General features: G+C 43.9%; 1 protein-coding gene across 2 annotated transcripts; it reads right to left on the bottom strand.

The window, feature by feature from the left end:
- Window positions 1-58,880: 58,880 nt before the first annotated feature.
- SH2D4B (SH2 domain containing 4B) lies at window positions 58,881-143,781 on the bottom strand. 2 transcript variants are annotated; one of them, XM_070470939.1, is made up of 9 exons: window positions 143,609-143,781; window positions 142,842-142,930; window positions 120,909-121,068; window positions 118,587-118,734; window positions 102,828-102,975; window positions 87,299-87,515; window positions 83,571-83,695; window positions 66,494-66,714; window positions 58,881-63,002 (listed from the first exon to the last, which is right to left on the bottom strand). In XM_070470939.1, the coding sequence occupies exons 3-9, from the start codon at window positions 121,007-121,009 to the stop codon at window positions 62,910-62,912; spliced, it is 1,053 nt and encodes a 350-aa protein (XP_070327040.1). In that variant the 5' UTR covers window positions 121,010-121,068; window positions 142,842-142,930; window positions 143,609-143,781; the 3' UTR covers window positions 58,881-62,909. The 2 variants fall into 2 exon arrangements, with proteins under 2 accessions (XP_070327040.1, XP_070327039.1); XM_070470938.1 differs by lacking the exons at window positions 142,842-142,930; window positions 143,609-143,781 and adding an exon at window positions 141,695-142,833.
- Between the last annotated feature and the right edge of the window lie 398 nt (window positions 143,782-144,179).

Raw genomic sequence — 144,179 nt, 5'->3', positions numbered from 1 at the left:
CCTTCACTGTCTCCCAGAGTTTGCTGAAACTCATGTCCATCAAGTTGGTGATCCCATCCAACCATCTCATCCTCTGTCACCCCCTTCTCCTCCTGCCTTCAATCTTTCCCAGCATCAGGGTCTTTTCCAATGAGTCAGCTCTTCACATCAGGTGGCCAAAGTATTGGAGCTTCAGTATCAGTCCTTCAATGAATATTCAGGACTTATTTCCTTCAGGATTGACAGGGATGATCTCCTTGCAATCCAAGGTACTATCCAGAGTCTTCTCCAGCACCACAGTTAGAAAGTATCAATTCTTCGGCACTCGGATTTCTTTATGATCCAACTCTCACATCTTTACGTGACTATTGGAAAAGCCATGACTTTGACTAGATGGATCTTTGTCAGCAAAGTGATGTCTCTGCTTTTTAATATGCTGTCTGGGTTTGGCATAGCTTTTTTCTCAAGGAACAAGCATCTTTTAATTTCAAGGCTACAGTCATCATCCACAATGATTTTGGAATCCAGGAAAATAAAGTCTGTCACTGATTCCATTGTTTCCCCATCTATTTGCCATGAAGTGATGGGACCAGATGCCATGATCTTCATTTTTTGAATGCTGAGTTTTAGGCCAGCTTTTTCACTCTCTTCTTTCACCTTCATCTAGAAGCTCTTAAGTTTCTCTTTGCTGCAAGTCTGAGGTTGTTGATATTTCTCCGGGCAATCTTGATTCCAGCTTGTGCTTCATCCAGTTCAGCATTTTGCATGATGTACTCTGCATAGAAGTTAAATAAGCAGGGTGACAATATACAGCCTTGATGTCCTCTTTTCCCAATTTGGAACCAGTCCATCACTCCATGTCTGGTTCTAACTGTTGCTTCTTGACCTGTATACAGGTTCCTTGGGAGGTAGGTGAGGTGGTCTGGTATTCCCATCTCTTTAAGAATTTTCCACAATTTGTTGTGATCCACACAGTCAAAGGCTTTAGCATAATCAATGAAGCAGAAGTAGATGTTCTCCTGGAATTCCTTTGGTTTTTTTATGATGCAACAGATGTTGGCAATTTAATCTCCTGTTCCTCTGCCTTTTCTAAATCCAGGAATTTCTCGGTTCACTTACTGTTGAATCCTAGTTTGAAGGATTTTGAGCATTACCTTGATAGCATGCGAAATGAGTGCAATTGTGCAGTAGTTTGAACATTCTTTGGGACTGGAATGAAAACTGACCTTTTCCAGCAATTCCATCCATAAGTATTCATTAGAGAGAAATAAAAATATATATCCCCATGAAAAATGCATGCAAATAATTATGATAGAATTATTCATAAAGGCGAAAAACTGAAAACAGTGTAAATAATATAGACACACCATGGAATACTACAGAACATTGAAAAGAAACAAAAAATGAGTGAATCTCAAAACATTATACTAAATAAAAGAAATCAAGCAGGAAAGTCTATGTACTGAATGATTCTGTTCATGAAATTCAAGAAGAGGCAACACTATAGTGACAGAAAGCAGATCAATGGCTGCCTGGGGCCAGGGTAGAGAGAGAGGGGATCAAGAGCAAAGGGGCACAGGGCATATTTTGGGGGGAAAGGGACTTGGGCTTTATGAAAATGTTTTATTTATTTATTATTTTACCACATTTATAAATATCTTTATTAAATGTATTTTTATTAATTTTATTTAATTTTTAATTAAATTTTAAATTAATTTTTAATTTTTTAAATTAAATGTATTTTTATTTTTAATTATATGTATTTGACATATAACATTGTATGGCAGAAACACTATTATAAAAAAAATTTAAATAAAAATAGGAACTAATAAATTATAAAATTATGTTTAAAATCTACTTATTTAGCACACTTTTAGAATAGAAATACCCTATATAGTAGCTTTCAATGTAACATTACTAAGAAAACAGAAACAAGTAGAGTTGAAATTTAATGCTCTGTTATGAGCAGACAGTATTAGGGACAGGGAGATCCTGCCTTCCTCTCTGAGCTCTCTAGTTCGTATCCTTCACTCAACTCCAGCCACAATAGCTTTCTCCCCATTCCTCAGGGCCCTTACTTCAGTTATAAAGGGATTGTTGTTAATATTGGTTAGGAGGGAAGTAACATAATTGTTTATACTTAATAAAATTCATTAAAGTGTACTTTGAAATAAGTGAATGTTATTATATAAAACTGTATATTTCCATAATAAACAGAAAGAGGACCAAAACCAGAGAGAAAATTTGGCCACGTAGAGACTCCAGAAGGCAACTCAGGGACTCGTCCTCTGAGCTTGCCCATGTTCCTGTCTATCCACACGTACTGTACTCTTTTCCTGTTAATCACACCTTGCCTCACTGAAAAAAAAAAGAGAGAGAGAGAAAGAGAGAGACACCAGGAGTGAATGTACAGAGAAAAGACAGTGTAAGGACACAGCAAGAAGGCAGTGGTCTGCAAGCCAAGGACCTCAGGAGAAACCAAACTTGCCAAAACTTGATCTTGGATTTCTTAGCCTACAGAACTCCGAGACAATACAGTTCTGTTGATTAAGGCCTCCAGGTTGGTTTCGCTACAGCAGCGCTAGCAGAGTAATGTATCATCTTAGGACTAGACAGTTGCTGACCTTCCATCGATGCAGATGTCAGCCAGGAGGAAGCACTCGGGCTGGGCTGGACTTGCACTTACAGCCAGGCAGGGCCTGGTGGGGACCAGCCCCCCTGTTTCCCTCCACGATTCCAGGCCCAGAGAGGGTTCTGAACGGAGTAGGCAGCTGACTGCAGGAAGGACCTTCCCTTAGGCCCTGGAGAGTGGCTGCCAGATTTCTGCTTCTCTCCATCCTGACTCAAGAGTCACCAATTCCCACTGCAGAGGAGAGGGCTCATAAACCACAGTGCCCAACTGCGGGGGTCACGGCAGGGCAGGGTCACCCTCTGCAGGGCTGTAAACAGGGGCTGAAGTTTATGGCTGTGTGAGATGTTTACAACAGAAACATTTGTTTCTCAAACTGCTCTCCGGTTGCTGAAGTAAAATTTCCTCTAAAGCTGAAAAGTACCCATCCATCTGCTTGATGGTGACTTCCCCGCAGGCAAAAAGAGCAGAGGCTTGGGCAACTGGAATGGGTTGGGCTGGGGAGGTGATGACAAATCAAACCGAGACCCAGGTGGTGCTGGGGATGTTGTATACTTGACCAGAAGATAGTAAAAACAAAACAAAAAAAAACCTGACTCTGATTTGTGAATTTATTTGTATGAAAACTTTTAACAAAGAGTTATAAAACAACCACAATTAATTACACATTCAAAACATTTTATATTGAAAATAGGGGGAGAACAAGATGGCGGAGGAGTAGGTGGACTGGAGTACGTCTCTCTCCACGGATACATCAGGAATGCACCTTCAGACACAAGTGCATGCAGAACACCCGTTGAGAGCAGACAGGAGTACCTGACCAGTGGAAAACAATATATAGAGCCACACAAAACTCGGTAGGAGAAAGGAGTGAGGAGGAAAAACAGGAGTGTAAGTAGGACTGGACCTGCCCTCGGTGGGTGGGGGAACTGAAACAGGGGTCCAATCCCAACATCAGGGCAATTGTCTGAGTCAGAGGAGAAACATTCAAGGCTGAGAGTGAAACAGCTGATCTGTGGCAGCCTAAATGGAATGAGAGTCAGACAGTCCTTGCTGCAGCCATACATACCCCTAACAGGAATGCTGGTCCCCTAGAAGGCACCACGGCTAGGAGCTGGAGTTTAGGGATTGTGGATCCCAGGGCAAGGGCTGCTGTTGACTGGGGAGAGACAGATTGAGGGGATGTGAGGGAGGAGATTGTGGTGGGAAATACCTGTGGAGGAAAGTCAGGCAGCCAAGGAAGCAAGGTGATACTGCTGAGTCACGGGTAGGGGGTGGAGCCATCACCATAGCCTCTCTCTCCCCACATGCCAGTATCAGCAGCTGAACAGTAGAGAGGCTGGCCCATCAAACGCCTGATGCACTGAGCTACAGAGTAGGACCCACCCAGGGTGCCCCTTTAAGTGTCTGATGCGCCGAAGTACAGAGTAGGACCCCAGCCAGGGAGGCCCCTCTATGTGCCTGACGCACCAAACAACAGAGGAGGACCCCAGGCAAGGGAGCCCTCTAAGTGCCTGAATGGGTGGAGCTACAGAGAAAGACTGGCCAAAGAGGCCTTCTGATCGCCAGCCACAAGATGCTCGAATAAAGACTCTGATAAGAGCCTAACTCCTGCAGTGGAGGCAGTTCATGTCCTTGCACACTTGGCGCTGCCAGAGTGCCCATAAGCCAAGCAGCTGTGCCACCTTCATGCTCAACTCTCACTGGGGCAGAGCTGCCACAGGCAAAAAATTCTTGCATCTATGCACGCAGGGACACTTCGGTCGTGTCCAACTCTTTGCAACCCTGTAGACTGTGGCCTGCCAGGATTCTCTGCCAAAAAGTGGGGTTCTCCAAGCAAGAAGATTGGAGCGTATTGGCCAATACTGATTGCCATACCCTTCTAGAGCACTATATTTCCCGCTGCCCTAGCCGCCAACTCCCCTGAGTACCTGGTGCTGCCAGAACCCCTGCGACCCAAGCAGCTGCACCACCTCCGCCCCTGGCCTCACAGGAGCAAACGCAAGTCCTCCAGGGCAGCCTCAGGAGCAAACCCCAGTGGACGACCCATATCCAGAGGTGGAAATAAGACCATAATTGAAAGCCAGGGAAACTGTGGCTAAGGAAGACTCAAAATCTTCCCACCAGCTGTACTGCTGCATATTAAACCCACATGATCAACTAGGCAGACTGTGTGCCTATGAAATATATAAAAGGTCACTGAGAACTCCCACAAAAGAAAAAGCATGAGTTCTGATAGCTGTGGACATTAGAGGCAAGAACACACCGGAGCAGGACCAAATTAGAATCTGAGCTGCCCCCACAGCAGGTCCAGAGATCAGCACAGTGTTGGAGGACATCCTAGGGAAGTGAGGTGGACTGTGACTCCCAGCGAGGGAAAGGACTCTGACAGCAGTGCCTCAAGAAAGACATTTGTTATTTTTATGTTTTAACTTGTTCTATAGATTCGTTTGGATTTTTTTTTTTTTTCCTTTTTCCCCTCTCTGTTATAGTTGTCGATTTTACTGGCACTCACTATGAAATCCAATTAAGCTTTTGAACTTTTTTTTCCCCAGTCACATTTTTATTGTTGTTATAAACTCTGCCTCTACGTTGGGCTTTGCAGTTCTACTGAGTTTTCCTTATTTTCTTCTTTTCTCTTTTTTTAATTTTAAATTTTCTAAACCTATTATTATTTTTTCTACATTTATTCCTTTGTTTGCTTTTCCTACTGTTATTTTCCCCTTGCAGTAAATCTTTAATGCATATTAATCTTCTTTATCTAACTCTATTCAACTTTATATATCTATTCTTTATTTCTTTTCTTTCTCTCCTTTCCTCTCAACATATGTGTTAGTTTTATTTTCATTGCTTTATTCTCCAATTAACACGTTGCTTTAGCTTTGTTTTCCAGTTTGTACTTTCGTTAGTTTTCTTCTGGGAGATACAATTTTTGTTTCTTTTGTTTGTTAGATCAATCTGTTGTACTTTATTTTTGCTGGATTGCTTATGTGTGTATATGTATATGTGTATATCCAGTCACACTTTTTATTTTTGCTATAAACCTCTGCCTCTGAGTTGGGCTTTTGCATTTCTGTGGGGTTTTCTTTTCTCTTTTTTTTTCCTTTTTTCTTTCTTCTTCCATTTTTTTTCTTTACTCTTTTTTATAATTTTGATTCTTAATTTTTAAAACCTATTATATTTTTTCTACATTTATTTTTTGTTTGCCATTCCTACTGTTCTTTTCCCCTTGCAGTTAGCCTTTAATGTATATAAATCCTCATCTACCTCTGTTTAACTTTGCATATATATTCTTTCTTTCCTTTCCTCTCAACATATTTGTTAGTTTTGCTTTCATTGCTTTATTCCCCAATTGGCACCTTGTTTTAGTTTTGTTTTCCAGTTTGTGCTTTAGTTAGTTTTGTTCTTAACTGGTTAATATAATTTTTTATTTCCTTTGTTTGCTGGGTCAATCTACTTTATTTTTGTTGGACTGTTTTGACTTTGCTCGAGGATGTATGTGTATATGTATATATTCCATTATTTTGATTATTATTTGCCTGATTTTGTAACCACCATTTGTCTGGGGTTCATCTTTGGTTTCTCATTTTGGGATATTTGTTTTAATCTCACTTAATGTCATAACAAACCACTTGTGGAATCTTTGTTCCTGATCAGAGATCAAGCCCTGAGCCTTTGGAGTGGGAGCACTGACTCCAAGACCCTAGACTACCAGAGAACTAACCCTGCTGCTGCTGCTAAGTCACGTCAGTCGTGTCCGATTCTGTGCGACCCCATAGACGGCAGCCCAACAGGCTCCTCTGTCCCTGGGATTCTCCAGGCAAGAGTACTGGAGTGGGGAGAACCAACCCTCAGCTCAGCTCAGTTCAGTTCAGTCGCTCAGTCGTGTAGACTCTTTGTGACCCCATGAATTGCAGCACGCCAGGCCTCCCTGTCCATCACCAACTCCCAGAGTTTACTCAAATTCATGTCCATCGAGTCAGGGATGCCATCCAGCTATCCCATCCTCTGTTGTCCCCTTCTCGTCCTGCCCCCATTCCGTCCCAGCATCAGGGTCTTTTCCAAAGAGTCAACTCTTCGCATGAGGTGGCCAAAGTATTGGAGTTTCAGCTTCAACGTCAGCCCTTCCAATGAACACCCAGGACTGATCTCCTTTATGATGGACTGGTTGGATCTCCTTGCAGTCCAAGGGACTCTCAAGAGTCTTCTCCAACACTACAGTTCAAAAGCATCAATTTTTCAGCACTCAGCTTTCTTCACAGTCCAACTCTCACATCCATACATGACCACTGGAAAAACCACAGCCTGGACTAGACGGACCTTTGTTGGCAAAGTAATGTCTCTGCTTTTTAATATGCTATCTAGGTTGATCATAACTTTCCTTCCAAGGAGTAAGCATCTTTTAATTTCATGGCTGCAATCACCATCTGCAGTGATTTTGGAGCCCCAAAAAATAAAGTCTGACACTGCTTCCATTGTTTCCCCATCTACTTCCCATGAAGCGATGGGACCAGATGCCACGATCTTAGTTTTCTGAATGTTGAGCTTTAAGCCAACTTTTCCACTCTCCTCTTTCACTTTCATCAAGAGGCTTTTTAGTTCCTCTTCACTTTCTGCCATAAGGATGGTGTCATCTGCATATCTGAGGTTATTGATATTTCTCCTGGTAATCTTGATTCCAGCTTGTGCTTCTTCCAGCCCAGCGTTTCTCATGATGTACTCTGCATATGGGAGTATCAAATAGTGAGAACTCACACAAAGGAAACCACTTGAATACAAGACCCAGCATCATCCAACCACCAGTAGCACCCTGTGCAGGATGCCTCATCTAAACAACAAACAACAAAAATAACAAACCCAATCATCAGCAGACAGAACTACCACCTCACTCAGCCTTGCCCATCAGAGGAAAAACAAACAAACAAATCAACAACAACAACAAAAAAAAAAACACTCAGCACAAATCTCACCCTATACATAGCTTACACTAACCACTGGACCAACCTTAGGAGGGTAGAAGCCAGAAGGAAGAAAGAACTCAACCTTTCTCAAGGAAAGAATTCAACTATGCTTGAAGCCTGGGAAAAGGAGACCTCAAACACAATAAGTTAAAAAAAAAAAAATGAAAAGTCAGAGAAATACTATAAAAATGAAGGAACAAACTAGAAACACAGAAGTCCAACTAAATGAAGGGGAAATAGGCAGACTACTTGAAAAAGAATTCAGAATAATGATAGTAAAGATAATCAGAAATCTTGAAAACAAAATGGAGAAAATGCAAGAATCAATTAACAAAGACCTAGAAGAATTAAAAAATAAACATACAGAGACAAACAACACAATTACTGAAATTAAAAATACTCCAGAAGGAATCAATAGCAGAATATCTGAAGCAGAAGAATGAATCAGTGAGCTGCAAGATAAAATGGTGGAAATAACTTCTGAAGACCAGAATAAAGTAAAAAAAATGAAAAGAACTGAGGATAGTCTCAGAGACCTCTGGGACAATATCAAACATGCCAACATTCAAATTATAGGGGTCCCAGAAGAAGAAAAGAAAAAGAAAGGGTATGAGAAAATTTTTGAAGTGACTGTAGTTGAAAATTTCCCCAACATGAAAAAGGAAATTATCAAATCCAAGAGGCACAGAGTCCCATACAGGATAAACCCAAGGAGAAATGCCAAAACACACACTAATCAAACTAACAAAGACTAAGCACAAAGAAAGAATATTAAAAACAGCAAGGGAGAAGCAACAAGTAAAATACAAGGGAGACCCATATGCTTAACAGCTGATATTTCAGCAGAAACTCTGCAGGCCAGAAGGGAATGGCAGGATATATTTAAAGTACTGAAAAGGAAAAATCTACAACCAAGATTACAGTGTCCAGCAAGGATCTTTCAAAACTGATGGAAAAATAAAAAGCTTTTCAGACTAGCAAAAGTTAAGAGAATTCGGTACCACCAAACCAGCTTTACAACAAATGTTAAAGGGAGGTATATAGTCAAGAAATACAAGAGAAGAAAAAAGATCTACAAAATCAACCCCAAACAATTAAGAAAAAGGTAATAGGTATATTCATATCAATAATTACTTTAAATGTAAATAGATTAAATGCTCCAAACAAAAGACACAGACTGGCTGAATGGATACAAAAACAAGGCCCATATATATGGTGTCTATAAGAAACCCACCTCAGTCAGATCTAAAAACACATATAGACTGAAATTGAGAGGATGAAAAAATATATTCCATGCAAATGGGAAGCAAAAGAAAGCTGGAGTAGCAATCCTCATATCAGACAAAATAAACCTTAAAATAAAGAAGATTATGAGAGATAAGGAAGGACACTACATAATGATCAAGGGGTCAATCCAAGAAGAAGACATAACAATTGTAAATATCTATGCACCCAACATAGGAGCACTTCAATACATAAGACAAATACTAACAGACATAAAAGGAGAAATTGACAGTAACACAATAATAGTAGGAGACTTTAATACCCTACTCACACCAATGGATAGATCATCAAAACAGAAAATTAATAAGGAAACACAAGTCTTAAATGATACATTAGATGAGATGGATCTCATTGATATCTTCAGGACATTCCATCCAAATGTAGAAGAATATGCCTTCTTCTCAAGTGGACATGGAACATTCTCAAGGAGAGACACATCTTGGATCACAAGTCAAACCTCAGTAAATTTAAGGAAACTGAAATCATATCAAGCATCTTCTCCTACCACAACACTATGAGACTAGATATCAATTACAAGAAAAAAAACTATAAGAAACACAAACACATGGAAATTAAACAACACATTTCTAAATGACCAACAGGTCACTGAAGAAATCAAAAAGGAAATCAAAAAATTTCTAGAAACAAATGACAATGAAGACACGACAACTCAAAACCTATAGGATGCATCAAAAGCAGTTCTAAGAGGTAAGCTTATAGCAATAAAATCCTACCTCAAGAAACAAGAAAAACATTGAATAGACAACATAACTTTACACCTAAAACAACTGGAAAAAGAAGGACAAAAAAGAAATTAGCAGAAGGAAAGAAATCATAAAGATCCAAGCAGAAATAAATGAAAAAGAAATGAAAGAAACAATAGTAAAGATTAATAAAACTAAAAGCTGGTTCTTTGAGAAGATAAACAAAATTGACAAGACCTTAGTCAAACTCATCAAGAAAAAATGAGAGAAGAATCAAATCAACAAAATTCAAAATGAAAAAGCAGAGGTTACAACAGACAATGCAGAAATACAAAGAATTATAAAAGACTCTTATGAACAACTATACAGCAATAAAATGGATAATCTGGAAGAAATGGACAGATCCTTAGAAAAATTCAATCCTCCAAGACTGAACCAGGAAGAAACAGAAATTATGAACAACCCAATTAAAAGCACTGAAATTGAAGCTGTGATCAAAAAGCTTCCAAAAAACAAAAGCCCAGGACCAGGTGACTTCACAGGAGAACTCTATTAAACATTTAGAGAAGAGCTAATGTCTATCCTAAAACTCTCAAAAAATTGCAGAGGAAGGAAAAGTTCCAAACTCACTCTATAAGGCCACCATCACCCTGCTACCAAAACCAGACAAAGACAACACAAAAAAAGAAAACTACAGATCAATATCACTGATGAACACAGATGCAAAAATCCTCAACAAAATTTTAGCCGACAGAATTCAGCAATACATCAAAAATCTCATACACCATGATAAAGTTGGGTTTATTCTAGGGATGCACGTATTCTTCAATATACACAAATCAATCAATGCGATACACCATATTAACAAATTGAAAGATACAAACCACATGATAATCTCAATAGATGCAGAAAAGGCCTTTGACAAAATTCAGCACCCATTTATGATTAAAACTCTTTAAAAAATGGGCATAGAAGGAACCTACCTCAATATAGTAAAGGCCATATATGATAAGCCTACAGGAACCATTATTCTCAATGGTGAAAAACTGAAAGCATTTCCCCTAAGATTAGGAACAAGACAAGGGTGTCCACTTTCACCACTATTATTCAACATAGTTCTGAAAGTCCTAGCTACAGCAATCAGAGAAGAAAAAGAAATAAAAGGAATCCAGATCAGAAAAGAAGAAGTAAAGCTCTCACTGTTTGCAGATGACATGATACTGTACATAGGAAATCCTAAAGATAGTATCAGAAAACTACTAATCAGTGAATTTAGCAAAGTTGCATGACACAAAATCAATAAACAGAAATCACTTGCATTTCTATATACTAACAATGAAAAACCAGAAAAATAAATTAAGGAATCAATCCCATTCACCATTGCAACAAAAAGAATTTAATATCTAGAAATAAGCCTACCTAAGGAGACAAAAGAACTGTACACAGAAAATTATAAGACACTAATGAAAGAAATTAAAGATGGCATAAACAGATGGAGAGATATTCCATGTTCCTGGGTAGGAAGAATCAATATTGTGAAAATGACTATACTACCAGATGCAATCTACAGATTCAATGCAATCCTTGTCAAATTACCAGTGGCATTTTTCACAGAACTAGAAAAAAAAATTTCACAATTCATATGGAAACACAAAAGACCCCAAATAGCCAAAGCAGTCTTGAGAAAGAACTCCATTCTTCTTTCTGGAGGAATAAACCTTCCTGACTTCAGATTATACTACAAAGCCAGACAGTCTGGTACTGGCACAAAAACAGAAATATAGACCAATGGAACAAGATAGAAAGCCCAGAAATAAACACATACCCCTATGGGTACCTTATTTTTGACAAAGGAGGCAAGAATATACAATGGGGCAAAGACAGCCTCTTCAATAAATGGTGCTGGGAAAACTGGACAGCTACATGTAAAAGAATGAAATTAGAAGACTTCCTAACACCATACACAATACAGAAAATAAACTCAAAATGGATTAAAGACCTAAATGTAAGAAATGTAGACCAGAAACTATAAAACCTCTTAGAGGAAAACATAGGCAGAACACTTGCTGACATAAATCAAAGCAAGATCCTCTATGACCCATCCTCCCAGAGCAATGGAAATAGAAACAAAAGTAAACAAGTGGGACCTGATTAAACTTAAAAACTTTTGCACAGCAAAGGAAACTATAAGCCAGGTGAAAAGACAACCCTCAGAATGGAAGAAAATGATAGCAAATGAAACAACTGACAAAGGATTAATTTTCAAAATATACAAGCAGCTCGTATAACTCAATGCCAGAAAAACAAACAACCCAATCAAAAACTGAGAAAAAGACCTAAACAGACATTTCTCCAAAGAAGACATACAGATGGCTAACAAACACATGAAAAGATGTTCAACATTGCTCATTATTAGAGAAATGCAAATCAAAACTACAATGAGATATCACCTCACACCAGTCAGAATGACCATCATCAAAAGGCTACAAAGAATAAATGCTGGGGAGGCTGTGGAAAAAAGGGAACGCTCTCGCTCTGTTGGTGGGAATGTAAATTGATACAGCCACTATGGTAGACGGTATGGAGATTCCTTTAAAAAAAACTAAGAATAAAACCACTATATGACCCAGCAATCCCACTCCTAGGCATATATCCTGAGGAAACGAAAATTGAAAAAGACACATGTATCCCATTGTTCACTGCAGCACTATTTACAATAGCTAGAACACGGAAGCAACCTAGATGTCCATTGACAGATGAATGGATAAAGAAGTAGTGGTACATATACACAATGGAATATTACTCAGCCATAAAAAGGAACACATTTGAGTCAGTTCTAATGAGGTGGATGAACCTAGAGCCTATTATACAGAATGAAGTAAGTCAGAAAGAGAAAGATAAACATCATATTCTAATGCATATATACAGAATCTAGAAAAATGGTACTGAAGAATTTATTTACAGGGCAACAGTGGAGAAACAGACATACAGAACAGACTTATGGACATGGGGAGAGGGGAGGAGAGGGTGAGATGTATGGAAAGAATAACATGGAAACTTACATTACCATGTGTAAAATGGATAGCCAACAGGAATTTGCTGTATGGCTCAGGAAACTCAAACAGGGGCTCTGTATCAACCTAGAGGAGTGGGATGGGGAGGGAGATGGGAGGGAGTTTCAAAAAGGTGGGGATATACATATACCTATGGCTGATTCATGTTGAGGTTTGACAGAAAACAACAAAATTCTGTAAAGCAATGATCCTTCAATAAAAAATAAATTTAAAAAAATTTATATTGAAAATAGTATCATGCAAAAGTATCATACATCATTTAAATCAAGAGTGTCAGGTCTCAGCTTGAGCCTAAGCTGGATCTATGTGTGTGCTCAAGCGCTCAGTCATGTTCAACTCTTTGCAATCCTATGGACTGTAGCATGCCAGGTTCCTCTGTCCAGGGGAGTTCCTGGCAAGAATACTAGCGTGGGTCGCCATTACCTCCTCCAGGGGATCTTCCAGACCTAGAGATTGAATCTGTGTCGTCCACATCTCCTGTATTGCAGGCAGATTCTTTACCGCTGAGCCACCAGGGAAGCCCCAAGCTGGATCTGGATCCATTCAAGAGGCTGGTGAAGAGGACTGGGGGCTTCCTGCTCAGCGAAGGGGAAATGGGCCAGGACAGGCTTGACCTGGAAGCAAAGAGTGGCCCAGGGACACGGAAGGAATGACGCACATATGTTGCAGAATCTGCTCACAGGCCAGTCCCAGGAACTTGCTGGCTCCTCAAGGGAACAAAAATCAAATCAAAAAGCAGCTTTTCCCCTAAACATGCTGAAGATCCAGGCGTGGGCAGCATCTACATTGCTCCCCAGGCAGATCAGATTCAAAGCATTAACGGATTTGTTTTCTGTGTGCTTCCCTCCCCTCCCCTAGTTCCCCCAGGGGCACCCCAAGCTGAAACAAAGTCTCCAAGACACAGACACTGATGTTGGTAAAAATAGCCAATGGGGATTTGCTGTGTGACTCAGGGAACTCAGACAGGGGCTCTGTGACAGACTGAAGGGTGAGATGGGGAGGGGAGGTGGGAGGGAGGGCTGCGAGGGAGGGGACGTGGGTGTACCCACGCTGATTCTTACTGATGTGTGACAGACAACCACAAAATTCTGTAAACCAGTCATCCTTCAATTAAAAACATTAAAAAACAAAACAACGCTCCAGCTCCAACATGATTTTCCCAAAGCAAGAGCTTGGATTTTGCTCCCTGAATTTATTTAAGGCTGGAGAGAAGGAAGGGAGTGGCTGATGGTGACAAGGATAGTAGAGAAACGTGGGGAGGGAGAATCCATCGGAAGGAAAAAAAATACCAACAAGCAAAAGATCGGGGAGCCAACTGAAAGGGCCCTGGCAGTCCCTCATTGACCCAACCTGTGGACAAGAGCCCTGGACTCCTGTGAACAGGTAATGTGGGCCTTGGGCAAGGCTAGTGCAGAGCACAGAGAAAACCTTCACATGAACATCAGGGAATGTTTGAATGGCCCAGGGCAATGGTGGGCACAGCTCTGGTCTGACAATACCATGACAATATCATCTATCGCCTGGTAACCTAGAGGACAGAGAAGCACCAGTCCCATCTTGTCACAGGTTCTGCAGCACTGGCTGGTACCACGGGAACTTCAGAGTACTAAGTTTAGAATCTAGCAGAAGTCAACAGCTCCCAGTGGGAGATGCTATGATGAGAGCTGGAGGGAGCAGAGAAGCAGAAAGGTCTGACAGAAAATGGCCAGAGTCAGAGCCATTCGTGAATACCCAGAACTCCAAGAGCCCTTAGATCAAGGAAGGATTGCAGGGAGAAGTCAATTCTGACCCCATATTCAAATTGTTTTTTCTTTTCTTCACTTGCTTTCTGTTGCTTTTGTTATAATAATCATACATAATGGTCCACCTCAGAGAATCCTGCCTGACTGCTAAACTAAAGTGCCTTTATTCAGAATCCTGTCCACCTGTAGACGGCAGGAAGGAAGAAAGAAACTAACACATCCCCCTGCCTGAGGCTTGCCATTTCTAGGAGATTTTTGCAAGATTAATGGCCTTTTTACTTTGTTTCCTCACCTCTCCCTTGCTCCCCCACCTCTGATCCATAAAAAGAACCTGGCATCCAGACCCAGGTAAGACAGTTATTTTGAGATGCTAGTCTGCCATTTTCTCTGTCAGCTGGCTCTCCAAATAAAGTCATATTCCTTGCCTCAACACCTCACCTCTGATTCACTGGATTCATCAGCTTATTATGCAGTGAGCAGAGCATGCTCGGACTCAGTAACAGAGGAAGAGCCCAGGCCCTGGGTGAGCAGATGGAGCAGGTCCCCTGAAATCAGATGCCTCCTGTTAGTAGGCATTTGTTCTTCCAGCTAGACTAGTAAGGAACTGGGCTGATCCAAGACGTGGCTGAAAATGCAGCCTCCATCTGGCAAAACCTGTTTGTCAAGTTTATGGCATATCTGATGGGGAAAAAATAATGACAGGTACACCACAAATATGCAAACAGAAAACTAATGTACGATTTTTAATTCCAGGAAAATGAAAAGTTGTACAAGAGAGAAAATGTAATCATAGGACCAACTTGACCTTTAGTGAACAGTGTTTTTCATTAAATTGAGAGGACTTGGGTGGATGAGGAGACTAAAAAGGGGTGGGTGGTGCAGAAGACAGGAGAGCCGACTCTACATCTACGATGAGAAGTCAATGGGTAATTGCCTAAAACTGAAAGGTCGAAAACAGCAGTTCAAACTCATAATTCAGAAAAATAAAGATAAATACTGGAAAAAATAGCTAAAGAATTGAGGGATGTTGTGTCTAGGGAGCAGCAGTGAGTGAAATAGGAGAAGGGGCATGCTGGGTCCTGCCTCCAGGTCTATGGGTCTTCTTGGACCCATGAACTCTGGGTCTGTTTCCCTGTTTGAATCATGATGGAGCTGTGTAAGTGATCTCTATTGGTTGCCCCACTCTGGGGTATGGGGTTCTAGAAGTGTGGGGTTCAAAGCACATGGCTTTATGTGAATGGGTGTACTGTGGGTACTGGGTATGAGAATAAATGCATTTTTATGATCATAATAACCTGAGTGTTGCACATTTCTGGGCCAGACCAGCCGCAGGGTGCATCTCAGACTGGTGCTCAAACTCTCACAGGTGTACGGTCTACCCAGGACAGCCTCAGCCCTTCCCCAATTCAGCCATAGGAAATTCTGCCCACTGGCTCCCAGGCTGAGGGGCCAGCAGCAGGAAGGCTCCTCTGGAGTCACTGAACCACAACTCTTTTGCACATACTGACAATCATCCCAGCAGGATCCATCTTATCTCTGCAACCTCCTCTCCACCCCACCCAGCACTCCCTTTGACCTCCTCTACCCCATATGCTGGGCTTCCCTTATAGCTCAGTCAGTAAAGAATCTGCCTGCAATGCAGGAGACCCAGGTTCAATTCGTAGGTCAGGAAGATCCCCTGGAGAAGGAAATGGCAGCCCACTCCAGTATTCTTGCCTGGAGAATCCCATGGAGAGAGGAGCCTGGCGGGCTACAGTTCATGGAGCCACAAGAGTCGGACACAACTTAGCGACTTAACTACCCCATATGCCATATTCCACCCCCACAAACAGACTTTTATATACTCCAGACTGCAAAGTGATCAAACCAGTCAATCCTAAAGAAAATCAATCCTAAATATTCATTGGAAGGGTTGATGCTGAAGCTGAAGCTCCAAGACCTTTGGCCACCTGATGTGAAAAATCAACTCATTGAAAAAGACCCTGATACTGGGAAAGATTGAAGGCAAAAAGAGAAGGGGGTAGGAGAGGATGAGATGATTAGATAGCATCACTGACTCAATGGACATGAATCTGAGCAAACTGGGAGATAGGGCGAGGACAGAGGAGCCTGGCGTGTTGCAGTCCATGGGGTCACAAAGAGCCAGATATGATTTAGTGACTGAACAGCAACAAAAATACTCCAGAACTGAAGGACTTACTTCAATGAGAAGATAAAAAGCAGATGGAAACTGACCTGGACACTCCACTTAGAGAGAAGAGGGAAATGATGGTGAAAAAGACATTCAGTTCCTCGTACAGGCTTCCTCTAGAGGAAAAACTATTTTGAAAATGAGGAAAGCAGTCCCTATAGATAGAAAGTAACTTTCTACAAATCTTCCAGAAAATCTTCCCAAGCCCGGTACCCAGCAAGGCTACATGTGGCCACCACACAGCCAAATGGCTCTTCCTTTTACTCCTAAGGCAAGTCAGGATGGAAAACGCTGATTATTCTTGAGACTGAAACTCTGAGGAAGGAGAGAAATAGCATGTATTTTGGACCTACAATCGGTCACATGCTTTTTATGTGTTTTGTCAGGTAATCCAAAAATAAACTTCTGAAGCAGGAATCATTACCCTGATTTACAAATGGAGAAACTGGATCTCCCAGAGCTAATGTATCTTGTTTGAGGCCACATAGCTAGTGAGTATCAAAGCTGGTGTGTACATGCAAAGTCTCTGCAGTCCAATTCAATCCAAAGACCAGGTCATGACAAAATACACTCTTCTCCCTTATAACTTCCAACTTGCACAGACTTACTCCATATGATCCTTGATCTGGCTGAGGAGGAGCCTGAGGCGTCACACCCAAAAGGGAATATGTGTAAGGTGTTTTCTCTGTCCCTGGCTGCCACGTGCAGAGACTAAGCCACATTTTCCAGGCTGGGTGTGGATGGAAGTTCACAATATTTTGTTGGCCAAAAGGAGACTGTGTTGAAAGGAGCACAGGAGAGGAGAATTGGTGCAAATGTATTCCTTTAACAAATGGGGGGCTCAATCACATCATAGTAACTGTTTGCTACCAAATGGGTCTCTCGATTTTTTTTCAGTTTCCATGTGTTTTAAATACATTTAAATGAAGTTGATTATTTAATGATTTTTGCGGGTTTTCTGGTATTTGTTTTGGGTTTTTTTCTGGTTTCATTTTTATTTGACAGTGTTGAATCATCAAAATACTGTAAAGCATTTTTCTGGCTCACTAATTGATACACTCCTGCCTAATTGCCTGCTGTTTCATTTTTTCTATGTTAAAATGACACAAGGTTTTCTGTTTTGTTGCTTCCCAAAAACAAACGGTACTGCTTTACTACCCCTCCATCTGTGCCTGCACCAGGAAGACAGCCCACACCTGAAATTCCAAGGATCATTGGTCCTGGGCAGGGAGTGGGGAGCAGGCACTAGGAAGGATGGGGTGGGGGAGCACAGTGGCCTGCCTCCTCTCCATGTTCCTGAAGTTCCTTCCCCAGCACCCATGCCTGATGTTATCTAAGGGATCCACTGACATCCTCAGCAGATCTTAGTTGTCTATACCCTGAATTGCCTTATGCTATGAACCTGGTGGAAGCTCCTGCCTTTGGCTATAGAGATTCCACATGTAGCCTTATTTATCCATCCAGAAACTATGACCTTAAAGCAACCAGCCTCACCCATGCCACAGAACTGTGCTCCACTGACACCTAGAGCAGGTATGGGTCCCAACTGATGCTCAGCACATGGACCTTTCCTAGCATCCTACGTTTCCAACCTCTCCCTGAGCCTCCCTCTCTCCAACAGGAATGGGGTTTGGAGGTATGGGTACACTTTTCTGAGCTCATCTCTGCCTTTCCATAGAACCTTGCCAAAACCAGAGGTTGGCTGGAAACCCATATTATCCTGGCCTCCTGGATTATAGAAGAGAAAAACTGAGACCCAATGAGAAGAAAGTGGAGTCCAAGGTCACGGTGAGTCAATGGCAGAGCTGGAACCAGATCCAGGAGTCAAACTTCGAACCCAGTGCTATGCTAATTCTAGACTTCACTCTTGCAAAAGAAACTCAATATCCTGACATTCCTCTAAAGACCTGGGGATACCTGGAAAAATGGAGAATGTAAGCTGGGAGACCTGGCTTGACAGAAGTATTTGTGAGAAAGGTCAGGGGTTTTGATTGCCTGGAAGAGTCTCTGAGTCAGTGTTGTGATAAGTCAGCTATAAAGTAACCAATAAATGTATTACCAATGTATTCATACCCTAGCTAATGTGACATATATGTTACACATATGTTACTTATATACTATACACACACACACACTACATTTAGTTTAACCAACTTTTACTGCCAGAGTAAGGGACATGATCATCTTTCCTAACCAAACCCCACATAGAGGGCTGTGTTCACTTTAAGAGAAAAACTGATAAACTGGAGCATTCCCAAAGAAAAGCTACCAAGAAACCAGGCTAACTCAAAATAATAATAATAATGTGAGGAATTATGTATAAAAGCCAAGGAGACATTTAGTTACAGAAGAGAAGATTAAACATGTGTCAGATCTCAAAGAGCTGAAAAATAATGTGAAAAAGAGAACAGAATTGCTCTGGTTCATTTTAGAAAGTCAAGCTTGATTCAATGGAGAAAGATAAAAATGAATTTTAACCATTTAAAGTCTTAAAATATGAAGATTATTAGGTAAGATAGTGAGCTCCCCATCATTTCAGGTATCCAAGCAGAGATATCTCCTCAGGGAGACACCAGAGGACTTACTGAGTGTGCTCTAGAATGAATTTGGGTAACAAAGATAAGTTTGAACTAGATCAGGGATATTCTGTCATCTGATAAACTCTACATTCCTTTCCCTGAGATTCAGAGGGGAAAAGCAAAAAGAAGAAGAAACAGAAAGGGTAACAGAGTTGAGCTACCTTTTGCAGGTAGAGTCAGAGGAGGTGAAAGTGTTTTCACCAGTCTGTGTACCTCTTAATATCTTTCATATATTAGCAGGATCCCTTGGTTGCTCATGCATTTTTATGCATAATAAAGGTCTTTATTGTCAGAACATGGGGTGACATAAAAAGTGAAAAGCTCCATCTCTTTCATTCTCACCTCTTCCAGAATATCATCCATTCTCTCTTTCTGCAGACTACTTTATTGTATTCTCCAGAATCTTAGGTTTACGAGTTTAGAATTTATTCTGCAGGTTTCTCAAGTTTACTTGAGGTTAAGAATCATCTGAAGTGCTTATTTTGGAAATGGATTGCTGGGGAACAACCTAAACATCCTGATTTAGAATTTCCATGGGAAAGTCCTGATATTGCAGTGAGAGATTCTTATCATCAGGGGAGTTTGAAAAATCTTTGCAAAGGCAATTGGGAGGCATTGAAGGTTTGAGAGCAGAGTCGTGACATAAATGGTCATGCTTCAGGGAAATTAATTAGGTGGCTCCGTGGAAGCCAGTGGAGAAGGAAATGGCAACCCACTCCAGTACTCTTGCCTGGAGAATCCCACAGATGGAGGAGCCTGGTAGGCTACAGTCCATGGGGTCACAAAGAGTCAGACTGAGAAACTTCATTTCACTCACTTCACTCACTTCATACTCTATCACTGGAGAGGGAAATGGCAACCCACTCCAGTGTTCTTGTCTGGAGGATCCCATGGACAGAGGAGCCTGGTGGGCCGTGGTCCAAGAGGTCGCAGAGAGGCGACTGAACACGCACATGGAAGCCAGACTATCCGCATCAAGCTGCAGAGAGTTCTGATGAGGGAAACATGGACTCTCTAAGATCTGACTGGAGGGACAAGAAGCAAAGATCCCATAGCCGTGTCTTCCTCTTGTGAGCCTACTTCCCTGGCCACAGTTGAGAGGAACAGCACACACACGTGACGTTGGTAGAGGCAACTGCCCAGATCAAAGCCCACCCTACACTGATTTTCTGGCCAGATGACACTTCACCCTCCATTGAGTACTCATGTCACCTGTCCTTGACCTCTCCTGACCCTAATTACTTCCATCCATCCTACATCAGGGATGTACATGTCCACTTCTGCACTAGACTATAAATTCTATTAGGAATGAGGACTCTACTTCATGCACCTTTGTTTCTATCCAACATTCCCTACACACATACAGTAGCCTGGTTATCAAATATACTTCTCTAACTACAACTACAATGTGTTCCATGGAAACATTGATCCCTCTCAAGTTCCTTCCAGATCCCAAAGTGGCCAAGAGGTTTCACACATGAGTGTTGAGATTGAGACCTCAAAGCTAAGACTGCTGCTGCTGCTGCTGCTAAGTCGCTTCAGTCGTGTCCGATTCTGTGCGACCCCATAGACGGCAGCCCACCAGGCTCCTCTGTCCCTGGGATTCTCCAGGCAAGAACACTGGAGTGGGTTGCCGTTTCCTTCTCCACTGCATTAAAGTAAAGTGAAAGTTAAGTCGCTCAGTTGTGTCCGACTCTTCGAGACCCCGTGGACTGTAGCCTACCAGACTCCTCTGTCCATGGGATTTTCCAGGCAAAAGTACTGGAGCGGGTTGCCATTTCCTTCTCCACAGAGCTACCACTAGGTATCTGCAACTTGCCTCCTCTCCTCCAGCACCTTTTATGGGAATTCCTCCTTCCTTCACCCACTCAAAAAGTGAGGCCCACGACCCAGTGCCCAACCAGGCTCAGATGCTTATTAGATGCCAAAGCTCAATGCCAAGAGCACTAAAGGTCAATGCCGCTGCCATCCTCAATTCCAAATCTATCAGTGCCTTGTCTTTTCTGTGTCCCACAGAGACACTCAACACATTTGTTCAAAGAATGTTACTGTAGCTCTGGTTGGTACCAGGATCACTGCTGAGTTGTAGAAAACCAGTAGGATATAGCCCCTTCAGGTTCACTTATTTTAAGGCTCAGACCTCTGTCCCAAGGGTCTGGAGTGAAGGACAGGCTTCCTGGCAATCTCACCTCACGCCTCCCATAGCGGCCTCTTGACCAGCAGCCAGGCACTTGCACCATAATGCTGTCTTCCTCTCAGGGATACTTCATGTCAAGAGGGATCCCCCTGCCTTCCTCTGAATTAACATCAGGATCAATCCCACCTCCATACACTCCTGCGGACAATGTTAACTCCTAGAATTGACATAGCTTAAACCCATACTAACAAATATCTGTTGGATACTGAGTGAATATTTTCCACCTACAAATCCTATCAGACTCACACCCTCCACTCTCCATCCTGACCCTTCACACACATCCTCCTACATTACAGTAACTAGGAAGCTTTCACAGCTTTTAAAGGATTTTCAACACTATAAGTTGAGGACCTCATAGCGTCTGTCAGAAATCATCAGAGATAACAATGATATTAATCCTCTTGTACAGATGAGGCAAGTGTCTCAGAGACTAAGAGCTTCTCAGAACTGGAAGGGTTGGCCATGGCACTTGGTTCCAGGTTCTCTGCTTTAGTTGCTATCTTTCTTCCAATCCAGCTTCTCTAGAGGGAAGAAAAAGTCACCTTGATGAAGTACCTACTGCATTGCAGGTACCTTCTTTGCTTTATCTCATCCAATCTTTGCAATGGCCCCTTGAGGCACATGTCATTGCCCCCATTTTATAAGTGTGCTAACTGAGATACAGGGATGTCAAGGTCACCCAGCAAATAAATAATGGGGGCAGGATTCCACCTTACATCACTTAGATCTAAAACCCATGCATTTGGCCCTCACAACTTTGCCCCCCTCATGTAGAGAACTCTGTGTCCTGTAACTGTCTCATTAGCAAACCAGTCTCCATGCTACTGCAGTGAAAGCAACACTCATAAATAAATTACCTCCCTAATCAATCAAATAATGAGCAGCAAAGGGTGTTTTAATTCCCAGACTTTCAACCAGCTGAGTAGAGCACTATGTATCACTGGTCTGTGCTGCCTGTGTCATGTCACACAAATCCCAGCTGAAAAACCACAAAACTGAAAAAGTCAACATGTGCATTAGCCCAAACAAGGACATCTTGTCGCAGGACTGAATGCCCTTCCATAAGAACACCTAAAATCGCCAAAATTCTAGGAGTATGGCTGGAGTGTGAAATCATATCTATAGAACCTCTATTAAAATATAAATGATACCCACTACAAACTAGGACTTTGGTTCATTTTTCAGGTAGGCAGTGATACAGACTTCCCTGGGTCTTCCTTCGGCAGTGTCCCTTTCCCCACCAATGTAGTGGCTTTCACGTGGAAAGAAGATCAGGGCTGGGGAAGGTGTCAGGAGAGCCTGACTGGAGATCATTGTGGGGCACAGAGTGGCTGGGCTGCAGGGAAAGGAGGAAGTGCCACCTTGCTTGAGGAACACAGAACTCCTGGATGGTTCCTAACAAGCACTGCCTTACCCTCTTCCTCATGTTTCCACCTCTCATTCTTCCCACCTTGGGGCAAATCCCCCCGTCATCGTCCTACGGGCCAAGTAGGGCAGTGAGAAGGCATTGAGACACCAGCCCACTTGGCTTCCCTTAAGGGAGAAGTCACTCTCTTTCTGCTCCCAGCATCAGCCTCCTCTGGGGTTGAATACTGGCCAGAGGACCCCCACCATTTCACAGCCATCTCCTGCATGAGTTTTGGCCATGGTTTCTTCCCTCCACCTGGCCCTACCGGCTTACCATGCTTCAGAGATTTAAGTTTTGTCCACTGTAACGAGTTCCCTGAGGAGTTGAGTAGCCAAAACTCACAGTACACTGAGTCCGTCTTCAACTCCTGTGCTGTTTCTCCGAGACTGCTCTAGCTCCAGGCTTTCTTCTAATGTATGAATTACTTTCCCTAAATCACCACGTGTTTGAAACTGAGCTGCTTTGATGTGCCAACAGAGGCAGGTAAGTGACAGTTGGTTTCAACAAGCACCCTATAAAAATCAGGACAAGATTTGAGTGGTGAGGGGAAGGTTTCTGAAAAGGCAGCCTCACCTCAAAAGGTCCCAAATTGAGTGCCTTCTCTTCCCCATTGTCTCCTCTTTGTAGAGGCTCTGTCCTGATGGCTGGCTTTCTCATCTGTTCAGTCACTCACTCCAGAAAGTGGGAGTCAGTCCTGAAGTCCTATATCCAATCAATAGCCAAGTGCTGTCAATTTGTCTCCTTGATCTGACTCAAACAAACCCCCTTCTCTCCATTCCCAGATGACAGCACCAGATTCCAGCCTTTACTGTCTCTCATGTGGATGATTGCCATAACTTCCCAACTTGTCTGCCTGTCTGTGGCCTTCCCCTGAACAACCAATCCTCCCTTAACTTGATGCCTTGGAGGTCTTCAGGAAATGCAGACTAACCTCTGAAAACACTGTGCTTGCTAGCACACGCCTGCTGCTTTCAGTCCATCTGACTGCAGCCAGAAATGCACAATAAATAACCGTTTTCCTACCCCTCCAGGACCAATTTAGAGCCACTTGTAGGTGGACAGACAGCTGTGCTGTTCCACACCTATATTCCTCAGTGTATATTGTTCTCTCCATCTAAATGCTCCTTCCCCAGTCTACCTAGAACATCTCCAACCTACTACACCTCCTCAAATTCTTTCTCAAGTACTGTACCAACAATTTGTACCAACAGTTACCTAATACTTCCAGTCTCCCCTTAGCACTCATTAGTTTTGCCTGTGTCTGTTCTATATATATTGGCAAAATTGTTTACTTAATTTTTTGACAATGCATTAGCTTTACTTCAATCAAGTCAAAACACTTTCTAGATGCTGCAAAGTCCATCTCCAATTTTCTATTACAGATTCACTTAAAAGGCTTCCTGTGAATGGAATTGTTTCCTTAATTTCTCTTTCTGTTTTCTCGTTGTTAATGTATGGGAATGCAAGGGATTTTTTTTTTTTTTGTAGTGGTTTTTGCCATACATTGACGTGAATCAGCCATGGATTTACATGTATTCCCCATCCTGATCCCCCCTCCCACCTCCCTCCCCACCCCACCCCTCTGGGTCTTCCCAGTGCACCAGCCAGGAGCACTTGTCTCATGCATCCAACCTGGGCTAGTGATCTGTTTCACTCTTGATAACAAACATGTTTCGATGCTGTTCTGTCAAAACATCCCACCCTCGCCTTCTCCCACAGAGTCCAAAAGTCTGTTCTGTACATCTGTGTCTCTTTTTCTGTTTTGCATATAGGGTTATCATTACCATCTTTCTAAATTCCATATATATGCGTTAGTATACTGTATTGGTGTTTATCTTTCTGGATTACTTCACTCTGTATAATGGGCTCCAGTTTCATCCATCTCATTAGAACTGATTCAAATGAATTATTTTTAATGGCTGAGTAATATTCCATGGTGTATATGTACCACAGCTTCCTTATCCATTCGTCTGCTGATGGGCATCTAGGTTGCTTCCATGTCCTGGCTATTATAAACAGTGCTGCGATGAACATTGGGGTGCACATGTCTCTTTCAGATCTGGTTTCCTCAATGTGTATGCCCAGAAGTGGGATTGCTGGGTCATATGGCAGTTCTATTTCCAGTTTTTTAAGAAATCTCCACACTGTTCTCCATACCGGCTGTACCAGTTTGCATTCCCACCAACAGTGTAAGAGGATTCCCTTTTCTCCACACCCTTTCCAGCATTGATTACTTGTAGACTTTTGGATAGCAGCCATCCTGACTGGCGTGTAATAGTACCTCATTGTGGTTTTGATTTGCATTTCTCTGATAACAAGTGATGTTGAATATCTTTTCATGTGTTTGTTAGCCATCTGTATGTCTTCTTTGGAGAAATGTCTGCTTAGTTCTTTGGCCCATTTTTTGATTAGGTCATTTATTTTTCTGAAATTGAGCTTCAGGAGTTGCTTGCATATTTTTGAGATTAATCCTTTGTCTGTGGCTTCATTTGCTATTATTTTCTCCCATTCTGAAGGCTGTCTTTTCACATTGCTTACAGTTTCCTTTGTTGTGCAAAAGCTTTTAAGTTTAATTAGGTCCCATTTGTTTATTTTTGCTTTTATTTCCAATATTCTGGGAGGTGGGTCATTGAGGATCCTGCTGTGATTTATGTCAGAGAGTGTTTTGCCTATGTTTTCCTCTAGGAGTTTTATAGTTTCTGGTCTTACATTTAGATCTTTAATCCATTTTGAGTTTATTTTTGTGTATGGTGTTAGAAAGTATTCTAGTGTCATTCTTTTACAAGTGGTTGACCAGTTTTTCCAGCACCACTTGTTAAAGAGGTTGTCTTTATTCCATTGTATATCCTTGCCTCCTTTGTCAAAGATAAGGTGTCCATAGGTACGTGAATTTATCTCTGGGCTTTCTATTCTGTTCCATTGATCTATATTTCTGTCTTTGTGCCAGTACCATACTGTCTTGATGACTGTGACTTTGTAGTAGAGCCTGAAGTCAGGCAGGTTGATTCCTCCAGTTCCATTCTTCTTTCTCAAGATTGCTTTGGCTATTTGAGGTTTTTTGTATTTCCATACGAACTGTGAAATTATTTATTCTAGTTTTGTGAAGAATACCATTGGTAGCTTGATAGGGATTGCATTGAATCTATAGATTGCTTTGGGTATTATTGTCATTTTGACAATATTGATTCTTCCAATCCATGAACACGATATATTTCTCCATCTGTTTGTGTCCTCTTTGATTTCTTTCAACAGTGTTTTATAGTTTTCTATGTACAGGTCTTTGGTTTCCTTAGGTAGATATACTCCTGAGTATTTTGTTCTTTTAGTTGCAATGGTGAATGGTACTGTTTCCTTAATTTCTCTTTCTGTTTTCTTATTGTTAGTATATAGGAATGCAAGGAATTTCTATGTGTTAATTTTATATCCTGCAACTTTACTATATTCATTGATTAGCTCTAGTAATTTTCTGGTGGAGTCTTTAAGGTTTTCTATGTAGAGGATCATGTCATCTGCAAACAGTGAGAGTTTTACTTCTAATTTTCCAATCTGGATTCCTTTTATTGCTTTTTCTTCTCTGATTGCTGTGGCCAAAGCTTCCAAAACTATGTTGAATAGTAGTGGTGAGAGTGGGCACCCTTGTCTTGTTCCTGACTTTAAGGGAAATGCTTTCAATTTATCACCATTGAGGATAATGTTTGCTGTGGGTTTATCATATATAACTTTTATTATGTTGAGGTATGTTCCTTCTATGCCTGCTTTCTGGAGGGTTTTTATCATAAATGGATGTTGAATTTTGTCAAAGGCTTTCTCTGCATCTATTGAGATAATCATATGGTTTTTATCTTTCAATTTGTTACTATGGTGTATCACATTGATTTGCAAATATTGAAGAATCCTTGCATCCCTGGGATAAAGCCCACTTGGTCATGATGTATGATCTTTTTAATATGTTTTTGGGTTCTGTTTTTTAGTATTTTGTTGAAGATTTTTGCATCTATGTTCATCAGTGATATTGGCCTGTAGTTTTTTTGTGTGTGTGACATTTTTGTCTGATTTTGGTATTAGGGTGATGGTGGCCTCATAGAATGTGTTTGGAAGTTTACCTTCCTCTGCAATTTTCTGGAAGAGTTTGAGTAGGATAGATGTTAGCTCTTTTCTAAATTTTTGGTAGAATTCAGCTGTGAAGCCATCTGGCCCTGGGCTTTTGTTTGTTAAATACTTAGGAATAAACCTACCTAAAGAAACAAAAGACCTATATATAGAAAATTATAAAACACTGATGAAAGAAATCAAAGATGACACAAATAGATGGAAAAATATACCATGTTCATGAATCGGAAGAATCAATATAGTGATAATGATATACTACCCAAGCAATCTATAGATTCAATGCAATCTCTATCAAGCTACCAATGGTATTTTTCAGAGAACTAGAACAAATAATTTCACAATTTGTATGGAAATACAAAAAACCTCAAATAGCCAAAGCAATCTTGAGAAAGAAGAATGGAAGAGGAGGAATCAATCTGCCTGCCTTCAGACTATACTACGAAGCTACAGTGATCAAGCAGTATGGTACTGGCACAAAGACAGAAGTATAGATCAATGGAACAAAATAGAAAGCCCAGAGATAAGTCCAAGCACCTATGGGCACCTTATCTTTGACAAAGGAGGCAAGGATATACAATGGAATAAAGACAACCTCTTTAACAAGTGGTGCTGGAAAAACTGGTCAACCACTTGTAAGAGAATGAAACTAGAATACTTTCTAACACCATACACAAAAATAAACTCAAAATGGATTAAAGATCTAAATGTAAGACCAGAAACTATAAAACTCCTAGAGGAAAACATAGGCAAAACACTCTCTGACATAAATCACAGCAGGATCCTCAATGACCTACCTCCCAGGGTAATGGAAATAAAAGCAAAAATAAGCAAATGGGACCAAATTAAACTTAAAAGCTTTTGCACAACGAAGGAAACTATAAGCAAGGTGAAAAGACAGCCTTCAGAATGGGAGAAAATAATAGCAAACAAAACAACTGACAAAGAATCTCAAAAATATACAAGCCACTCCTGCAACTCAATTTCAGAAAAATAAATGACCCAGTCAAAAAATGGGCCAAAGAACTGAACAGGCATTTCTCCAAAGGAGACATACAGATGGCTAACAAACACATGAAAAGATGCTCAACATCACTTATTATCAGAGAAATGCAAATCAAAACCACAATGAGGTACCATCTCATGCTGGTCAGAATGGCTATCAAAAAGTCTACAAACAGTAAATGTTGGAGAGGGTATGGTGAAAAGGGAACCCTCTTACACTGTTGGTGGGAATACAAAGTAGTATAGCCATTATGAAGAACAGTATGGAGATTCCTTTAAAAATTGGAAATAGAACTGCCATACTACCCAGCAATCCCACTGCTGGGCATACACACTGAGGAAACCAGAATTAAAAGAGACACGTGTACCCCAATGTTCATAGCAACACTGTTTACAATAGCTAGGACATGGAAGCAACCTAGATCTCCATTGGCAGATGCATGGATAAGAGAGCTGTGGTACATATACACAATGAAATATTACCCAGCTATTTAAAAGAATGCATTTGAATCAGTTCTAATGAGGTGGATGAAACTGGAGCCTATTATACAGAGTGAAGTAAGCCAGAAAGAAAAACACCAACATGGTATATTAATGTATATATATGGAATTTTGGAAGATGGTAATGATGACCCTATATGCAAGATAGCAAAAGAGACACAGATGTAAACAACAGACATTTGGACTCTGTGGGAGAAGGCGAGGGTGGGATGATTTGAGGGAACAGCATTGAAACATATATATTACCATATGTGAAATAGATCACCAATCCAGCTTCGATACATGAGACAGGGCACTCAGGGCCGGTGCACTGGGATGACCCTAAGGGATGGGATGGGGAGGGAGGTGGGAGGGGTGTTCAGGACAGGGGAAACATGTACATCCATGACTGATTCATGTCAGTGTATGGCAAAAACCATTACAATATTGTAAAACAATTAGCCTCCAATAGAAATTAATTAATTTCCAAAAAAAAAAAAAAAGGTTTCCTGTGACAATACAGCAAGCCTCTTTTTTCAAAAAGAATATTTCCAAATTCATCCTCAAGTTAAAGTAAAAATTCTTGAGGACTGGCCCCACTGAATAAACAGAACTAAATTCCACCAAACTAACTCACTACAAAGACTGAAGTTCATGCCTTGGTTTAAAGAGTTTGAGTATGTATTTTTCTATCTTCCCTGAAAAATGATATTTAAAGGTAATAAGTCATGACATACTTTAAGTTAAAGCAAAATAAATCACTCCCATCCTGGGTATTGGCAAATGGCACAAAGTATCAGGAGACTAACAGAAAAAAGAAGATTAAGAAAAGCTCTTGAGTGGATTAGAAATCATGGGATGAGTCACTCAGTGCGAAAATATGGCAAATTTTATGGGAAATATCTTTGAATATTCTTCTAAAGAGTAGGATATCCTTCCTCAATAAAGAGGAAAGTGACTAGAGAGATGAATCAAATGGCTATTATATGACAACTATTTTGTTAAGTGCTTTGTAAACATTTAATCTCACAACGGTTATGCAAGATGCATGTTATTAGCCATTTGCAAAAGAAATAAAAGAAATTAGGTTAAAATAGAAAATATTCCTACTTTCATGCTAATAAATAACAAAACTATAATTCAAATTCAAATCTGACTAAAGACCAGCTTCCCAGATCAAATGCTAAATCAAAATAAAGAACATAATCTAATAATAAAAAATTCAAATGGGTCAAACAACAATTTAAAATGAGACCCCCCACCATGGATTCATTAAAAGTATCCACCAATATCTTGTCTTAGACATCTTTCAAACAAAAAATAGAGAAGACCTTAAAGAAAATTTAATGGGGGAAAGATAAACCATGCAAATATGAAGCCAAAGAAAGATAGGAGAGCAATCATAACACTTCACAAAATGTAATTCAAAACAAGAAGAGTAACAACATTATATATTGATCAAAGAGAATAACAGAGTAAGAAAATATATTAATAATTAGGAATATTCATATACTTTATAATTTCAAAATATGTAAACAAATAACTGACAGAATTGTGGGAACAAATGTATAATTAACAGTTACAGCTAATAAATTAATACTTACTCCCAGAAACTGATAAATAAAGCAATAAAATTGAGCAAAAATATAGAGTATCTGAATAACACAGGTATTGAATATAAAGGACTTCACACCCAATAAATACAGAAAGTGAATTTTTTTAATCAAACACTTAATATGCACCAAGAAATGAGTATGTTTTAAGCCATGGGGGTGTCAGTAAATTCTAAGGACTCATTATCACAGAGGAATGTTCTCTACTCAGAAAAATAACAACATTAGAAATTATCAACAAAAATTTAAATTCAAAACCTTCCGTATCAGGAAACAGGATTACATATTACTAATAAATTGGGGGCTAAAAATCATAAGTAAAGTTAATAAATACTTAAAAACTCAGTAACAACTAAGGTATCCCATTTCAAAATCTGTAGGAATAGCAGAAGCCAAACTTTTCAGATATTTATAAGTTCATCAAGGAAAATTAAAATAAAAATTAAAAGCAAATTATCAATTCAAAAAGTTGCAGAAAATGTAACAGCAAGTAAAAGGAAAAAAGCAGAAAATAATACAGGTAAAGGCAAAAATAAATGAAATTAGTAATCAAAAAATAAACATTTAATAAAGCCAACAGCTAGTTCTTTGATACATTAACAGCATCGAACTTTGACAAAATTGATCTAAATAAAAGGGGGAAATATTAAAATAAACAAACAACAGAATGAAATAGGAACTAGCAACAGACACAATATAAATGAAACAATAATAAATTGAACAATTATACACTAAAAATCTAAAAACCTAGATAAAAATAGTCAATTTCTTGACAATGCTTCTGGCAGGGACAGAGCATGATCCTGACTCAGTGATCAGAATAACCTCCGCTCCAGACCCCTGCCCCGCAGACTAGTAGTCTGAGCTTAGATGCCAGCAGACACCCTGAGACCCATCTCTAAGAGGATACCTACCTTCCATCACTCTAGGGCCAGAGTTTTCCAAAGCACAAATCTGACCAGATAACACCCTTATTTAAAAGACTTTGGTGGGTCTGCCAAACTGTCACAGCCAAGGGCAGCCAAAGGAGACATGGCAATTAAATGAAATATGATATCGCTGATGGGATCCTGAAGCAGACCAGGGACATTAGATAAAAACTCAGGAAGACTGAATAAAGTAAAAACTGTAGTTAATAATGATATATCAATATTGATTCATTCACTGTGACAGGACTTCTCAGGTGGCTCAGTGGTAAAGAATCCAATTGCTAATGCGGGAGACACAGAAGCCACAGCTTCGATCCCTGGGTGAGGAAGATCCCCTGGAGAAGGCAATAGCAACCCACTTCAGTATTCTTGCCTGGAAAAATTCCATGGGCACAGGAGCTTGGCAGGCTGTAGTCCATGGGGTCGCAAAGAGTCAAACATGACTGAGCAACTGAGCACGCATGCACTGTGACAAAATTACTGCACTAATATCGGATGTTAATAATGGGGGGAATTGGGTGAGATGTACACAGGAATTCTCTGCTCTATCTTGGCAATTTTTTTGTAAATTTAACCACTATTATAAAAATAAATGTTATTGAATTACAAAGAATCTAACAAAGGAGAAAAAACTTTCAGGGGTTCTCCAACACTTCAAAACTCAAATTCCTTTTCTTGGGAAGCTCAGCCCTTCATGAACTGGTGTTCCCAGGGGTCTAGAGACCAACTTTTTTTCTTGGGGATGGTCTTGATTCCTGTCTCCTGTACAATGTCATGATCCTCCATCCATAGTTCATCAGGCACTCTGTCTATCATATCTAGTCCCTCAAATTTATTTCTCACTTCCACTGTATAGTCATAAGGGATTTGATTTAGGTCATACCTGAATGGTCTAGTGGTTTTCTCCACTTTTTTCAATTTTGGTCTGAATTTGGCAATAAAGAGTTCATGAATTGAGCCACAGTCAGCTCCCAGTCTTGTTTATGTTGACTATATAGAGCTTCTCCATCTTTGGCTGCAAAGAATATAATCAATCTGATTTCGGTGTCGACCATCCAGTGATGTCCATGTGTAGAGTCTTCTCTTGTGTTGTTGGAAGAGGGTGTTTGCTATGACCAGTGCATTCTCTTGGCAGAATTCTATTAACCTTTGCCCTGCTTCATTCTGTACTCCAAGGCCAAATTTGCCTGTTACTCCAGGTGTTTCTCGACTTCCTACTTTTGCATTCCAGTCCCCCATAATGAAAAGGATATCTTTTGGGGGTGTTAGTTCTAGAAGGTCTTGTAGGTCTTCATAGAAATGTTCAACTTCCGCTTTTTCAGCGTTACTGGTTCAGGCACAGACTTGGATTACAGTGATATTGAATGGTTTGCCTTGGAAACGAACAGAGATCATTCTGTCATTTTTGAGACTGCATCCAAGTACTGCATTTTGGACTCTTTTGTTGACTATGATGGCTACTCCATTCCTGCTAAGGGAATCCTGCTCACAGTAGTAGATATAATGATCATCTGAGCTAAATTCACCTATTCCAGTCCATCGTAGTTTGCTGATTCCTAGAATGTCGATGTTCACTCTTGTCATCTCCTGTGAATAGAAGGGAAATGAAAAGCAAAGGAGAAAAGGAAAGATATACCCATTTGAATGCAGAGTTCCAAAGAATAGTAAGACGAGATGAGAAACGCTTCCTCAGCAATCAATGCAAAGAAATAGAGGAAAACAATAGAATGGGGAAAACTAGAGATCTCTTCAAGAAAATTAGAGATACCAAGGGAACATTTCATGCAAAGATGGGCTCAATAAAGGACAGAAATGTTAGGGACCTAACATAAGCAGAAGATATTAAGAAGAGGTGGCAAGAATCCACAGAAGAACTGTACAAAAAAGATCTTCATGACCCAGATAATCATGATCATTCACACTCTCCTAGAGCCAGACATCCTGGAATGTGAAGTCAAGTAGGCCTTAGGAAGCATCACTATGAACAAAGCTGGTGGAGGTGATGGAATTCCAGTTGAGCTATTTCAAATCTGAAAGATGATGCTGTGAAAGTGCTGCACTCAATATGCCAGCAAATTTAGAAAACTCAGCAGTGGCCACAAGACTGGAAAGGGTCAGTTTTCATTCCAATCCCTAAGAAAGGCAATTGCAAAGAATGCTCAAACTATCACACAATTGCACTCATCTCACATGCCAGTAAAGTAATGCTTGAAATTCTCCAAGCCAGGCTTCAGCAATACGTGAACCGTGAACTTCCAGATGTTCAAGCTGGTTTTAGAAAAGGCAGAGGAACCAGAGGTCAAATTTCCAACATCCATTGGATCATCAGAAAAGCAAGAGAGTTCCAGAAAAACGTCTATTTCTGATTTATTGACTATGCAAAAGCCTTTGACTGTGGATCACAATAAACTGTGGAAAATTCTGAAGCAGATGGGAATACCAGATCACCTGACCTGCCTCTTGAGAAAACTGTATGCAGGTCAAGAAGCAACAGTTAGAACTGGACATGGAACAACAGACTGGTTCCAAATAGGAAAAGGAGTACATCAAGGCTGTATACTGTCACCTGCTTATTTAACTTATGTGCAGAGTACATCATGAGAAACGCTGGGCTGGAAGAAGCACAAGCTGGAATCAAGATTGCCGGGAGAAATACCAATAACCTCAGATATGCAGATAACACCACCCTTATGGCAGAAAGTGAAAAAGAACTAAAGAGCCTATTGATGAAAGTGAAAGAGGAGAGTGAAAAAGTTGGCTTAAAGATCAACACTCAGAAAACTAAGATCATGGCATCCAGTCCCATCACTTCATAGCAAATAGATGAGCAAACAGTGGAAACAGTGGCTGACTTTATTTTTCTGGGCTCCAAAAATCACTGCAGATGGTGATTGCAGCTATGAAATTAAAAGACACTCGCTCCTTGGAAGGAAAGTTATGACCAACCTAGACAGCATATTAAAAAGCAGAGATATTAGTTTGTCAACAAAGGTCCATCTAGTCAAGGCTATGGTTTTTCCAGTGGTCATGTATGGATGTGAGAGTTGGACTATAAAGAAAGCTGAGCACTGAGGAATTGATGCTTTTGAACTGTGGTGTTGGAGAAGATTCTTGAGAGTCCCTTGGACAGCAAGGAGATCCAACCAGTCCATCCTAAAGGAGATCAGTCCTAGGTGTTCATTGGAAGGACTGATGTTGAAGCTGAAACTCCAATACTTTGACCATCTGATGCGAAGAGCTGACTCATTGGAAAAGACCCTGATGCTGGGAAAGATCGAGGGCAGGAGGAGAAGGGGACGACAGAGGATGAGATGGTTGAATGGGATCACTGACTCAATGGACATGGGTTTGGGTGGACTCTGGGAGTTGGTGATAGACAGGGAGACCTGGCGTGCTGTGATTCATGGGGTCGCAAAGAGTCAGACACGACTGAGCAACTGAAGTGAACTGAACTGACGAGACCAACTGGTAGAACCAGCAAGAATGGAGAAAGATGGGAAGACTGCTTCTTATCAGGCTGTAGAACAGGGTGGCTAATCGGAACATTTAAAAAGACAGGGTCAAGCAAAGGAAGAAAAGAGAATTCTGAGGGACATCTCTGGTGGTTCAGTGATTATGTGGGTTTGATCCCTGGTCAGAGAGCTAAAAATCCCACATGCCTCATGGTCAAAAAAAAAAAACTAAAACATAAAAAACAGAAGCAATGGTATACCAAATTCAATAAATAATTTTAAATGGCCCACAGCAAAAATAAAAGAGAGAGAGAGAGAATTCTGAGAAATGGCTTACATTTGGGAAGGGCCTTGGTTTTGACCAGCAAAACAGCAAACATTCTACAAGCTTCCCCACAAGGAGCTTCGGCATGCTTTGGGGATTTGTAGTCATAGCTGGAGGGAACCCTGATGCTGTGCTCTCTTAGCTTGAGACCTAAGGAGGTTCAGCAGCCAGATTGGGATCCCAACCTTGGCTTAACAGGCGTCCCTCCACCAGTCAATGCATCTAGATGTGGTCAGGCACGGTTCAGTCAGATCTAAATGGATCAGATGCTGTTCCTCATGGTTGCTGCCACAGATTATTTTCAGATGTCACCCTCAACCCTTGGGTTTTACCAAGCCCTGGACAGTAGGCTCTGGGGTCCTTGTCCAAACTTGACCCTCCCTGGTCAAGTTCCCAGGGTCAGTCCAAATTAGCTTAAAGACAATCGCAATTTTATAAGGGAGGTTTGGAATAGAATTGATGATTTCTAAGAACCTTCCTAGCTTGAAAAATATTCTCTGAATTTCTCCACCAAATCTGTACACCTAGACTCTTAAATCCCCTTGTCCTTCCTTCTCCAGATTCCTTATTTTCAAGCACTCTACAGTCCTAAGAGCCTCCTGCTTTCTTTCCACCCAGACCCCCATGAGAAGAGAATATCTGTGCTTGAATACCAAGCATGGCCTACAGAGGAAATGCCAAGTGGCCACACACAGAAGCTATTTTGCAGGTTACAGACTACATTTCCATCCGTATCCCCCCACTCATCTTTGGGCAAAATTCAGACAGAGGATTAAAGACTGAGGAGGATTCTATCAAGTCAGGCAAAATTAATTAGCTGCAATTTCACTGCTGAGCTACCAGGTAAATTTCACATTGTGATCACTCCAAGCTTCTGCATTAATGTGACAATAACGTCTTTTAAGTATTCAATATCCCATTTTCCTCCATGCATGGGCAAGCCTAAGAATTAGGTACTAGCCTAGATGCCATGCTTGGTTTGGAGCTGGGGATAATCACATTTTGTAGAATGCTTCTCATAGAGAAACACAGTAGCTTCAGGCTTCAATTTTTTTCTCCTCCCACCTTTAAATGGAAATAATATCCACCTTACTGGGTTGTTGAGACACTTCTAACACAGCACCTGGCATATAATTAGTGCTCAGCATAGCTTTGTATGGCAACAACCATGTGGTATGTCCTCAATAGCAGTGAAGGCCTCAGAAGAAAAACTTTCGAGGAGCGGGGATTGTGGTATTTGGGTTACACGTAATGATTCAGAGAGCACGGAAGGAAACAAAGTGTGGACCCCACATAAAAGGAACAGCAGGTCAGCTGGGGGGAGGACACAGGTCCAGCCTCTGTGACCATGGCTCACCGAGTCTGCACACCTCCCACGCCACTTGAGCCTGACTCAGAGAGCCCTAGACCCCAGGAAGTCTTCTCTGTGTGAAATGAAATCTTCTCAGCAGACCAAGGTGGGCCCTGGCTCTGCCCTCTGCCGCTTCGTAGAACAGTTCTATAGTTCTTAATCACTCTTTCATGCTCGACTCTTTGCCACCCTTTGGACTGTAGCCCACCAGACTCCTCTGCCCTTGGGATTTTTTAGGCAAGAATACTAGAGTGGGTTGCCATTTTCCTCCTCCAGGGAGTCTTCCCCACCCAGGGATCGAACCCTTGTCTCCCATGTCTCCTGCATTGCAGGCAGAGTCGTTACCTGCTGAGTCATCTCTCTGCTTCTAAATGGCGGCCCTACTTCTAAATGGCGGCCCTGCGGGAAGCGCTTCTGTCCTCCCTGAGGGCCGCTCACTCCATCCTCAGTCCCCAGTGCCCAGACGGAAGCTGTGCTGCCTTGTGCTTAATCACAAGACCGCTGAAGTCAGGCAGATGTGGAGAGATTCTAGTTTGGCCCTGATCCAGTAATTTTACTCTCCTAAGCCATAATGCCTCTTCTGTAATATGGAGGATTTAATAGAGAAGATACCTCATAGAGTCTTGTGCATAATTGAACACCAGCCTTAACTCATGTTAAGCACTTACTAGATGTTAGTAATTTTCATAAAATGGGGGATTTACAGAAGATAGCTCAAAGAGTTTGTGCACAATGCAAGCATAAGTTTTAATGCATATTAAGCATTCCATTAAATACTAATAAATTATTCTTCCTTTAAACTCTGTTGTATTCGTGTTTTCTGACACCTTTAATTATTTTCATAGGTAGATAAGTAAGTAGATAGATAGGTAGACAGATAGATAGATAGCTGTACCAGAAGCTCTCTGAAAGTGTCTAATTTTCTCCTACTTCACTGACTGATACTAACTGGTGTCCTCTGTTAATTCAGGCTCTTTGGATACCTCCAAATGGTGGGTGCTCAGGATTTGTTCAAGGCCCTCAAATTTCCTCTATCTACCCCTGACTGTTAATAACAATCCTATATCTAAGACCACCCCCAACCATTTTAGCTCTAGCTCAGATATTTCTATTGAGCTACAGATTCATATACCCAACTGTTTACTTCACATTTCCTTTTGGATGTTGTGCAGTAAGGAATTTAACCTTGCCCCAAAAGAAGTCTAGCTTCTGCCCTTTGCTTCTGAGAGGTTATCTTTAAGCCTTTGAAAATGTCATGCCTGGATCCTCTACATAGAAAACCCTAAAGACTCTACCAGAAAATTACTAGAGCTAATCAACGAATACAGTCAAGTTGCAGGATATAAAATTAACACACAGAAATCTCTTGCATTCCTATACACTAACAATGAGAAAACAGAAAGAGAAATTAAGGAAACAATACCATTCACCATTGCAACAAAAAGAATAAAATACTTAGGAGTATATCTACCTAAAGAAACAAAAGACCTATACATAGAAAACTATAAAACACTGATGAAAGAAATCAAAGAGGACACAAGCAGATGGAGAAATATACCGTGTTCATGGATTGGAAGAATCAGTATTGTCAAAATGGCTGTACTACCCAAAGTAATCTATAGACTCAATGCAATCCCTATCAAACTACCAACAGTATTTTTCACAGAACTAGAACAAATAATTTCACAATTTGTATGGAAATACAAAAAACCTCGAATAGCCAAAGTAATCCTGAGAAAGAAGAATGGAACTGGAGGAATCAATCTGCCTGACTTCAGACTCTACTACAAAGCCACAGTCATCAAGACAGTATGGTACTGGCACAAAGACAGAAATATAGATCAATGGAACAGAATAGAAAGCCCAGAGATAAATCCATGAACCTATGGTCACCTTATCTTCGACAAAGGAGGCAAGGATATACAATAGAAAAAAGACAACCTCTTTAACAAGTGGTGCTGGGAAAACTGGTCAACCACCTGTAAAAGAATGAAACTAGAACACTTTCTAACACCATACACAAAAATAAACTCAAAATGGATTAAAGATCTAAATGTAAGACCAGAAACTATCAAACTCCTAGAGGAGAACATAGGCAAAACACTCTCCGACATAAATCACAGCAGGATCCTCTATGACCCACATCCCAGAATTTCAGAAATAAAAGCAAAAATAAACAAATGGGACCTAATGAAACTTAAAAGCTTTTGCACAACAAAGGAAACTATAAGCAAGGTGAAAAGACAGCCCTCAGATTGGGAGAAAATAATAGCAAACGAAGCAACACACAAAGGATTAATCTCAAAAATATACAAGCAACTCCTCCAGCTCAACTCCAGAAAAATAAATGACCCAATCAAAAAATGGGCCAAAGAACTCAACAGACATTTCTCCAAGGAAGACATACAGATGGCTAACAAACACATGAAAAGATGCTCAACATCACTCATTATCAGAGAAATGCAAATCAAAACCACAATGAGGTACCATTATACGCCAGTCAGGATGGCTGCTATCCAAAAGTCTACAAGCAATAAATGCTGGAGAGGGTGTGGAGAAAAGGAAACCCTCTTACACTATTGGTGGGAATGCAAATTAGTACAGCCACTATGGAAAACAGTGTGGAGATTTCTTAAAAAGCTGGAAATAGAACTGCCATATGACCCAGCAATCCCACTTCTGGGCATACACACCAAGGAAACCAGATCTGAAAGAGACACGTGCACCCCAATGTTCATCGCAGCACTGTGTATAATAGCCAGGACATGGAAGCAACCCAGATGCCCATCAGCAGACGAATGGATGAGGAAGCTGTGGTACATATACACCATGGAATATTACTCAGCCATTAAAAAGAATTCATTTGAATCAGTTCTAATGAGATGGATGAAACTGGAGCCCATTATACAGAGCGAAGTAAGCCAGAAAGATAAAGACCATTACAGTATACTAACACATATATATGGACTTTAGAAAGATGATAACGATAACCCTATATGCAAAACAGAAAAAGAGACTCAGATGTATAGAACAGACTTGTGGACTCTGGGAGAAGGCGAGGGTGGGATGTTTCAAGAGAACAGCATTGAAACATGTATATTATCTAGGGTGAAAAAGATAACCAGCTCAGGTTGGGTACATGAGACAAGTGCTCGGGCCTGGTGCACTGGGAAGACCCAGAGGGATCGGATGAAGAGGGAGGTGGGAGGGGGGACTGGGATGGGGAATACATGTAAATCCATGGCTAATTCATTTCAATGTATAACAAAAACTACTGTAATGATGTAAAGTAATTAGCCTCCAACTAATAAAAATAATTAAAAAAAATAAATAATAAAAAATAAAAAATAAAAAAAATAAAAAAAAAAAAAAAGAAAATGTCATGCCTGAAAGGAGTATCCTTATTTGCCTAAGAGCCTTGCATCATGCAAAATAGTCTAACAATGTGATTTAGGGTAGGGAATTTGACTTATGTGGTATTGGAAGTTAGGATCGGTCACGTGAGCAATCGATCATGCCTACACAATTGATGCCAATAAAAACTCAAAATACTGAGGCTCATATGAGCTTCCCCAGTCGTTAGTATTCCACGCATATTGTTCACGTTAACACCAGTAGAACAATGCTGTCCTGACTCCATGCGGAGAGGACAATGTAAGTTCCATGTCTAGTATTTCTGGACTCTGCTATGAGCTTCTTCTGTTGGCTGATTTCAATCAGTATTCTTTCCTCATAGCAAACCATAAATATGGATAGAACAGCTTTCAGTGAATTCTGTGAATCTTTCTAGTGAATTATCAAATATTAAGGCAGTTTCTAAAGTCCCTGAACTTGCAATTGATGTTGGAATGAAAGTGATCTTATAGACTGTGCCTTCTAACCTCTTCGTAGGCAAATTCTTGTGGATGTCTAATGGTCTCTCAAACTTAGTGTATCCCAAACAGAAACCTTGATCTGATCTTCCAAAAAGTAAACTAACAATAAAGTTTTTAAAACCTTCAAAACAAGGCTCTTAATAACATTTTGCTCATCACCATCATACCAGCAGAAGGAAAACATACATGGAGTAGGCATGGGGGGGGGGGCCTTCAGAAGCCAAGACTAGAGGGACATCTTTTACTTGTGCTTGCATTCTATTGGCTGAAACATAATCAGACAGTCACACACCCAATATTAAGCGTGGCTAGAAAATATACAAGACTTGGGTGCTCAGCAGAAGAAAAAAGCCTGTTGAGTAGTTAGCCATCCCTGCCATACTTCCCATCAATAGAGGGCTGAAGCTCAGTCCCTTATTTCTGCTCTTCACTAGGTTGATTTCTGCATCAGGCTGTCCATCACTGCTGTTTCCTTTGTGTGGACCTCCACATGACTGGCTTCTTCTTGTCAATCATGCATCAGCTCAGATGTCACCTCCTCAAACAGGGCTTTCCTGAGCACCCAATCAAAAGTACCCTTCACTCACCAGTTACTTTCTGACATTCCCCCTGTTTGAATTTTGTCATGCACTTATGTTAAGATCTGAATCAGTATTGTTATTTCTATATTTGTTTATTATCAGTTTATACATTAAGAAACGGCTTTCTTGTTGGCTTGGGTGGTAAAGAATCTGCCTGCAATGTGGGAAACCCGGGTTCAATCCCTGGGTCGGGAAGATGCCCTAGAGAGAAGGGAATGGCAACCCACTCCAGTATTCTTGCCTGGAGAATTCCATGGACAGAGGAGCCTTGTGGGCTATAGTCCATGGAGTCACAAAGAGTCAGACACGACTGAGCAACTAATATTTTCACTTTTCATTAGGAAACCTATGAATGCCTGAGCCTGGCACTGACACAGTAGTATTTTTGAAAGAATAAATGAATGAATCCTTCTCTATCCATTTGCCAATTCACCAAACATCATCTGAACCATGCAACCCCCAGATGGAATTTCCATAGTGCAAAAACACCCATCATTTTGTGGGTTTCTTCTGGTAGACTCCATACTATCATGAGCACTGAGACCAAAACCCTCAAGCCTTTTTTATGTAGGTCCTAAAGCTCCGATCTTTCTGACTTGTACCTTTCTATCTGCTGTTACTGTCCTAGTGGTAATCTCAGAATTTATTCCTGTTAAAACTCTCCATTTTATACAAATGATGCAGTTTGTCTCTGGGAGTCTTCAATGATCCCATTGTCTTGGTTCTTCCATCCAAATTGAGTCAGTACATAAATGGGTGCCCCCCACAGGGAATGGGAAGCAAAACAGTGTTCTTTTGGCTTCAGCTGTTAGCCTTGCCCCAAACTTAACATTTCAGATACTGATCTTGTTCAACTAACTCCAGACAAAATTAATAGGCCCTTGAGCCCAACCTGTCCTTATTAATCTTGAGTCTCAGACTCTCAGAAGCTTTGTTCTTCCTGACACGGCCCGACAAGTTCGCTGTCCTGCCCACGTGGTCCTCCTCCCACCTCTCCTACTCATGCCCTGCGGAGCCTCTGAAATTTCTACAGGGCCCTTGGGTGTCAGTCACCTAGGCTTTTCATTAAACATGCCATGATTTTAAGCATGGCTGATTCACTTACTAGCTGTATGATTCTGAGCCTCTGTGTCCTGTTCTCTAAGAAGAGGTGACCACGCTCATTCGAGGGGCTGTTGTGAGGATTAAAGAAAATAAAATGTGTAAAGCACAGAGCCCAGCACAGAGCAGGACTCTAACAGAGAGTTCACATCCTCAAAAGAGGATACGTCTTGTGGGTTCACCAGGTCCTTTAGGTCCTCACATCCAGCCCTGCATGTGTTGACATAGGAGAGCTGATGCCCCTTTCCTTAGGAATGTTTCCATGTTGGGCATCCCTCAGCCATCATCTGGTATACTCACTACTGCAGGCAGGGGCAGAGCACTGATGCCCCAGCAGGCATGGGCTTTACCATTCATGATGATGTCTGAAAACAGGGTTCAGGGGGCCTCAGTTCCTTTCCTGGGAAAGGGTCAAGGGTCAATAGACTGTTGACCCAGGAGTTCCCATGACCTCTTCACCCCTCTGTCTTAAAGGTTTGACCAGTATCAAGTTCTGAAAGCTCTCATAGAGCAAACAGAAGAGCCCATCAGCCATCTGAGACACAGTTCTACCAACGGCCCATTCTGGGATGCACCATCCCTGGCTGGAGGGGGCCTGTGATGCTGGACACGGCCTACTTTCTTCTCACTGACTAGGAAGAGAGGTGAGAAGCCTGCAGTTCTGCCAACAGATCAGGCATAGCCAGGGTGAAACCAGGTCAGGACAGGAGTTGAGAATAGCCACCTCACATCCTCCCATCTCCCCCACCAGCTTGAGGTGTCTTTGTCCTGGGAGATTCCCTTCTGTACCAGTTGCAGAGAAAAGACAACACAATAGTGGAAGAGAAGGCAGCTGAAAGGTATTTCTTCTAGGAATAAAAGTAGCAGGTAAAAAAATGAAAGGAATCTTATTCTTTTCATTGCAGCATTTTTTTTTCTTATGAATAATTGTATCAGAAAGGTCACTCTTTGAGGCTGATGGCTTTCATTGGAATGCATTTGGTTCCACTCCTCAGTCGTGAGGCCTGCATATCATAAGATAGAGAAGCTGATGAGATGGCCACTCTTCTAAAATCTTAAATTGCAACCATGTGAATAACTAAAATAAAGCTTTCTGAGGCTCTGAAGTTCTGGCCTTTTAAAAAATTGAATTTATAGGTTACTCTGCTTTCAGATGTCCCTTGCCAATTCTTGCTTGTGAAAAGAACCATAAACCCTGAGTGAGAGGCTGGTTTTCCAGAGGCTCTCAGGAGGCAGCAATTCTGGTTCATCCATCCATATACTCATCATGTATCCACCCATCCATCCACCCATCCAGGCATTCATCTGTTCTTGCAACAACCACTGGCTGAGTGCCAGCCTCTGGCTTGTGCAGTATCAGTATAGCAGGAAGTTCATAGTGGTGGTCTCTAGTCTTGTGGAACTGGTATTGAAGGTGGGTGGACAAGTAAATCAGTGTAGCAGGATGATTTGTTAGAAATACACTATAACCTTATTTAGAAATGTTGTTGTTATTCAGTCGCTAAGTCGTGTCCAACTCTGTGGCCCCATGGACTATATAACCTGCCAGGCTCCTCTGTCCATAATATTTCCCAGACAACAATACTGAAGTGGGCTGCCATTTCCTTCTCCAGAGGATAGTCTTGAACCAGGGCCTGAACTCACATCTCCTGCTTTGCAGGTGGATTCTTTACCACTGAGCCTCATGGGAAGCCCCCACTTAGAAATACACTATATATTTGCTAGAAATATATAACTTTGTTTAGCTTAAATATACTATAACTGTGTCTTATTCCCCTAAAGAGATATTTAGGGCATTCATTCCTGAAGTCTTGGGTTTCTTTTACCTATTGGATATGTACATGAATAAGTTTTTGTTTTAAAAGTTTTTGGTGAATGGTCCCTCACTGCCCACTGAGGGTCACCTTCAGCCACTGTTTTCAGCCTACACAAGGCTTTTAAAGACACTGGATGTGGGCAGGTGAGAGACCCCAAATAATCCTGATGTTAACCACTCACCTTCTGCAGGCAGTTGAGTTAGTGAATCTTCTCTATATTCACAGTGAAGAGAAATTGGGCTGGCAGAAGTTCTCAACCTTGGCTGCAAGTTAGTCACCTGGAACTTTTAAAAATCACTATGCCCAGACTGCATCCAGACCAATTAAATCAGAGAAGCTGGCGGTGAGAGCCAAGCATCAGTTTTTAAAGTTCCCCAGAGGCATCCAATGAGAACAGCTAGTCTTAGCAGAAGAGCTGGCAGCTTTAAACACTGAGGGTTGAAAGAAGAATTATTCCAGCCCTTTAAGATGGGCTGCAGAAAGGGAGGGTTTGGGTTTCTGTTCCTAATGGGAACCAGATCATCATCACAGGGTCCTTCCCAGGGCAGCAGTGATGTCATTAGCAGAAGGAGCAGAGCAAGAGGAACAGGCAGCCACCATGGTTCATGGAAGCCCCAGGGCACTCGTCTGAAGAATCCAGGAAGGGCAAGACCTTGTGGGCAGAACCTCAGGGCTGGATTTTATATTATTTAGGAAGTTTAGGACATGTGTCCCTTTTTGTACCTCAAGGATCATGTCAGTAATTCATCCCTTTAACCCACTCAGTGGTCAGCTAGGGTAGCAAGTGCTAAGAAGGAGACAGACCCTTGGTTGTGGTAAAAGAGGGTCACAAGCTGACTGGCACTCTCTTTTTACCAGCACCCATCAGCCAACCGCACCTGCCTCGGCTCCGAGCCACACCCCACTGGGTCACATCCTCTGAGCACTTTAACTCCAAAGCAGAGAGAAGTGGTAGGTTGGGAACACTGGGCTCCAAGTAGCCAAGTGCTCCTAAGACTTAATTCTTCCTTTAACTGCAAATTTCAAGGGTGATGCTCTTCCTTGGGTCCCTTTCCCCCTACCCTGTGGCCTGCTGTACCCTCTCCCCACCACATGCTCCAACTTCCTTCCCAAACAAAGAAGGTAAAAGTGTCTGAAGTGTTTGCCCAGCCCCTTTCCCTTATGCGAAAAGGGAATTTTCCCACTCCTCTAAACTTCTCCTGCAGCATGTGGCTTTAAGAATCCTCCCTTGCTCACTGTTAGGATTATTCACCGTATTTCATAGAAATAAAAAACTATAAGCTTGTTCTCTCTGTTGGCACAGTCTACAAGGAACAGCTGGCAGCTTTGTAAATGACTCCATTAAATCCCATCTCTGTAGTGGGGCAAAGATTTCCACAGCCCAGTGCTTCTCAACCTTGGCTGCAGTTGGAATCATCTAGATGAATTTTTAAAAATAAGATGCCTAGGTCCACAGCTTACCTCCATAGATTTTGTTTTAATGAGTCTGAGAGGGGTAGGGAGGGCTGTACATGAGAACTGACTTCTCAGCACTCCATGTGATTCTACAGGGTGCCCCGGGTGGAGAACCCCTGCAGTGGAGCTGACAAATGTCTTGTCTGCCCAGGGAGCATCTCTGAGGTGCCATGATCAGGGATGCAACTTGATGAAATAAAGCTACATCACTCATCCTCCAGGGGGTCTGCAGGTTCCCATCTGGTGCTCTCACTGCCTCCAAATTCACCTCCAGTTGGTATAGGCACTGCTGCAGCCACCCCATCTCTATGCAAATATATGTCCCAGGGTGAAATATCTTTACTTGATATACTTTTCAATCAGCATACCCTCTCTGAGCATGTAGAATAAGATGGGTGCAACATATATAATACCCAGCTCTCTTGCCCTTCCTCAAAGCCCCATGTCCAACTGGGGAGATGAGCAGGTGATCAAAGGCTGACCTGTATGCTAATACATATAAATTCAGGGTGCACAGTGGACTTCCAGGGAAGGGGCAACAACAGGTGCTGCAGTAGAGACAGCTGCCTGGAGGAAGAAGATCAAAAGTAGGGTGGAGAATAGAAAACAGTAAGGCCAAAAGGAGGGCTTCCTAAGGAAAGACCAAAGAGAAAGGACAGTCCAAGGGCAGGAAAAGGTGTAACAATGGGAGGAGATGATGGGAGAAATCAGGCAGAGAAAATCAGGTCTGATCCCACCAGCCTATCACAACCCCATGAACTGAGGCCACTACCAGTGCCTCTCTAGAACCTTGCACCTGCCTTGTCCTTATCTGTAGAGGCCCTGCCACTGCGAGGGATACAGGTAGTAGTAGGAGAATGAGTGCTCATCATTTGCTAAACCGTAATCCAAACTATCGGTCACACCCAGCCAATTAACAAAAAGTCCTTAGTATCAGCTGTTTTCCAGACCACCATATTTCACAAATGTCCTTTTTATAGGCTATTGGTTCAAATGGAGATCCAAACAGTGTCCATATATCACATTCAGTTGATGTGTCTCTTAAGTTTCTTTTCATCCAGAAGTTACTTCCCCATCCCCATTATTTTTCTTAAGTCATTTCTTTTGCAAAGAAGTCAGGTCATTTGTCCCGTAGCATTTCCCTCATTTTGAAGTTAACTCTCTACATCCTCATTTGAGGTGTAATTTAAAAGCATAAACAAACAAAAACAGGCATAGAATCATCAGGGCAGGGAAGCCTACCTAAGAAATATTCTCTAGAAAAAAGGAATAACCAAACCATTAGCTTCCATTTATGTTAGTCCCTGAAAGGGAAAAGTAGAATGAAGTTCTTTCCATCCCAAGCTTACTCATAGTTCCAAATTTTGGAAACTTTTTGAAAAAAAGTTACTGGAAAGAAAGGACACATGAGCTAGGAGGGAAATGGCACTTAGGTTTGAACCAGCTCAGAAGAGGTGAAGAAGAATCACAGTTGTGAATGAAGTATTTCAAGTGGTCCCATCCTCTGCGGACACCTGTTGGGGGCAGAAGAGATCAACGTCTTGTTCAGTCATAGAGAGGGACCTACATTGCCTCCTGCAGGGGAAACACCTTCAACACCAGTGATGAAATCTCAGCTGGGATTTCCTTCAGAGCTTTGGAGAAAGCAGGAGTGTAGGAACAGCTTCCACACTGTGTGTACTGACTCGTTAGAGGAGAAACGAGGTTTAAAAGGTCCTGAGCCAGAAGTCAATCAGTGAAAAAGTCTTCAAATCATCAGATATATACAACTGATGGTGGAGGCCAGCATTCTCATTGACATTAGTTCAAATGGAAGTTCTCTCCTCTCAAGAAGACACTGAATAATGCACTGTATATTTTCTCTGGTGTGATGGGAATTGGCTAAAATACAATTGCTTCCATTTTTCTGTTTGTACAACACAATCCTGTAGCAATACTATAGTATGTCTGTGTCTGATGCTTTTTGTTGTTTGGTTGCTAAGCTTTGTCCAAATTTTTGTGACCCCACGGACTGTACCCTGCCAGACTCCTTTGTCCACAGGATGTTTTTATAGGCAAGAATACTGGAGTGAGTTGCCATTTTTCTACTCCAGGGTATCTTCCCAACCCATGAATCAAATCTGTGTCTCCTGCATTGGCTGGTGGATTCTTCACCACTGTGCCACCAGGGAAGCCCATCTGATGTTTATACATCCCAAATATCAAGATTAAAACATAAATTTTGATCAACTCTGTTGGAGGAAGCAATAGCTTATCTTTTTAATTCATTCGTAAAATATTTCATTCGAAATGACAGTTTTACAGAGATATAATCAAAGAGTATGAAACCAAGATATGTAGGAAGTTGAAAGTACCATAGAGGTATGTTAAGAAGAGCTATTTAGTGAAAACATTATACCATCTTTTTGAACATGAGGGTGTTTGTGGTATTTGGCAACTTATTTAAATTTGTGTTTTGTTGTTATTTCTTTTCACATTTTACATATTCATTTTTGTACCAAAAACACACACACAAAAAAAAAAACTTAGAAAAAAAGTGAAAGTTATAAAATAGATGAATTAAGGAGTGATAATTAGCTTTGCACAGTTTGATTTAACAAAATAATTATTTTAAATAGACATTATTTTCTTGGGACATTTTAATTATGACCTCACAAAATATTATAAAGGTGAATAGACCTGAGGTGATCTTATGCACCTTATTCCTCAGATAGCCGAGAAAAGGACTCCAGATCCAAAATGACACTGGGAGTTCTGCAAAGGCAGAATTAGAACCCAGGACCCCTGTCCCCTGTCTACAAGCTCCTGCGTCCACAGGTTTACAGGCTGTGGAGAGGCGCATGGGCTTTTCCAGGTGGCTCAGACAGTAAAGAATCTGCCTGCAATGCAGGAGACCTGGGTTCATTCCCTGGGTCAGGAAGATCCCCTAGAGAAGGGAATAACAACCCACTCCAGTATTCTTGCCTGGAGAATTCCTTGAACAGAGGAGCCTGGCGGGCTACAGTCTATGGGGTCGCAAAGAGTCAGACATGACTGAACAACTAACACTTAAGTTAAAGCCATCATTTACCCTGAAACACACACATTAGCTCTAAGTTCCCCAAGCTAAGCAAGCAGAGGGTAGGGCTTTTTCACCTGAGTGCATTTTTCGTGGGTGATGTAGATACCATATACATCTACCTAGGATGGTATCCAGTATGTAATAGACGTTCAGCACATAGTGTCTATTACTGTTACATGAATTTTCTCCCCATAGGTTCTGTGTCCTCAGCAGCTTACTGCTCGTAGATACCGGTAAAATGCTGTGATTTACACAAACATATAAATCATAGCATCTCAAACTTATGGACATCACAGTTTCATTTTATTAGCCCCTCGCGGCCAAGGTTAGATCCACCTATAATTGTAAACCCCGAGGCTGTGGATCATACAAATAGTATGACTTCCTACACTATACCCTTCCTATTGCCACGGTCTGAGACTCCCGCCTGTCTTTCCCGCTGCAGGAGAGGCTGCCTCAACAGATGCTGCAGGTGCCCCCTGCTGGCCAAACCAAATATCACAGCCCAGGTTCAGTTCAGTTCAGTTCAGTTCAGTTCATTTCCCTCAGTCGTGTCCGACTCTTTGCGACCCCATGAATCGCAGTTTACTCAAACTCATGTCCATCGAGATGGTGACACCATCCAGCCATCTCATCCTCTGTCGTCCCCTTCTCCTCCTGCCCCCAATCCCTCCCAGCATCAGGATCTTTTCCAATGAGTCAACTCTTCGCATGAGGTGGCCAAAGTACTGGAGTTTCAGCTTCAGCATCAGTCCTTCCAATGAACACCCAGGACTGACCTCCTTTAGGATGGACTGGTTGGATCTCCTTGCAGTCCAAGGGACTCTCAAGAGTCTTCTCCAACACCGTAGTTCAAAAGCATCGGCCCAGGTTACTCTCCCTTTAAGAGATTCTGGCTCCTTTCCAGCAGTTTAGAACCTGTACAAAACATGAGGGGCTAAAGTAGAACTTTAGTAGAACTAAAGTAGAACTTCCTACACATGGAGGGGAAGGAAAGTGTTCCATGAGACTTTGTCCTGTACATGCTCAGTTGAGATTATGGCAATCAGAACTCCATCCTCAAGATCCTGAAACTATGAAGCCTCATTGTGGGGCCTAGAGAGGGGCCTTGAAATTTAACATGAATGGACGTTTCCTGGGAATCTTGTTCAAACACAAATTCTGACTAGCTGGGTCTAGGTTGGAGCTTGGGGTGCTGCGTTACTAACAAGACCCCAGGTCATGCCAATGCTGCTAGTCCAAGAGCCACACTCTGAGTAACAAGACTGTAGATGAAAGTGCATGTACTTTGAAATCAGGTAGAATGGTCTGAACCCCACTTTTTATTCACTGAGGTCATATGACCTCAGACAAAGATGGTTAAATCATCTTGAACCTTGAATTCTAGGTCTATAAAATGAACATGCACACACCTGACTGCATTTTTCATGGGTGATGTAGATACCATATACATCTACCTAGGATGGTATCCAGTATGTAATAGGTGTTCAGTACATAGTGTCTATTACTATTACATGAATTTGCTCCCAATAGGTTCTGTGTCCTCAGCAGCTTACTGCTCATAGATACTGGTAAAATGCTGTGATTTCCACAAACATGTAAATCATAGCATCTCAAACTTATGGACATCACAGTTTCATTTTATTAGCCCTTCACGGCCAAGGTTAGATCCACCTATAATTATAAAACCCGAGGCTGTGGATCAGTTAGAGTTGGGTCCTTAACAGTGGTCTCAGGCGGCCCTGATGAATGTATATCTTCTCTCACACCCAAACTAGAAAGACACAGAAGAAGTAAGATTGATGCCTCATCGCCACGCTGGAGGTGAGCCGTATTTCACATGTGCTCCAGGCAGACACTGGAACGTGACCTGCACAGAAAATCTTCGGAGGAGCATGTAGAAAGAGACTCAGTTCTGTGAGCTGGAAGGCCTGGGTTCACATACTAGCATCAGTGCTCTGTCACTGAGCCACCTCAAAGAACCCTCTAAATTATCTGAACCTCAATTTCCTCATCTGTAAAATGAGATGATGAAAATAATGCAGCCAAACTAGACACAGAATGTGAACTGCTTTTAAAAGCATCATACCCATCACCTTGGCTCCCCTTGTGTGAGAAGGGTTAGAATTTAAGATAAATGGGGAGGGGGATCCTTTCTCCATAATAGTTCTGAACCCAAGAACCCAGGAGTTTAGAGACAGCAGGTGTTGCAGAAATATTTGTTTGTGAATGAAATATACTGCGGTTTATTTTACATCAGAGTTTAGGTTATAGAGTGGCAAAAGTCTGTCTCCCCCTCCCCCAACTTGGGTTACATTTTGAAGCAGGGAGTGATGGAAACACTGTAATCCCATCTCCATAGCAGAGCCTGTAAGAGCCTTTTGCCATCCCTTCTCCAGCCCATCGCTGATTCCATCCCCAGTAACTCCAGACTGCCAGATCCCGGTGCCCTTTTATACCTCTGCGCCTCTTCACAGGCCCTGTCTTGTCCTCTCCCTCAAATCTCCCCAAACTTCTGACTCAAGGACCAGTCAGGGCTCTTGGTTTCAACACAGTCTGTCCCTCGGTGACATAAGCAGTAGAATAGCATATCAGAGGATCTGAAAGAATCACCTAGAAGGCTGGAGAGAGTGGCCCGGCAGGTGGAGGGCAATGCAGGAAATCACAGTCAGTACCACCGCCAAGACTTCAGTGCAAAACAGCCCAGGGACCACCCTTCTGCTGCACTACCAAGCACCAGAACCCGTAAGTGTGTGTTCCACCAATGCCCCCCCCCCCAAAGGCTAGCCCCAACCCACACTCCCCCCATCACCAGTCCAGGAAATGAGACTGGGCAGCTGCAGAGACTGGGCAGACCCGTGCAGGTGGGTAAGTCTGGGGGACTTTGCCCTTCTTACCAGGAAGGCAGAAAATGGGGAAATTGGGCTTATCAACTTCTATGGTAGAATCCTGCATTCCAGCCAGACCCATTCAGATAAAGGGCCCTGAAACCAGCTAGATAACAGATGCATGTCCACAAGCCTAGCATCATGATGTGCCCAAACTTCCCTGCTATACTTTTCTCTGTGTCCCGGAGCTGTGTTCCCAGCACCCCTTAAGTCTGATCATGTGGTTTTATATTTTTCTAACTAGGTTTCTCTGACTGCCTTAGGACAGACTCCCCAAAAACAGACCGTGGGAAGAGAAATCTCATACAAATGATTTATGAAGGAAATTCTCCAGGGAAGATACATGAGGGAGTGGGAAAACAGGACAGAAAGAAGAGGGGAATACATGTAAATCCATGGCTAATTCATTTCAATGTATGACAAAAACCACTGCAATGATGTAAAGTAATTAGTCTCCAACTAATAAAAATAAATGGGAAAAAAAAAAAAAGAAGAAGAGAACGCCAACAAGTAGGCGACCTTGGGCAAAAGTGAAACAGAGGGTGGCTTCAAGCTGACCTCCACAGGGGACCTCAGGAGGGTAAACCATGCCTCAGAATTGACTCAACTCAAGGTGAGGGGCTGGGTGCCCACACTCAGCACCCAATGGGCATTGGTTAATGGTAGCCAGGGTTGGAGAAGGAAGGTATAAGTCCAACGCACATCCTCGCACAGTGGCTCCAGTCGCTAGCACCATGCTCCAAGAAGAGTGGCAGGTACCACTGTGCTATTGTATTGCTTCCGGGGTGCAAAACAAAGCAAAAAGATGAATGCAGACCTTGGCAGGAGGCAAGCAGGCAAGGGTCAGAGAATTCCAACCTGGGATTTATATTCCCTTCATTATCTTGCAAGTCCTGGCCACATTGTCTCTGACAAAGGAAAGAATTCATGGAGTTCCCAAGGTCAGAGGGGACTTGTCTTTAGAAAGAGTCTAGTGTGAAGTGAACCCTTGTCTCTGGACGGTGAAAGAGCATTTGGAGTTTTCAGGCACAGCTGGCCCACAGCTACCCATCCCCTCAGGAAGAGCCTAGAAGCTGGAGCTAATGCAGATGGCTTCTGAAGTCACATACAATACCCAGAGGACACAGGCGATTTGCCACAGCAGCTCACTTCTTGTCGCCTACTAGCAGGTGGAAGGCAGGACTGGACAGGCTTGTAAGCCCCTGACGAATGTGCTTTCACAGTAGAGCTCCCGGAAGAATTCACCCCGGCTGACTCTGGAGAGAGGGTTATTTTTAATCCTCTGCCTTTGGATTGGCCAACCTTAGAGAAAGAACAGAGCTGGTGGGGTGCAGGCGGAGGGAGGGAGGCAATCTCCCCTCCCACTTTAGGATCAAGAGGAAGGCAGAGTGTTTTACCACAGGCTTGATTTGGGATGCCAAAGAGATCTATGTTCTGCCAGTCTGAGCCACAAATGATAGCCCTGTGAGTGTGGCAGGCCCCCAAGAGAAGGGACCACTGATTAAGGGTCACTGTGGCCCAGGTCATGTCATCAGCAGGCCAGTGAGGAACACCACCTTTGGCCTCGGAGTTAAGGGCCACTGTGATGGTTAATTTTATGAGCCACAGCGCCCAGATATGTGGCCAAGGATTTTTGCAAGGGTGTTTTTGGATGTGATAAACATTTAAGCTGGTGGACTTTGGATAAAGCTGCTTGCTCTCCATGATATTGGTAAATCCATCCTGGGAAGAAGAGAGACTGGGAATTCACTGACTTTAACCTGAAATAACCAAATTTTGTTCAGAAAATAGGGACTTGATATAAATTAGGTTTAACTGCAGAAAATTAAAGTGGCATTTCTCACACAGCTACCTAAATCATGAAGATAGTACATGTTATCATCGTCACAAAGACAGAATGTCCACACTGTCCTGTGCCCCCACAGAGGGGATACTTAACCTCAGAAACACAGAGTCTCCATTTCCTTAAAATAGACTGATGCTGAGGTCCAGCCCAGACCAGGTGTTAGCATCTCTAGAGTACGAACATTACTGTCTATTTGTTTTTTCTGTTTTTTTGTTTTGTTTTGTTTTCAGGATCCCTGGAAACTGCTTTAGATCATCCTGTTCATGCCCATCATGAAACCCTGTGAATGGACAATTTCCTGGCTGGGCAAACAAAAACAGAGAACTGAGGTCCCTTCCCCTCTTTGCTGGTTTGTTTCCCTTTTGTTGTGCAAAGTTTCAAATACAGTCCAATTAGACTTTGCCTCCAGTCCAAACTGTAGTTGAGCTTCACTTCTTCCTTCTAATCTGCAGGATTTACACTAGAAAGTTCATTCCATGCTCAGATTAACCAGTGAGGAAGTGACAACCATTTTAAATGGCCATCCCCTTGTTCTGCCAAAACCATAAAACAATTACACAAAGAAAATGGACAGGCTGCCTGGTAGGTGGGACCCAAAGTCTCCACAGTGTCCCAGCAGCAGAGCCCTGGCTTCCCGGGCAGGGACACTGAGCCCCAGGTTCAGGGGAAAAAACCCTAGAGATGCTCAGACTGCACTGACTCCAAGTATGTGCTTCTCTGATGAATTTCCCTTGTCTCCTATTATTGCTTTGTCTTTGGAGATTCAAAAAAGGAGAAAATCTATACCATGGGAAAAGTGGAGAAAGTTAGAAGTGAAATAAACTTTTAACTAGAGATTGTTCAAATGATCACTGCCAGAAATGTATGAAGGATGGGTTCAGTGCTAAAAACGATGATACTGGAAAATCCATGAAAAGCAGCATAAACAAAGGAATATCAGGTGCAGAGGATGGGTCCGGTAACCACAGCCAGGCGGTCTATCTCCTCAGGTGTGGGGAGAAAGACGAGGGTCACCTTGGGGTAGAGGTGTCGAAACACTACAGCCAAGTTTTTTTTTTTTTTCCATTTATTTTTATTAGTTGGAGGTTAATTACATTACAATATTGTAGTGGGTTTTGTCATACATTGACATGAATCAGCCATGGATTTACATGTATTCCCCATCCCGATCCCCCCTCCCACCTCCCTCTCTACCCGATCCCTCTGGGTCTTCCCAGTGCACCAGGCCCGAGCACTTGTCTCATGCATCCAACCTGGGCTGGTGATCTGTTTCACCCTAGATAATATACATGTTTTGATGCTGTTCTCTTGAAACATCCCACCCTCGCCTTCTCCCACAGAGTCCAAAAGTCTGTTCTGTACATCTGTGTCACTTTTTCTGTTTTGCATATAGGGTTATCATTACCATCTTTCTAAATTCCATATATATGTGTTAGTATACTGTATTGATCTTTATCTTTCTGGCTTACTTCACTCTGTATAATGGGCTCCAGTTTCATCCATCTCATTAGAACTGATTCAAATGAATTCTTTTTAATGGCTGAGTAATATTTCATGGTGTATATGTACCACAGCTTCCTTACCCATTCGTCTGCTGATAGGCATCTAGGTTGCTTCCATGTCCTGGCTATTATAAACAGTGTACAGCCAAGTTTAAAAACCAGAGGTTGGGTGATAAGATATGGCCCCTGCCTTCAAAAGCAAAATAAAGAGGTCTGTTAACAGACTTCACAAGTGGACCTAGAAAGGTGACTGTGATGGACAGAACAGGACAGCAGGCAGAGACACTACCTCTGAATATGTACAAGGACTCGAGGTTGGCAGGAAAAGCTGCGACACCTTCAGACGAACGTTGCCCCCCCTACCCAGATACACTCTTGACTCCTCCACCTTTGGTGGCTGGCCTGTGTAGATTTCACCAAGAGTTTCAGAGCCTCTGGCCACAGGCCGGTTCAGCCACTGGGGCACCCAGCAGAGGTTAGAAACAGGGAGGAGGGTGAAGGCAGGGTACTTATTTCTTGCCCCGGCTGCATCCCTGCAAGGTCACCTCAGCGGGCTCTGTCCCCGGACACAGTCCTGACCTGCTCAGAATGGCCGGCTGCACATGTCCCAGGCTCCACATGCTGCATGGCTCTCCCCGCCCCACATCATGAGGGCCTGGGGGTAACAGGTGGGATGCCACCAAAGCCACACAGAGGTCACTGCCCTTTTCACCGTGGGCCCTCTACACCCCCACCTTTGTGAATAAAACCTCATCTGGTGACCCTTGTTGAGGCCGCCTCATCCTTCCTGCTGGGGCCCCAACTGACATTAGACACCAACAGCCCCTAGATCTTTTCCTGGCCAGTCTCAGGTGTCACGAAAAGAAAAAAGAAAAAACAGATCACACATGCAATGGGGGAGAAAAGGATTCCATTTGAAGAAAAAACCAAGACAAGACAAAAAGCTTATAAAAGCCTATGAAATGTGTCTCCTAACTTTTTCTCCTTTTTGAGTCACCATTGTACTTTTGAGTACAATTGGTTAAAAATTAGTGTTCAGAGAGTTTTGAAATTGTTGGGAGAAATGGTTCCTCCCTTAAACCAATAATTGAATTGCTTAATTGAGAACATAAATCTCTGTTGTGAATATTGACGGTTTCTCTTTAAGGGCTCTGTATGGTACTCCTACCAGCCTGGGCTCCATTGTTTTATAGACGTGTCAGGTAAGTGCTTTTAACACAAAGTATTCCTCCCTTGGTATGTACTAAGTAATAAAAGTTAAGTTGTTCCTAAAATGATTTTTGTGCTTCTGTTTCAGCTGTGAGTTAGCCTCTGCTTTTTAAGGTTAAGAATGTTTCTAATGCAGAGTGTTATTAATTAGTTTTCCCATGGCCCTTGTGTTCAGGGATTCCATGCCTCCTGAACAAACTGCTAAGCAGTTAATGGAAAACGATATTTTGTTAGGCAGAATGGGGAAAGAGTCTGATTTATTCCTAAAACAAGGTTTTAGAGTAGGGCCCTGGGTTGCTAGATCACGGATGTTCGTATGGATTTAGTTATTTGTTCGTTCAAATACTAATTTTTGTATTTCAGCATACTATTTTGGTTGTTCTGTTTGTTTTTATTTGCTTGTAAGCCACAAGTGTTCCTTACTTTTCAAGAAGTCTTAGAAACTGGAAATGAGGAGAGAGGGCTCATTAGCTTAGAGAACTTTCTGTAGTTCTGTTCAACAACCACTAGTAGAAATATAAGGCTGAAAACAATACACATGCAACATGTAAGGGGGTGGGCCCCCACCTTATTAAATTGCCCAGCAGCCGCGCAGGGAGGAAAGAATCACTAAAGAAAGGCAAAATGACAAGCAATAATCACAGCCAATCAGAACAAGCCAAATGGGAAAAACTCACCAAAACCCCATGAAGATGTGAGAATAAAAAAGAAATTAACCAGAGTCGTACCGGCATAAATAGCAATATGAAACATCAATTAGAGTCAAGAAAAGATAGATGAGGAAGAAACTGAGTTATGGAAGGGCTAGGCCAAATTTTTGGCCAATACGCAAGTTAGGAATACAAATCGCTCTTGCCTATAGGCCTGCAGAAGTGTCCAAGACACTTGGCTGATGACTGAGAATCTAAGCAGAATGAGTCCCTTATGATGAGTTTAGTTGTACAGATGTTCAGTTTGTATGATAAGGGAGGGGTAGATTATAGAATACTAAAGAGCAACACCGCCCCGCCCCCCCCCCCCCCGCCCTGCCCCATACACATACATGTAACCCAAGTTTGGTTATGAAGGACCTTGCAGATCACAGGGGCCTTTAAAGCCATTTTCCTGGAACATATGCATACATACACTCATGTACTTTTATACTGCTATACCATTACTTATGCCAGTTTTTCCTGTTTCTAGAAGCCTCTTTTATTCTTCAACCATTTAGATTTGGATGTATACTGGTGACCCTCAATGAATTACTCTTCCCTCTACTCTGCTTCCTCCTCCTGCCTAGGTGAGGGATGCAAGATGAGGTGTCCATGGAGGGGAGAAGCCCTTTGGTGAATAGGTTAAGGGTCCACCATAGATAAGCTTGCTACCTTCCCCTTCTACAGAACATGGATGCTCCTGAGGCCTTCTCTCCTTCAGCTCCCCCAAAGGGGGGTCACTTTGATTGCTGGGCCTGTAACATGGGATTCCTCTAGGATAACAAATTTTCCTTCAGAAGAGTATCTGGAATAACCATTTTTTGAAGGGGGGTTGTTTTTTAAGATTTTTTTTTTATTTTTTTAATTTATTTTTTAATTGAAGGAAAATTGCTTTACAATGTTGTAGTGGTTTCCACCATGCAACAATGCAAATCAGCCACAATTATATATATCACCTCCCTCTTAAGCCTCTGTCCCCTCCTCCCATCCCGCCCCTCTGGGGCATCACAGAGAGCCAGGCTGGGCTCCCCGTGTTATATACCAACTTCTGACCAGCTATCTGTTTTACACATGGTAGTGTATACATGTCAGTTTGGCTATGCCAGGTCTTAGCTGCAGCACGTGGGATCTTTGATCCTCATTGCCACATATGGGATCCAATTCCCTGACCAGGGATCGAACCCAGGTCCCCCACACTGGGAACGCAGAGTCTTAGCCACTGGACCACCAGGGAAGTCCCTGGCATAACCATTTTTGAGTCTGTCTCTGGCTCTGCAACCTCACCATTGTCCACATTATACAGTTTCCTAGAGTATAAGCTCATAGCCCAGCAAGTCCATGGGCTCATCCTGTGAGATGATGTTAGAAATGGACATGGACTATTGCCCACAACAGTGACTCTCACAGCTGATCTTAGCATGGTCAATGGAGAAGGGACATTCAGCTGTTATTAACTGTTTATCACGGATCCCATACTTTACAGACATCATGTTTATAAAGCCCAACAGCGAAAGCCCTCCTAGAATATATGTGTAACCAAAGTTAGATTGATCAGCTGGTTGCAGCAAGGAGGAGCACATACCAGAAGAACTGTGGGAGTTAGATAAGATAACTTGTTGGAGCTGAAGTTGATCACGACATAACCTTGGCAGGAACTGGTCAGAATCTATAAACTAGGGAGTTGCTGAAACACCCAAGAGATCTTTAGAACACACAAGTCATGTAAATACACACCCAAATTCATAGCAGCATTACTCACAACAGCTAAAAGGTTGAAGCAACACCAATGTCTATCAACTGAAGAATGGATAAGCAAAATGCATACACATACGATGGGATATTACTCAGTCTTAAACAGGAAAAAAAAATCTGATACATGCCACAATATGGATGAACCTTGAAGAAATTATGCCAAGTGAAACAAGCCGATGACAAAAAGGCCAATACAGTGATTCCACCTACATGAGGTACCTAGAGTCATCATATTAATTCAGACAGAAAGTAGAAAGGCGGTTGCCTGGGGCTAGAAGGAGGGGAGAACAGGGAGTTACTATTTAACTGGTTCCGTTTATGTGTTTTGCAAGTCACAGAACAGTTTTGCCAAGATGTAATTTTTGTTTGAATTCTCAGTTCCCCCACTTCAGATTAGCTGTTAGCAGAGCTGATTTTGAGCTTATCGGTCTTGCTTGTTTATTCCCCTGAGCAGCTGAAAGTAGTGGATTCAGGATTCCAACCCAAGGCAGCTGTGATGCTCAGCTTGGACTTTTCAACCATAGGACTCCCCTAAAGGTGAAAGCAGCCTTTTCAGATCCACACAGCCCATTTGTCCCCAATCCATAACAAATGCAATTTGACAACAGCGACTATTCCAGGCATCATAAAACATACAGGTATATGGCATCACTTGGCCTCCAGGACCTCACAGACTGAAGGACAAAACAAATAGAAGTGTAGGGAAGTATGATTCATTCAAGAAAGCAAATGACCCTGTGCCTTTGTAAAGTATCTATATAGCTGTGATAGTGCTTGCTTATATTTGGTTTAAATCCTTTGACAAAGCAACAGGCCTCTTCTTTGATTACTAGAGATGAGTTTCAAATTTAAAATGGAAACATGTAACACATTTACTTAGGTTTCCCAGACATATAAACAATGGTGTTAGCATCTTTCCTAAGGAGTAGAATTTAGATAGAGCAGAAAAAGAAAGCAACAGTAATTTCTCACATACACACCATAACTTAATGCTGGGGTCAGCAAATTTTTCCATAAAGGGCTAGATAGAAAATATTTTAGGCTTTGCAGACCATAGGCAGCCAAAGACTAGGTAAACAAACTAGCAAAGCTGTAGTCCAATAAAACTTTATTGATGGACACTGAAATTTGGATTTAATGTAATTTTCACAGGTCATAAAATATTATTCTTCTTTTTAATTTTTTCCAGCCAACTGAAAATATAAAAACCACTCTTGGCTCAGGCTGTAGAAACAGCAGAGAGGCCGAATTTGGCCTGCAGCTCTAATTTGCAAGGCTTGCTTCTCCAGTTGTAGCCGAAGGTCCAACAACATTGACAGCACCTGAAAACTTGTTAGAAATGCACACCTTCAGGCCCCACCCCGCAGCCACTGGAGGACATTTTAAGAACATCACCTGTGTTCATTTACACATCCAAGATTGAAAAGCACTGGTGTGAGGTCTACACAGGCTCCAAAGCCAGACTGGTGAATCCCAGTGCTGTAATACAACTTCTCTGAGAAGTGCCCCTGGGAAAGTTCTAAGCTTCTCTTTGTCTCAGTTTCCCTACACACAAGATGAGGATGATAGCACTGTCTCCCTCAGCATGGTTGTGAGAATTACACTCATACACAGAACTCAGTATTTGTCGTTACTGTTACAAAATCTTGTGTTACTGTCCCAGCGACTGCTCTGACACAGGTACTGTGGAGAAACCGTGGCCCCGAGAGTTGGAGACACTTGTTTAGAGTCACAAAACAAAGGTCTTTCTGTCTCCAAATTTATCCTGAGGATAATGAAGGATTTAAGGGTACAGAAGGGGTCATGCTCCCTAGAGGACTCAGATCTTCCTGTTCATGTGTCCTTTCTTTTTTTTTTTTTTTTTAAGATTTTTTTCTCATATAGACCATTTTTTAAATCTTATTGAATTTGTTACAATATTGTTTCTGTTTTATGTTTTAGCTTTCAGGCTGTAAGGCATTTGCAATCTCCAGCCAGGGATCGAACCCACACCTCCTGAATTGGAAGATGAAGTCTTAACCACTGGACCACCAGGGAAGTCCCAACACATGTCCCTTCTAAGGATTCCCTCTCAAGCCCTTTGCAGCCCTTATTCCTTATATATCCCCTCCCCTGACAGCATGAAGCTCCAACTCCACACACAGGGACCTTCCCCCAAATCTTTACCCCAAGTTCCCCTTTTATTCCTTGAAATTTATCCTCCATTAAGTTGCACAGTGTTTTTTTTTTTACAACTTCTCCTTCTAGTTGTGGATTGTAAATTTTCTCTCTGCTGAGTCCTGTAGCTAGCTGACTGTTTTTCATTATATTTGGAGGCCTCAGGGGAAAAAAATAGGCAATTCCTTTATTTGAGATTCCTGACATTTATTAGCATAATAAAACTCTCAAGATGAGATTGCAGTTTTCCAGAGAGTAATTTCATTTGCAGGACAACTTACAAGGAATTTATTTTAAGGCCAGGTAAAAACTAAAATCTATGAGACATGCAGAAAGAGCGGGCCCTGAATAAAAGGAAATAAATGTGCTGGGCATGGAAAACTCAGCTGTTGTCTCTCACAAGTTAATTAGGGGTGACAGGAACAACAGCTTAGGGAATCAAGTTCTCAACCCATCCTCGTCTGCTTTCAAAGCTGCTTTTGAAAAGAAGGTTCTTCTTGTTAGTTCCTTCTAACACCTCGAAAATCATCACATCATATCCTCTTGACATTTGAAACTATTGTCACTGTTAAAGCAGTGGTCACCAGCAATACCTTCCGTTTCACAAAGCTCTCATATTTATCATTTGACTGACCTGCCAAGAGGCCTAGTGATGGCCATATAGGAAATTCTCTTCTCAGTTACACTGAACTTCAGTGAGGTTAAATGACATGAACAGAGTCATATGGTTAGTTAAGTAGCAGCCATAACTCTAATTCGGCTCCTCAGAGTCTAATAGAAAGCAGGTAATAATAATAATAATAATAATAATCAGGTTTTAAAGCAATTTGCAGTTCAGAAAGCCAATTCTCGCAACCACTTTCTTGCATCCATTCAGGGGCCCTGTGATGCAGGGAAACAGGAGGGAGTCCATGGAGTCAGGATGCAAAACACGTTTGTATGATGGATCCTTACCCTGGCTTCCCCAAAATACTAAGCCTGTGGCACATGCTTATATGCTGCTGTTTCACATGGGAACAAAGTCCTGAGGGACCAGGAGAGAAGAAAAAAAAAAAAAAAAGGCAGAAGTGAGGCAGAGATGGAAGGGATCAGTACCATACTGATCCAGCTACTGCTTGTTTCGTCATGACCAGTTGCTCGGTCTTATTGGACTGTCTTAATACGTCTTGCATAAGAAGAACTGCCTCGTGGTACAGTCCATCCAGAAGGGAGGAGGAAGGGAGAAGAACTGATCACCAGCCTCTGTCTCCCACTGATCCAAGATTCTCTGCATGGGGAATTAACTTCCCAGCTCTCCTGGGTGGCATGGTGTCTCAATGCCTCTGCAGTAACAGAAGAACAGCTCATAGCACCACACATGGCAAGGCGCCATTGGCCAATGCTCATGTAAAGCTGATCAACATGGCGGGGAAGAGTAGAGCTCATCCAGAACTGGTTTTAGTGGTGGCGACTGGAGTAAAACAAATGGCAAGTAGCCAAGGTGATCTGAGAACAGGTGAGGTCAGTGATGGAATAGAGCATGAGAGATATCTGATATAACTATCAAGTAAGGTAACCAGTTCACTGATGGCCAGAGTCCATTCATCCTTTTACTCCCACCAAATACAATACTGCCAGCATTATAATACTAGTCAGTTTCAGGGTGTGATTTGAACCCAAGTCTGCTTGATTCTGCAGCCTATAAAATTCCCATGACAACATGTCATATGTAAATACATATAATTCATAAATGTGAAACATGAGCATGCAAAGACACCAATGGTGAAAGTTATTGAGGAGTTACTGGGAGAGTCTTCTTGTTAATAAGAAGAATGTACTCAATATAAACATAGTATAAATAGAACATACTCAGTATAAATAGGCATGCAAGCATGCATGCTCAGTCGCTTCAGTCATGTCTGACTCTTTGTGACCCCATGGACTGTAGCCCACAAGGCTCCTCTGTCATGGGATTCTCCAAGCAAGAATACTGGAGTAGTTGCCATTTCCTTCTCCAGGGGATCTTCCTGACCCAGGGATCCAACACATGTCTCTTACATCTCCTGCACTGGCAGGCAGGTTCTTTACCACTAACGCCACCTGGGAAGCCCAGTATAAATGGACAGTAGAATCAAAATCAAAAGGACTGTGAGGATAGAGCTAAATATTTGAGTAACCTGCATAAACAGGACCACATCCTAGAAAGCAAAGGCCATATCAGAGGTCTACAAACCATCCTTGGATTTTTAATTCTCCCTGGGGCTTAGTCACATCTGTAGAAATACATGAAACCACTGCCTCAATATTGCAAAGCTGAGGCCAAGATATGATTCCAAGAAAAACGAGAGACGGCAGAAGAAGAGGGGAATACAAAGACGGGGCAATGCCATCTGTTCTGGAAGCTGGGACTCAGAAGCCTTAGGTAATTCCAATGATAATATCAATGAGAATGAATATCATTTAAGATACAGTACCTATGCCTTCCATATAAACCCTTTACAATATTTCTTCCCTAATCTCCATGACTTTATAAACAGCGACAAATAGAACTTACTAGAAATCATTGCTGACAAGTGTTGGAAAACTTTCAACAGAAGTGCATTCATTCAACAAACATTGATTGAACGTCTAGCATAGGTTAAATTCAGAGTTCGGCACTGGAATTATTTGGATAATTAAAACATGACCGTGTACTCTAGGAGCTCAGTTTAGGGCAGCCCTGACAAAATAGCTTTATTTTCTGAGGTCGTATCTAAATTTTTCAGGAAAAAGCTGCATCAGCAATTAGCAATTTCTGTCCTGGGCACTGGGTCAGGAACCACCAACACATACACTATATATTTCATATTTGTTGAAATATACTAATCCACTTGTTCCTCTGGATGTTAGTGGATCTTCCAGAAGGCCATAAGGATTTGAGCTGGGAAATTCTTGAGTTCAAAAATAGGATGCCCAATGAAGTCCAATTGAGTAGGGGGAAAAAATCATTCAAACAACAGATGGTAGTCTGGTGGGCTGTCCCGCTGTCCACAGGGTTCCTGCAGCAACTCTCCCCCTGAAACAGTGATAATTTCCTCCTAAAAAGGAAAAAAAAAAAAAGGAAAATTCACTTATAATCAGAAAAAGGAAATAAATGTCCACCAGAGAGAGACCGGTTCAAGATAGAAAGACTAAGAATATGTATCTCCCTCCTCCTCATTCAAATTTATAGAAATGACAGAAAAAGTGTTCTTAAAAAGAAAGAAATCTATAAAAATATGGGAAAATAAGAAGGAAGGCCACCAACAAAGCAAGACCAAAATCAATATGTGATGAGATTGTCAGAGGAGTGGATGTAGGGCAGGCGGGAGAACAAGTTGTCAGAGCGCAGGTTGGGGGAACCCCAGAGGACAGAGCTCTGTGCCTCAGGCAGGTGAGGACGGGAGGAGAGGAAGCCGAAGCAATCCAAACAGTTCAGACAGTTCCACTCCCAAAGATGAGCTACTCACTGTCAACTCCAACCTTCGCCACACGAAGAGGCTCGATTTGAGAAACAGGAACTGTATCCACAGGTGAACAAATAGGCATTTCAAAGTTCAAAGATTCCCCCCAAAGCCCAAAACTTACAAACATTTAAGGAAAATCATAACCATAAAAGAAAGATGCCAAACTCAAACAATCGAAATGACTCCCAAGAAAATATCAGGTTTATAAAACAAACTGAGTCTTTCAGAGATATGTATTAAATTCCTCAGTGAAATAAGAAGATAAATCACCCATGAAACAAGAATAGACTATTATAAAATAAAAGAACCCGTTTAAGAACCTGGAAATGAAAGGGACACCCATTTAAGTTCAAAACTTTTTTTCAATAGAAGACCTGGAGAGCGGAATGGATGTTAACTAAACAGCAATTTAGTCGCCAGGAGAACTGATACATCAACACATCAGTAAGAAAAAGACACCTGAGTAGAAAAATGGACAAAGGATATAAACAGATAATTCACAGAAGAAATCCAAGTGGCCATTAAACATGTGAAAAAATCCTCAGCATCAGTGGTAATGAGAGAAATACAGGCTCAACAACAGTGAGATACATTGTCTGCCCATCTGGTGGGAAAAAATTAAAATGACTGATAATCCCCAGTATTGGCAGCAGTGTGAGGGAACAGCCTCATATAGTTTTGGAAGAAGCATGAATTGGCATTACATTTTAGGAGGGCAGTCTGGCAGATCTTTACAAAGTAAAATGTGCATAGTCTTCTAGGCAGCAATTCCAGTTTGAGGGATCCATCCCAGAAAAAGATTTGCATGTGTGCCCAAAGTGACACACACAGCACTGCTTGTGATCATGAAAACCTGGAAGCTACAAAAGTGACCAGTAAAAGGAGGGTGGAGAACGAAATTGTAAGATATATCCACACCAAGGATGTGGTGCATGCCTGGACATGAAAAGATCCCACAGACACATGTCAGTAACAACCAGCTTGTCCTGATAATATACAAATGTAAGGTAGTATTTTAGTGCTTTACACAGTGATATCTCATTGAAACCTTCCTGACCCTGAAGCTGCTGCTGCTGCTAAGTTGCTTCAGTTGTGTCCGACTCTGTGTGACCCCATAGATGGCAGCCCACTAGGCTCCTCTGTCCCTGGGATTCTCCAGGCAAGAATACTGGAGAAGGCTATGGCAACCCACTCCAGTACGCTTGCCTGGAAAATTCCACGGACGGAGGAGCCTGGTAGGCTGCAGTCCATGGGGTTGCTAAGAGTAGGGCACAACTGAGCGATCCTGAAGAGGTGAGCACAATTATTAACCCTATCTTACTGAGGAGGAAGGACTTCCCTGGTGATTCAGTGGTAAAGAATCCACCTGCCAATGCAGGAGACATGAGTTCAATTCCTGGTTCAAGAAGATCCCTTGGAGGCATGGCAACCTACTCCAGTATTCTTGCCTGGAGAATCCCCGTGGGCAGAGAAGCCTGGTGGGCTATAGTCCATGGGGTCACTAACAGTCAGATATGACTTAGCGACTAAACAACACTGAGGGAGAAACTAAGGTCCCAACTTTGAACAGTTACCCAAAGTGACACACAATAATGAAGCTGGGGTTTAAAACTTGGAGCTTGATTTCCGGGACTATGCTTTCAAAACATGCATTCAAGGATATATCGTGAAAGTGTTAGTCGCTGAGTCATGTCTGACTCTTTGTGATTCCATGGACTATAACCCGCCAGGCTCCTCAGTCCATGGAATTTTCCAGGCAAGAATACTGAAGTGGGCTGCCATTTCCTTCTCCAGGGGATCTTCCCGACCCAGAGACTGAACCCACGTCTCTTGCATCTCCTGCACTGGCAGGTAGATTCTTTACAACTACATTATCTGGGAAGCCAGAATCATGGTGAAAGTTAAATACAACATGGATCATGGATAAGCGCAAAAGGCACAGTGCTCAAAACAGAGAAGGTGCCAACATCCACACACTCCTCCTTCCTCTTTCCTATGGTTGAAATGTAAGTAGAAATCTGCCTTGATTCTGGTTAATGGAGTTTTCCAGGCAGTTCTCTCCTCCCAGCATCTAACTATCTGTAATTGGATAGTTTTCTATGCACTTTACTTGAAGTTAAGAGCTGCCCTAGAGACCTGGGGATATCCATGAAGGAAAAGTAATACAAATTCCAGAGTCCCTTTTATAGCAAAACCCCAGTGAGATGGCCAAGGAATTCTGTGAACATTTCTACGCCCGCGAAGCTCAGGGAGATGGGGACCCCTGTGTTGTCATAGCTCTGTCTCCTAGAATCCTGGGTCCCACCTTTCTGGGTCACCAAGCTCCACTGCTGGCTTTCTCACAGGCAGTACTGAAGCCACATTAACACAAAAGTTGTTTCTTTTTATACACACTGTTTGAAAGGCAACATCTCTTCTAATGTGAGGTCCCTGGCAGGGGAACAAATAGAGTTGTGGGAAATGAGAATGTGCATACCGCTTCACAGTTATAGGGTGCTGTTACATACAGTCCCCATGTCAGACTCAGAGGAGCCAAGCTAAGTATTATTTATAAGACATTTGTTTGCCTAGTTAGGGGACTTAAGCTCAGCATGCATAAGGAAACTGCCTGAGGTCACACACAAACTAAGTGGTACGGCTGTATTTGGAACAAGAGGCACTAGAAAAGCTTCTCTAACTGCAGGGTTGCTTGCTCAACTTCAGCTAACCCTATGAAGCTGCCGAAGGGTTGTCTAGAACATCCTCAAGAGGGACATCCTCGAATGAGCTGGGGATGAGACATGGGCTTGGACAGAAGGCAAGTCAACCAGCCAGCCCCCTTCTCACTCAGGTACTCAAGGTGAGAACACGCCTGTGGACCAGGGTTGGAGATGCCCACATGAGTAGAGAGTTGCCCAGAGAAGAACAGCAATTCCAGAGCCTGGTCTAGACAATCACTGGTCTCTTCCATCAGGATGGTCTAGATCCCTGTGACCCTAAAGACTTTCTGGGGCTGCCTGCTCACTCTCCACCCTCATCTCTTAGAATGCCCACAGCCTGGCATTTCCTGCCCTCCTCCACATCAGCACCCCTAAGAGGAATACCTTGTGGAAATCAATGAGATCCGTGAGTGTCGCATGGCGATTGGGGTCCACTCCCAGGAAGCTGTAAAAATCCCCAGAGGCATCCACAAGAAAATGCTTGAACCCCTTCTGCAGGCGGTAGGAGAGGGTATAACCCCAGATTTTCTCACTGACCCGGACCAGAAATGCACCCTCGGTCATATTCTCAAGGAGATCTTCGGCATCTTCTCGGCTGATAATTCCTGGTTTAAAAAAGAAAAGAAAAAAATGTCTGCAGATTCCGCAACCCCTTTCTCATCCAGCCATGCTTCCCAGCTCATCCCTGCCCCTCATCCTCTGTCAAAGGTCCAGAGAAAAGGGGAGCCTCAGGAGCTGTCCAGCACTTCCCTTATTCCAGTGAGGGACCTCTTGGCCTGGAGCAACTAGCGGTGGTGAGCTTGGGGGCAGACTTTCTACTAAGACCCCAATTTAGCATGCTTTCTTCCAAATTAAGTCACACTAATTTGGATTAATTGGGTACAATCGGGCAAGCAAAGAATTAGTAATGAGCCGGAATTATAGTGTCTATCGATTACAAATACAAGTCAACAAACATTGCCCTGTGGAGATCCTTGAGAGTCCTGCTTTAATGAACAGACCAGAATGACTTATGATTACTACCCTGGTTATCTCTCTGGTACCTGTGAGTGAGCACCTGAAAACAGTAGCTCCTCTTAGGAAGTAAAAAGATTTCCTCTGTCTATCTATGGACACAAGGCAAACAGTGTCTTAATGGGGCACAGAATTAAGCACCACTTCAGCTCAAAGAACCAAACATTCTCAGGTTCTGCAGTTGTATACAATGTGGTTTCACCAGAGTATGACAGTCAGGTCTCACCTTAGAGGTGTTTGTGCATCAGTGTCAATCCCCTGAAAGGTTTTTCAGGAGCTGCTCTCCTCTGGGGAGTACCAGAGGGGCCATGTGTCTGGTGGTCAGGCTTTGGAGGGCAGGGTGGTGGGAAAAGCAGAGGGAGACTTAGTCTACCTGTCCACCCCTGCCCACACCTGCCTACGGGACCTTCAGCCAAGTCCTCAACCTCTCCAATATCTTTTAATATTTAAATGACCATCTTAACCTATCTATTTCAAGGGCATGTTATGACTTTCAAGTGAGACCAAGAATTGAAAAATCATTTCATAAACAGAAGAGCTGTGGGAATGCAGGCTCCTGCTCTAATCTGTTATTTGGGGGAAAGGTAAATTTGCAACACAATGTCGTCTTACACACCCACTTATTTACCATCTACATACATTCAGCAGGGTTCTGCCAGTCACACAGCAGAGGGCAGAAGGTGGCTGGGCTGCTCATCATGCTGACCCTGAAGGCACCGCACACTGTCACCCACCACCCCAACCCACCCACCATGGCACCCCCAGTGCCTCTGCCCATGATTCAGTGCAGGGACACTCCCTTCCCCGATCTTTCCGACTTCACAGGAGGAGTGGCAGGACTTCCCTGTGCCCAAAGCAGAGGACACAGGAGCCATCACACTGTCACAGGTTCCCTGTTAAGACAGCCAACAACACAAATGGGGCCAACTCTTTCCTCCTGGGGCTGAGGATTTACCAGGAGGCAATCAAGCTAACGACCGCCACCCCAACCAGGCGGGATAAGCAGAAAACCAGGAAGAGAGAGGGAGGGAAGCGGGTGGGGATCACTCCAACCACAGGGCACCCGCAGGATGGCACATGCATCCATGCAGGAGGGTAGATGTCCCCAACGGCCTTGGTGGGTTCAGCTGGAGAAGCCACCAAAAGACCAGCCAAAAGGGCGTCCCAAGGATTTGTCAAAAGACTCAGCCACCTCCCTGCCCCAGTACCAGAAGACCAAGATCCCAAAGGTGGCTGGGACGGAGGGACAGGGAAGGGAGACAGAGATGGAGCCAAGGACTGTGAAGAAGGACCAGAAGATATCACCTCTGTCCCAACTCAAAGTACCTCAAGCTGAAGTCCAGTGTCAACTGGCAGTGGAGAGGAGAGTTAAAATGGGTGGAGACTAAACACACTTGATGTCACTTGATTTTTTAATAAGCAAAAGTGACCAGTAATACCACAATGACAATGCCACGTCTCTCCACCATCTAAAACCCTGGAAGATCTTTCCACTGACCTCCAGCTGGCAAAGCCTGGTTCAAGAACAGTGGACACCAGGCTCCGAATGCCCGCTTTCTCCCGGCTGACCTGGAATTCTCACTGAAGGATTTCTCTTCTCTCCCAGGAATCACAGGCTGCCAGTCACCTATACTCTACCTTTGTGTGGGTTAGAAAACATCCTTCAAGGTGGTTGAACTGGAAAAAGGTGCCTCTCTGAGCCAAAAGGACTAAGTTTACATTTCTGCCCTTCAATTCGTTCTCCCCTAAACCAGCCCCCCATTGAAAGTGAAAGTGAAAGTTGCTCAGTCGTGTTTGACTCTTTGCGACCCCATGGACTGGTCCATGGTATTCTCCAGGTCAGAATACTGGAATGGGTAGCCTTTCCCTTCTCCAGGGGGTCCTCCCAATCCAGGGATTGAACCCAGGTCTCCTGCATTGCAGGCAGATTCTTTACCAGCTGAGCCACAAGGGAAGCCCAAACTAGCCCCATTGGCTTCTTTTTATTCATTGTGCATTCTGCCTGACCCATCAGGAAATTGTTTTATCCCAGAAGGTGCTGGGACAGCTCACCTTTGGGCTTTCATGACCTTCTGCCCAGACTCTACAGTATATTAGTAAACCAGCTGGGAACAGCTCAAGGATGGAGACTGGCAGTCATGAGTTCTGCTCAGCCTCCCTTCCAGAGAGACCCTGCATCAAGGAGCAGCATCTACAGCTGTTGTCCCTGCAGGATCCACCATGCCCAGGAGGTACTACATGCCTGATTCGGGGAAAGGGTATTAAACTGAGTCCAGGGGTGACAGAGCCACCACATCTACCCTATGTTGATGTTGTTCAGTCAGTAAGTCATGTCCGACTTTTGCAACTCCATGGATTGCAGCACACCAGGCTTCCCTGTCCTTCACCATCTCCCAGAGTGTGCTCAAACTCATGTCCATTGAGTCAGTGATACCATCCAACCATCTCATCCTCTGCCGTCCCCTTCTCCTCCTGACTACCCTACATGGGGGATGACAGTCTCCTCCATGGGACTCCTCTACTGAGCAGTCTTTTCTAGGGGGCTTCCCCTCAGCCTGACCAAGGTGCTCTCTGAGCTGCACTCCCATGTCAGGCTCTTCCTCTCAGTCATCCGTTCCTTCCCTCTGCCCCTTTACAGGTGTCAGACCTGCACCTTGTTCTTCAGACTCTTCCCACCTGTCCCATTCCCTCTTCCCTTCATCCTTCAAAGGCATTTCCTCCAATAAAGTTCTTGGACTTCTGCTTTTGGATGACCCGAACAGACAAAGCAACCTTATCTTTATACTCCAAGTGCCAGAGATGTTAGGGATAGGGGGGCTTGTTTACTTTATAGCAGTGAATATGCACATGAACTAAAATCACAGCTCAGGGACTTGATCAATAGGTGGCCTTGAGCAGGTGACTTAAGCCCCTCTGAAACCCAGTTCAGTGTCCTCATCTATTAAGTGGTACTGATTATAGCACCTACGTCTTAAGATTGTTTGAGACATCATTAGTAGTGTATTAATGTGCCTGAGAAGTAATGACTACCCAATACCGAATAACTCACCTGTACCGGATATACTGAGTACACGACATATGTGCTACTGTTGGATGTTACCTCAAGCTGATAGCAGCAATGATCATGGTACTGCCGGGCTGTGCTACCCACAGCCCACACACCCAATCCTCTCAGAGAGACTGCTGAGGGTAACTTTCTCTGAAGGGGACCACTTGGGTCCCTGGCCCCAATCTGAGCTATTCTATATGGGGGACTCACCAGGTAGCTCAAATAATAAGCATCAGTGAACTCTTTGATACTTCTCTGATGCCTTCCTAGGACTCAAAATTGTAATCTGTCCCAAGACCAAAGGTAATATGACCTCATAGTTCAGGATGGCAAAGACAATTTTACAGAAAACCAACCCTCAAGAGAATTAGTTGGTGGCTGGGGGATGTGAAGGTTGCTTGGGGGAAGAAGCAGGTGCTTTCCTGTTACATTACTCTGCTCTCCATCTCTCTCTCCCCAGATCACCCTTAAGCTAATCCCACCCTTAATCACATCCCATCCCATCCCATCCCCTTTGATACACTTTACAACCTCCTGGCTGAGGAAATGAAGGGACACCCCTCCCAACTTCTGGCTAGGGAGTGGTGAGCTCACCATCAGGATCACAGAAACTTTCCAACTCTGCTAATAACCAAGATCTTCTGCTGAGGGATATAGCCTTACCAGATGATGCTCCAGGGTTGTTGATTATTATTGGAGAATACAGCTACAGATTTTATCTGAGCCAGTTGTCACCCTCAGACAACAGGCAGGAAAAGTAGTTTTTCCTGTAGTTTCCAAAAACACTTTCTTTTCCTTTCTTCCTTTTTCTTTCCTCCAATAAACATTTATCAACCACTCTCTAGGAGCCAGGCCCCATACTGGGCATCTGAGAGTCACCACTGAATGAGAAACAATTCCTGCCTTCTAGAATCTTTGACTCTGGACTGAAATCAAGATCAGTAGAATTTTTTATGGGGGGTGGGGGTGTGGTGTGGTGTGAAAGGAGCTCACTGTAACTGGTATTGATAAAGACCATAGAATATGGGCTCAGAGAGGTAACCCACCCAGCTCTGGAGCCCAGGGATGGAAATGCCAGTTAGACTGAGAACAGAAAGGTTAAGACAGAGGGGCAAGGAAAAAGGGGCAGTTTGCAAAAGGAAAGAGCTCATGATTCTTTGTGGCTGAAGTAAGAGCCGGGCAGTGGAAAGACGTGTAGAGGTTGGCAGGGGTCAGGCCCCAAAGCACTCTCAACACCATTACAAGGATCATGGACTCCATTCTGAGGGCAGTGGGGAGCCACTGATCTTCCCTAAACAGGAAGGACACGAGAATGTTCAAGAGTGGAAAATCGATTGAAGGGTACGGATTAGAGACATACAAGCCAGGGACTTCAACCCAGGGAGGGCTTTCTCACCTAAGGGTTGCTTCACAGCTACATTTCCACAGGTGCAACTGTGGTATCCAGCGCCCAAGCCACTAATCAGCCAGGAACAGTTTCCATCGTGAGGCAGAGGGCCAAGGTCACATGAGAAGCCTGATACTGATGCCAGCACTGGGCAGTACCTTGGGGACTCGGTGGCCCTCATCGCATTTAGTCTCCTAACAACCCTACCATCATCAGTTCATAGCTGGGGACACTGAAGTTCAGCAAGACAAGTGACTTACCCAAGGTCACAGAGCTATTAAGTGGTGGGGTCATAATCTGAACTCAGGGCCTCGGACTCCAAGTCCAGCGCTCTTTGCTGTCATGCAGAGACAGTAAGTACTGTGAGAGACACAAGAAGGAAGAGATTCACAAGACCTCTGGAAGTCAGGGCAAGATTTATAGAGGCAAGGAAGCAGAAAGGAGTGATGATAAGGTGAAAGAGGAGAAGAAGAGGTAAGTGAGTGAAATGTCACAGTGAAGACCAAGAATGGCACATCCATGGGACATCTATATAATGTGACATAAATTTAATCTACCTCTCAGGAGGTTAAGAGACATGGAGAATGGAATGAAAGGTCTAACACATGAATAATCTGAACACCCCTAAACAGAGAGAAGATTGAAGAGGTGGGACTATCTCAAGAGTGAATGTTGATTGCTCTAAAGCCCGAGCACCACAATGACTGAAGCTAACAGCCTGTGCACCACACCTGGAAAATAGCCCCCACTTGCTACAACTAGAGAAAGCCCACAGGAGGAAATAAAGCCCCAGCACATCCAGAAATAAATATATAAAAATTTTTAAAAAGAAGTCAAAATTATAAAAAAGAATGAACGCTGAGAATTAATCAGCAAATAATAGTGAAATGGCACAAAACTACTCAGTGTCTGAGTTTGTCAGCCAGAGAGAAAAGGCAGATTACCTGCAAAGAATAAACAAATTGGTGGCTGACTTTTTAGTTGCAATAATAGAAGCCAGAGGACAATGGGTTAGTAATATTTTCAGGGTGCTGAGAAAAAAATAATGGTGTTTAATGAAACTCTTTCAAGGTGAAAGGAAACTTAAAGATATCTTCAGAAAAAATTTGAGAGTTTGACTACTAAGAAAGTTGTAGAGAATATATCTCATTTAGAAGAAATATAATCCTAGACAGAGAATCTGAGATGCTAGAAGAAATGATGAGCATGGCTATTTTAACTCAATTTTAAAAATACATTGACTTACAAAGTAACGATAATCATGGGTAATTTGAGGGTTTAAAAAAGATAGAACTAAATTACTGGATAATATCTTATCATTTGAGAGTAGGATGATTAGAATTTGTTTAGGAAGAGGTTAAAGATACATATTAACAAAGCATGTATGTGAAATCATCTGAATTAACCACTAAAAGACAGGCATTGAGAGTGGTATAACCTCCAAACAACAGAAGTGGGAAGATGCAATGAGAAAAAAAAAAATTATTTTTCAATGAAGTGTAAAACAAGCTAATAACTGAAAAATAAATACAGTGTAGTTTCATTTATATTAAACTGAAAAACTCACAAAGCTAAACACTGATGTTTGGAGATCAATATATAAACAATATATGAAGCAAAGAAATGATGGACAAAATATTCAGAATAGGGATCATATCTGATGAAAGGAAGAGGAATACATGGGTGAGAAGAAGTCTATACAGGGGCCTCCAATGACTTTATGCCTTGCTTTTCACCAGGGTCAACAGCACAAGGAAGCAAAGATGTAATCTGGAAACTAAGGCAGAAGCCCAGCATACAGATGGAGCCCCTTGATGGGGACTAAGGGAAACAAGGTGTCAGACCTGACCTGACCCACATGTCCCACAGGTGCCCAAGTCTTCTCTGGGGGTCAGAGGCAATCTGACTCACTGCAACACCCTCTGTGGGGCCTCTGCCCAGAAAAGACAGGGCCAAGGTCAGGGGACAGAGGTTCTTCAGAGCAAGAGCCCCACTTCCCGTGGTTGCATCAGGTGAGGGTGAGAAGGTGGGGAAGGCAGTAGGGAATATGTAAGGCAGTAGAGAACACAGCAAAGGAGTCCAGGATGACATTCAGGCTCCTGGCACCTGCACATCAATAGTATGGGTGGGAGTTTGCAGCCAGCACTTCCAAGAGGTGGGGCAGCTGCTGCTCCCCACTCAGGTTTGTTATTGCACCATGGGCACAAATCCCCGAGCAGTCTTCCTGATGCCTCCCCTGATCATCTCCCTGCATTCCTCTCAAACACCACCAAAACTCAGCGTTCACTATCAAAATATTTGCTCCATCTGTACTAACCGACGGCAGTCCCGGGAAAGGAGAGGCACTTTAAGCATGCTTGTAAAAGACACTCTGCTCTCACGGACCCATAAATCCACACATGAGCAAATCCTAAAGCAGACCCAGGATTCAGTTCCCAACCTCTCCACCACTTCCATACTGGTCCCTGAAATCATTAGCCTGAATCGAACCTGAGTAACCAAATGAGCTCCTTTTATTTCTCTGTTAGGGTTTCTCCCCAAAAAGGAAGAAAGGCAGGCAGGCCAGACATGACATTTTACTTTTTATGGGTCTCAATTTATCTGACATGCATATTTCTTAAAGCTTTCACCAAAGCTACGCCTCACCAGCCAGCCAACAACACCTTCATTACCGCTCAGCTATTTCTCATTCATTTCTGTGACTTTCCTTTCTTATTGCCACACTTTCCAGATGATAACATTAAGGGGATTGGAATTATTAAGCTCTTCCTTCTCAACAGTTTCTCAGAGCATCCTGAAGCCACAGAGATTGTGATGAATGAGTTCCAATGCCTTCATTTTTTATAACTCCAAATGAAATTTAGCCACAGCTAAGTGCTGAGACAAGGGTTTCACTGGACAAGCTTCTTGGTTTCAGATATATTATGCACAAGGGGCACCATTCCATGCCATGACTGCCTGCCTGTTCCAAGCTGACATGCCAGGTTCAAATCACAGATGCCGCTATTCATGACAGGGTTGCAACCATCCAGCAAAATGACTTCTGAAACTGGCTATATGAGGATCTTGTGTAGCACTAGCCTCAACTGTAAGTAAAAATTCATTATTTGATTAATGCCAGTCTCGTTGACTGGACTGTGAGTTTCACTAGGACAGTTACTTTCCTCAATGTGGTAGCCCCCCATTGGTCTTGCCCACTCAGGACCATCTGTGCTTCTTCTGGCAAGGGAATGGTAAGCTTCTTTTGGGGAGCCACACCTTCCCACTCAGTCTATCCAGTTGCAATGGGATGAACTCGTCCCTGCTCCAGAAGTGGTCATGTGACTCAATCCTAACTAATCAGAGAGTTCATCCATCTAGCCATGATGGCTGGCTCAGGAGTGGGCATGTGACCACACCAGAGTCAACAAGGCAGAATATTGGGACTAATACTACAAATTACTTGAGAGAAAATTATGTCCCCTCTTCAGCTAGATTTGAAACTAGGAAAATAAGTGCAGGCATGCTAGGTCAGGCTGATGCATTGTTTGAGAATAAAAACAACATGGAGAGCAACAGAGCTGAGAGATAGAGAGAGGACAGTTGCTGAAAACAAGCTCCCTGAATCAAGCAAAGCCTGAAGCTGGACTAATCTCTTTTGAATATATCGGTTTGATAGCTTTCTGTTAATTGCAAGTGAATGTAAGTGCCACAAGGAAAAGGAAATTGTCAGTTTTGCTAACCACCATATGCCCCGTACTTAGCACAGTGTCTCACATAAAACAGAAGCTTAATGTTAATAATCAACAAATGATTTAAATACCTTACACAGGAGCCTGCTCCCTAGTGCCCCTGGCCAGACAATTCAACAACCTCAAACTCTGACAAGTATTATTATTACCTCTTCCAGAGAGTTGTGCAGGCTTCCCTGGTAGCTCAGCTGGTAAAGAATCCTTCTGCAATGCAGAAGACCTGTGTTCAATCCCTGGGTTGGGAAGATTCCCTGGAGGAGTGCATGGCAACCCACTCCAGCATTCTTGCCTGCAGAATCCCCATGGACAGAGGAGCCTGGCAGGCTACAGTCAATGAGGTCACAAACAGTCAGACATGACTGAGGGACTAAGCACAGGATGAGGGATAAATGAAATACTGGATGTTTGATGTTTACCAGACACAAAGCACAAATGAAATTTTCACTAAATTACCAGTTAAAACATAAAAGCTGGTGTGACCCCACACATGAGGCAAACCAACCAAACCCCATGAATACAGACCAGTGTACACCTGAGGAATGGTACCAGATCAGGCAACACCTGCCCAGGGATGCTACCAATCCAAGTGTTACCTCTGAGCACCTCCAGATAGATGTGGCCCCAAGCAGGGGACAGGTCCTGGAAGCAGATCAGAGGCCCAAATCTTGGCCTCTCTCATACCCTCAGTTGCACATCCTCATGCAAAGTCTAGACAACTGCACTGCAGTCCTGCCCCTGACCATCTCCCCACAAGTGCAAAGAAGACTCTGACACTCAGATGCCCTTTTGGAGAGAAGCGGGGAGTGGGGTAAGACAACCGCAATCCTAAAGCCCATTCTCCCCAAAAGGACCAAGTTAACTAAAGATAACCATAATGAAAAGAATGACACTAAACGGGATGGATGAGAGTTTATTTTTTCTCCACTACCTAGAGGGGTAAAAGGGGGTGGTGATAACTTCATGAGATCAGAGAAATTATAGAAAAGTACACTGCATTTTCATTGTACATTTAAATAAGCTTGAAATGTGGCTGTACAAATGTTGGTAGCACTGTGAGCTCTGCTTGGGGGGCAGACAGTCTATTCATGACGATTGCAGGAGGAAACACATGTTAATTGCAAGCCACACTAGCCACACTGATCCCCTGCAGGAAGTGTTTCTAGGAGGCTGCAACCTAGAGCAGGGGACACCCTCCTGCCTTGTGCACTTCTGGGGACTGATGAGGAGGCATGTGATCTCAACATGTAAAAGCATCATCTATATTTTAAATGAAAGCTGTAGGCAAATGGGGCTTCCCTGATGGCTCAGTAGTAAAGAGTTCATCTTCCAATGCAGGAGACACAGGAGACTTAGGTTTGATCCCTGGGTTGGGAAGATGCCCTGGAGAAGGGAATGGCAACCCATTCCAGTATTCTTGCCTGGAGAATCCCATGGACAGAGGAGCCTGGCAGGCTATGGTCCATAGGGTCGCAAAGCTTTAGAGCAACTCAGCATGCACACATGCAGGCAGATGGCTCTGACAAGTGAATCTATAAAGAACTTAATTATTAAACAAGGTAATTTGAGTATGACAGACTTTTACTACTTAAGCATAAGTATTATAAAAGTCATTTCCAGAAAGCCTCTCAACTACTGTAGCAACCGGACTTCATTCTCTAGCAAATGTCAAAGCCACCATATTTGTTTCTAGATAAGCAAAGAAGAGCTCGTGGTGGGAAGGCAGGGGAGAAAAGTCATGTAATCTGACCTAACCCCCATTAAACCAGACAAGCCAAGCCTTCACTGTCTTGACTGAAGGGCTGTCTGGCCTCTGTTTACACATCTCAGCAGTAGGTGTGCTCATGGCTCCTGGAGGTAGTTTATTCCATCTCAGGACAACTAACTGCTAAAAAAACATGGTCAGATTGAATCAAAGTTAGCACCCTGTGATTTTCAAAAGTGTTCCATTTCTTGAGGCCCCTGACCTGGAAGACATTAGTGATTGGAAGACAGCAGCTATGCCTCCCACCCCAAGGCTTCCATCTCATGCCTGTCATCATAAAAATGTGAGACCATGAAAAGGTTCTGGCATGAGCTGGAGCCCTTCGTCCCAGGGCTAGGACAAGCTTGGGGCTGGGGATCCATGGGAAACTAGACTACAGGTCCTGGAGCAAGGAAAACCTAAAGGCAGTTTCCTGAGTCTAACTGATGATAGAAACTTCCCAGAGTCAGCAAATTAGGAAAAATCCCTTGCAACCACCAGAAATATGATGAGACCATCAGAAGTATATTAAATCAAGAACAACAGAAATCACAGTATATTGTTACTCTGTGCTTTTATTTAATCCAGATAGAAAATTTAAAAATCAGTTCTATCGAATCCAAGCCATCTAGATCCTCCAACGTCTGTCCCTTTCCACACACTTTAGTTACCCACACCTGTGCATCACAAAACAATCTCAGCAAAACACCGAAAATGAAAAAGTGTCAGATAGACAAGACACAAAGGGCCTTAAATCAGAAACATGGAACCAGCAGAAAGGAAAGAGTTAAAATCTTGAGAACCCCATTACAATCAATGCTTTTCTAAAGCAAAAAATAATTCCACTCCTCTTTGTGATCTTTTTTTGAGACCCTATAGCCAGTGCACAATTTAAAAAAAAAAAAAAAGAAGAAGAAGAAGAAAAAATGTTCCTTTATTTCTTAGTTGGAACAGCTTAAGCAAGAACTTATGAAGAAAGTAGGTCAACCGACCTACTTTTTTTCTTCTTTAGAAATGTTTGCATTTAGGATGAGAGTTGGTGGAAATTTTCCATTCCAAATTCTGCTCTGGAGAGGAAAATCAGCCATCTGACTTGACATGATGGATGGTAACATGCTAACCATCCCTTCCAAATGACCCATGTGTTATCCCTCACAGTTTTTTTTTAAAATTTCAAGATGGGTATCATATTCATAATGAAAGAAAATTCAGACTTTTACTTTTTGTAGGAAAGGCTGCTGCTGCTAAGTCACATCAATTGTGCCCGACTCTGTGCAACCCCATAGATGGCAGCCCACCAGGCTCCTCTGTCCCTGGGATTCTCCAGGCAAGAACACTGGAGTGGGTTGCTATTTCCTTCTCCAATGCATGAAAGTGAAAAGTGAAAGGGAAGTCGCTCAGTCGCACCCGACTCTTAGCGACCCCATGGACTGCAGCCTACCAGGCTCCTCCATCCATGGGATTTTCCAGGCAAGAATACTGGAGTGGGGTGCCATTGCCTTCTCCGGTAGGGAAGGCTAAATACATACCATCTTCCTTTTGTGAAGAGTTGTTTGATGTCATCTTTTTCTTTACTTCCAAGTGACAGAAGTGGTGTACCCTAGGGTATGAAGCCACCATTCACATGCTTCAAATCCTGATATGCATCTCCAAAGGCTACTGTGTTTATTTATTCCATATAACAAGTAGAAGCATTTATTGCAAGTTCTAAACACTTTATAAATATTATACACTTAATCTTCATAACACCACCGTTACTTTCATGACCGCTGGTTTCTTCAGCTAGTTCTTGCTTCACATGGATTTGGTGCTCAGGTCCCCACTACCCACCCACCCCACCCCAATTCTGGCTGCCACCTCTCAACAGGTTCCAAAGTCTCACCATAGTTTCCTATCCTATTGTTCTTGGGAGCTGAGGACAAAAGCCTCAGCTGGCTCACTCTCTCCTTCTCAGACCCAGACACTCTAGCTTCCGAGATTGATCCCGAAGACTGAACAAGGCATTCTCTGATTTTCAAGCTAGGTTAGGAACTAGAGGCAGCTCTGCTCTGGAAAGTCCGAGGAATGAGAAGGGGTGAGATCTAAAATAAAGAACTCAAGGGGACTTCCCTGGTGGTCCAGAGGTTAAGAATCTGCCTTCTAATGCAGAGGACACAGGTTCAATCCCTGGTTGGGGAACTATTAATGAAATCCCACCTGCCTCAGAGCAAATAACCCCAAGTGCCTCAACAAAGACCCAGTGCAGCCAAAAAATAAATAAAATAAAAGGACTTGAGCTATGCATGAAAGAAGTTCAAGTGAATACACAGTAAAGGGATTGTGAATCCAGAGGAGGCACTCTTTGCCCCAGTCTCCCTCCCTGGCCAGCTGTATATTCAAGGAGCCACCAGAATGGACGAACAAAAACTGGGGGCCAGAGCCATTCCCAGCTCCCATACTTACTACTGGGTAAATAAGGGTTATTTCTCAAGCTTTTCTGGCCATCAGTGATGCTATCTGTAGAGGGCGAACCATGAGTAACTCAAGAAGTTGAGAGTCCCTCTGAGACAGCGCACATCCAACCACTCTGCACATCTACACAGCCAGGCAAACACACAAGACCCCAGGGCAGCAGCCTGCCAAGAGGATCACCAATGGATACTGATCAGCCAGGCCAGGTCCTTTCTGTTCCATGAAGCTCAGAGAGGATGTGACCTCCCAGAGCACGCAGCTGGGGCAGACCACATTGCCTCTCACCCTCTGCCTCCCCAGGCACAATCCTTCCCACCTCCTTGGGGGGACTGCCTCTCTGCAGGACAGCCTGGTGTGTCTGCTCCCCCACTTCCCACAGGACTCCTGGAAGAGCCATCCAGAAGGGGGTGTCCACTGCCTGAGCCTCAGTTCCTGGACTGAAGACAGTACCAGTAATAGAGACACAAATAAGACGAAGAAGCCCAACAGTCATTAGGAAGAAAATACCCTCACTCCTTAGCCCACAGACTCCCACCCAGGTGCCCGCTCTGTGGCTAACCGCACACCTTGGCCAACCTTTCCCATGCTTTCAACAACCTGAGAAAACTCTGGAAGCTTGAGGGGGGAATAAGACCAGTGGTCCTGGGGCAGTGCCAGCAGAATCACACTGCAAACCAGACGCTGAGAACAGACATTCTTAAAGGCCCTCTGGTCACCCATCTGAAGAGTCCACTAGCCGTCCGTCTGCCCAACAGTAGCTGCAACCATCTTTCTTCTATTGAAGTGAAATGTGTCTCTTTAGAACTCCCAGCCCTGAATCCACTTAACGATCTCCCTTTTTCCAGATGGGACTCCAGAGATTGGGGACTAGTGGCTTTGTTCCCCCCACACACACACATTTGCAAGACAAACATTCCCTTCCCCCAAATAATTACTAAAAATGACTTCTATAACTTCTATGGCCTTCCCCTGCTTCAAACACAATCAGATGTGCTGTGGTTAAGAATAAGGTGGACAAAGAGCCTGAAGGGATGGGCCCACCCTAGAACCCTGCAGCTCTGGGACCTTCAACCATCCTCTCCTCCACATGTGTCCTGAAGACACAGCGTGGGAAGGTAGGAAGCAGTGCCCATTCCACTTGGGAGCTCTGCTTTGCACGGGAGCCAACCTCAACTGCTGGGTCCCTACAAGCTGCACCGACTACATGGATGGGGAATGCCCTGCCCTGGTGATTGTCAGAAACAGTTAAGAGGTGAACACCCCACCTGAGTGCAGGACAGGCCATCAGGAGGCCCATTCCCAGCACCCAAGCCCCAACTCCACCCTTCACTGCGCACCAGCAGTCCCTGCCAAGCCCTCAGGGCAAGTCCTCTGGAGACAGCCAGTGGGTTGCTGCCAAGACAATAAGCCATGAACCAGGTGTGACTGATTTTTAGAAGTAAAGCTCAGGAGGAGAAATGGGTTCTGACTGAGGCAGTGTTTAGACGAGGATATTCTTAATCGTTCCAGATACATGTTGAAGTCCAAAAATAGATACTTTTTCCCCCAAAGCCAAGCTTATATGCAATAGCTTTTCTCATGAGTATTTTTATATAACCAGAAATCTCTCTTAGAACCCCTGGAACATAACAATGAACACAGGAGAAAGGAGGAACGACTTTACATTTTCTCTCTTTTTAACAGAGGAGACTTTTATCAAGAGCCCCGTGGTCCCAGTGGGAAGCCACCTCCTCCTCCCCTCCCCTCTATGCTCTGAGTCCACTTTCCCAGACTGTTTCTCGAGAGAGGAGGAGTCTCAGACACCAGGGGGCATCAGCACCCATGCTCATGTCTCATGGACAGCGCACATTTGTTGGCTTGATCTTCATACATATCCCATGGAGTCGATGTTATGGTCACAGATGAGGAATTGAAAGGAAACACCCAAGCTCACAAAGCTACTAGGTTCTAGAGAGGGCCCCAGATCTTCAGACTCCTGGTCCACATTGCTCTTTGGATTACAGTTCAACAACGCAGCCAAATGTGTTTGACAGAAGGGAAGAAATACAATCATAGGAGTCCTTTTCACACCTGAATTTTTCACCTAAAATTCAACTAAATTAATGATGAATGCTTACCCCAGGAAAGAAAAGATTTACATTAGGATTGTGATCAGTTGCATTATTGGCTCAAATTCTCCTCCCCTCCCTGTCTTCACACTCTTCGACACATGGCTTTGCAGTTCCTCACATGAAAGGAGCAGAACATTTTTCCCACCTTCTCAACTCTGTGACACATTGTGGCCAATGGCAGGAGGTGAAAGCGACAGCATGCTGGTTTGGAGGCTAGACTTCAAGAGCCTGGCATGCTGCCACTTGCTTTCTGGCTCCTGAGAAGAGCGTGCCCAGGCTGGCCTGACAGCCCAAAGAGGAGCATGAGAGCTACACGGAGCAGAATCCCCCCGCCCCAGTGATGATGCCCAGCCAAGATCAGCCAAGAGCAGAGCCCCAGCCAACCTGCAGCAGCGACTCCCTAACAGTTGACTGGGGGCAGGAGGTTGCTCCTCTAGTAGAGATTAGCAAGGGGGAGCCCCACTAAGAAGGCTATAGGGAATTGCTACAACGGGAAAGCAGCTGGACCACACCGGGCCTTCCAGACTTTGGGATTTCAGGTATAAGTTATTAATAAAAAGCCTCTGGAGGAGGAAATGGCAACCCACTCCAGTATTCTTGTCTGGAGAATCCCACGGACAGAGGAGACTGGCAGGCTACAATCCATAGCGTTGCAAATAGTAGGACATGACTTAGCTACTAAAAAACAACAACAAATCAAAGAAAAAGTGTGGAAACCAACCACGGGATTCCTCCCTTTTTGCTTTTCTGAGCAAAGGCCATATATAAAAAAATAACCACTGCTTACTATCACCATCAATTCATAAGAGACAGGACATGTTAACACTGAAACTGAGGAGAGGATATGATCTTTGAATATGACACAGTCCTTTCCAAGCAAAGATGGCTGGCCACCCTCCATATATGAGCTTTTTTCTTTCCTCTTGTCACAGATCAATGAAAACTTTGTCACTAAATAGCTCAGGTCCATGTATTAGCAATGTTTCTGCACGCTTTATGGTAGAACTCTCAGAAGAACACAGAATCAGTTATGTGAATTGCAAGACTTAAATCACATTTCTGTTTGCTCTGTGACAATATAAAAATTACATTTTAAAAACTGGGATAAAAAATAAAGCTAAAGATAAATTTGAGGTCCTCTGCCATGCCTTCTCCACTGGCAGAGCAGCCAATGGCCCTGACAAACCCCCACCTCAACAAAATTTTTTGAGTCACACACTATGCAGGTGACTAAGATGCTGGTTTTGTGCTTCCATGATTACAATAATGTATGAATAAAAAGGAAAGCAGTGATCCCAATGGAAGCTCTCCCAGGGGCTACAGGGACACATAACTGAGACAGAAGTTACAGGCAGGGAATCCCTGGGACCAGCTCCAGGTACACATAATGAGGTCACACATAAACATTGGCTGTCTTCTTTCTGAGCCATAAAGAGCCCCTCCATCCTTCTGTTGGGTATATGGAGGCCCAGGAGAAGGAAGGGGGTCATAATGCCCAGAGAGAAATGCCTCTGAGGGGCCCTTGATGACCAGGCAGGTTGTTAGGTGAGGGCAGTGGGCAAGAGTCGTGTTCATCCCCTTCCCATCAGAGAGAGCAGTGCACGTCTGGAGCCCTGGGGGCCTGTGGCCCCTGGACTCCCGCACAGAGATGTTAAGCCGTGGTCTCTAACGGTCTCTGTGAAGGTCACTCAGTGTTTCAGCACATGCCATGGGGACATCGAAGCCTGTGCCTCGAGCTCAGCACGTTCAGTGAGCACAGAAAGGCCAGCCAGACCTCTCTCCACTCCCCTCTCTGCAGACGACCAGGAGCATTGAGCCTTAGCCCTGGGAGACCACCTGTCTTTGTGGGGCCAGAGCAGAATTAGCAGAGTCTAACGTCCTCACTCCCCTGATTGCAGCGGTCCCTGACTCTGCCCCAACCCCAGAGGGAGGCGGAGATGTGGGAACCTGCCCCAGGGACCTGGAAAGTCAGCCTACCGTGGAACCAGGGGGCGATGGCTTTGGTGTTCCTCTCGAAGCCTGCTCGGCGAGGCAGCTGCTCCTCCTTAAACCAGCGGACTATGACTTCTCTGGAGACGGGGCGCAGGGGCCGCTCCCAGGTCCTGCTGAGACAGAGACCACCGAAGTGGTGGGAGAGGCATGAGGTAGGGGGCAGGGGCCGGGGCAGGAAGGAGGGGGAGGGAGCCGGGAAGACCACTGTGAACAAGCCCGATGCCCACACGCACGCTTGTGGAAAGGATTAAATAAATCCAGGTACTTGAGGGCACTTTGCAGATTATAAGGTACCAGCTGTTCATATTTTTCCCCAAAAGAAAACTGTTATCACTTGCTTTGGGAGAAAAAAGGCTACTAGCATAACATTGTAAAGCTACTATACTCCAGTAAAAAAAAATTTTTTAAAGGAGGGGGACTTTCCTGGCAGCCCGGTGGTTCAGTAGTTAAGACTCCATGCTTCCAATCCAGGAGTGGGGTGGGGTTCCTCAGGTTCAGTCCCTGGTTTGGGAACTGGGATCCCGCCTGTTGCCTGGTAAGGCCAACATTTCTTCTAATGTAAAAAAACGTCACACAAGTGCAAGCGGGAAATAGGACGGGAGGGGATGTCTGAGGGAGAAAAAAGGCCAGGGCATAAACAGCAGAATCTATGAAGAAGGATCCTAATGTAACATCAGCAAAATCATTATCTGTGCGTGTCCTCCACCCTCCCCAAACCCCCACTGAAGAGGATGCTGGTTTTGCCTCTCTCCATCTCCCCGCCCATCTCCCCTGACACTGCCACCTAAGGGGACACCTGTCTTGGCCAATTAGCTTTCTTGATTTATGATGCAGTATCAGGACAGGGAACAGCCTCAATCTGCTCTGAAAATGGCTGAGTTTCACCTCCAAAAAATAAAAAGGAAAAGGACAAAGGAAAGAGAGCAGGGCAGGAACAAGGCAGTATACTGGCTGACTTTTGACCAGCGATCTGTGAGGGTCTGAAGACCCCGAGAGTGAGATGAACAGGGCCACTACGTGCATGCTTTCTGATATTTCCCACAAAAGCCCAGATTTTACTTGTTTTTGTGTCTGTACAGTAGCTCCTGGATGTGTACAGAAATTCTGTTTTATTGGAGCCATACTAACACGAAGCCCAGTAAGGGTTTGACAGCATATGCTCCATAACAGCATGCACCACTGTCTGTGGATATGAAGCAAGATTTGTTGTTGTTGTTGTTTAGTCGCTAAGTCATGCCCAACTGCTTTGTGACCCCATGAACTGCAGCCCGCCAGGCTTCTCTGTCTTTGGGATTTTCCAGGCAAGAATACTGGAGTGGGTTGCCATTTCCTTCTTCAGGGGATCTTACCAACCCAGGGACCAAACTCATGTCTCCTGCACTGGCAGGGAGATTCTTTAACAGTTTAACACTGAATCACCAGGAAAGCTCATGTAACAAAATTCCATTGCATTAATTTATGGTATGAAAGCAGAGCAGACTTTGGGCCCACCTTAAACAACTGTAACTTTTTCACCTTTCCACCTGAGTGATAGAAGCCTGGCAAATTCTCACTGTCATTGCTGTCTGGTCCACCTAATAGTGCTGGCATTTAGAATTCACCACCACTATCATCATCTCTTATAAAATAAACATCAGCTGTCCCCTCATGCAGTCATTGCATTTCCTCTGCACCAACAAAAATGGATGATGAGCCCAGGACTTCTTGGTAAACCCCAGAACGAGCTCGTATTTTTCTTGCCCTAGAATGAATCCATGTAACTCATGTGCAGTAGTGAACACTGCAGATTTTTTAAAAGATTCAATAATAAAGACAGGGCTTCCCTAGTGTCTCAGACAGTAAACAATCCTCCTGTAATGCAGGAGACCTGGGTTCGATCCCTGGGTTGAGAAGATCCCCCAGAGAAGGGCATGGCAACCCACTCTAGTATTCTTGCCTGGAGAATTCCCATGGACAGAGGAGCCTGGTGGGCTACAGTCCATGGAGTCACAAAAAGCTGGACATGACTGAGCAACTAACACACAAGAAAGACAGAGGGTGAGGTTCCACTGAACAGCTCAAAGGCAGGATCAGTGGGGTCTGTTCTCCAAATCCCTTCCTCCCCACAGGCACCTCCACAAGCAGAGCCCCTCTAACCAGTTTTGCTCCCCTGTATCCACCCTTCAGGATTTCCCTCTTCTCAGGAACCTCAGAGTCCCCTTCTCTTTATGAAACAACAGTCCTGCCCCCAGCCTCTTCCTTCACACGTGCATTCCCCAGTAAATAACTATGCTTGGGGGAGTGGGGGGAAATCCTCTGGTTTCTAAGACTCATTCTCCTTAGAAGGCAAGAGGAGGTTGTAAACGACAGCAAGGAAAATTCATTCACTCTTGTCCCTCTGTTTCCAAGTAGAGAATCTGATTCCCCAGAATGTAAATGCTAGGGCGAGGTGCTCCAAGAGGCCACCTGGCCAGAAGCCTTGCTCCTGCACCTGCAGCTCTCTCCTATCAACCATGTGTCTGCCCCCAGTATAGCCAGGCAAGCGTGTGCTGGCACCACAGTGCTGAGGGCAGTGAGGCCACAGGGACCTGTGCCATAGGGCAGCCACAGGAAGGAGGCTGATTCATGGCTTCCGGTGCCTGGGTCTGCCATTCCATCTGCCTGGTCCCCAGTCCCCCTACCCCCTCCAAGGTGGCTCGCTGTGGCTGTCTCTTCTCCCCTACTGACAGCTACACCCAGAGAGCCTGGAGCCAGACTGCAACAGTCCATGCAGCTCTGTCTTCTGGGCCTGAAGGACAAATTATTCGTCTCCTTAAAAAAAAAAAAAAGCACAAGAGGAAAAAGACTTCTAACTATGTCTCTAAATCCAGTAAACATAAAAGAAACTCTGACTTCATAAAAATCAAGAATTCCTGCACGACAGAAAATGTTATCGTAAAAGTCAAAAGACAAATGACAGATTGAGGGGGAAAAAATGTTTTATCATAAAGAAAAGAATCTTTCCCCCTATATTTTAGGAGTTCCTAAAAATAGATCAACCCTGAATATTCACTGGAAGGGCTGTTGCTGAAGCTGAAGCTCCAATATTTTGGCCACCTGATGTGAAGAGCTGATTCATTGGAAACGATCCTAATGCCGGGAAAGATTGAAGGCAAAAGGAGAAGGCAGAGGATGAGATGGTTAGACAGCATCACTGACTCAGTGGACATGAATTTGAGCAAACTCCAGGAGACAGTGGAGGACAGAGGAGCCTGGTGTGCCATAGTCCATGGGGTTGCAAAGAGTTGGACACGACTCAGCAACTGAATAATAATAAACAAAAAAATAGATGACAAAAAGACCAATAACACAATGAAGAGGCAGGAAAGGAAGAGACAGGTATGGAAATATCAAAAACCCTTAAACATATACAAAATACTTCACCTCATGCATAAACAGAAATGCAGGTTTAAACTTTCACTGAGATATTATTTCTCACAAAAAACAAAAATCTGACAATATACTGCTGGCAAGGCTAAAGAATGAGAGTGTTCACTAGTACTATCTCTGTGGAGGACAAATTGAACTTAACTATCATTACTATAAATACATGTAGCCCTTAATCCAGTGGTCCCACTTTTGGGAATCTCTGTTGTAAATAATAGTTGCCCGAGTATAAAATTAATGTCTACAAGGTTACTTATTAAGGGCATTGTTGGTAATAACCAAAGGTCTCAAACAACACCACGACCCACCTGCCAGGCATGGCCAGGGGTGAAAGCGGCCCCGGGCCTGGGAGGCGGTGGTCGAGTCTCGCCTCCTGCTCATGGCTCTGGCCGAGCTCTTGGAACCTGGAGCTGAGTCCGGCAACGGTGCCCTTCTGGATGGCGCGGAGCGAGTGACGCTGGTACTCGTCCCGGGCGCGCTGGGCTCGGCGGCTCCTCTCCTCGTCAGCCGCCTTGGATCGGCGCACTGGAAAAGAAGAGGGGGCATGTTCACCACTGTACCCACTTCCCAAGCTTTCTTCCTTTTAAAATCATCTATTTCCAGGGACTTCCCTGGTGATCCAGTGGTTAAGAATCTGCCTTCCAGTGCAGGGGATGGGAGTCTGATCCCTGACCAGGGAACTAAGATCCCACCTGCCATGGGGCAACGAAGCCCAGACCCCAACTAGAGGAAAGGCCTGCGTGCCACAATGAAGATTCAGTGGAGCCAAAATTTAAAAAAATAAATCAATAAAAAATAAAAATAAAATCAGGTGTTATCTGACACCTGAGCTCCTGCTGTTTCCTACAAAAAGCCACAAGAGCCCTTAAGGCCGTCCGTTACTCATCCCTCCTCACGTCACTCATGTGGAAACTGAGTTCCAAAGGAGGACATCACCTTGCCCAGCTGGGTCAGTGGGCAAGCCTGGCAGGGACCCATATGCCCTGCATATGGGGGTGAGTTATAGGAAACTCTGGAGTCCCGGCTCCAGTGCCTTTTCTCTGTGGTCTCCTGAGACCTTGACAGCTGGTGGGTGCATGTGTTGGAGGGAGGGAAGAAGGTGCTTCAGTAACTCTGTCACCACAGAGCTGCCGTGTCTGCCGTGACGCCCCTCTCACCAGCCTGTCTTTTCATGTTTCCTGAGGCAGGTTGGACATCTGCAAGTTGCTGCTTCTAAAACTCAAAAGGAAGTCCTGGATCTGGGAAAGTGCACAGAGTGAGGAAGACCTCTGAAGCACGGTCTAGAATTAAAACTGATTATTTTGTAGTCTGACTGCATCGAGTCAGGCCCCATCTGCCTCTAAAATCCAGTCCTTTTGTAGAGAAGTCCTGGAACTGGCAGTGTTCTCATTGCACAGGTCCAGGGGTTGCCTTGGCCCAAGCCTTAAGAAAAATCTTACCCGAAGTCTAAGTCTACTCCAAAGTCCATCCAACACCTGTATAGCACGCAACTACAACCTACCAATGCCAGAGAACTGTGTTCTGTTGGTGCTTGCAGGATACAAGGCAAACGGTCCTCACCCTTAAAGAAAGAGCTTCTTCTCCTCTTCAAGCAGTCAAAGTCCATTCTCCCAGATCTGAGAAAGGGAGCGGGAAGTCTGTCCCTCAGAAAGTATTTATAGAAGCGGAGGTCACATAGACTGAGAGTGCCAGGGTGGCGGAAGGGGAATTTTCTTTGGTCTATTCATTGCTGCATTCCAATGCCTAGCATACATATGCATCAGTCAGCAGGTGATACATATGCTTGAAGGACTGCACCCCATTAAGTATTTAACCCTGCCAGGCTCTGAGCTGAATATAGAAATAGCAAAGACAAGACGGTTCCCTCAGGACACTCAGAGTGTAGCTGGGAGAATAAGGCAAATAAATATATCTGCAGCGTAAGGAGAATAGGGACTCCACAAGTCTTGTCGGAGTTTAGGTGCTGCAGCACTCACATTTTGTGAGGGAGTCAGGAGCCACCACAGGAGACTGATCACCCGGCTGGGTCTGGAAAGGTCAACAGGAGTTTCTCCAGGGAAAGAAGAGGGAGGAATCCAGAAGAGGCAGGGGGCAGGGGCGGGAAGAGGGAGAAAAAACCTAACTTCAGTTCCTGGGACTAAGAACACCAGAATACCTGTCACCACAAAGTTTCCAGCGTGGGCTTTCCAGTCTCTAGACTACAGACCGAACACAGGAGCTTCTGCCCAGAAGGAGGGCTTCCCTGGTGGCTCCGTAGTAAAGAATCCACCCGCCGACGTAGGAGGCGCGGGTTTGATCCCTGGGTCGGGAAGATCCCCTGGAGAAGGAAATGGCAACGCACTCCAGTATTCTTGTCTGGGAAATCCAATGGACAGAGGAGCCTGATGGGCTACAGTTCATGGGTCGCAAAAGAGTCAGACATGACTTGGAGATTAAACAACGAAATCTCTTCAGGGGCCAGTGACCTTTGGGAGTTGACAGCCCTTCAGTCAGTGATAGAAGGATGTCACATGCAAAGTGGGAAGACAGGCTTTGGGAACTCATCTAGTAGAGGGCACAGGCCGCGGGTCACACAGGGACTAAATCCTGCCTCCCAAAGCCCAGCCCTGGTTTTGCCATTGTCTTCCTCAGAAACCTTCAGTGGCTCCCAGTACTTGCAGGACAAAAGGCAAATCCCTTGGCCCTTAAGGAGCATCCCTTCCACCCACTTTTCTCCAGCCCAATGGGCCTCTGAGCTTCTCCCCACCCTTTGTTCAAGTGCTACCAAGCTCCCCACCATTCTGCTAACTCTCCTCTGTGCAGCTGTGTCCACCAACTCAAAACCAGCTGTGATGCACATGCAGCCAGATCAGCTCAGAAATGCCAGGCAGCAGTAGAGGGTACTCAGAGGTGAGGACATGGCCGAGGCTGCAAGCAGGAAGCCAGCCCTGCCACCCAGACTCGATTATGGAAAAGAGACTGATATGGAGTCAGACAGGGTCAGTGGCAGCTCCAGGAGGGCTTCTTGGGTCTTTTTCTCTTCTTGTGTTTCTTTCTTTTTCTTTTTCTTTGATACATAATTGATGTACATAAGCTTAAAGTGTTCTATGTGCTGATGTTGAGATACTTAATTTATTGCAAAATGATAATCACCATAGCATTAACTAACTCATTCATCAGTCACATCGTTACCATTTCTTTTTTGTGGAGAGAAATTGAGGATCCAGTCTCTTGGCAACTTGAGCTTCCCTGGTGGCTCAGATGGTAAGGAACCTGCCTGCAATGTGGGAGACCTGGGTTGGATCCCTGGGTTGGGAAGATCCCCTGGAGAATGGAATGGCTACACACTCCAGTATTCTTGCCTGGAGAATTCCATGGACAGAAGAGCCTGGGGAGCTACAGCCCATGGGGTCCCAAAGAGTCAGACACCACTGAGTGATTCACTTTTTCACTTTCATTCTTGGCAACTTAGAAGTATGTAACATATTATTGTTGACTACAGTCACTAAGCTGTGCATTAGATCCCCAGAATTTATTCATCTTCTAATTTTGTACCCTTTGATCAACTTCTAACTCCTCCTCAACCCGCCACCCCTGGCCCAGGCCCTGGAAACCACCATTTTACTCTTTGTTTCTATGGGTTTGACTTTTTTAGATTTTATATATAAGTGAAATCTTGTAGTATGTTCCTTTGTCTTTTTTTCACTTAGCATAATCCCTAAAGGTCCATGTATGTATATGTGTATATATATATATATATATATATATATATATATATGGGGGGGTCTTTATTCATCCGTTGGCAGATGCTCATGTTGTTTCTGCAGCTTGGCTATTGTGAATAATGTTTACTGTTGCAGTAAACATGAGACCACAGATATCGCTTTAATAGCCTGATTTTATTTCCTTTGTATATATATACCCAGAAGGAAGATTTCTGGGTCATACGGTAGCTTCATTTTTAATTTTTTTGAGGAACCTCCATAACGTTTGCCATAGTGACTGCATCGATTTATACTCTCACCAACAGTGCCCAGGATCCCCTTTCTCCAACCTTCATCAACACTCTATGCCAGCTTTCTTTTGAAAGTCCCTGAATGCCTCCAGGCCTCAGTGTTTACCTCTGTCAAAATAAGAATGATATGAGTGTCTGCCTCATTGAGTTATTATAAAGATTAAATGAAACATATAAAACACTATAAACGATGAAGTGCTTTGGAAAAGCAATGTCTTACTAAATCAGGCTTCTGACCTTGATCTTTTCTTCAAATTTCTCAAAGCCTGATTCTGGAGCCAAGCTGTCTTGGTTCAGATCTCAACTTCATTTACCAGCTGTGTAACAGTGGACAAGTTAATTAATCACCCTGGGCCCCCATTTTCTCAAAAGTAAAATGGACATAATAATGGTCCCTACCTCATAAAGTTGCTATGAATTTATTATGAAATTAACAGTATAAATCACTTAACAATTGTGTCAGGTACATTTTGAGCACCATGGTGTTAGCTAAAGCTTTTATTTTCATTGCAAGTGAAAAAGGTGAAAGTTTTCACTGCTCAGTCATGTCTTTGCGACTTTTGCTATCCCATGAACTATAGCCCACCAGTTTCCTCAGTCCATAGAATTCTCCAGGCAAGAACACTGGAGTGGGGGGCATTCAGTTCAGTTCAGTTCAGTTCAGTTCAGTTGCTAAGTCGTGTCCGACTCTTTGCGACCCCATGAATTGCAGCACTCCAGGCCTCCCTGTCCATCACCAACTCCCGGAGTTTACTCAAACTCATGTCCATCGAGTCGGTGACACCATCCAGCCATCTCATCCTCTGTCGACCCCTTCTCCTCCTGCCCCTAATCCCTCCCAGCATCAGGGTCTTTTCCAATGAGTCAACTCTTCGCATGAGGTGGCCAAAGTACTGGAGTTTCAGCTTCAGCATCAGTCCTTCCAATGAACACCCAGGACTGATCTCCTTTCGGATGGACTGGTTGGCTCTCCTTGCAGCCCAAGGGACTCCCAAGAGTCTTCTGGTGGGGGACACTAGCCCTGTCAAAATGCAGACATGAGCAGTTCTCAGGCAGTCCCGGAGCGGGCACCCCTGATGCTCAATGGCGTGGATTCTGGGTCTGTTTACAAGCAGCTTGTGGAACCTAAGTTCCCCAGCCAGGATAGTGAAAGCCTAACCACTGGACTGCCAGGGAACTCCCAGCTTTCCCTAAGGTAAGCTTTGAAATCTTCAAAGGTTGCTTCTGTTCCTTCTCTGAATCTGGGATAGCTTCAAACTGTATCATGTGAATCTGCCGTGGAAACCCTCAGCTGGAACTCAAAGTATTTTTTCTTCTATCCCAGTGAAAACAACCACAAGCATCTTTGGCCCTGAGGCGGCAAGTATCAGACTGTCTTATACCCCAGAGGATGCCAGTGCAGAGGTGGGGCCCCAACCAAGTCAGCTTCGCTTTCTCCCACGGCCCGAGCTCCAGTCCAGGATGACTTCCCACGGGACTGTCCAGCAGGCACAGCAAGGCCCTGCACTGCACGCAGAACAAAGGGGGGTCCTGGCCATTCCCACCTATAAGCTGGGTTCCAAGGTCTCCTTTCTCCATCTGTTAAAGGGGAGAATGAAGCTCGTCTCTCAGAAATAATGTAAAGACAGCTGAACAACATGAAAACTCTGAAGACCAGAAGAAAAGCCTGTATTTATAGACGGAAAAATGGACCAACCACAAAGAGATACCTCTTCACACCTATCTGTATAGCTACTGTTTTTTAAATTAAAAGAAATATGATAATAACAAGTATTGGCAAGGATATGGAGAAATTGGAACCCTTATGCACTGTTGGTGGGACTGTGAAATGGTGCAGCTCCTGTGGAAAATAGTATGGCAATTCCATAAAAAGATTAAATGCACAATTACATATGGTCCAGCAATGCCAATTCTAGATATATACCCAAAAGAACTGATAGCAGGAATTCAAACAAATATTGGTATACTCATGTTTATAACAGCATGATTCACAATAGCCAAACATGGAAATAACACAAATGTCCATCAGTGGATAAGCAGATAAACAAAACAGTATATACATAAAAGGAATATTATTCAATCTTAAAAAGGGAGGACATTCTGACACAAACTACAACATGGTTGAAACTTAAAGACATTATGCTAAGTGAATAAGTCAGACACAAAAGCAAAAGCGTTGTATGATTTCACTTATACTCCACGTATTGCACTTAGAGTAGCTAAATTCACAGAGTAGAAAGTGGTGGCTACCATGAGCTAGAGGGAGAGAGAACTGAGGAGTTATTGTTTCATGGGCCAGAGTTTCAATGTGGGAAGAAAACAAACTTCTGGAGATGGTGATGGTAGCAAAGCACTGTGAATGTACTCAGTGTCACTGAACTACACACTTAAAAGTAGTTAAAACAGTCAATCTGAAGCTGTATCAGTTCCATTCAGTTGCTCAGTCGTGTCTGACTCTTTGCAACCCCATGGACTTCAGCACGCCAGGCCTCCCTGTCCATCACCAACTCCCAGAGCCTTTTGTCAAACTTATGTCCATCACATGGGTGATGCCATCCAACCATCTCATCCTCTGCCATCCCCTTCTCCTCCCACCTTCAATCTTTCCCAGCATCAGGGTCTTTTCCAATGAATTGGTTCTTCGCATCAGGTGGCCAAAGTATTGGAGTTTCAGCTTTAGCATCAATCCTCCCAATGAAGATTCAGTACTGATTTCCTTGACGATTGACTGGTTGGATCTCCTTGCATTCCAAGGGACTCTCAAGAGCCTTTTCCATCATCACAGTTCAAAACCACAATGCATTTGTTGGGGGTTTTTTACCTTTTTTTTTGGCCAAGCCATGCGGCCTGTGGGATGCAGGATCTTAGTTCCCCAACAGGGATCGAACCCGTGCCCCCTCCATTGGGAGCTCAGAGTCTTAACCACTGGGCCACCAGGGAAGGCCCCTATTACACTTTAAAATTTTTTTTAAAAAAAGCCATTCTGTAACATTCTGGCTTGGGGAGCACTGGGCTTAGAATGAAGAAACCAGAGCATATCAGGTATTGCTATTAGCTAGAAGTGTCCCCAGCTGTGTATGCCCCCAGCCATCCCTCAGTTCTCTCACGTGCAGGTCAGGGGGAAAGGCCCCTTCCAGCTTTGCCCTCCTATCACGAGGATGTACCCACACCTGCCCGGCCTGGGGCCACCTCCCAGAACAAGACAACACTTTGCAGGACTGCCGGCCTGCAACCCTCCTGCTCAAAAGACACCAAGACTCCGAGTCTTAGGAATCCAGTCTCACCCATGCTGGACCTGGGAGTTTCAGCTGCCCCGGGCCGGGAGGGGACAGCTGAGCATTCTGCTTGGCTTTGCTCCTGACTCTGTCTAGCCTGTGACAAGTCTTCACCTCCCTAGGTCTTAGTTTTCCCTCCGTGGAAAATAGAGATGGCCCCCTCTTTGATCCTTTGTGTGTGTGTGTGTGTGTGTGTGTGTGTGCATGTAGTAAGTCATTTAGTCATGTCCAACACTTTGTGACCCCATGGACTGTAGCCCGCCAGGCTCCTCTGTCTGTGGGCTTCTCCAGACAGGAATACTGGAGTGGGTTGCCGTGACCTCCTCCAGGGGATCTTCCTAACCCAGGGATAGAACTGCCAGGCTGTTCTGGAATCACGTCCGAGCCTCTGCTCAAGACTCCTGTTCAGTTCTCCCATGCTGAAGAGAAATGGCAGGAGCTGGGTTTCCTCTTGGCAGCGTATCTGTGAGCAGTTACACAGCTCCAGAAACATAGCCAGGCGAGTCACTGCGAGAGGCAGGATTTTTAACACTTTAAGTAACACATTCAGGCACAAAAAACACATTTATTTAGCACACGTGTGTAGTGTCTCCCTTGTGCCAGCTCCACGTTGCGCAGGCAGGAGCTGTGCATTGCACAACTCCAGGGGGCACAGTCACCCATGATGGTTATCAGTATGTACAGATGTTGTGACAGTTTCCTGGTAGATGGCAGTGCAGCACCTTGAAAAGTGGGCACCTTTTCCTAATTTTTCACGAGGTCACCCTATCGGCTGGCAGCCTGGCTGCTGCTAGGGGATGTAAATACAGCAACGAGCAAGACACAGCCCCCATCCTTGGAGAGCTCACTGCCTTGAAGGGGGAACACAACAGCAAATGGTGCATGGAGCTATGCGGTGTGGACAGGGTGTTGGGGAGCCCCAGAGAGGGGGTACCTTATCCAGGAAGAGAAATCCTCTGGAAGACATCTAAGTTGATGCCTGGTGGACACAAGGGATTCAAACAAGAGAGGCCAAGGAGGGGCTATCCTAGCGGAGGAAGCTCAGGGGCAGAGGCCCAGAGGCAAGAGGAAGCTGAAACATTTCTCACAGAATGGCTGGAAGGAAGCAAGAGGTAAAGATGCAGAAACAGAAAAGGCCACTTAGGAAACCCCAAAACACTGACTAATCAATTTCAGTACTTTACCAAAGAGTGATGAAAGCCACTGAAAGGCTTTAAGCAGGAAAGCAGGATGCTGTTGGAGCTTTTCAAAACTTAGCTACATTGTTGGGAATGAACTTGACAGGAACAAGAATGAACGTTTGCAAAACAGAAAGCTAGACAAAAAGAAATGGGGGTCAAAGTCAAGACATGGTCAGGACGATGAGGAGAAGGGGTATAAATTCCAAGAATATTAAGGAGGTTGAATCTTTATAACGTGGTAGGTTTGGGGATTAGTAGTGAGCAGAAAAGAGAGACCAGAATGACCGCCAAGTTTCCGCCTTTGACAGCCAGGTGATGAAGCAGGTGGGGGAAGAGGAGGATTGGGTTTTGAACAAGTGGAGGTAGAGGTGATATGAGACTCAGCGGGCAAGGTCCAGGGAACATGAGGTCTTAGAAGATCACCAGTTGCCACTCATCATGAAACCTATTTCTAGAGCACTTGCCTACAGTTCTCCCTACTTCTGCCCAGACAGAAAAGACTCAGTGCTGAATAGAATTCAGATGAGCCAGTTAGAGCCTGCAGAGAAACCAAATGCTTCAAAGCATCATCAATTTGTAGTAAGCCCTTGGGTGAATAGCATAATGTCTCTGAAAATTAGTGAATAATCCTATATACAGGAAAAGGCACCAATAAAGATTCAGGTTGTGTATGTGTGTAGATGTGTTTAAATTCAGCTCCATCTTCTGCCTCATGGGAACCTTAGGCAACTTGAATTACCTTGTCTCTATTTCCCCAGCTGTAAAATGAGGGCATCACAGGGTTGCGTTGAGACATCAGTGAGAGCGTACATAGACGGGGCTTGGACAGTTCCTGGCACATGGCAAGAGTTCGTTAATTATCATCGTGCTTGCTGTAAGATAGGGGGACTGGAATACAACTTTTAGAAAGGGTCCAGTCTCGTTAAGGCACAGGGGTAGAGGTGCAAGGTATAACGTATAAGACTGGGGGCTGCATAGAGTCCAGAGCCCTTGTCAGGGAAATGGGGAAAATGAAGCTTTGGGAGAAGGGGACTTTTCCTGACCCCTAAGAAAGAGAAACACGTGGTCCAGATGTTGGAGGATATACATTCAGGCCTCTGGTAGCCTGGGGAACAGCCATCACCTGGGGAAGAATGGGTTTGTCACCAAGGACAATGAACCCTGATGAGCCTCAGGGAAATCCAGTGAGGTCTACCCACAGCAAAGCAAGACCTCTCTGTCTAGGGCTCTCTCTATCTGGACTCAGAGGCTTCTGAGGTCAGCTGTCAACCTTCCTTGTTTGGCTTACAATCCTGATGACTGCCAATAGTGACCCCATCTGGCCACCAGGGGCAACATCAGGGGTTCCTTAAGACCAGACTGCTCCCCAGGGATTCTTGAGCAATCAAGAAGAGAGAGAACCCTAGGCAGGATGTGAATCGGGCATATGGGGGGCTCAGGCTGGCATTATTCTGAGCTGTAAAACCAAAAATATATGGCACCTGGAGTTTGGGGAGCAGTTGCCCAAGGAGCAACTCCACAGTTTCCCATCCCATCAGTGGAGAGAAAAAAAACTTCTGTGTTATTCTTCAACTGTCCTTCAAACCCAAAACTCTCTGCCCCATCCCATCTCCAGACCATATCCCCTCTCTACAAGCCCCCGAGTTCTACCTGGGTCAAGTACACAGCAGTTTGGAATCACTGACTTTCTTTCTCTGACTGTACCGGAGCTTAGTTGAGGCACATGGGGTCATTGATCTTCGTTGCAATATGCAGGATCTTTAGTTGTGGCAATGCAGATTCTAAGTTGCAGCCTGTGGGATCTAGTTCCCTGATAGAACCCGGGCCCCCTGCACTGGAAGCTTAAAGTCTTAGCCATTAAATCACTGGGGAGTCCCCTAGAATCACTGTGTTTAAACCCAGACTCCAGAGCACATGCCCTTCTATGAGGGAAGAAAACAGAACCAACACAACTGGACTCCCTAGTAGACTTGAGCACACATTTTCTCACTCACCTCTGACCAAAACCCCACAAAGGGTTGACACAAGGATGCAGATTGTGGGTTGGGGGCCATAACTGGGATCATAAAGCTCAGAGGAAGAGGAGGGGTTAACTGTTACACTGTCCCAATTTTTATAAGCGATACCATTAGCCAAGTCAGACTGGCTCATCTCAAAATCTCTGGGTGACGAGATGTTACCTAACTCACAGTCCTACAAATTCCTGCTGAGAAATTATTAAGCGAATTTCTGCCTGATATATTCAGAGCTTCTCAGAAGTCAGAGCCTGCTCTGCTGTTTGAACTGAATAACTAACTCTGTATTCAAGTGATACTAAGGGGAACAATTCCTTCTTTTTTCCCTAACTTGGAGAATTTAATTTAGGTGTTTTATCAAAAACTGCTGCTCCCAGTAGATTAATGGCCCACTATAGCTTTCATATTAAGTTAATTGAGTGCAGAATGGCTTTGCTGGATTTGAATGACAGCTTCAGAGTTAAGCTCATCATTCTTCAAGAAAGCATAAAATGAGGGAACCGAAATCATGGGCCTGAATTATCACATCTTTTCTCTGTTTAGGGTAGGTTTTTCCATTTTCGGGTGCCACACAGCCCATTAATTAGCAAACAGGCAGCACTTGCACCAAATTATTTCCATCCTCCATCCCCAGCTAAACACTAGCCCAGCCTGTAACTTTCCATCTCGGGACATAGGTACAAAAAAAGGAACGCTCCATGAGTGACAGCCCTTCACAGCTTAGAGAGCACCTGGGTTCCTCTCTCTCATTTCACCCTCCCAACAAGCCTCAACTCTCCATGTTCACCCTCATTCTACAAATGAAGAGACTGAGCAACAGAGCAGAATGAGAACTTGCTTGAGGTCAAACACTAGGAAGCAGCAGAACTAGGACAGGGCTTCCAGCCCAGTGCTCCCTCCCCAGAACATAGGAGGCTCATGTGACTTCACTCTGATTGTTCACTTTTTTTTCACTATAAACTTTTGTCCTGCCTTCTTTTTCCACCTATCTCTCCACCCATTCCAAATTTATATGAACAAATTCTTCTTAGGTCTTGCCTGTTTTACCTTTTCAGCCTTATTTCCATCATTACCCAACATGAAGCCCAGGCTGCAGCCACATCAAAACATGTGCTGGCTTCCCCAGTGGTCCAGTGGTTAAGAGTCCATCTGCCAATGCAGGGGACACGAGCTTGATCCCTGGTCCGGGAAGATTCCACATGCCACGGAGCAACTAAGCCCAGGCACCACAGTGACCCAGCCTTCACTCTAGAGCCCACAAACCACAACTACTGAGCCCATGCGCTGCACCTATTGAAGCCCATGTGTCTAAAGCCCATGCTCCACAACAAGAAAAGCCATCACAATAAGCCTGAGCACCACAACTGAAGAGTAGGCCCCTCTCACCACAACTGGAGAAAGCCCACACAAAGCAATGAGACCCAGCGCAGCCATAAACAAGTAATTTTTTTCAAAAACATGTGCCATGTTCCATGCACATAAGGACCTCACTTTTACTCAGTGCTGTTCCCTCTGCTGTGATGCCCTTCTCCACCTTCACCTTTTCTATTCAACGTTCCCAAACCAAATGCCATTTCCTCCACGGGGCCTTTCCAAATGTTCAAATATTTTGTAGCAAAATATTACAGCATTCTTGTGCATTTATGTGTATCAAGGATAGTGGCTTGTAACTTTCTTTGCTTATACTGTCTCTGGCTTTGGTATGAGGATGATGCTGGCCTCTTAAAATGAGTTTGGAAGTATTCCCTCCTCTTCAATTTTTTGGAATATTTTGAGAAGGTTTTCTGTTCATTCTTTTTTAGATGTTCAGTAGAATCCATCAGTGAAGCCATCTGGTCCTGCACTCTTCCGTGTTGGCAGATTTTTTTATTAGTGATTCAACATTCTTATTAGCAATTGGTCTATTCAGATTTTCTATTTCTTCATGATTCAGTCTTTGTGGGTTGTACATTTCTAGAAATTGATTCATTTCTTCTAGGTTATCTAACTTGTTGGACTACAATTGTTTGTAGTAGCTTCTTACAATCCTCAGTATTTTCATGGCAAGTATTAGGTAAATGCAAATCAAAATCACAATAAGATAGCATTTCATTAGAATGGATATTAAGCAAAACACCAAAAGCGAGTGCTAACAAGGATGTGAAGGCATTGGCGCCCTTACACATTGCTTGTAGAAATGTAAAATGGTATGGTCACTTTGAAAGACTGTACAGCAGTTTCTCAAAGTGTTAAACATAGAGTTATCACAAGACTCAGAGATTCCACTCCTGGATACATATCCAAGAGAATTGAAAATATGTATTTACAAAAACATACACAGATGCTCAGAGCAACATTATCTGTAATAGCCAAAAAATAGAAACAACCCAAAAGTCCATCAACTGATAAACAGATAAACAAAAGTGTGGTATATGCACACATTAGAATTTTATTGTCATATTAAAGAATGAATGACTGATCCATGCTACAACACGAATGGACCTTGAAGAAACACTAAATGAAAGTCAGACACAAAAGACCACATAATATATGATTCTATTTATATGAAATGCCTGTAATAGGCAAATCTATAGAGACAGAAATTAGACTAGTGGTTTCCAGGGGTATAGTGGGAGTGGGTGAGTAACTGCAAGTGGGCACAGAGTTTCTTTCTCTGGGGATGAGAATGTTCTAGAACTGGAGAGTGGTAATGGTTTCATGACCTTGTGAGTATACTAGAAACCACTGAACTGCACACTTTAAAAGGATGAATTTTATGGTATGTGAATTTTATCTCAATTTTTTTTAAAGTCTGTCTAATGAATGAGGCAGATGGTTGTGAAATCCTGAAGACCAGAATGCTGGCCAGCGGAAGGCACCTCATATCTCTGCTCTCCCTGCTATGGCCCTAGTCATCTCCAAAGTCAATCATGCCACAGTCTTCTCCTCTCTCTCACTCCCATAACCAGCCCAAATTATGTCACTCGACTTTAGAAGTTTCCTCTGTCCACTCATACAAGTCATGCCTTTTTATTTTCTGTATGTTTTGAAGTTTTGACATCTGGGACGTTGCTGGTCCTTCAGCTACTGCCCCTCCAAGATCTAGCCATTTCCTAAAGCTAGCAAAGGACCCAGCTACAAGTGCACCTTTCAAATGCAAACCAACCAATGCAAAGCCCATACCCCAACCACCTCGTTTATCTGGTTCTTATACTCCTCAGTCTGTCCATCTGCCCTAATCACCCCAGTGCCGGGTACAGAGAACTAGAGACAGCTCCCATACCCCAGAGCCTGCTGAAATTATTCAAACTAGCCTGACTGAAGTCTGTTTACCCTGTCCTGCCTTACCTTTGAGGCTCCCCAGGTGGCGCTAGAGGTAAAGAACCCGCCTGCCGATATGGGAGACAAGAGACACCGGTTCATTCCTTGGGTCAGAAAGATCCCCTGGAGGAAGGCACAGCAACCACTCAAATATTCTTGCCTGGAGAATCCCGTGGACAGAGGAGCCCGGTAGGCTGTAGTCCACAGGGTCACAAAGAGTCGGACACGACTGAAGCAACTGAGCTCGCACACACGCGTGCCTTACCTTACCCAATGACACCATAGTAAAGGCTCTTGCCCACTTTTTCTACTTGTTTCCTCTGCCTTTTGACTCACTCTGGTGCTTCCGGTGTGGCCCTGCATGGCATGCCATGCTCTCCATTTCTAGGAATCTGTGAGCAAAAACTTCTTGCAACAGTCATTTCCACATCTGCATGCCTATCCATACCTGGTAAAGCAAGTCTCAAGTACATATTAAAACACCACCTTTAAGCTTAGTTTCACTTCTTCTTTCCCACCTAACTTCTTACCGCCCCTGACACTCTCCAAGATTAACAGCCACCTAAACATCTCTAATGGCTCAGACAGCAAAGAATCTGCCAGCAGTGCAGGAGACCTTGGCTTGATCCCTGGGTCAGGAAGATCCCCTGGAGAAGGGAATGGCAACCCACTCCAGTATTCTTGCCTGGAGAACTCAACGGACAGAAGAGCCTGGCAGGCTACAGTCCATAGGGTCGGAAAGAGTCAGATATGACCAAGTGATTTTCACTTTTTCACATACATCTCTAACTTCCTAAGCACACCATATCCCTTTATCATATTCTGGGTCCTCCATCCTGACTCTTCATCCTCTTCTCCAGCCTCTTCATCTGATATCCCCATGCTCCCAGCAAGCCTCACTTTATAACTTCTCTTCTGGAATGACACCAGAATAGCCACCATGTGACTCAACAGAATGTGTGCCTTTTCCCTCAAAGCCCTTAGCCTGAGTGTTTAGGTATTGCCTGGCCTGCGAGTTCCCCCAAGATACAGACCATGATCCCTCATCTCTGGATTTCCAGGGCTTAGCACACTGCCAGAAAATTATTGGTAACTCAGTAAATGTAGAGTTTTACCCTTTAGTATAAGAAATCTCCCCAACAGGCAAGTAACTTCCTTGAGGATGGAGCTCTTACCCTCTGGGTCCTTTCCTCTAAAAATCATGGCTGACACAGGTTAAACGCTTCTGGGCTGAGCGGATGAACTGGAATGATGACTGAGCAAATAGACAGGTGGGAGGAAAGTGCCTGAGAAAGCAGGCCGCCTCCCAGTCCCCAATAAGAGAGCTTAGGACCTTCCCGGTGTTCCAGGGGCTAAGACTTTGAGCTCCCAATGCAGGAAGCTTGAGTCAGGGAACTAGATCCCATATGCTGCAACTAAGAGTCTGCATGCTGAAAGGAAGATCCAGAAGACCTAATTAATCACTGCAGAAGGTGACTGCAGCCATGAAATTAAAAGATGCTTACTCCTTGGAGGAAAAGTTATGACCAAACTAGAGAGCATATTAAAAAGCAGAGACATTACTTTGCCAACAAAAGTCCATCTAGTCAAGGCTATGGTTTTTCCAGTAGTCATGTATGGATATGAGAGTTGAACTATAAAGAAAGCTGAGGGCCGAAGAATTGATGCTTTTGAACTGTGGTGTTGGAGAAGACTCTTGAGAGTCCGTTGGACTGCAAGAAGATCCAACCAGTCCATCCTAAAGGAGATCAGTCCTGAGTGTTCACTGGAAGGACTGATGCTGAAGCTGAAACTCTAATACTTTGGCCACCTGATACAAAGAGCTGACTCATTTGAAAAGACCCTGGTGCTTGGAAAGATTGAAGGCAGGAGGAGAAGGGGATGACAGAGGATGAGATGGTTGGATGGTATCACCGACTCAATGGACACGAGTTTGGGTAAACTCCAGGAATTGGTGATGGACAGGGAGGCCTGGCATGCTGCAGTCCATGGAGTCCCAGAGTCGGACCTGACGGAGCGACTGAACTAGACTGAACTGAATTAATTTTTTTAAAAAAGCAAGTGCTACTCACACTGTTCTTCCCACTCACGTTCCTCCTTCTCGCTGGGGTGGCTTTGCAGCTGGGCCTGCTTCAGGGTCCAGTAGAGTTCCTTCGCCCTCTGCTCTTCCTGGAGGCGAATTTGCTCTTCTCCTCGCTTCCTCTCCTCTTCCTCTTTCCTCTAAAAAACATCATGGGGACAGAATGACATTAGGTGATAGTAACAGGTCACAGGCAGGGCAGGGCTGAGCTGTCACGTGGAAAGGTGGCCAGAGGAGGCCACTCCAGACTCAGTCTCTACACACGTGAAGTGGTAACAGTTATATCTAATCAGGCCATGGTAAAGAGCAAATGACTTGAAGTATGTGAACCAAATATGTGAAGCTTTCTGCCATAATAAGAGAATTCTGGGTCACCCTTGGTCACACTTCCATTCTGGGGGAAGAGGGAAGTGGGCAGGAGGAGGGGAGCCTGGTCTTCTTGGAGGCAAGTTAAGCAGGATATGATTATTGTTGTTCAGTCTCCCAGTTGTGTCCAGTCCTTTGCAAACCCATGGACTGCAGCACACCCGGCCTCCCTGTCCCTCACCATCTCCCGGAATTTGCCTAAGCTCATGTTCATTGCATCGGTCATGCCAGCCAGCCATCTCATCCCCTGACACCCTCTTCTCCTTCTGCCCTCAATCTTTCCCAGCATCGGGGACTTTTCCAATGAGTCATCTGTTCGCATCAACCACCTTGTCGTGGCAAAGGGGCTTGCATAACTCAGTGAAGCCATGCCATGCAGGGCCACCTGAGATGGACAGGTCATAGCAGAGAGTTCTGACAAAACTTAATCCACTAGAAGCGGGAATGGCAAACCAGCCCAGCATACTTGCTGTGAGAACCTCATGAATTGTATAAAAGGCCAAAAAGATATGACACCAACAGATGAGTCCTCCAGGTCCGAAGGTGTCCACTATGCTACTGGGAAAGAGTGGAGGATATGATTATATCTTAGCTTTATTTCCAGAGACGATATTTCAAAGAGAAAACAGTTTTGGGGGCCCCAAATCTCCAAATATTGTCCTGCTTTCAAGCTCCAAAAAGGCTGTGTGTATAATCCTTTACCTTTGTTTAATCAAAGCAAATGAACACACAGGAATCATGCATTATATGCCAGCAGGCTTGTTATTAAAAAAAAATAATTCTCTAAACCACTTTACCCAATCTACCCCCACTGTCCTCTAGTGACTAGAGGTCACCATTCTCAATTATTTTAGCTTTCTTTTATGTGGTTATATCCATGTCTGAATAATGCTGCTAATTATTGATTTATTGATACTAGACATTAACTGGTACCTTTTTTTATGGTACATAAATATTTAACACTTATATTTCCCACACTAGTGGTAAACCCATATTTTTCTTCTCATCACCCTCACAATAGATTTACATCACAATTCATAATTATATCAAAGATTGGTACATAACTAAATATAGTTCACAGGACTTCCCTGGTGGTCCAGTGGTTAAGAATATGCCTGCCAATACGGGGACACAGGTTCGATCCCTGGTCCAGGAGGATCCCACATGCCCCAGAACAACTGTGCTCACATGCCACAACTACTGAGCCCAAGCTTTAACAACTGAGTTCTGCAACAAGAGAAGCAACCGCAATGAGAAGCCTGCACACCAGGACAAAGAGTAGCCCCTACTCACTGCAACCAGAGAAAACCCAGGCACAGTAATGAAGACCCAGTGAAACCATAAATAAATAAAATTTTTTTTAATAAACATAGTTCACTGTAATGCCATCAGGAGCTCCCCTGGTGGCTCAGTGGTAAAGGATCTGCCTGCCAATGCAGGAGATGCACATTGGATCCCTGAGTTGGGAAGATCCCCTGGAGTAGGAAATGGCAACCCCCTCCAGTTATTCTTGCTTAGGAAAATCCTAAGGACAGACTAGCCCGGTGGGCTACTGTCCAGAGGGTCACAAAGAGTCAGACACAATTTAGCAACGAAACAACAGCAACATATATATAGCTAGATCTATATACATATTTTGTATCATATGTATATTATTTATATATCCATATAGAGTCATGTCTGAAAATATCTAAATGTTACCCTCGCATGTAACTTCTAGTCTAGCTAAGCATAGAATTTGATTAAAATCATTTTCCTGCAGAACTTGGAGGACCTCACTTCTTATCTTCTAGCATCCAGTACTGCCACTTGGATTCTCATTCTGCATAAGGCACTACTTTCCTCTTTATCTCTGAATTCTGAACCTTTTTAATAGATGTGCCTTGGTGTAGAGTTTCTTTCATTGATTACTAGGCACTCACAGTGCTTTTGATTGGAGTTTCAGGTCCTTCTAGTCTACTACATCTCTGCTTAGGATTTTTCTGATAGTTTTCTCTCCTCTCATTTTGCTTTATTCTTTCTAGAACTCCCGTGTGTCAGCTGCTGGACTTCTTGATTTGACCCTCTATGTGTCTTATCCTTTCTCTCTTATTTCCTGCCTCTTGCCTTTTTGTTCTACTTCCTGGTTGATTTCACTGACTTTATCCCCCAAACCTTCCACTGAATTTTTTATTTCAGCTAGTACATTTACAATTCCCAAGCCCTCTTTTATTCTTTGCTTGTTCCTTTTTGCTTTGTGGCATTCTGTACCTGTTTCATAAATGCCAAAGCTCATCTCTGAGGATTTTAGAGATTTTTCTCCCTCATGTTCTGATGTAGCTCTATTTCTGTTTTTGTTTGTCTGTTTTGTTTTGTTCTTTTCTTTAAAGTTTGTTTTATTTGGTACCTATCATTTGTGTCGGAGGTTTTCTTCTGATGACTGATGTTCCCTGACTGCTCACAATTCAAAGAGGAAAGTAAGTGTGTTTCTGAGGGACTTCCCTGGTGGCCCAGTGGTTTAGAATCCTCCTTGCAACCCAGGGGACACATGTTTGATTCCTGGTTGGGGAACTAAGACCCCACATGCCTTGCAGCAAGTAAGCCCACACACCACAACTACTGAGCCTGCACACCACCATGTGTCATAACTATAGACCCAAGGCAGCCAAATTTAAAAAAAAAATAGTATATCTGAAACAGAGACTCAGAGTGTGTAGTCAGGGTTTCCTTGGGTTTCACTCTAGGAAGACTGGATGAGGGATCAGCCACTTCACTGAGGACCCTCAGGTAGAAATACCTGGAGGTTCTTTCTCTGAAATTATTTGACATCTGTGTCCACCTGGGTGGTGTCTGACTACCAACATCCCAGGAGTTTGCACAGGAGGCAGGCTACAGGTAGGACAGCCCTTAGACTCAAGCAAGCAGGACCTCTAGCCTGAGCCCCATAATTCATGAGAAACCAATGCTTTGAGGTACCTTTTTGCAAATTGTCCCTGCAAGTTTCCCAGGACTGTCCAGAAACAGTACCCCAGGACAGGCAGGGGCAGCAGTAGGTTCAGGTAAGATGCCCCAAACCCAGATCAGGTCCCATTCAGCCCTTCAGGGTACTCTCTGACCCTCTCCTCCATGCAAAGGGTTAACCAAGTGCCCTTTGGAGCTCCAGGATTCATAACTATGGAGTCATTCCCAGGTCCTGTGGCCAGGCCCTGGTTCCAGAAGGGTAGCCCAGCAAGCAGATGAATGTTCCTGGCCAACAGAATATTTTTATCATAGGATTGCCTGAGATTGGGCCACTGAAATAGAATTAATAGGCTGAGTTTATGTAGTTCAAATTATTAACTTGCTATAGACAAAAACACCATCAAAAAAAATGTTATCAGTTCTGTACACCCTACAGGCAACCCTGACAGTAGGCTCCACGGGTCAGAGTTCAAACCTTTGCTTTTCCCCCTGATTCCTACCTGCCTCCACCTGTTCTCTCCACTTGTCCTAATACTCTGAGCTCCAGTGTTGTCCTTTCAACTCCTGGTCAGAGTGAGGGATGAAGTAGCCTGAAGAAACAGGTGAAAACAGGGAACTAAGGGTCCAGCCACTCCACGCAGAAATGTGCCACCGGTCCCTCACTGTCGGCGCCATCCTTCACTGTACCCGCTGTCCCCGATTCTCGAGTCTGTGGGGTCTCTGGGCTGAGCTGATTCAGGACCACCAGCTCCCTGCCTGCAGGTGCCCCGCTGACCTCCCATCACTCTCCCTCTGTCTTCCAGAAACCAAATTTCTTTGGGCATTATTTTCATCTGCTCTTCCCTCCTCTCATTTTCTGTTCTTGTGGCTTACAATTTTTTCAGTCTGCTGATAGTTTAATGGATCAAGAAGAAAAAACAAAGAAGATGGGAACTGTGAGTTTTGAGCCCCTCGTTTAAAAAAGAAAAAACAAGGATTTTGTCGCTTCTGAAATGACACAGATTGAGAATTTTTCTTCAATTCAACGAACACGTTTTTAACTTCTAAAAAAAGACAAATTCCTAATGACCCACTCTCTAGGAGTTAGGAATTAAGGGATAAAGATGTTAAGTAGCTTCTCCAGTCATTCCCCAAATCCTTACTGAGCACCTAGGAAACTCTGCCTGCTCCAGGCACTGGGGATATAGCCGTGAAAAAGGCACTTAGCCCCACTCTCTCAGAGCTTGCCTTCCAATGACAGAAAAATATGGAATTTAGAAAGATATATGAAATTTAGAAAGATATATGGAATTTAGAAAGATAGTAACGATAACCCTATATGCAAAACAGAAAAAGAGACAGATGTACAGAACAGACTTTTGGACTCTGTGGGAGAAGGCGAGGGTGGGAAGTTTCGAGAGAACAGCATCGAAACATGTATATTATCTAGGGTGAAACAGATCACCAGCCCAGGTTGGATGCATGAGACAAGTGCTCGGGCCTGGTGCACTGGGAAGACCCAGAGGGATCGGGTGGAGAGGGAGGTGGGAGGGGGGACCGGGATGGGGAATACATGTAAATCCATGGCTGATTCATGTCAATGTACAACAAAAACCACTACAATATCGTAAAGTAATCAGCCTCCAACTAATAAAAATAAGTGGAAAAAAAAACACTTATCAGGTAAAATAAAAAATATATCAGAATATCAGAAGTACTATATTATATATATTATACTATATTATATATCATATTACATATAATATTTATATAATACACTATACAATATATATTATATAATAAAGTATACAGAGAATTAAAACAGGCTAAGTGATAGAGCCTAGGCAGCTACTTTAGACAGCGTTGACAAGAAATCCTCTGGAAGGGGCTGATCTGAGACCTAAATAATAAGGCTGATGAGTGAATCTCAGGGAGAAGAAACTTCTAGAAAGAGGGAACCACAGGTGCAATGGCCCCAGCATTGGAAATGGGTTTGTCATGTTTGAGTAGGGAATTATCCACTACAGCTGGAAAGAAAACAAGCCAAAATTCTATCTTTAATGAGTTTGAGATGCCATCTGACATTCAAGAGACCTACTGTGGGTACTGGGATGCATAAGCCTGGGACTTAAGGGTCCCAGGGACTTAAGCTCAGGCTGCAGAGGTTGACTGAGAGGCCCTCTGCATGGGGGTGGTGTTTCTCAGCCCCGGACTTGATGATATCAATGAGAGAAAGAAAGCAGATCAGAGAAAACAGCCAGAATGCCTTGGGGCACTGAGCCATTTATAAGTTGAGAGCCAGAAAATGAGACTGAGAAAGGAGACCAAGGGGTAAGACAAAAACCCAGAGTGGGGCTATGTCTGTGGGGGAAGCTGAGAGGAAAAAGGGGGTGGTAAGCAGAGCTGCAGGCTACTGAGACACAAGGATGACAGAGAAGCACCAAGGGACCTCAGAACGTGGTCTCAGGACCACGTGATGTGAGATCTTGTCAACAGCAGCCCTGGTGGAGCGGATAGGCAGCCATCCAGGCAGCAGGGGGGAGGGAGAGGAAGTGACCACAGACAACCCCTTTCAAGACATTTCCTTTCAAAAATGAGCAGAGACAGGAAGCAGCAGCCAGAGGGGGCTGTGGGGTTAAGCTAGAAAAGGGAAGGTGAGTTGGTTGGTTTTAAGATGCGAAATACTAGAGCAGAGTTAATGACAGATGCAAAACTGGAACCAAAGTCTGTCTGCCTCCAAAGCAGAAAAAATTGAATTTTACCCCAAAGTTGTACTTCACTTTCATCAGTCACTAGTATCTCAGCAGCATAAAAATGAAGTGTCACACTGGCAGAGCACTTCACAGTTTACAAGGTGGGTTTCCCATTCCTCCCCCAGGAATCCTTAATCAGATTGTAGTAACCACATTGCTCAATACACAGGGCACTAACCAAGACAGCTTCCACCAGGGACTATAGATCTATCAAATCCACCCACAGAAGTCTTCCAAACAGGAGTGATCTCAGGGAAATTACAGACAGTTGAGGCATGTCAGAGTCAGAGTGCTTTCAACCCCCCAGTCTTACTTCCTTGTGAGGATACTAGCTTTCCCGGCTGCCATAACAAAGCACCATAGACGGGGGCAGGTCAGCTTAAACAACAGATATTCATTGTCTCGCAGTTCTGGAGGCCAGAAGTCCAAGACCAAAGTGTCAGCAGGGCTGATTTCTTTCTGAGCCCTCTCTCCTTGGCTTATAAACAGCCATCTTCTCCCTGCGTCCTCACATGTGGTCTTTCCTCTGTGTTCATGCATGTCTGTCCAAATTTCCTCTTCTTTTAAGGGTAACAATCACATGGATTTAGCTTGGACTATAGCCCGCCAGGCTCTTCAGTCCATGGAATTCTCAAAGCAAGAATACTAGAGAGGGTTGCCATTCTCTTCTTCAGATCTTCCCAACCCAGGGATCGAACCCAGGTCTCCTGCATGGCAGGCAGATTCTTTACCATCTGAGCCACCTGGGAAGCCATTGATTTAGCGCCTGCCCTATAAACCTCATTTTAACTTAATTTCCTCTATAAAGACCTTTAGGTTCAAATACAGTTACATCCTGAGACCCTAGGGTTGGGACTTCAACATATGTATTTTAACTAGACACAACTTGGCCCATAACGAGGAGACTTAGTACCCCCCAAAAAAGGGTTATGACTGGTGTACCATAGATAAATGGAATTTGACCCAAAACATAGATAAATGGCATTTGACCAACCACCTCAAATTAAATACAGTGTTCCTACTACTCCAACCAGCTGTGGCAACAGGAAGCACATGGTAAATGGCAGTGCCCACTTCCCTCCCCACCCACTCCTGCCCCAACTCCACAACTTTTATTCTACTGTCTGCTTCTACAAGTTCAGCTTTGTTAGACTCCACATTTAAGTGGAATAACTTACTTACATTTAAGTAAGATCATGCAGCATTTGGCCTTCTGTGTCTAGCTTATTTCACTTAACATAATGTTCTCCAAGCTCATCTGTGTTGTCACAAATGTCAGAATTTCCTTCTGTTTTAAGACTGAATAATATTTTGCTATATATACACATATACTATTTTTAAAAATCTATCTATAGATACTTTAGCTGTGTGGCAAAAAGGCACAAAGCTTCAGTTATACAGAATGAAAAAATTCTGGAGCTCTAATGTACAGCAGGAGGACTATAAATGAATACTGTATTTAATGGACACGGGTTTGAGCAAACTAGTGCTCTCATCACAGAAAAAAAAGTAGGTAAGGTGATGGATATGTTAATCAGCTTGATTGTATCACCATTTCATAATGTATATGTATATCAAAATGTCACATTGTACACCTTAAACTCATACAATTTTGATTTGTCAATCACACCTCAATAAAGATGGAAAAAAATTTACTACCAGTAAGTAAATAAATAGACAGATAGATAGATGGGTGGCATTTCCACAGTTCACTCAATCTTTTTCTCCTGAGAATGGGACACCACCAGAAACCTCGGAATTCCCTGGTGGTCCAGTGGCTAAGACTCTGTGCTCCCAAGCAGGGGGACTGGGTTTCATCCTTGGTCAGAGAATTAGATCTCACGTGCCGCAACTAACATTTCCCATGCCATAACTAAAGATCAAATAAGTAAAGAAAGAAACAAAGAAATACTTTTCAAAGACAGCCAGAAACCTGCATCAACCTCCACCTCAAAGGAACATGACCGGTCACTTACTGTAGCGGGTAAGCTCTTCACAGAGATGAGCTGACAAAAGAAGACATTTTCCACCACAATAAAGAGTATTGCATCATCCTCACCCTGGTTTTGGAAAAATGCTCAACCTTTACAGCTGAAATTGCCTGAAAACTCTCACTGTTGCTACTTTCAGAATCCTCTGGCCCATCTGTGATCACTGAAGAAAAGGCCATCTTTCTTTGGTTTAGCAGCGGAAGGCCAATACAGCCAAAAGGCAGATAGGCAAACATTCGCCTTCCACCTCAGGAGTCAATTGCCTTTTTCTGGCAAGCCCAAAGCCCTCTGAGCTGTCCAGCTGATTCAATCCCCCTTCTCCTGATAACCCATCAGTAACAGCACACCCCAGGAGCCCACAGATGCCCAGTCCGTCTCACCCCAATGGAAAACGTCACGAAGACACATGCTTTTTCTGGAAAGCATAGTCCTTTTTGGTTTTGGCCTGGCCCCAATGATACCATCGTGTCTTATAGGACAACGTGCTCCCAAAGGACAGGGCCAGACCTGTGTTGTTCATTCTTCTATCACCAGTACCCCGCACAGGGCCAGGTAGATGGTAGCTGCTCCATAAACACTGACCAGAAGAGCGAGTGAATTAATGAATTTGTTAGGGGAAGCACACTGATTGAAACCGCCCACCCTGGCCAGGCACCATAGTAACTATTTGCATGAGTTGTTTTATGACAGGAGATCCTGATAAGGAATATGGAACTAATAAGCCACCACCAACCGGAAGAGTTCAGGAAAGGTCGAAAGGAGACACCACGTGTCCGTCCACTTCCCAGAATCCCTCTCGCTAGCATCCACCCTGGCTGTGCGCCACCAGGAAAGACTCTGAACTAGAATGATTGGCCAGAGACCACCCGGAAACTAATCCCATCACCATAAAACCCTGAGATGGCGAGCCACACGGCAGAGCAGTTCTCCTGGGTTCCCCTACCCTACCGCTCTCCACCCGGGCACCCTTCCCAATAAAATCTCTTGATTTGTCAGCACGTGTGTCTCCTCAGACAATTCATTTCTGAGTGTTAGACAAGAGCCCAGTTTCGGGCCCTGGAAAGGGTCCCCCTTCCTGCAACAAATTGATGAAGAGAGGGTTTGTGATGATCCGTGATGAGGAAAGGGTAAACCGCCCCACGCTGTGTCTTGTTGATGCCAGCCTTGTCCAAGAGAAATTCAGAGAAAGTCTATAAATGTTCGAGAGAAAATAAAGCAGGGACAGCATCTCTGGTTGCAGAGCATGTCGTGAAGTGGCCAAAATGAACTCCAGGCTTAAAGGAGAAAGAACAAAAAGAGAATGGCTTTGAATAGAAAACAGCGGAAAATGAAAGGACAGCTTAGCTGTACCGAGTCTGTTCCCCATCAGGGAAACCAGGAGGAGGGAGGACAAGGTAGGAGACTTACAGGTTGGGAAGGGAGGTCACAGGCCCCACGGGTGAGGGACAGAGCAGGAGCCTTGCTGCCCACGTTCTGAGGTTGGAAGCAGAGAGAGAAGCATCCAAATGCAGTCTGAGGAGTTTAAAAAAAAAGGGGGGGGGATGCAAATTTTATCTGGCTCCACGACCTTTTTACTAAAAAAAAACTTCTGTATGCATGTAAATTGCATTTAATTAGTGCCAGCCACTCAACTGGTAAAGAATCAGTCTGCAATGCAGGAGACCCCGGTTTGATTCCTGGGTCAGGAAGTTCCCCTGGAGAAGGGATAGGCTTCCCACTCCAGTATTCTTGGGCTTCCCTGGTGGCTCAGATGGTAAAGAATCTGCCTGCAATGCAGGAAACCTGAGTTCAATCCTTGGGTTGGGAAGATCCCCTGGAGGAGGGCATGGCAACCCACTCCAGTATTCTTGTCTGGAGAATTCCATGGACAGAGGAGCCTGGCGGGCTATAGTCCGTGGGGTCACAAAGAGTCAGACACGACCGAATGACAAAGCACAGTGTCAACCACAACAGAATGTTGTTTCAAAAAAAAAAAAAACAGGTTTCTAGCTATCTGTAGCTCCTATTTTGAAACTCCCTCTTTAACCCTACACAAGGTTCTGGGATTATCCCCCCTATTTTCTGGATTTCCTATGACCAGGAAAATTCACAGAATTTGCTGGCATCCTCAACTCAGGCTCCCCAGGCAAACTCCCTCCACTACCAAGTTTCTCATATAGGTTCTCTCCTCTCCTCCATTCCCCACTCTTCTCTGTCCTGGATGGAAAAACAAAACTAACAAACACCAACTTCAGCACGACCGTTCCAAGAACATTCTCTCTCCTCCAAGCCTGAGCGTCCTTCCCAGCTCCCCATGCAAGAGGGTGGTACCATCTAGCCATCCCTCCACCTGGGGCTCAGATGCCTTGCTCTCTGCTTTCCTTCATGTGTTAAGTCGCTTCAGTCATGTCCAACTCTTTGTGATTCCATGGACTGTAGGCTCCTGTGTCCTCCCGCCAGGCTCCTCTGTCCATGGGATTTCCCAGGCAAGAAAACTGGAGTGAGTTGCCATGCCCTCCTCCAGAGGATCTTCCCCACCCCAGGATCAAACCTAAGTCTCTTCCAGTGACTCAGTTGTGTCTGACTCTGCAACCCCATGGACTGCAGCACGCCAGGCCTCCCTGTCCATCACCAACTCTGGGAGTCTACTCAAACACATGCCCGTTGAATTGGTAATGCCTCTTAGGTCTCCTGCACTGGCAGGCAGGTTCTTTACCTCTAGCGCCACCTACCAACATCTAACTGATTGTTGATTTCACCACCACCGTTTCTTTGTCCATCCCCTCTATCTCTTCATAGTCCAAGACTCTGTCCAGACCCTCATCATTTCCCACTTTGACCATTGCAAAGATCTCCTAATTGGCTCCCCTTCACCCTAAATGTTCATCACTTGAATCACACCACCAGTTTTCCTCATAAAACGTGATCCAGACATGGCCCTCTGAATACGTGCAGGTCTGCTTTGCCCACAGAAAATAGTCCACCTCCTTAGCATAGCATTCTAGGGCCTCACACCGGTCTTTCCAGGTTTTTGTCTGTCTCCACCCATCATGTGCTTTTTTCTCTCCTCCAGCAGATCATTTCTCATCCCAATTATCTCCTTTCCATTTCCTGTCTTTATTTGTGCAGGGTTCCGGGAAGGACCTCTGCCCTCTAAGGTGCCTCTGGTCATGGTTGGGGCTGAGTGGCTGTTCACAGAATTATCTCTTCCCTGGCACCTTGTAAGCTTTTTGAGAACAGGGAGTTTATTACTAGCACCACTACCTCCTCCAAACAACCTCCACTTCTGGTCTCAGGGGAAAAAAAGTATTAAATTAGATGAATGTTATCGGTGCATTGCTGCATGCAAGATTCGTATTATGTTAGCATCTTCATGTAGGAAGACACAATAAAAATTATCTAAACCAATCTCTAACCCGATGCATAAATCCCTTTGGCAAAGCTGTTGCAGTTATCTATTGCTAAGTATTATAACAACAAGCTATCAGCAAAATTTAGTGGCTTAAAACAAACATTTTATGTGCTTGAGATTCTGTAGATACTAGTTCGGGCCGGGCTTGGCTGGGTGGCCTTTCAGCTCCACATTATGTCAGCCATGGTCGATTACTTGGCTGAGGTCACTGACTGGAAGAACCACAAAGGCTTCACTCATGTGTGTGGTGCCTAGGTGCTCCTTCATATAGCCTCTCTTTAGCTAGCCTGGGTGTCTTTGCAGCTAGCCTGGGAGCCTAGGGCAGGAGGGCTTCTTGTAAGGCAGCTTCCAAAAGAGAGCCTTGCCAGAGGGCGCAATCTGCTCTTATCCATCCTCAGAATTTACACACAGTCATTTCTACTGCACCCTACAGACCAAGGCTAGCCACAAGGTCACAGAGGCTCAGCGGTGGGGAACCAGACCCCTCCTCTCAAAGGGAGGAGAGGCCAAGAATTTGCTACCAGGCATATTTAATTCACCACTGAAACCTTCTCAGATACTGTTTCAGCCTACACGTAACCACTTCCTGTGATGGAGAGCCTGTCACAATACAGCGGAGGTTCATTTACAGACAGCTCTGCCAGCAAGTGGAGCCTCCCACGTGGCTCAGCGGTAACGAATCTGCCTGCCAAGGCAGGAGATGCAGGAGACACGGGTTCTATGCCTGGGTGGGGAAGATCCCCTGGAGAAGGAAATGGCAACCCACTCCAGTATTCTTGCCTGGAGAATTCCATGGACATTGGAGCCTGGTGGGCTACAGGAATGTAGGAAAGAGTTGGATATGATTTAGCAACTAAGCATGGACGCACTGACAGAAAATATCTTAGCTCATTAACAAGGACCATCCAGCCCCAATGTCTGATCTGATGTTCCTTAATGAGCCTTCCAAGGCCTCAAAGATGCTACTTGCACTTCTGAGGCTCCTCAAAGCAGACATACTTACTAACACACTTATATGTGTTCACACAGAAAAAAAACAAACAAAAAAAAAAACACACAATAACGATAACCTTTGGAAATAACACAAAAGCCTGCATTTGGGTTCCTCAGTGAACATGGGGCCTGGCCACATGGCTTTACTGATTCCTCCATAAACCCCAACACAGAGCCAGCATACAATTTCTATCCCTCGATCCTCAAGGTGCTCAAGGAGAGCATCAGAGAGTCTCTGCTGGGAACCGAACCCCAAGACTCCAGCTCTGCCAAGCTACCCTCCCAGCATCTGGGACTTGGCCCACCTCTGGGGAGGAGGGAGGCCAGGGATTGGAACAGGTGATGCTCACTGCTGGAGACATGTGAAAAGTACTGGTTTTCTTCCCCAGTAGACTTAAATTGTTGCTGTTTAGTTGCTAAGTCATGTTGGATTCTTTTGTGACCCTATGGATCGTGGCCCACCAGGCTCCCATGCAAAATCCAGCAATACAAACTAAGTATCTCTCCAGTGTGGATGGAATTTGAGCCACTACTATGGAATTACATCGTTAATTTCAATCAATGTAGCAATGATTTTTGTGGCTATGACAGGAAATGTCCTTCTTTGTGGGATATGCACACTGAAGGATTAAGGTTTGATGAGGAAGCTCCCAGGCCAATGACAGGCATTGTTTTAAAATCTTGTTGGACACAGTCTCACTCTTTTGTTTACATGTTGTCTGTGGCTGCTTTTGTGCCATGATGTCTTAGTTGAGTAGTTGTAACAGAGACAGCATGACCGACAGAGTCTAAAATATTGACTATCTGCTCCTTTACAGAAAATAGTTTGCCAACTCCTGGGTTAGAGAGCACTGTGTCTGCAATTTTCTCTCAAACTGTTTGACAGCAACAAAAAAGTGCAAGTATGTATATGAGACTGTGCGTGCGCCTGTGGGTATGCATGTGTGGATGGAGAAAGAAAAGCAAAGAGCATGAAATTGAGGCAAAATATTAATAATTGGTATATGTAGGTGGATAATCGGAGAAGGCAATGGCACCCCACTCCAGTACTCTTGCCTGGAAAATCCCCATGGATGGAGAAGCCTGGTAGGCTGCGGTCCATGGGGTCGCTAAGCGTCGGACACAACTGAGCAACTTCACTTTCACTTTTCACTTTCACACACTGGAGAAGGAAATGGCAACCCACTCCAGTGTTCTTGCCTGGAGAATCCCAGGGACGGGAGAGCCTGGTGGGCAGACGTCTATGGGGTCGCACAGAGTCAGACATGACTGAAGTGATTTAGCAGCAGCAGCAGGTGGATAATATTAATATGTGAGTATTCACGTCATTTTTCTTTTCACTTTTCTCCAAGTCTGAATTTTTTTTAAAAGAAGTGTCTTGAGAGTAAATATTCCTTCACTTAAGAATGCAAAAGAATCTCCTAGAAAAAAAGTGCAACTCATGGGAAAGTTAAATAAGGAGACCAGTAACAACGTAAATCTATGGCTAGCAGTTGCAGTAGGTTTAAAAGTAATGAGCACAATCACGATAGCAATAAAAATATTAAACATAAAATTTAAAAGAAAAGAGACGTAGAGCACCTAAAGAAAACAATAAATTTAACCCAAGTCCAAAAAATAGAAGCCCACAAGAACATATGTCATTAAGAATGTTTGGGATTGGGTGGCCAGTGCATTTAGAGGTATTAAAAAAAAAAAACTGTATCAAAGATAAAAAAAAAAGAAACTTTGGATAAAAGGAGGAACTTACCACATTCCTGAGTAAGATTTAATGATTTAATATTATAAAAAATGTTCATCTTCCACAAATGCAGCAATAGTACTGATGCAATTCAATGAAAACCACCACATGGTTTTTTTGGATATTAGGGGAGAAGAGGATACTGAGAAAATAATTCACAAGTAGCTCTAATGGGAAAAAAATGGATGAGATTAGCCAAGGACATTTTAGAAATGAAGAATAATGATACACTCTAACTTTAATAGATGGTAAAATTTATGTTAAAGTTACGTATAATTAAACAATTACATCTGGCTCAGGAATAATCAGTCAAAGAAGAAAAATCCACAAAAGGATCCAAAAGTAAGAAGAAGTAAGAATCAAGACAGGAAATCCAATGAGAGGAGAGAGGATGATTTACATAGTAAATGATGTTAGCATAATGGGCTAGCCATTTGGAATACAATAAAGTGAGAGCCATATATCATACCACACAGCAAAGTGAAGGAAAATTGAGTACAAAGAAATGAAATCTGAAAAGACATATAAAGCAATGTAGGTTAGTATTTTTATAAGCTTGTGATGGTCTTTCTATGCATAAAACAAATAATAGAGAACAAGATTCATATAGTTGGCTAATAAAAATTTTAACCTTCTGTACATCATGAACCACTATAACCAAAATTAAGAAAACAGCAACAACAACACTGAGAAAAAATATTTACAACAGAAATGATATTAAAAGGCCAATGTCCCCATTCTCTAATCATTATAGGGGGAAAGTTTTTAAAAATTCAAAAATGGGCAAATGCCATTAATATACAATTCACAAAAATATACAACTGCTGAGATTCAGCATGATTCTTGTTTTTTTTTTTTCTTTTTGTTTATAGTATTTTCTGAGTTTTCTACCCCCTCAAAAATATATGATTCCTACATAGCCAAAAAAAAAAAAAAAAAATCTCAAAATAGGAACCAGAAGAAAAAATATTAACCTAAGCTTTTTTTTCTCTTTTTAACCTAAGCTTTTTTTTTTTTTTTTTCAGGAAATTTAAGCTTCTTGCTACAGGACTGTAAAGCTCCTTTATCAGCTCCAAACTCTGAGTCTCAGAATCAGCAAACTTACAATGTCCTATCCTGAGCAGAAAAATTTACATTTTTCATTTCCTTGAATCCTCCAAAAATCTCAAGGAAAGTGTTGTTATTATGAATATTACAAACAAGAAGGTCAGAGAAGTTCAGCAAGCTTCCCAAGGTCTCACAGCAGTGAGCAATAGAGTTGGAACTGGATCCCAGGCTGGTCTGACAACAGATTCAGCTCTCTTCAGGCCCCGTTTCAGGACTCTTGGTTTGAGACGCAGAGGGCTGGGTTCTGATCCTGGCTCTGTCCCCAAACCAATCACCACTACACACAGTCTCTTCCCTATCTGACCCTCAATTTCCTCATCTGTACAAGGAGAAGTGAATTAGCCAAGATGGTATGTCAAGTTCCTTCCTACTCAGACATGTCTGATTTCTATTCTCATAAAGCACGCATTGGCCAAGGACTGATCCAACCAGAGGTCAGCCTGGGGGCTGCAACAGGTGGCCTCACACTGACACCCAGGCACTGGCCCACCTTGAATTCCTCATGGATGCGCTCCTCCAGGACTTTGGCGGCTTTGCGGTCCTCCATCTCCACCTTCCACTTCTCTGCCAGGATCCGGGCTTTCTCATTGGCCAGAGCATCCCGGAACTTTTTGGTGATCTCTGCCTCCTTCTGTCTCCTTTCAAGAGAACACCCGCAGGTATCAGGAGGTGTGGGAAGATAAGGGACCACACGCCAACAGAATTTCAAATAAAAACCATGCCCAATCATTCTTGGTTTATCAGAATGGCAAGTATCTGAGGTTCACAAATGTTGGCAAAGGTGGGGAAAAAAACAGTTTCTCTCCTATACAGGAGTGTACATCTGCAGAACTGCTCTGGAAGCCAGGAAAAAAAAAATCTCAGGAATCCCATTTCTTGCTTGAGTTTACAAAGGTGTAGGGAGATACACATCAGAGGATTTTTATAACATTAAAAAAAAAATGGCAAACAGCACAAGTGTCCCTCAACAGGACCAATAAGTTGGGTTCCTCATGTAATGGGAGATTACACAGTTATTTTGAATAATGCTGTGGTATCTACAGTAATCAATTTACCAAGGTGTGAATAAAGCACTCTACAGAGCAGGTTTTGCCCTAATGCTCATCATGCTTATCTGAGGTGATGGGTATGGAGTCGTTCTTTAATTAATTCTTTATAGTTTTCAATATTGGTTATATGTCACAATTTTTAAATTAATTTATTTTTTATTGAAGGATAATTGCTTTACAGAGTTTTGCTGTTTCTTGTCAAACCTCAACATGAATATATGTCACAATTTTATTATTAGAACATTGTCGGCAAACAGGCCTCCGGGTTCTAGCTAAAGACTTCCTGAGACCCGACTGGCGGTGCGTGCTGGGGCCGCGGAGGGAAAAAGCGCGCCGTAGCCGGGGAGAGAGGGCGCCCAAGCCTCTGGCTGCCTGGGCCGCTCGCCGCGGAGGGAAAAGGCGTGCCGCACCCGGGAGAGTACGCCCAAGCCTCTGGCTGCCTGGGCCGCTCGCCGCGGAGGGATAAGGCGTACTGCACCCGGGAGAGTGCGCCCAAGCCTCTGGCTGCCCGAACCGCCCAGGCCGGGGAAGGCACAAAACGCAGGCGCAACCGAATCTGCGCTTTTGTGGAGTACCCGAAAACTGGAACCGCACTCAACGCAGGGCCCGCTCCATATAGAGCAGCCGGGAGCCTGAGCAGTGTAGACGGCGAAAGCACAGACACCCGTGAGCGGGGCAAACCCAGTGTGGCCGGAACACGGTGAGCGCTATCCACACAGAGCGGTATCTGTCTGCAGCGCCCCGCCCTCCCCGTAGCAGGACTGAACTGAACTAGCGAACCTAAATAAGAGATCACCTCCGCCCGCCTGTGTCAGGGCGGAAATTAGACACCAAAGAGACAGCAAACAGAAGCCAAATAAACAAAGGGAACCGCTTCAGAAAGGACCGGTGCAACAGATTATATGCAACATGAATATATGTCACAATTTTATTATTAGAACATTGTCATTGGGCTTCCCTGGTGGTCCAGTGATTGGGAATCTGCCTGTCAATGCAGGGTACCGGGGTTCAATCCCTGGTCCAGACAGATCCCACATACGAGGGACAACTAAGCCCACGCGCCACACAACCTGGGCTCCAGAGCCTGCGTTCTGCAACAAGAGAAGGCGCCGCAATGAGAAGTCCTCTCGCTGCAAGTAGAGAAAGCTTGCATATAGGACGGAAGACCCAGTGCAGTCAAAAACAACAACAAAAACACTGTGATTAAAAATTGTGGGAAAAATGTTGGCACCGACCTCATACAAACTTCCAAGTTTAGCAAAAAATACATCATATGTTGTTTATGAAAGAAGTCTGACCCTGCCAGTATCAGTAGAGGCTTCAGTGTCCACCTTGTGTGAAAAACAGAGGTAACACAAAGACGAACAAGAAGACTTTAAGAGGGATATTCAAATTGCTCTGCTGTCCTAAGGACAACTCAGTGAGGGAAGAGGCGAAAGAATATCAAATGTATTATCTCAATAAAGCCAACTATATAAAAAAGGTGTTGTGGTACCCAAACCACAGATGTAGAAAACTGAGGCCTCAAATCACCTCCCCACTAAGGAGTGGAACCGGGACTTGAACCACAAGGTCTACCTGATGTAAGACTAGTTCTTTGGTCACCTAATCATAGCACAGCTCCAAACAGCCTGCCAGCTGCCTGGCGCCACCTCCTCATTCCCACCCATAATCTATTACCCTGAATTTGAACCCACCCCAAGCCTCCGTGTTCAGGCACCAACACCCGCCCCCCAACCTCAACACCCACTGGCACCTCTCACCAGAGTTCCTCGGCTTCCCGCTGTGCCTGCAGCCGCGCTCTCTCTGCAATCAGCTCCTCAGAGATCTCTTCATAGGGCTTGTCGCCGGGACCTTCTCCCATGATCCAGACCCAGACCTCGCCATCTGCCCCCAGCAGCCACTGGATGTGCTTGTCACTCGCTGCCTCACAACAGGAGGAAGAAAGAGAAGGAAGGAAAAACAAAAAAAGGTCAGAGTTGTAATGAGTGAGGAATGACCTGGGCTGACCAGGGGTGCACAACCATCACACCACCCTACAGAACATTGTCATCTGCAAAGAGGATGCCAGACAGAGATGACCTGAGTGCAGTTCCACATCCATCTTCCCTCCCATTCCCTCTAGGGAGCAATATGGCAGCCAGGTCAGCCTGCTGGAACAAGCGTTCAGGGCTGGAACTGGTGTCCAAAGCCCAGAGACCCTGAGATCTTCAGCAGAGCGGACATCAGGTGACTCACTGAAGGAAGATGTGTCACTTCCAAGCCAAGGCTTCCCTGGTGGCTCAGATGGTAAAGAAGCTGCTTGTAATGCAAGAGACCTGAATTTGATCCCTGAGCAGGAAAGATCCCCTGGAGAAGGGAATGGCTTCCCACTCCAGTATTCTTGCCTGGAGAATTCCATGGACAAAGGAGCCTGGTGGGCTACAGTTCATGGAGTTGCAAAGAGTTGGACAATACTGAGCAACTAATACTTTCATACAAGCCAAGGCACTTCGAAGCCAAGGATCTTCTAAGTCTTCTCTCTCTCTCATCTCTCATATCTATCTATCATCTCCCCTGTCCGTTGACTGGAAGAAAAGAATTGGCGATGGTGGTGTTGCAAGATGAAGCAGCTGGCCCCTGAGTCTCCATGACCCACATCAGCCCATAACCTGAGCAAGAAATAAATTTGTGTTGGATTAAGTCACTGAGATTTTTCAGTCTGCCTGTTCTAATAGATTCCATTGATAACCATGACTAAAATGGAGATGGACCCCAAAGTGGAGTACTGGCTGCAACAGGAATATCAACTGACTGTCACTGCTTTAGCAGTGGTGTTTAGCAGGCTGGCTGGCTGCAGATTCATGTGATGCAGGAGCAAAGTATCTGGTAAAGCTGTCAGACACTATAACTTAAAATGGAGACCCTCATACTTCTGAACATGTCCCTCTAAGACAGGAAGTTGGAAAACACAGCACTGGGAGTATGCATTAGCTGCTAGGCGCTGTGTTTGACAAGATGTTAAGGGAAAGAACTGAGTTCAAAAAAGAATTCAGCAGGACTTCCCTGGCAATCCAGTGGTTGGGCTCCACTGCAGGGGGCACAGGTTCAGTCCCGAGTTGGGGAACTAATATCCCACATGCTGGGTGGTGCAGCCAAAAATTTTTAATTAATTTAATTTTTTAATGTAAGTGTTCATTTTTTAAGTTAATTAATTTTAAGTTAATTAATTTAATTAAATTAATTTTTAAAATTTAAGTGTTTAAAAAACAGAAAGAGTTGAGCCCAAGGTCATGCTCTCAGCCTTCGAGTGAGCATGGCAGGCTGGTTCCTGGGAGACATGAGACTCCTATGAAGGGCAACTCCTCAGAGACCATAACAAACCTTCCCTGGACAGCCTGGAACACCTCCACCCAACCTTCGCTTCTCTCTCCTTCACTCAAGGTCATGCCTGCACTGACTACAGCGCAATGGCTCTCCCAGCCTCCTCCAGCTCCCAGCCCTTTTTCTCTCACAGGTGTTTCCTGAATAAAACCCTTGTGTAATTGTCTCCCACCCTGTCTCTGCTCCTGAGAGAAGCCAGGCTAAAACAAGACACGAAGGGTACAGTCTTTCACATGTATTTTTCAAAGAGCCTAAATGTAGAAGACCTTCAGTTGAAAAGTAGAGGCATGGGGTAAAGAGGCAAAGGAAAACAGGCAATTTTTGAAATACATCCAGAGAAGAATCTTAGCTGTTGCTCCTGGCACATGGAAGCAAAGAGATCAGAAGCCTACTAAATCTCTGCATCTGGACTCAAGGACTTAAACAACTCTTGGGCACCCAACCTCGAGGACCAAGAGGCAGGTTTCAAAGGCTATATCTACATGGTCCAAGGAGGATGAGATTCTCTATACTCACTTCGGATGCAGCCAAGGGGAATATTGAACAAGGAGGAGGCTCCAGGGTACAGTCAGTGTCCATTCAAGGTCATCCTTTCACTGCCAGGGCAGGGGGTCCTCAGAGTCTGACCTGGAGGACTTCACGATGCTATAGACTAGTGACTAAGTGGGGCTCATACTCCCGCCTTTTCCACAGTGGACATTCTGACCCTGTTCCCCCCACTGTGTATCGTGTCTCAAGGGTGTGAGGATGACATGTCTTTTGAGCCACATCAGGACCTTAGCGAGCCTAATGCCGTACACATGTGGACTGTGGACTCTGGGCTGATGCAGTGACCAGGTGAGACTTGCAGGCGCCCCCATTAAGGAGGCAGTGAGTGTATCTATGCAAAGAAAAACAAACACATGGATGACTAGAATGACAGTTTGTGACAGTGACCACACTATGTCCGGCCCCCCACCTCCTCTCCCCAAGCCCAGCAGATGACCACTTTTCTCAGGTTCCCTTCAATTCCCTGGGGCCACATAACTGAATTCTAGTCTATGAAACGTCAGGGAAGTGACTTGTGCCACTTTCAGGCTAAGGCCGTGCCTTTTTCCACACTCTCTTTCCCATCAACACAGCAGGAAGTTGACGACTCCAAGATGGTGGAGAGAAAAGCGGCCTGATCCACGAGTCAGTGTTGGAAGGCGAGCCATGCCACACTACCCAATCCACATCAAGCTGTGACGTAATCAGAACTAGACCTCCATTATAGTAACTCACTGAAATTTCGGAATTTATCTATTGCAGACGGCAGCATTAACTCCCCTGGCTGATATATAAAGGCATTGTTATCTTTTTAGTATGTTAAAAGCAATACAGTGCTAGAGGAATGTAAGTTTAATTATGACTCATAGAAGCAAGGAAGCAACTACTACTAGAATTGCAGAACTTCCAAATTAATAGTTGGCAAAGGTACATGATAATAGGTTTGTCAATCCTGTAAAAATAATTAGAAGGAAAAGAGAAAACAACAGAAAATGAGTAGCTATCATAGCAGGCACTATCAGTAACCTCCTCACCATCCATTCCAGCCACCTTCCTCCCTTGCTGCTACAGATACTGCTAAGTCAGTTCAGTCGTGTCCAACTCTGTGCGACCCCATCCCTGGGATTCTCCAGGCAAGAACACTGGAGTGGGTTGCCATTTCCTTCTCCAGTGCATGAAAGTGAAAAGTGAAAGTGAAGTCGCTCAGTCATGTCTGACTCTTCGCGACCCCCTGGACTGCAGCCTACCAGGCTCCTCCATCCATGGAATTTTCCAGGCAAGAGTACTGGAGTGGGGTGCCATTGCCACCTCCCTTGCTAAAAACCCCAATTTGTTTGGGGAGTAACAAAAGATCCCTTCGTTTCAGGAAAGGCAAGTTTCTACTCCAGCCTCAAAGGACAAATGAAATTGGTCTAAACCCATCACATAATATTATTTTCAATGGCAAGTAGTCGACCTAGGAGTGACCAGTCATCCCCACTTTTGACAGAGAAGATGTGGGCAGAAGTCCCAGTGAAAGGGTTTCTTGTTCTAAACAAAAGGTGAACACTTCTTAGGAGAAATGGGTTCACTCTTTCCTCATTTACCTCCCCTCCTTCTTCTTGGCTGGAATGAAGAAGTGATGTCAGGAGCTGCTGGGGGACTTTTTCAGCCATGAGGAAGACAGCCACATACTAGAGATGAGTAAGCAGAAACGTGAGAGGAGATGAGGCCTTGACGATCTGACTGAGAAGCTAAACTAATCTATCCACTGCAGTACACCTCCAGACTTCTTATCATTTAGGAAAAATGAGGAACTCCAAGCAATAAAGTTCTTTAACTACTACACGAAATGTGGTAATACAAATAGGAAAGATTTATTTAATCAGGCACCTATTAATGGTGCATTCTGTTACTTACAGCTAACCACATTCCAAACTGATACAGAGAACAATGAAAAATAACACAGAAGCCCTAAACCCTAAGTATACTCATTAACACAAAAAGGGGAACAGAATTAATTTCTCTATTAAAAATCTGAGACTGTCAGATGTAAATAAAAAGTAAAATCCAGACACTGCTTTGGGAAAGGCCAAGTATTCTCCTTACTGGCTGCAAGGAATAATAAATCCTTGCATCTCCCAAGCAAAAAAAAAAAAAAGTAAAATCCAGTTCTGTACTATTTAAATATAACACACACGTAAAAAGGAAAAAGGTTAAAAATAGTCAGCAATAGGCTGTGCAAAGGCAAGCAGAAAGAAAGCAGAAGTGCCAATGTCAGACAAAACAAATTCAAGGACAAACATGTCAGACAAGGCAAAGAATATTATGTGATAATAAAAGATGCAACCCACAAAGAAGCTGTAACAGTCATAAAACTTTATACAACAAACAACATAGCAGACAACTGCATAAAACAAAACTCCTAACAACTCAAAGAGAATTTGAAAATATATATATACCCACAGTGGAGAGTTCTACAATATTTATTTCAGAAGCTGGCAAGCCAAATAGATTTTAAAAATTAATAATATAAAGTTTTTGAATAATATAGTCAATAAATTTTACTTAACAACTACAGAGCTTTACTCCTTAAAGTTTAAGAATATACTTTTATTCTTCTGATCTTGCAATTTGTGAGAAAAATGTTATAGGTCATATTCTCTAATAATGACACAAAATTTAGAAATCAATGAGGGGAAATAGCCATCAAGAAAATACTCCTAGAGAACTCATGGATCTTAGGGCAAATCAAAACTAAAATTACACATCATCAAGGGGAAAAGTTGTAGCAAAAAAAATATGAGTACAAGTAACAGTAAGCTCAAAAGAAAAATTATAGGTTTAAAGCCTTTTCTTTTTGATGTCCAAGTGAAGATAAAGCTTTCTTCTCCACACACTCCCTCACTGTCCAATAGTTAGGACTCTGCCCTTTCACTGCTGAGGGCCCAGATTTAATCCCTGGTCTAGGAACTAAGATCCTACAAACCACGTAGTACAGCCAAAATAATAAAAGTTAAAATTTTTTAAAAAGTTTAAGAAAAAAATCTCTCTTGTCCAAACACATAACAATATAGAAGCAAAATAACAAGAACAAATGTATAGGAATACAAGAGACACCTCCATAGACTCAATACTAAACAGAAGTGAACCAGTCTGCAGGGTGAAGCCTCAGCTCCCATGTGGGTCCTGAAGGAAATGGTCACCAGGAATGTGATTCCTACGGGGTAGAGGGGAATCAAAGTTCTCCAGGTGAGACAGGGGCCGGAGGAGGATTCAAGTCAGGTACTGGTGATGTGCTTGGCAAACTCAAGGACAGATAAGTGGCTTACTATGGCTTCAGCAGAGGGAGCAAGAAGGGAAATCGCAAATGCAGTTGGAGAAGCATCAGCTTCAGTTCACTCAGCGACCCTCGATTGGACACTGTTGGCCCTGGTAAGGACTCTGCATTTTGTTCTAAGTGGGATGGGAAGTCATGACAAGTGGAGAGCGGGGAAAGTGACATTATCTCATTGATAGTTCAAAAGGCTCACTCTCCCCGTTATGTGGAAAACGGGAGACAAGGAAACCTGGAAGGACAGTAAGCATCTGTAATAGTCCAGGGGCTAGATAATCATTTCTTGGACCAACATGATCCTGGTATAGAAGTATAAAGTGGTTAAGATTTAGGATATATTCTGGAGGAAAGAGCAATATTTGCTTAGATTTGGGACATGAGTTGTGAAAGAAAGAGAACAAGAAACCTCCAATGTTTCCACTTAACCAATGGAATGAAAGGTGGTGTTACTGAAAGGAATAACATGAAAGAAATAGCTTGGATAAATCAACACTTGTGTTTGGGTCAAGTTAAGTTTGAGATGTCTATTAGACATCCTATAGGCAATCGAATAAAAGAGAGTTCAGAGGAGAGACCAGAACTAAAATATAATTTTTTACAGGCATCACTGTATAGATATTTAAAGCCGTAAGACTGATGAGAGCAGATAAATAGTGAGTATAGGAAGGAACTAGATGAGATGGAAGGACAGAAGTCCAGCACATTCCAACATGTAGATAGGAGAAGGAACCCCAAGGAGATGAGGACAAAGAAGCCTGTGAGGCAGAAGAACAACAAAAAGAGCCCAGTATCACAGAAACCAAGGGGAGAAAGAATTTCGGGGATTAAAGAGAGGTCAACTGTGGCAAAGGCTACTGATGGGTCAACAGGATGAAGACAGAATTGACCACTGGATTCAACAACATGGAGGTCATCAACGACCTTGCCAAAGGTGATTTCATGAGTCTGTGAAAGGGAATACTTAGAAACCTTTAGAGGAAAATATAAAAGCATATCATTATTACTTTGGGGAAGGAAAGAATTTCTTCTATGAGATATAAAAAGAATAAACTATAAGAGACAATGTTGATGTATCTGAATACAGATTAAAGCTTAAAATTTTCTCACACAAAAAAATAGCATAAAGACAATTAAAAATCAGCCACCAACTCAGAGAAGATACTTGGGTATGCACAAGTGTCAAATAATTGCACCAATTAATAAAAGCAATAGTAACAGTTAACATCTACTGAAGGCTTATATGCTATTCACGGTTCAACATATTTTACGTGTATTAACTTATTAATGTCTAGAACAATCTTTCTTTACTAGAGTCCTGTGAGAGAAATAATCCCTATAAAACATAATTTGAAAGGTGATTTTTTTTTCTCAGTTCTCTAAGAATGGTATATAGATAGTACTAGTCAAGATGCATTGTAGAAAAGTCAACTCATTACATACTATGTATCCTGTCAAGCAACTATTGTGAAGTAATTTGCTCTCAAGACCCCTTTATATTCTTTAAAAATATTGAGCATCTCAAAGAATTTTTGTTTATGTGGATTATACCTATCAACATTTGCCATATTCAAAATTAAAAGAGAAAATCATAATATATATTTATTTAAAATAATAACATATCAGGACTTCCTCAGTGTCCAGTGGTTAAAACTCTGTGCTTCCACTGCAGGAAGCAGGGATTCAATTCCTGGTCAGGAAGTAAGATCCCATATGCTGCAGGGCATGATCAAAAAAAGATAAAATAATAGCAAATCCATTACATAATAACATATACAACACTTTTATGAAAAATAGCTATATATTCTAAAATAAAAAATATTTAGTTGGGAGAGTGGCTTCATTTTCCATTTTTGCAAATCCTTTGAATGTCCAGCTTAATAGAAAGCAGCTGGACTCTGTTGCAGTACATAATTTTAGTTGAAGCATATAAAAAAAAAATTGACTTCACACAGACATATAATAGGAAAGAGAAGAAAACAGAAAAACCCATGCCTTTTCAGATATTATAGATAATCTTCTATTATACCACACCAAAACTAAGGTGGTAGTTTCTTAAATGTTTGTTGTGATGTGAAATCTGAAACAATATCAGTGAATTTATTGTACTTTGTCCTATTAAAATTCATAGGTCATGTTCATCTCCTAGTTTTGGTCAATGTATCATGGTGACATAAGATGTAACCATTAGTGAAAGCTAGATGCAGAGTATAAGGGAAATTCTCTGAACAACTGAAACTCTTTTATAAGTCTAAGGTTACTTCAAAATTAAAAAATAAAAATTTTTAAGCAAAATAAAACTAAAATCCATTGGTTTATGTTGCACTTTGAAAAGATCTTTCACTCATGCATGATTTAGCAACCTTTCTCATTGTTCCTTTGGAAAATACTGGTTCATTGAGTCGAGCAGATCTTCCAAATGTGGACACATTTTATTTTACAATATCATAAGATCATGTCTGTTAATATCACTTCAAACCTCAAAGAAAAGCCTCTACGTATTGGAAATCTAATAAGCTCATTGTGGCTGATATAAGTTTTCAAAAAATTCTAATTTTTGCTTGAAAGCTGGAAGTTTATCACTGCCTTAAATTTTATCAGTTGTTTTCTTTGAAGTGACAGAGTCACTTTATTAATTTTCAAATACCCAAGTTTGAAAAAAGACATAGTTTGTCAGTCTTCTTTCAAATAAAATGGCATTCCATGAAAAAAGAGGCTAGTTCAGCACATAACTCAAAAAACCACATCCTGCTTTTCCTCAGGATAGCCATCATACTTCAGTATGCAGCAGAAATGGTTTATGCAGCCTTCCCGTTTGTCACACAATAAAATAATAAGGTTTACTGTTTCATCAAGGAGTGAAACCATCATCAATTTTACTGTGAGTGTATGATGATGAAAAAATATAATCATTTCACTCCTACAAGACTGGAAAGAATAAAAATGCCTGATGAAAAAGTCTGCTTGTTGGAAAGGATATGGAACAATGATAATTCTCATAAATTGCTGATGGTAGAAGGTACTGATACAATCACTTTGATGATATTTAGTAATGTTGAACATGCTACACATTATTACCAAGCACTTCCAAGTACACATGTGCCCAGAAAAACCTGAATAAGAAGGTTCATGGAAACATTGTCCAAAATATTAAAAATCAGAAACAACATAAATGACCAGTAAAGGAAAACAGATAAATACATTTTGGTATGTTTTTATAATGCAGTACTCCATAGTATGAAAAATAAACAGGTTTGAATAACACAGACATATCTCTTTAAAAAATGCAGAACAATAAATTAAATTCAGACTGCATATAGTATAATGTCATTCATATAATGATTAAGCAACATACTGCTTACAAAATATATATTAAAGTACAGAAAAGATATAAGGATGATACATTTTGTATTTATAATAGGCTTGCATATGGGAAGAGTGATGAGTGAAATTTTAGAAAGATATTAAAGTGTGAAGTATACTTTAGTAAAAATGAAGAAGGTAGGACTTCCCTAGTGGTCCTGTAGCTAAGACTCTGCACTCCCAGTGTAGAAGGTCAGATCTGACCACTGTTCAGGGAACTAGATTCATGTCACATGCCGCAGCTAAGACCCAGCACAGCCAAATAAAGAATTTCTTTTTAAACAAAGAAGGCACCATGTTAACCCTCAGTATTATGGGTCCATAAGTACATATTACACTACTTTTTTTTTTTTTTTTGAGAGTCCCTTGGACTGCAAGCACATCCAACCAGTCCATCCTAAAGGAGATCAGTCCTGGGTGTTCACTGGAAGGACTGATGCTGAAGCTGAAACTCCAATACTTTGGTCACCTGATGCAAAGAGTTGACTCTTTGGAAAAGACCCTGATGCTGGGAGGGATTGGGGGCAGGAGGAGAAGGGGACGACAGAGGAGGAGATGGCTGGATGGCATCACCGACTCGATGGGCATGAGTTTGAGTAAACTCTGGGAGTTGGTGATGGACAGGGAGGCCTGGAGTGCTGCGATTCATGGAGTCGCAAAGAGTCGGACATGACTGAGCGACTGAACTGAACTGAACACTACTTACTATTTTTGTCTATATGTTTAAATATTTTACAGTGAGAAATTTTTAAGGCTTTCTTTAAAAAAAAAAAGATGAAACATGAATAAACTAACTTCTCAATCTAAGGCATTAATAAAAAAAAATAAAAATAAAAAAGAATTACCAAAGAAAAAACTAATATTAGAGAATATACAGCATATATATTATAAATACAATCAAACATTTGTTCTTTGAAAAAATGTAATGATAGGAAACCACCCAGCATGCTTAAGTTAAAACATATATAATATATGTTATACATATATATGTTTATATATATATGGCATTATCAATAAAAAAGAGAGTGTTAAACAAGAGCTGATTAAAAGAGAGCATCAAGGACTTCCCTGGTGGTTCAGTGAATGAGAACTCGCCTGCCAACACAGGGGACACGGGTTTGATCCCTGACCCAGAAGGTTCTGCGTGCCACGGAGCAATGAAGTCCCTGAAGCACAGTGGCTGAAGCCTGCACCCCCTGGAGCCTGTGCTCTGCAATAAGAGAAACCACCACATCGAGAGCCCGCCAACCACAACAAAGAGGAGCCCCCACTCTGCAACTGGAGAAAGCTGGCGGGCGGCAACAAAGACCCAGCACAGCCAAAACTAAATCCATAAATAAAAGAGAGTATCAGGTACTATTCTGTATTAATAGATTTGAAAATATAGATATAGGCATAAATCTTCATAATCTTAAATTAGACAATGGTTTCTCAGATATGACACCAAAAGCATAAACAACAAAATATATTTATAATTATTTGGACTTCATCAAAATTTGATACTTAAAACTTTTGTTTCAAAGGATGCCATCAAGAAAGTGAAGGGCAATCAGCAGACGAATGGATAAGGAAGCTGTGGTACATATACACCATGGAATATTACTCAGCCATTAAAAAGAATTCATTTGAATCAGTTCTAATGAGATGGATGAAACTGGAGCCCATTATACAGAGTGAAGTAAGCCAGAAAGATAAAGATCATTACAGTATACTAACACATATATATGGAATTTAGAAAGATGGTAATGATAACCCTATATGCAAAACATAAAAAGTGACACAGATGTACAGAACAGACTTTTGGACTCTGTGGGAGAAGGCAAGGGTGGGATGTTTCGAGAGAACAGCATCGAAACATGTATATTATCTATGGTGAAACAGATCACCAGCCCAGGTTGGATGCATGAGACAAGTGCTCAGGCCTGGTGCAATAGGAAGACCCAGAGGGATTGGGTAGAGAGGGAGGTGGGAGGGGGGATAGGGATGGGGAATACATGTAAATCCATGGCTGATTCATGTCAATGTATGACAAAAACCACTACAACATTGTAAAGTAATTAGCCTCCAACTGATAAAAATAAATGAGGAGAAAAAAAGAAAGCAAAAAAAAAAAGTGAAGGGCAGCTCAAAGAGTGGGAGTAAATATTTGCAGATCATATATCTGATAAAGAGCTTGCGTCTAGAGTACATAAAAATTCTTACAACTCAATAATAATAAGACAATTCAGTCAAAAAATGGACAAAGGATCTAGACATTTCTCCAAAGAAGATATACAGATGTCCAGCAGGCACGAGAAAAGATGCTCAACATCTTTACTCATCAGGAAAATACAAATCAAAACCACAATGACATAACACTTCACACCTCCCAAGATGGATTTAACCAAAAACATAAATAATAATGAGTACTGGTGAGGGTGTGGAGAAATTGGAACTCTTATCCACTGCTTGTGGAAAATTAAAATGGTGTAACTGTTTTGTAAAACAATCTACCAATTCCCCAAGTTATTAAACTAAAGTTATCAAAAGATCTGGAAATCCCGCTCATAGATACACACCCAAGAGAAATGAAAACACATCCACACAAAAACTTGCACATGAATGTTTACAGAAGCATTATTCATAATAGTCAAAAGTGAGAACCCAAATATTCTTTAAGAGATGAATGGATAAACAAAATGTGATACATGCATATAATGGAATCTTATTCAGCCATAAAAAGAATGACATACGGATATATGCTACTTTGTGGATGGACCTTGAAAACATTAAGCTAAGTGCAATAAGCCAGTCACAAAAGTCCACATATTATATTATTCCACCCATATGAAAGTCCAGAATAGAGAAATCCAGAGACCTAAAGAAGACCGCATGCTAAGTCGCTTCAGTTGTGTCCGACTCTTTGCAACCCTATAGACTGTAGCCCACCAGGCTCCTCTGTCCATGAGATTCTCCAGGCAAGAATACTGGAGTGGGTTGCCATGCCCTCCTCCAGGGGATCTTCCTGATCCAGGGATTGGACCTGTGTCTCTTATGTCTCCTGCATTGGCAGCCAAGTTCTTTACCATTAGCACCACCTAGGAAGCCCCTAAAGAATATCAGTGGTAAAAAATAAATAAATAACTAAATAAAAGAATATTATAATAAAAGTATAGTGATTACTAAAGGCTGGAGCAGGGAGAGAAGAGCCTGAAGGGTACTAGTTAAAGTCTACGAGTTTTCTTGAGGGATGAAAATATTCTAAAATTGATTGTGGTGATGGTTGCACATCTCTGTGAATATACTAAAAACCATTTAGTTGTACACATTAAATGGGCGACTTGTATACACTTTAAACAGGTGACTTGTATGGTTTATGAATTATGTCTCAATAAAGCTGTTCTGGACAACAACAACAAGAAAAACTCTCCTGGCAATTATTGATACAGTAATTTAAAAAATTAGCTAAGGTATAGAAGTCTAAAAAAGATATGGACAAACTTAACCTAACCGACATCTATAGAACAGTCCACACTATAATGGAACACTTTCTTTCAAGTACACACAGAACACTCACCTGGATAGACTACATTCTCGGCCATTATAAAAGAAATAACAAGTTTTAAACGTTTTGAAACCATTGATAGAATGTATAGGGAACCCAACCATGGTGGCCAGATAATAAGCATATCCATGAGATGGTAAGATAAAAATAAATGCTCCTTGAGGCCCCAAATCATGTCATTTTGAAAGGACAGGCGGGAAACAGGTATGGAAATGCACCTGAAGAATTTAAATCCCAAAGCTAAATGCAAAATCTGGTTTCAAATGAGAGAATCCTAGGAAGCTTTGCTAATTTTTAATGTGAGAAAACCTGGAAAGCAGTGATGCTACTAGCCACTCCGAGAGATAACAGAGGGGCCGGCAGCTGCCTGCAACCTGCTACTTCAGCATGACTCCGCTAAGGAGAGCTGAGACCTGGCGTCAGGTTACAGGGAATCACGAGATAACCAGGTGGTGGCCTTTTTCAGAAACTGCCTCTGCTGACTTCCAGGTGGAAGAGGAAGCAGTGAGGTGGTCAGGGAAGAAGGGAGGTGGCAGGCATGAACACCCCTCAAGCAAGGGGAGAAAATACAACCCCAGCAGCTCAGCCTGGCATGCCCAGCTGAGGTCCTGCAACAGGCAGGAGAAGAGTTTCCCTCCAGCCAGAGTTGAGCAAAACTCCATCTGCTTAATCAGTCCATGGGCTCCAGGAAACCAACTTACAGTTACCAGGGAGGAAAGAGGGGGTGGGGCAAACTGGGAGACTGGAATTGATATATACACATTACTATATATAAACTAGATAACTATTAAGGATCTATTGTATAGCACAGGGAACTCTACTCAACACTGTGTAATGCCCTGTATGGGAAAAGAATCTTAAAAAAAAGTGGATATATGTGTATGCGTAACTGGTTCACTTTGCTGTACTCCTGAAATTAACACAGCAGTGTAAATCATCTACACTCAAAAAAATTTTTTTTAAACTAGAGAAAAAAATATACAGCCCATGGGCTCTTGGCAGCATCCAGGAAAATGGTGAGGGGTAGGCGGGCAGGAGAATCCCATCCCCAGTGGACCAAGTTTTTCAGGAACTTGCAGAAACTCTCTCCCTCTTTATATGTCCCTCCTTAGCCTTGTAGGAGGAGCCCCATCAACATCACTACTATCAAACTTCTTTAACTTTTGCCAGTATTATTGCTTTAATTGGCAATGACATACTTTATTAGTGAGGCTGAAAACCTTTCCACATGGTCACTGTGGATTTGAAATTTCACTCTTGTGAGTGACTTGTTCATATCTTTCCTCCATTTTTCTCCTATTTTTCTTTTGCTGATTGGGGAAGTTTCTTTCATCTCTGGATACAAGTCCTTTGCCTGTTACAAATATTTTCCTCTCATTTATCTCTCCTGTTTTGTTTTCTTTTTAAACTCAGTTTGGTATCTTTTATAAAGATTTTTAAAATGTAGTCATATTTATCTTTATTTTCCTTATTTTTCTTGTTGTGTCTTGTTTTAAGAAAGCCTTCACCCTCCCAATATGCTCTCATATTTTCCTTGATTACTTCTAGAATTTTTTTTTGCTTTTTCTGCACTGGTCTTTAGTCACCTGGAATATGTCATTTCACCATAAGAGTATCTGCGAGAAGGAGGAAGATGCTGTGCACTGAGGTGTGGGGAACTGGAGCCCCAACGAGCCTGGACCCAGATTCTAACTCCACCTCAGCTCAAACGGAGATGATAACCTATTTTGTTAATTTGACAACATACATCTTAAAGTTTCTGAAATCAGGATGTGTCTTATAAACAGTGGTGTATCATGGTTTCATTTACAGCTTTCTTGTTACTGCTACTGCTAAGTCACTTCAGTCGTGTCCGACTCTGTGCGACCCCATCCCTGGGATTCTCCAGGCAAGAACACTGGAGTGGGTTGCCATTTCCTTCTCCAATGCATGAAAGTGAAAAGTGAAAGTGAAGTCGCTCAGTCGTGTCCGACTCTTCGCGACCCCATGGACTGCAGCCTACCAGGCTCCTCCGTCCATGGGATTTTCCAGGCAAGAGGACTGGAGTGGGGTGCCATTGCCTTCTCTGACAGCTTTCTTAGTAGTATATAAAAATAGTGTGTCTTTCAAGCTCTGGCATCTTAGATTTCATGAATCTAAGGTGGGCATGCTGATTTTCTTCAACTCCCTTTTTATATTTCTCTGTTAGATTCAACAGTTTTTCAGTAGATCCACTTAGAGGGCAATGAGTTTGTAGGAACACTGGGGAATAAGGGGCTTGGAAGCCCTGGATTTGGGGGCTGTAACTCTTAGATTTCATGAAACACAAAGGACCCAATCTCAGGTCCCTAAGGCAGTGAGATAAACAGGCACTTCAGGGGCCCAGGACAGGTGAGACATTCCATCTGGGTGAGTTCTCCTTCATTCCAGAGAAAGCAGCTGCTCTGAGGCCTCATTCTTCCTGCAACACTGGCCCTTCCTCCTTAGCCTCGAGAACCTAAGCCTCCATTCCAGGAACCCCTCAGACCTCCTTCTCCAAAACCTTCAGTGGGACAAGGGCATACCTTCAGTTGTCTGCCAGATCCAGGACGCTCAGAGCTGACAGTTAAGGGTTCCGTCTAAAGCTGATCTCTGTCCACATTCAACAAGACTGCACGCTCACCCCTGGGGACACCCACACCTGCTGGGCACCAGATGCGATTAAGGCGGGTGCCCCCACATCCTCTCACAGCAGCTTCTGCCTGGCTCCTCCCACTGCCCACCTGGTGAGCCTGTGGTCTTGTAGCTTCTACAAATGCTGGAGACGGAGCCGAGGACCCTGGCAGAGCTGCCTCGGTCAGAACCCTGGCACTGGGCTCAGGGAAGGCCAGGAGGACAGGGAGTGGGCCAGCGGGCTGCACAGGCCCCCGGCCAGGGCCAGTGTGAGATCTCTGCACTCTTCAGCCTCACAGCTGCTCATCTCAGATGAAGGGAAGCAGACACCCCAAAGAATTACAGCCCCCCAAATCCAGGGCTTCCATGCCCTTGATTCCCCAATATTCCTACATACTCACTGTCCTCTAAGTGGAGCTATAGGAAAACTGCTGGCACTAATAGAGAAATTTAAAAAGGGAGTTGAAGAAAGTCAGCATGCCCACCACAATATGACAGCAAGAACAGGGATGGGGCAGGAGACAGCTTCAAAGACGGATTTCCCTTGATGTTTAATAACTTCTGTGTGACGCGCTGAGAATCCAAACAGTGAGGGGTGTGCTGCCGGGGTGGCCAAATCATTTGTACAAGGGGGCAGGGAGGGGATAAAATATGTATCACCTTCCCCTCAGAGGAAAAATTGTGGGGAATCAGCAGTACAAAGTGGAGTTAGTGTCTAAGTAATTATTGTTATTACAACTTGATTACAAAACCACTACTGGCATAAAAAATAAGGCTTGAAAGATAACTAAACAAAATCAATCTAAAATTCTTGATTATGCCAACAAAACCATGGAGAGGGATATTAAAATATCCTTGTTTCTCATCTTCAATCTATAACATTTCATTCCTGATAAAGATAAAATGGATTCAAGTACATATTTTTAAAGCTTTAAACGAATATACACTATTTAATATACACTTCAATCGACTCCCTTTAAGAAAATGATAGTATCAAAAGGAGAGGGGAAGAAAATATACAAGGAAATGAACACTAGGCAGATGCAAAGGAAAAAAGCAGAGTCAGTCAACCTAAAATCTAAGTCAAAATCCTAAAAAAAGAAATGAGAAGGAAGGACTTACCCAGCATCCAGTGGTTAAGACTCCACCTTCCAATGCAAGGTGTGTGGGTTTGATCCCTGGGGATCTTCCCAACCCTGGGATCAAGCCCATGTCTCCTGCATGGCAGGCAGATTCTTTATCACAGAGTCACCCTGGAATGCCACAGCTCACAGCCTTCTACTCAAAAGAGAAATCCTTTAATACCTGTCTCCTCAACCAAGCCCTTTGACACAGCACGCACACCAGGGTCTCAAGCAGCTCCCTGCCCACAGCCGGCCCCAACCATAATCCTCAGGTTTGTTCCACTTGCCAGAACGGACATGACGCAGTCACAGCCATGCTGACACGGCACGTGCAGGCTGATGGAAGAGACAGACCGTAAACAAGCACACAGACATGAGAGAAAAGAAGACGATAACAACAAAGGCAAATCCACAGAGACAGAAAGCAGATCAGTGCTTGCCAGGGGCTGTGGGGGGCAAGGATGGGATATGACCAAGTAATGGATATGGGCTTTCCTTCTGGGGTGATGTATATGACATGAATGGTGGTTGCACAACATTCTAAATGTACTGAATGTCACGGAATTGCACACTTTAAAATGGTTAAAATAGTAACTTTTATGTTGTGTATATTTTACCACATACACAAAAAATGATACTTTCAGATGAGGTAAGTGCTTTGAGGGAAGTCAGGCTGGATGTTATAAGACAAGGGTGGGGTTCCTTGAGAGCAGGGAATCAGTGAAGAGCTCAACATTTAACTGAGAAATGAACGAAGGGGAGAACGCAGGCTCATGAGGATTTGGGAAAAGAGTATTCCATGCAGAGAGACACAAAAAGGGTGGAAACTGGGTTGGAGAATGGGCAGAGGCCCTCAAAGAGCATTTGTGTTCCTTTGAGTGCAATGGAAGCCACTGGAGCAGCGAGATCCCTGAGTCTAATGTGTTAAAAGGGCACTGTGCCTGCTCTGCAGAGAAAGGTCATAGGGCATGAGCCTGAGGCAGGGGGACAACTGAGAAGATGGATGCATTGGGATTGTCTGCAAGCTAGTACAGGTTCCCACACCCAGAAAGGGAACGCTCTGAGGCTAGGAGGGTCCAGGCCCAGCAGGGGTGGTTGCCATGGTTACTGGAAGGTTCCCAGGAAACAGAGACAAGGTGGATGCCCAGGGAGAAAGACCGTATCCCACAGCTTTCATTAGAGCATGGACCAGGCCTACCTGGCCACCAAGTCCAGGGCAGACGCGCAGTGGGAATGGCTGAGAGCTGAGATGGGATGCTGGATCGGGTGCCTCCTTCCAGCCCCAGGTCAGGGCTGCTTGTGGGAGTGGCAAAGGATGGGAGGGCAGAAAGAGGTGGGCCTAGCAGGTGGGAGCTGCCTCTAGACCCTTGGGGAATGGAAGCTGTGGGGGCTGGACAGCCAGATTTATAGTCTTCCATAGGCTGGACCGAGGGGCAGGCACAAGGCTGGCTGGGTGGGTGAGCATAAGGCACCTCCGTGAAGCTGCAGGTTTGGCTTGCAGTGTGGCCAATGTCAGCCACGTTAAAGGAGAGAGCAGGAAGGAGAGTGGGGGAAGAGGTCTGGACCCCAGGAAGAGGATGTCCAGACAGTTAAGAAGATGGTCATTAACACTGAGACTGCCAATCGTGGCCAGAACCAGCAAGACCAAGTGGAGAGCCTGCCTGGGTCACTGCAGCTGTAGAAACATGTGTCCTGAGTCCTGTGTCCCAGGTGACACACAGCTCCAGCCCCAAGAAACCCCAGAAAGGGCCAGGAGGTTGTGAAGGCTGCAAGAACCCACATCGCATGTGAGGAGCTGCAGAGTCACCATCATGCTTGATGGCGGTGGCTTAAATCTAGCAGAATGTAATGTGCTAACACACCTTCCCGGAGTCTCAACAAACAACACAAATTTCCATCAGACATCAAATTTTGCCAGAAACGTGACAAACTAGCAAATACGATAGGAAATGTGAAAACAACGGAGGCTGAGGGTCTCTTCTACGACAGGGCAGAACACCAGAAGCATCTCAGCAAAGTACCAAATAAAACCAAAAAGACACACCTGCATGATCAGGGGAGTGATATGCACCCAGCCATGACCATCCTCTTTCAGCCCAGCTCACTTCTGTGGACCCTCCCAGGACCAGAACAACCACCGAGTTTCTGTAACCAGAATAATCCATATCACAAATGTTTATCCCTACCCTCTGCAGGTACAAGCGGAAAGCAGAGACGTTCTCAGCGTCAGGAGGCACCTTGCCCTGCCTGAGTCCTAGGGACAGCAAGATCAGGCCTGCTAGGAGCTGAGAAGTGTCCTCCGAAGAGAGAGGGTGGGATGGAGTTCTCCAGGGACAAATGGGACTTGGGAGATCAATGGGCAGGAGGAGGTGCAAGGTCATTCCAGGCTGACAGGAGCTAAGTTGTGCTCAGGGATCCCAAGAGGCTGGCACACACAATAGGACTCAGCAGGTGCTTCCTTTAGGACAGATTGGAGGGAGGGAGGCACAAGCTGGGAAGGAAGTGTCTGTGAAAGAAAGGAAGAGAAAAGATCCAGCTGATAGAGCCTGTGCCTGCACATCTGCCCTGAGCCACCCCATGACTGCTTCTTTCCCAAGTCTCACTCCTGACACTCCTGTTGGCATGCTCTCTTGGATCTGATCTGTTTACCCATGGATTCAAGAGCTGAAGCTCTGTCCGGTTCACCAAGATCAGAGCTTAGTGATGCTGGCTAAAGGTATGAATGAATGAACAAATGAATACACGCACAGATCATCCATTGAATAGAAGCACTGAGTTCAGAAGTGAATGAATAGAAAAACATCAGTCACTGGACCAAGGTCAAAGTCACAGGATATTCATCCCGACTGCATTCTTAGCAGTTAGGTGACTTTGGAGGATTGGGCTGTGGTTTCCTCATCTGAGACTGGGTCACAGGGTTATGGGGGCATTCAGTGAGGGCAAGCACACGGTAAATATTAAAGATCTCAGACAAGGTGCGGTGGTTGTTGCAACCCTTTATCAAGATTCCAGGATGAGAAGCAGGCAATGTGCACCCAGACCCATACTAAGAAGCTCTTCAGCCTCTGGGGCTGAGCCTGCCCCCAGGGCTTCCCCGAGGTCTTCCCAGAAAGCTCTGGGACTGAAGAAAAGAGCTGAGATCTGAGCAGGATCCTGACCTGGAATACACACACTCCTTCTCGTCTCCATTCTTTATAAATCAGAAAATTAATTATCTGGAAAAGAGTCTTCTGCACCAGAAACCCAAATGAGCTTAATGTATAATTTATGCACGAAAATGTAGATGTCAACGTGTGACAAATCATAGTAAAAATATTTTTGTAGTTAAAGCTTTAGGCATCTGTCTTCCTCCCAGAAGAGTCACGGTATCAATGACATGCGACCCCAGGGCTCTGGGCAGGTGGGGCAGGAAGGTGGCCTGTGTTTTTCACCAGCAGTGATGAAGCTGCCAGTGCAGTCCCAGCCTTGGCACAGCCACAGGCAGCCAAGTCATAGCTCTGCCTCCTTGGGGTCCTACTCTGTCTTGCTCAAAATGGGGATTTCACGCTCTGTGACAGCTCTGTGTTAGACCCAAGGGTGGAAGATGGAATGGAGAATGATCTCACTCCCGGAGCTTTGAGTCCCCTGGGAGAGCCAGGCAAGCAGAGGATCAAAGACATTGACAGTGAGGCCAGTGCTAGGGCAGGGATGGGCCAAGCAGTCACCAAGGAGCAAGTACCTCTGTGCCAGGAGCATCCTGAGAGACTGCAAAAGGCAGGGGCCAGAACTAAAGGAGGATAAAGGCAGGATAACATTATTCCCCATGAGAAGAATCATGCGTATAAAGAGAGAGGCTAGAGCAAGATGGCCAGATGGGTGCAGGTGTGGCCTGCAGCACATAGCAGGGGCTAATGGTGAGCCAGGAGTGAAGAGAGGGAGCCAGGTCACCGAGGGGCCTGTATGTCTATTAAGAAGCAGAACCTTGTCCCAGACTGAAAACTTACAAACTGATCAAGGCTACACCTCACTCTGGCCAACAGTATAGAGGCTAAGAGGAGGGCTGTTGTGGGCAGCCAATGAGAAAGAAGATGAATGGGTTTTGTGAATGGCAAAGTGCAGCATCCACATACAGTGCCCTCCCCAGCAGGGTCTCGAGTCCTGCACAACTCAGCAGCCCGCCTGCTCCAGATGTGCCCTCGCTCACAGGTGCCCCAGTCCACAGCCTTGACTGGCACATCACTGCATGGTAACCACCTGAAATGTGGATTGAACGCTTGCTTCTCATCTGCAGTTGCTACTACCTTTGGGGCCGGTCACTCTTAATGCAGGTCCAGAGGCCCAGGGTTTCTCCAGCACAACCCAAAGCATCCTCTCACACAAGGACAGGGAGAGGAGGGGCACAGGGCACCGAGCTGGGACCACAGAGCTGCACTCGCCAGGGAGGGAGGGGTGGCGTGTCTTTGTTGCACCCTGCCCTCTCTCCATGCCATCAGAGTCCCCCGGCAGTCCCCTGTGCAGCCTTGGAGCCCTGCATAAAAGAGAGACACCCAGGCTAATGGGATAGGATGCTCACAGAACAAGGGTTTCAAGCCCCTGACCCTCATCACATCAGTACATATTTTAAAGAACACAGCCTCATATTACCAACTTTTCCATCTCCCAGGAGGCCAGGACCCAGGCCTTTGGTTACTCCCAGACACCTACCTCGCTTGACCTTGGGGGGCCTGAGGCCCTCGACCTGGGCCAGGGCCTCCCAAGCCTCACGCTCCCTCCAGCGTCTCAGTTGCTCCTCACGCATTTTGTAGAAGAGGATGTGCTTCTGCACATCGCTGAGCTCAGCGAGGAGCTCAGGGTCGATGTACATGTCATGCAGAATCTGCTGAAGCATGGCGCCACCCGGGATGCGCACGCCACGAGGACACCCCAGGCGAGTCCTCACCCCGGGCTCCTCACGCCACAGCCACTCCCAGAGCCCCTTCTCCGGACAGCATTGTCACTCTGCCACAGCTCCCAGACAATGACGAACTCATCTCCTCTGCTCGGGACAACAAGAGGGATCAGGCAGCTGGAAGGAAAGAGGCAGCCAAGACCTGCAATGGAGATCCAGCACCTGGAGCAGTCTAGTCCTTCTGTTGGGTCCCCAGGAGGCTGGGTCGTGGCCTCCCCTGGGCTCTCAGATGATGGAAGAATCGAAGCCTCTAGTTCTGTGGGCAATGCCCAGGCCTGGCCCTGCCTGGCCCAGCAGGTGTCGAGTGATCTGTTAGTGGAAGGTAACGATGACACCAGCTGTATCAATAACACTGCCCCAGCCAACCAGGAACCGATCTTTCCTCCAAAGGTAAGAGGAGGAGGAGGAGGCAGGTTTGCCAATGAATTCCATGTCTTTTGAGTCAATATCAAACAGGCCAGAGGAGCCAGCCAGGAGCTTCTAGGCTGCTCAGTCTTTCGCTTTAGTTGCTCCATCATTGCCAGCCTACCTCTTTTCCAGGACGTTGGCCTACTGAGATAATGCTTCTAACACTGCCTTGGAGGAAAAGAGATCTGCCCTTCTTTCTGGCTTGCAGTTAAGGAAGAAAGCAACATGGGGACACCTAAGGGGCTTGATCACAGGATTCAGGGACATGAAGGAAGCAGCTATCCTCTCCTTTTCCCCTGTAATGGGCTGGCTCAGTCTGGGATCAATTGTGGTCACTGCTGATCCTTTTGTTGTTGTTGTTGTTGTTGTTGTTGTTGCAAGTATCTGGACATGATCACAAACAATACAAGTGTGTTTTCTCTGTCCTCTTCATGCCCTGAATGTGAAGCGTCCTGGACAGAGGGGGATGTTGCTTTCTGCTTGGAGGGCACTTACCTATCTTTGGCCATGAGGATGGGTAGTGTTGCTCATGCTGAGATCCAAAGTTCACCCTAATAGGCACTCAGAGCTACTCCCAGCTGCCCCTGTATTCAGACAAGGAAACGGTTAGAGAAGGTAAGAGACTTGCCTCTGGCTACCCACTCCACAGGCTGCCACCCGGGGACTTCATATAATTTTCAAATTTGACATCCACTAGATACTATGAATATTTTGATGGTCTGTAGCCTGAGCAGGAGAAAACAGAGTTAGGCACTATGGCCTGGGAGGGACGGTAACGTTCACATCCTCTTCCCTCCCCAAGAGGACTAAAGGTGGATCAAGCACCCCAGAGTGATGGAACCCGGGTGTGAGTGGGTGATCTTTATGCCCAGGGGGTCACAAGAAGCATGGAGGGCCAGGCTGCCCCTCCCCCAGGTCGGGCTGGCCTGTCCCAGGTTGACCCAGACCATGGAGGCCCCACACAGAGGCTCCTGCCATGCAGCGCTGTGGTTCTGGATGCCACCCACCCTCTTCTCTCTCTTCCCCACTCAGGGAGGGCAGAGAGAGGGCACAATACAGGGCTGCTGGGACAGGCCGGTGGCCGTCGGCATGAGGTCTTGTCCTCTGGCCAGGGCGGTGATAGTGTCATCCTCGTGGTGGTGATACGTTTGAGAGAGGGTGGGTGGTAGCCAAATGGGAAGGACGACGCTAGCGCCCCATTCTGTGCCCCAGCGGGCAGAGAGTTCCCTGGCAATCCCAGGTCAGTAGGGCAGGAGACTGACCGTGGAGCGCAGCCTGGGCGCGGGCTGGATCGGGTTTCCGGAAAGACGTGCTAGGGCCGGCGCTGGTGGGAGTTGCCTGGCCCGTCTCCGCGCTCCACCTCTGGCCTGGCTTCCGCCCGCCGGTCGCGGTCCCCGGGCGGAGGCCGCTAGACTCGGCCTGGAGCGCCCCCTGACGGCCAATGGGAGTGGGCGCGCCTGCCCGTGGGGGAGCCCTACAGAACAAGGAGCTAACGCCGGCCAAGCGCGCCGGGACGCCCCAGGATCTGCGCATAGGCGGACCCCTTCCCGCCGCTGGCGCGGTGCGACAGTCCACGACGGAGTTCCAGGGCCCGGACGCCAAGGCGGAGGCAGCGCAGACCAAAGGAGCTTGTCGCAGTTGCGGCCGAGGCAGCGCCCAGGAACTGGAAACGAATAAGGTGAGGAGTCCCAGGGGTATTTACACATGACCCTTTACCGCCTTCCACCTGGTTTTAATTTGTTTTCATTTTTCATCGGCTGATGTGTTGTGTTTAACTTTGCATGCTAACGCAGTTCTCTCTGGGGGCAGGGTGCACGCAGGCAATGTTCTTAC

The sequence above is a fragment of the Odocoileus virginianus genome, chromosome 7 (genome assembly GCF_023699985.2).
Source record: "Odocoileus virginianus isolate 20LAN1187 ecotype Illinois chromosome 7, Ovbor_1.2, whole genome shotgun sequence".
Classification (NCBI taxonomy): Eukaryota; Metazoa; Chordata; class Mammalia; order Artiodactyla; family Cervidae; genus Odocoileus; species Odocoileus virginianus.
Note: the sequence above shows the minus strand (reverse complement) of the source record. Positions and strands in the feature narration are given on the sequence as shown.

Coding starts and splice junctions, on each gene's coding strand:
- SH2D4B (XM_070470938.1), bottom strand. CDS start 141,878: ATGCTTCAGCAGATTCTGCATGACATGTACATCGACCCTGAGCTCCTC. Junction 87,516..102,827: donor ACGTGAGTGGGAAGAACAGT/GTGAGTAGCACT, acceptor CTTCTTTTCCAG/TGCGCCGATCCAAGGCGGCT. Junction 63,003..66,493: donor ATCTCATTGATTTCCACAAG/GTATTCCTCTTA, acceptor TTTCCTTTTTAG/GAGGAAATTATCACTGTTTC.